At 38.5% G+C, this 121032-nt stretch overlaps 6 protein-coding genes, 3 long non-coding RNA genes and 2 pseudogenes across 13 annotated transcripts; 4 read left to right on the top strand and 7 right to left on the bottom strand.

Annotated features, from left to right (window-relative positions):
• Nucleotides 1–7354: 7354 nt before the first annotated feature.
• Nucleotides 7355–8770, top strand: LOC125200439 (protein FAR1-RELATED SEQUENCE 5-like). Its single transcript, XM_089059209.1, is given in 1 exon segment — nucleotides 7355–8770. A coding segment is annotated over 1 exon segment (1416 nt).
• A 12991-nt stretch (nucleotides 8771–21761) lies between these two features.
• LOC148926666 (uncharacterized) lies at nucleotides 21762–22363 on the bottom strand. Its single transcript, XR_016130337.1, has 3 exons — nucleotides 22264–22363; nucleotides 22035–22136; nucleotides 21762–21958 (listed from the first exon to the last, which is right to left on the bottom strand). It is a non-coding gene; the product is annotated as an uncharacterized LOC148926666 (long non-coding RNA).
• A 26028-nt stretch (nucleotides 22364–48391) lies between these two features.
• LOC125189504 (uncharacterized) lies at nucleotides 48392–50270 on the top strand. The gene is made up of 2 exons (XR_016130518.1): nucleotides 48392–49114; nucleotides 50002–50270. It is a non-coding gene; the product is annotated as an uncharacterized LOC125189504 (long non-coding RNA).
• Nucleotides 50271–58506: 8236 nt separating this feature from the next.
• On the top strand, nucleotides 58507–60417 carry LOC125187111 (uncharacterized). Its single transcript, XR_016130456.1, has 2 exons — nucleotides 58507–59260; nucleotides 60149–60417. It is a non-coding gene; the product is annotated as an uncharacterized LOC125187111 (long non-coding RNA).
• A 13222-nt stretch (nucleotides 60418–73639) lies between these two features.
• LOC125190198 (protein DETOXIFICATION 35-like) lies at nucleotides 73640–76424 on the bottom strand. The gene is made up of 7 exons (XM_048087421.2): nucleotides 76111–76424; nucleotides 74797–75422; nucleotides 74670–74726; nucleotides 74340–74578; nucleotides 74154–74272; nucleotides 73978–74064; nucleotides 73640–73889 (listed from the first exon to the last, which is right to left on the bottom strand). Exons 1-7 carry the CDS (start codon nucleotides 76393–76395, stop codon nucleotides 73806–73808), a joined length of 1497 nt encoding a protein of 498 aa, XP_047943378.2. The 5' UTR covers nucleotides 76396–76424; the 3' UTR covers nucleotides 73640–73805.
• Nucleotides 76425–82033: 5609 nt separating this feature from the next.
• LOC125201352 (uncharacterized) lies at nucleotides 82034–83916 on the bottom strand. Its single transcript, XM_089059208.1, has 2 exons — nucleotides 82145–83916; nucleotides 82034–82046 (listed from the first exon to the last, which is right to left on the bottom strand). Exons 1-2 carry the CDS (start codon nucleotides 83914–83916, stop codon nucleotides 82034–82036), a joined length of 1785 nt encoding a protein of 594 aa, XP_088915334.1.
• Nucleotides 83917–86630: 2714 nt separating this feature from the next.
• Nucleotides 86631–91508, bottom strand: LOC125190844 (protein DETOXIFICATION 35-like; annotated as a pseudogene). Its single transcript, XR_016130398.1, has 7 exons — nucleotides 91182–91508; nucleotides 87933–88555; nucleotides 87807–87863; nucleotides 87478–87716; nucleotides 87282–87400; nucleotides 87105–87191; nucleotides 86631–87016 (listed from the first exon to the last, which is right to left on the bottom strand). The product of XR_016130398.1 is annotated as a protein DETOXIFICATION 35-like (transcript).
• A 1899-nt stretch (nucleotides 91509–93407) lies between these two features.
• On the top strand, nucleotides 93408–103563 carry LOC148926665 (protein FAR1-RELATED SEQUENCE 4-like). The gene is made up of 4 exons (XM_089059207.1): nucleotides 93408–93573; nucleotides 97264–97390; nucleotides 102107–102952; nucleotides 103017–103563. Exons 1-4 carry the CDS (start codon nucleotides 93408–93410, stop codon nucleotides 103561–103563), a joined length of 1686 nt encoding a protein of 561 aa, XP_088915333.1.
• A 2896-nt stretch (nucleotides 103564–106459) lies between these two features.
• LOC148926664 (protein DETOXIFICATION 35-like) lies at nucleotides 106460–109502 on the bottom strand. 2 transcript variants are annotated; one of them, XM_089058139.1, is made up of 8 exons: nucleotides 109387–109502; nucleotides 108957–109270; nucleotides 107624–108249; nucleotides 107498–107554; nucleotides 107168–107406; nucleotides 106972–107090; nucleotides 106802–106888; nucleotides 106460–106713 (listed from the first exon to the last, which is right to left on the bottom strand). In XM_089058139.1, exons 2-8 carry the CDS (start codon nucleotides 109233–109235, stop codon nucleotides 106630–106632), a joined length of 1491 nt encoding a protein of 496 aa, XP_088914265.1. In that variant the 5' UTR covers nucleotides 109236–109270; nucleotides 109387–109502; the 3' UTR covers nucleotides 106460–106629. The 2 variants fall into 2 exon arrangements, with proteins under 2 accessions (XP_088914265.1, XP_088914264.1); XM_089058138.1 differs by lacking the exon at nucleotides 109387–109502 and having other exon boundaries at nucleotides 108957–109365.
• Nucleotides 109503–112751: 3249 nt separating this feature from the next.
• LOC125199676 (cyclic nucleotide-gated ion channel 1-like) lies at nucleotides 112752–114770 on the bottom strand (annotated as a pseudogene). Its single transcript, XR_016130777.1, has 5 exons — nucleotides 114703–114770; nucleotides 114141–114636; nucleotides 113768–113976; nucleotides 113411–113694; nucleotides 112752–113339 (listed from the first exon to the last, which is right to left on the bottom strand). The product of XR_016130777.1 is annotated as a cyclic nucleotide-gated ion channel 1-like (transcript).
• A 2038-nt stretch (nucleotides 114771–116808) lies between these two features.
• Nucleotides 116809–119298, bottom strand: LOC125186555 (protein DETOXIFICATION 35-like). 2 transcript variants are annotated; one of them, XM_048082934.2, is made up of 7 exons: nucleotides 118965–119297; nucleotides 118207–118832; nucleotides 118071–118127; nucleotides 117598–117836; nucleotides 117394–117512; nucleotides 117216–117302; nucleotides 116809–117113 (listed from the first exon to the last, which is right to left on the bottom strand). In XM_048082934.2, exons 1-7 carry the CDS (start codon nucleotides 119232–119234, stop codon nucleotides 117033–117035), a joined length of 1479 nt encoding a protein of 492 aa, XP_047938891.1. In that variant the 5' UTR covers nucleotides 119235–119297; the 3' UTR covers nucleotides 116809–117032. The 2 variants fall into 2 exon arrangements, with proteins under 2 accessions (XP_047938891.1, XP_047938892.1); XM_048082935.2 differs by lacking the exon at nucleotides 118071–118127 and having other exon boundaries at nucleotides 118965–119298.
• Between the last annotated feature and the right edge of the window lie 1734 nt (nucleotides 119299–121032).

Genomic DNA, 121032 nt, shown 5'->3' with positions numbered 1-121032 from the left:
CCAAACACCATACGATACCTATTGAACAAATACATCAACACAAAACATCAATAATGTCAATTATAGGTATATCTATGTCAACTATTAAATCAGAAATGATGCAAAGTACAAATGTATCATATGTCAACTACCATATCAACTACTATCTATGTCAATTACTAAGTATAATAAATAAACTACCTGTTTGTTGAATATGTCGTATCAAATGCTACAACATCTCCAAACATGTGGTAATGCTTCCGAGACTTAGCATCATACCAGAATAAGCTCACTAACTTATTATCTTCAGGTGATAATTGATATTTGTAAAAAAAGCCTTCACAAATTCTCTTCTTCTCTTGCATCTGATTTAGGATCATTTGCACATCCACTTCTTTTAATTTCTCTTTAATATCACGTGAACAATTCCTAACATCAGTCAACGTACACCCAACAACATCATAACCACCGAAAAACTCTTTTAATAAGTTAAAAGTAGAGGTAGGACCGATGTTAGCTTTGGTGCAATCTTCAACAAACTTGTGATGAACATCATTCAAACTCCGATTACCTTTCATAAATCTCTTATGATCTTTGTCAACCATAGTATGATTGTGTTCCTCAACAAACTGATGCACAAGGTAATATTTATCACCAAAATCAGAAAAAAACTTAAAACTAATTCTCGCTCCACATCCACACCTTTTGGTGCCACGTCTACGTCTCTTCTTTGAAGATACTTCATCATCATCAGACACATTACCATCCTCAGATACATTAACATCAACATCCAACGAATCTACTGTATGAAATCCTTGTCTATTGCAAACAATATACTGAAAAATAATAACACCACCACTAGACCTATTTCTAAATCTTTGACAATCAAAACAGCACTCCTGAGCATACTTTTCATAAAATGAAATTCCTTCCTCAAGAGAAGAAATTTTTTGACCTTCATAAGGCTTCAACTCAGGCTTGCAAATTGGAATAACAGACCTTACAACATAGAATATTTACCAAGGAACATAAATCATGTCAACAGATTTTCAAGTCATGTCAACAGAGAATAAATCAACAACATAACAGCTTTAGTTATCTCTAAAGAGGTGGCCGCACTCTTGTAAAATTCTTAGACAATTGTTATAAGTTATGTAAGCCAAAATATCAGAACAAGTTTCAAATTACCAGGATCAAAATATCCAGTTTAATTAGAATACACTGATTGAAACACACGATGTCAACAGAATAATTAACAAGTACACATAAATCATGTCAACAGAGCATAAATCACCAACATAACACAACAAAATAATGTTAATGAAACAGAAAGTGAACAAAGAGCATGGCAACAACACAGAATATTTACCAAGGAACATAAATCATGTCAACAGATTTTCAAGTCATGTCAACAGAGCATAAATCAACAACATAACACAATAAAATAATGTTAATGAAACAGAATGTCAACAAAGAGCTCATAACCCACACTTTTCCCTTGAAAGCTCACAACTATTTAAGAAAAAAGGGTTAAACAGTCTACACCTAAAGTATCCATAGATTCCAAACTCAACCATGTTTCTCAACCTTCTAAGTATTTATGGTCTTTTGCTTAGCCAATAACTAACTGATTTTTTTAAATCAAGTTAAGGACTTTGATTATGGTCATATCATATGGACTTTTACATTAAAGAAAATCCAACCAAACATTGATCCACTAAGACTAACATTTATTTCCTCAGTCAAGAATTATTGAGCTGATTTCTCAAGTAGCTTCACATAAATCAGAAAATTACCCCTATAGTTATATATAAAGACGTGACTGCACTCTTGTAAAATTCTTAGACAATTGATATAAGTTATGTAAACCAAAATATCAGAACATGCTTCAAATTACCAGGATCAAAATGTCCAATTTAATTAGAATACACCAATTCAAACACAATATGTCAACAGAATAATTAACAAGTACACACAAATCATGTCAACAGAGCATAAATCACCAACATAACACAACAAAATAATGTTAATGAAACAGAATGTCCACAAAGAGCATAACAACAACACAAAATATTTACCAACTAACATAAATCATGTCAACAGATGTTCAAATCATGTCAACAGAGCATAAATCACCAACATAACACAAAAAGTTCATGTTAATGAAAATCAAACCAAACTACCTCCACCATTCGTCGACGTAGACTCGGAATAAGATGAAGAATCCATCAAATAACACTTAGCTGTTGATTATGAACTAAAATCAAACCTGAAGATGAGAAAAAAAAAAAACTAATTAGGAACAAATTTAACTGTGCATCAACAAATAAAGGATAAAAACAGCTAAAAAGTGGATATAATCGACCGAAAAACGTCAAAATCAACAGAGAAATCCGTCGAACAGGTCTTCTATTTTTTGAAAATTGAATCGCAAATCTGGTATCGTTGAAATCGTTGAAACTGTCTGAGTCTAATTTTGCAAATCAATTGAATCATAAATCATTAAAATAGATTCAATGAGAGATATGATTCGATCCTTAAATCTCACCAGAATCGCCGACGAAAAATAAAATCTGGTGAAGAACCCTAAATTAAAACGGGAAAAGACAGTTTTACCCTTTCATATTAAATTAATCTAATAATATTTATTGTGTGGCAAAATCTGGACCACTCATTTAATAAAAATGAGTGGCTGATATTGCATCTCATTTCTCAATTAGCCTAAATAATCTCAATTGATCATGATCCTATATATATATATAGGGATGTACTTATATAACAACTAATTTTAAAGTTACAACGTACATCCAACCACGTGCTGCCATGTGGCACGAAAAAATGCAATATTGTATACAGAAAAATGCAATACACATTTGTAGAAGCTATAAATGAGTTTCGGCGGATTGCATTTTTGTTATATGCAGATTGCATTTTTTATCATTGAGTTTTGCATTTTTGATATTGACTGTTTAATTTGCATTTTATATATAGACGAATTCCATTTTTATATGTGAAAATGCAAAACTTAACAATAAAAAATGCAATTTATGTGAAAATGCAAAACTCAACACTATAAAATGCAATTTACATACAACTAAAATGCAATCTGTGAAAATGCATATACAACTAGATTGCATTTTTGTGTTTAAAATATTGCATGTTTTGTGCCACATGGCAGCACTAGATTGGATGTACGTTGTGACTCTAAATAAGGGGGCACCCTAGTGCTCCCTCTTTAAGATGTGTTAAGATGACAACCCTCTTTATTGTAACATCATACCACCATTTTAGGCCATTGGATCTGAAAATCGTGCACTTGTCATGCTGCCACGTGTAAAACCACGGAGGGGTAAAATAGGAAATTTCTAATTTTACGTTACCAGATTGCAGTGTTGTTCATTGAATATTGCAGTCTTACCACAACAATATTGCAGTTTACCACGACTGCAATATCTAATACAGTAGACTGCAATATCTAATACAGTAGACTGCAAACCCGTGTTTTTTCACGAAACTTAATCCTAGGCGTCTATAGATGAGATCTAACGGACAATATTGGTGGTATGGTGTTATCCTATCTATGGTGGCACCGTAGTACACCCCTATATATAACCCTAATACAGTAGACTGCAAACCCGTGTTTTTTCACGAAACTTAATCCTAAGCGTCTATAGATGAGATCTAACGGACTATATTGGTGGTATGGTGTTATCCTATCTATGGTGGCACCATAGTGCACCCCTAGTGCACTATGGTGCCACCATAGATAAGATAACACCATACCACCAATATAGTCCGTTAGATCTCATCTATAGACGCCTAGGATTAAGTTTCGTGAAAAAACACGGGTTTGCAGTCTACTGTATTAGATATTGCAGTCTACTATATATATATATATATAGGGGTGCACTAGGGTGCCACCATAGATAGGATAACACCATACCACCAATATAGTCCGTTAGATCTCGTTTATGGACGCCTAGGATTAAGTTACGTGAAAAAACACGGATTTGCAGTCTACTATATTAGATATTGCAGTCTACTATATTAGATATTGCAGTCGTGGTAAACTACAATATTGTTGTGGTAAGACTGCAATATTCAATGAACAGCACTGCAATCTGGTAACGCAAAATTAGAAATTTTCTATTTTACCCCTTCGTGATTTTACACATGGCAGCATGACAAGCACACGATTTTCAGATCCAATGGCCTAAAATGGTGGTATGATGTTACAATAAAGAGGGTTGTCATCTTAATACATCCATATATATATATATATATATATATATATATATATATATATATATATATATATATATATATATATATATATAGGGGTGCGTTAAAATGACAACACTCTTAAAATGACACTGTGACACCACGCTAGACTGCAATATTATAAACGCTAGACTGCAATACCCAATACACTAGACTGCAATTTATAGATTGCAGTCCAGCATATTGGATATTGCAGTCGGGAAAAATTGCAGTCTAATGTATTGGATATTGCAGTCCGCGAAAATTTACCTTTGAGCAATTTTTATGATTGCCACATGGCAGCTTATTATTCGTCCACGTGTACAAATGATTGGCTAGGAATGGTGGTATGGTGTTACTTTAAGAGATGTTGTCATTTTAACACAATCCTATATATATATATATATATATATATAGAGAGAGAGAGAGAGAGAGAGAAGTGATCAATGTTTAACTAATATTAAGTGTATAACTAGAGAATTAATTTCAGCCACACATTTAACATTCCAAATTAATCATATGGTTTAAATAAACTTTCAAAATTTTATGAGAAAATACTTGTCTAAGGGCATTTTGGGAATTCAATATTTCAACATGAATTAATGAAATTTATAATCATCCATCGTGAATTTATCGTCAACCAATCTTCCCAAATCATTCTCCAATCTGAACCAAATTTAGCTTAGGATTTCTTCCAAAAATATGAAATTCCCGATCTGAATCAAATTCAAGCGCGATTTCTCAGATCTGAACCAAATTCAGCTTCGTTCTGATTGAATTCAAGCGCGATTTTCTAAAATCTGATTGGATCGATCAACACGAATTAGTTTGGATCGATCAGGATTGACCAGCGCGAATCAAATCTATTTGATTCTGATTGAATTCATCACAACTGATCAAATTCGCTCAGGATTGACCAACGCAATTTGATTCATTCTTCCCGTTCATTCCTTCATCGCGACGTCTGGACTCCTTCAAATGGATTCAATTCCGATACATTCATCGGAAGATTATTTCGATTCTGATTCCTCTTCATCGGGAGAGGAAGGAGAAACTGAATATAAAGGTAATTATCAATTATTATCAATTAAGTGTTGTTGCTCAGCATGATTAGATTGTGTATGATGTGAAAAAACGTTAGAGTGAACTATATGTGACGAACAGTGAAGTAAATATGCTCAATATGAGTTGTAGTGTAGTAAATATGCTTTATATTGAAGTAAATATTGTTTGTATTGATGCATTTAGTGAATTATTTTCATTTTAGTGATGTATATTATGCATTACAGTGAAGTACATCATAATTAAAGCGAAGTATTCCAATGTTAGCGTAAAGTGTTTGTGATTCATGGTTAGATTGAAGTATTCCAGTGTTAGAGTGAAGTATCTGTCATCCATGCTTGTAGTGCTCTATTTTTCCCTTTCAGTGAAGTAAAACATGGTTATAGTGAAGTATTCCAGTGTTAGAGTGAAGTGTCTGTCATCTATGCTTAAAGTGCTCTGTTTTATCGTTTCAGTGAAGTAAAATATGGTTAGAGTGAAGTAGTCCATGGTTAGAGTGAAGTGTCTGTCATCTATGCTTGTAGTGCTCTGTTTTTCTATTTCAGTGAAGTAAAACATGGTTATAGTGAAGTATTCCAGTGTTAGAGTGAAATGTTTGTCATCTATGCTTAAAGTGCTCTATTTTTTCATTTTAGTGAAGTAAAACATGATTACAGTGAAATATTTTATGTTCACAGTGAAGTATATATTTCTTACAGTGGTTTACGTACCAAAATGTCCTGATGATTTGAAACCAAAAATTGGACAATGTTTCATGACCCTTGATCGTGCATTGGACTTCTACAACAATTATGCTCGATATGTTGGGTTTGACACCCGTAAGAAGGGATAAAAAAAGGAAAAAGATGTCATTACTTGGATTTATGTGGTGTGTAGTCGAGAAGGTACAAAGCAAAGAAAAAATGAACAACATGAGGTGAAACGCAAGCGTTCTTCTAGTAAGTGCTTTTGTAATGCTAAAGTGTCTTGGAAGTTTTTTATGGGTGTTGGTTATGTTATACAAAGTTTTGTTGAAGAACATAATCACGAGATGGTTGAGGAACGCCATAAGCGTTTTATAAAGTTGAACCGTAATTTGGATTTAGTCCATCAGAAATTCATACTTGATTGCGCTAATGCAAATATCGGTCCAACTTTAAGTTTTAGCTTACTCAAGGAAGTACTTGGTGGATTAGATTATGTAGGATGTACTGTTTTAGAAGTGCGCAACTACAAACGCGACCTTAGAGCATACGTGGAAGGAGCTGATGCACAAATGCTATTAAATGAGATGCGCAGGAAGAAGGAACTTTGTGGAGCATTTACCTATGAATTTGAGGTCAACTCAAAGGATAGACTGACACGTTTGTTTTGGTGTGATCCAACTGCCAAGAGAAATTATCATTTGTATGGTGATATTGTTTCTTTTGATACGACATACTCAACAAATAGGTACGTGCACACTAATTACATTCACATGCCTTATAGTTTATATTCAGTGAAGTATATTGAGCATATAGTGAAATATATTGTTCATATAGTGAACTAGTATATGATTACAACGATGTTTATTTCCGCATGCTTATAGTGTATTGTTTTTCATTTTAGTGAAGTATATTGAGCATTTAGTGAACTACAATAAGCTTACAGTGAAGTATATTGAGCATGGCTTATACTGTACTGTCTTTATTCATTTTAGTGAAGTATATTGAGCATTTAGTGAACTACAATATTTGCTTACAGTGAAGTGTATTGAGCATGCTTGTATTGCTTTGTTTTTCCATTTCAGTGAAGTAAAACTTGCTTAGAGTGAAGTATTCAAGTGTTAGAGTGAAGTCTCTGTCATCTATGCTTATGTGCACTATTTTATCATTTTAATGAATTAAAACATGCTTAGAATGAAGTATACTAGAGTTAGAGTGAAGTGTCGGTCATCCATGCTTATAGTACTTTATTTTTCCATTTCAGTGAAGTAAAACTTGCTTACAGTGAAGTATTCCAGTGTTAGAGTGAAGTGTCTGTGATTAAAGTATATTCTTCATGTCTTATAGTGATTTTAACATGTAGATACTGCATGATATTTGCTCCTTTTACGGGCAAGGATAATCATGGTCGCCCTGTGACATTTGCTGCTGGCCTTTTGTCCAAGGAAAATGCCGACTCCTTTTCATGGTTATTTAAACAATTTGTGAAATGTATGGGTGTGGCTCCGAAGCTAATCGTAACCGACCAAGACTTAGGAATGAAAGTTGCTATTGCAGAGGTTCTTCTTAGTACGAGACACAGGTGGTGCATGTGGCATATAATGAATAAAGTTGCTGACAAATTGACAAAGAACATGCTTGGTAGTGAAGAACTAAAGAAGGAATTGAATGCATGTGTATGGTCGGAGTTGATAGAACCTGATGCATTTGAAGAATCTTGGCATGCTATAATGGAAAGATATGGGCTGGCCAATAATGACTGGTTTTCATCAATGTTTGCATCTAGAAAGTTTTGGGTTCCAGCCTTTTTCCGTGATTTTCCGATGAGCTCGTTGATAAAGACAACATCTTTGTCCAAATCACATAATTGCTTCTTTAAAAGGTACTCAAAGTGCCGGGCTAACCTTATGCTATTTTATATGAACTATAACCATGCTTTGGAGGCTCAAAGAAGTAATAGCGCAAAGCTTGAATACTATGATTAAACAAAAGTGCCTATATTGCGAACATAATTGGAAATTGAGAAACATGCATCAACGATATATAGTGGTAGTGCTTTTAATGCAATTCAAGAGGAGATAGTTTATGCATGTTTCTCTTTGTCTTGTTCAACTCTAGGAATGTCTACCAATAGAGAGAATGAAGTATATAACATAAACGATAAGGATTCAAACTCATGGACAATGATTTACTCCATTGGCGATGACACCTATTTGTGTGGATGTAAAAAGTTTGAGAGACTTGGTCTATTGTGCAGCCATATATTTTGTGTGTTGAAATATAAGTTTGTTAAGTTGATACCCGAGAATTTGCGTGGATGGAGATGGTTGAAGTCACAGTTTGTGAAGCCAATACATGGAGGTTTTTGTGATGATGAAGAAATACTCTCTGTTGTGGACGAGAAGAAGATTGCATTTAAAAACTTGTATGGATTATTCTTTGAAATAACACAAAGTATTGAAGGGAACATTGGCCAAATCAATGCATTTACTGCAATTATTGAAGAAGGTAAGAAGCAGCTTTTCGGAAGTGTTGTTCTGTCTTCGACAGAGAAGAGAGAATTGATTGAGAATTTCTATGGCTCACAAGTTCCAAACATTATTGAAGTTCATCCTCCTAATGTTGTCAGTACAAAGGGAAGTGGAAGTAGGAGAAAATCGAAGAAGGAGTCGGCAATGAAGTTAGCAATGAAACCAGGCCGAAAGTGTGAAAATTGTCATGTGATTGGACACCATGATTCGAGGAACTGCAAAAAGGTGAATGAGAAGACAAAACAGAGGCAGTGAGGATTTGGAAAGAAACAGTTCACTTTGTAGCCTTTTTAGAGCACTAATGACTCATTTTTATTACACTTTTGAGTGATTTTTACCTCAATGCAAATTTAGTTTTTATGTTAAGCTCAATTGCGAATAAATTCACTTTTATATGTGTTCATTTTACTGCTTACAAGTCTTTAGTTCGCTTATTACATGTTTTGGTTCATTTATAGTGAAGTAATATTGATTATCGCGTACTGTTTTCCATATCAGTGAAGTATATTTAGAGTACAGTGATGGATAAACAGACACTTCACTCTAACACTGTAATACTTCACTCTAACCATGTTTTACTTCACTGAAAGGGAAAAACAAAGCACTACAAGCATAGATGGTAGACACTTCACTCTAACACTGGAATACTTCACTCTAACCATGTTTTACTTCAATGAAATGGAAAAACAAAGCACTACAAGCATAGATGATAGACACTTCACTCTAACACTGGAATACTTCACTCTAACCATGTTTTACTTCACTGAAATGGAAAAACAAAGCACTACAAGCATAGATGACAGACACTTCACTCTAACACGGTAATACTTCACTCTAACCATGTTTTACTTCACTGAAATGGAAAAACAAAGCACTACAAGCATAGATGACAGACACTTCACTCTAACACTGGAATACTTCACTCTAACCACATACTACTAAGTTCAAAAGTCAGAAACCACAATAGTAGTCCATGGTTTGTGTGGGAAGTGCAGGTTTTGGGAAGAAGCCTTCAGCAACCCAAAGTTTGATGAGTTTAGAGACACATATCTCACAATCTTCTGAGAATGCACCCAGGTAAAGGAAACGGCCTTGAAGTCTAGCGGGCAAGTAAATGTAGCTGAGAGCCAAGATCTCCATGTAGGAACCCTCCCCTATTGCAGCAGCATCAGCAGTATTTTCTTCAATCCTTTTCTAGAAATCAATCTTTTCTGTCTCCTAATGAGAAGACCACCAACCAAAACCAGTGACAGAGGAAGACCTTTCCATTTCTCGGCGATCGATCTTCCAACTTCCTTCAAATAAGGAGGGCAGAGCAATGTAACATCATCATTATCATTTTTCAGCATATCACCGAAGGTAAGATAACAGAGCAACTGCCAGTTGTGCTCCAGCCCGAGCGGCTACATCTCATGAAGTAAACTAGATTTTTCGAAAATTTTATCAGCGACCTCCCGAGGCCTAGTGGTGAGAAGAATCCGGCAAGGTGTGCGCGATCCGATCCCAAGCATTAGTGTCCCAAACATCATCCACGACGATTAGAAACTTGAGATTGTAAAGCTCTTAATGCAGGCACTGGAGCAACGTCTGCTCGTCGCCCTAGGTGGCATTGTGGCCTGATTGGTAGTTTTTGCTCTCCATGATTACTAGCAGTTCATGACCTCAACTATAATTTATTTACTACTGTTGAATATCAAATGAACTTTGTAAATTTGTTAAATTTAGTCATGCATCAAAAACATTATTCCGATATTTCATACTGAGAAACATGTTTTTATAGCGGGACGAAATTAATTGATATCAAAATCATAAAAATAAAAAAATAAAAACACTTTGAAGAACTTTCAGTAGCCAAATTCATTGAGAACTTTCATCAAACAGTTGGCAGAAAGATGCAACACTTACATATGTCAACAGTATACAATATCATGTCAATGACAAATATATGTTGTTTATAGAAAACACAAGTATATTGTTGTAACTATGTCAATAGCTATTGTATAAAATGTCAATAATCTTAAAAATTTAAACAAATCCTTAACTGGAAGGAGATGCTTGTTCTCTTCCTTTTTTACCAGCAGCAATGTTCAATTCCATCTCTTCCGATTTTACCAGTGCTAATCAACAAAAAAAAATCAGCAGAAATCGAATTCATAAGAAAACAAATCCAGATGTGTTTCAATACACTAAAATAGAAGCAATATACTTAAAATTTGAATCAATTTCTTAACTTGAAGAAGAAGCTTCAACCACCGCCGATTTGGAATGCCGATTCTCATCGATCGTTGCTTCAGCCGATTCAGCTACAATCGGCGCTTCAGCCGATTGTCTTCGATTTTACTTTTCTATCGTCATTGCACACAACTGTTCGATTTTTCTCTTCGATTTTGAAGGTCTACGAATTGAAATTTGAAGATCAGCAGATTTTTCAGCGAGATTTGCAAGTCTTCGATTTTGAAGGTCTTCGATTTTATGAAGATTTGTATGAAGATTTGCAGGTTTCCAGCGAGAGTTTTCGAGAAGATTTTAGAAGATGCATATACCTTAAATTCACACCGGGGAGCAATGAAAATGAAAATTGGACATGTGTAGGAGCAGAGGAAGAGCCATTTTGAGTATTTTTGAGTGTGTGTTGTGCATTTATTAGGTGAATTGCTGAAAGTATGAGTAGTTAAATCACAACAAGTATACCTCATGCATATGAAGGTAGTTATGTACATTCCTTCGAAGTTGTCCCCGCTACATTTGATCCTGTCTTTCTTGAATGCTTTGTGTTATGTTGAAAGCTTGCAATGTTTCTTTGATCTATGTTCTCCACCTGCCACAACTCAATTGATTTTCTGATATAGAGTATCGAGTTATCGCTGGTTTTAATCTTAACTAAGTTTTGGTCGGCCATAAAGGTGTTAGAGTTTGTATACTAGAAATCATGTTTCGAGTGATTAAATACTGTAAAACTCTTATTTTATTTTCCAAGGAATAAAACAGATTATTTTTGTCATAATGTTGTTATGTTTTACATTTAATGGATGTTAATTGCATGTTTAAATGTATAAGTTAACTTAACAAAGTCTAAGTCTTTGTTTTAGTAGACCGGTTGTGGGCGACGTCCACTTTAAGGTAACACGGTCAGTCTTAAACAAAGAAAAAGGAGAATTTCACGACCTAGATGGAATTAGACTATCCATCGTGAAGGGTTGCAATGTTAGTCCGCATATTTCTAAGCCTTACTGAAATAAGATGACATTGGTGTGGTAAAGCACTGAACGGATCTAACAGCAGGACAAGTCTTTGTGCTATCTACTGAAAGACGAGGTCTTGATAAATATCTGTTTCTTAATCAATGTAGGTTCGCATTGAGCATACGGTATTGATTATGCATTACTTTAACTTATCAAATGGTGCGGGTTTTTCGCAACCCAATAATCCTGATATATTGGATAGTGGTGATTAATATCTAGTGGTGCTAGGATTACTATTATATTGAATCGTGCGTGACGTGAGTCTCGTTTGATAATGTCCTGAAGAGGAGCGCGAAACAAGGTTTTATTATTCAGAACCTAGCTAGTTGGAGTTTGATTACTCTAAGAATAATAAATAAGCGTTTCATGCTAAGTCCACTCTTGGAATTAATAAGAAGTTAATTAATTAAGTCCATAGCAGACATTAATTAATAAATGGACATTTTTATCTTAAGCGCGGGAAATGAAAGTTAAAACGAAAACCCGGATTACTTATAATTTCGGATTTGGATGGGGAGAGTTCAATAATGCTTCTGTAGTGGATGCTCGTAATATTCCAATTATAGCTTGTATTAAATTGTGGGTTCAATTTAATTAGTAAAAAATAAATTGGGTGAGCCCATATCCAAAAGTTTCCATAGATCCCTATCTGGGCCCAAAAGGAACTTAATATAAATAGGAGAATAAAGGAGACATAAATCATAATTATTATTGCTCAAAATTTTCATCCCCCTCTGTCTAAAGGGTTCGAAAGTTTCTCCTATTTGGAGAAGGATTTCTTCTGTCTTCTTTATTTAAGTCCTAGTATTCCGGTGAGATCAGCCCACACTGATATTGGAGTACAGTTCGGGAACCAGAGAGAACCGTGGTCTAGTATTCAATGCGTCACGTGGAGAAGTAGCTAGCCATCGTCAATTCTTTGGAGAATTAATAAGGTATTATTTCTTCTCCGTAGAAAAGCATGTTTTATGTTTCAATTATACTTAAAGCATGATTAATTCAAGTTATGAGCATTATACATGTGAAGATTACGCGAATAGAATTTGTCTAAATAATCTGCTAAATAGATCTGATTATTATGTGATTTATTTGTTTGATTTAAATTCAAACGCTTCCGTTGTCAGTTCCTCAAAAGGTCATCTCATTCTCTCTTGAACACCCATGGTAGCAGTGTTGCACCTAAAATCATTAAATAGAATATTGAAATTGAAGTTAAAGTTGAGTTTGTGGGATTCTGTGTTGGTAATTTGAATCTGTAAGTAACTAAGCATAACCCCCCTACTTTTATTTTATTCAACTTGTACTATTATTGGCTACGAATTTGGAGAAAAAAAAGTATAAAAATCATCGTTATTTATATTTTCATATTACTTCATTCAACTAGACTATTACTTCATTCAGTTACATTATTACTTCATTTAACTAGATTATTACTACTTCATTATTTAACTATCTACATTACTTTAGTTGACTAGATCACTACTTCATTTTATTCTATTCTATTACTTCATTCAAATAGTTTTATCACTCCATTCGACTAGGTTATTACTTTAAGGGATTCTATGAGGAAGAGTGATCACTACTTTATTCATATGTGCATTTACTCATTCAACAAGTATACCACTTCATCACAATAGGATTTTACTTCATTGAACTTCAATTGGGTTATTATTTCAGTCCATTACCTTATTAAATGAGGTTATAATATAACTTCATCAACATTGGCATGCATCATAAAATAGAATAAATATTTCATTTTGAAAACACTTCACATAGTCTTTTCTCTTTAAATATTGTAAAAATGTTAAACAAATTCAAATTCAAAGTGGAATGAAGTAATAATATACTAGAATGAAGTAATTAACTATTGGAATGAAGTAATAAACTATAAATGTAATTTGACAAAAATATCCTCGGTTGAAGTAATTTGGCTACCTAATGAATGTGAAAATTTTCACCATCATCTCATCTTATCCATTAAAAACTAGATCTAAGGGCCCTAATTTGGTCTCTAGTTCGGTCTTTAAGACTAGATTTATGAATAATGAGACTCTATATATATAACCTTATATAGGGATGTGATCATATGATAACCCATATTTTTGGTGATAACCTAATAACCTATCATTCTATGGACAAAATATATCATTTTATAGAACGGAATATCATTTTATGGATTAAAAGTATCATTTTATGCATGCTGAAAAAATATCATTTTATAGTGTATAAATATCAGTTTTAGTAAAAATGATATTTTTGACCCATAAAATGATAGGTTATTAGGTTATCACCATAAATATGGTTATCATTCTAACGCACCCCACCATATATATGTAATATATATAGGGCTGCGGTAGCGTGCTAACTAATTTACAGTAATAACTAATAACTTTCAATTTAGTGTGTTAAAATTATCAATACAAAGACATAATTATATCAATATAACATGTAAATTTAAATATCAACACAAAGACATAAGTTTATCAGCACAAGAACATTGATAAACTTATGTCTTTGTTGATATGTTTAACATACAAAATTGATATTAGTTATTAGTTATTACTGTAACTTAGTTAGTATTTGATCACACACCATATATATATATATATATAGGGATGTACTAAGATGACAACACTCTTTATTGTAACACCATACCACCATTTTAGGCCATTGGATCTGAAAATCGTGTGCTTGTCATGCTGCCACGTGTAAAAATACGGAGGGGTAAAATAGTAAATTTCTAATTTTACGTTACCAGATTGCAGTGTTGTTCATTGAATATTGCAGTCTTACCACAACAATATTGCAGTTTACCACGACTGCAATATCTAATACAGTAGACTGCAAACCCGTGTTTTTTCACGAAACTTAATCCTAGGCGTCCATAGATGAGATCTAACGGACGATATTGGTGGTATGATGTTATTTTAACTATAGTGGCACCCTAGTGCACCCCTATATATATATATATATATATATATATATATATATAGTCCCATTATTCACAAATCAATTCTTAAAGACCGAACCACCGAACCCTACCAAATTAGGGCTTTTAGATCTAGTTTTTTATGGATAAGATACAGAAATTTATAAATTATTTTCACCTTCATCACGAGCCTATTTTAATTCATCTGAAGGTAAATAAGTCATACTAACATGTTACGAAGATTTAACTTCGTTCCAGAATATATTACTTCATTCTAGTAGGTGTTTACTTCATTTTAGTAGGTTTTTACTTCATTCCAGTAGGTTTTTACTTCATTCCAGTACGTAAATGTGGTTTCGCCGTCGCGTGCCGTTCTTTCTCTCTACAATATCTATCACCAACGCCATGGTGCTAATATGGTTTAATAAACACATGGAATAATGTAATAAATTATTGGAATGAAGTATGTGTGGAAGCATTTGAAGTCCTACGGGAATGAAGTAAAAATCTTATCCAATGAAGTAATAACGTTTATGAATGAAGTAATAAACTCACTTGAATAAATTGCATTTTTAAATGTTAATCAAGCAAAAACCCACGTCAATGAATTTGAATGAAGCATATGTTGAATCACTTCAAAACCTATTGGAAGCAAGTAAAAACATGTTGTAGTTTCAAGGTATTACGTACAGAATGAAGTAATAGACCTATATAATGAAGTAAAATGGGCTTGTAATGAAGCCGAAAAAATTTTCACAGCAGCACATCTCATCAAAAAAACTAGATCTAATGGCCCAGATTTGGTCTCTAGTTCGGTCTTTAAAATTTGTTCGACATTGATCACAACTCTATATATATATATATATATATATAGGATTGTGTTAAAATGACAACACCTCTTAAAGTAACACCATACCACCATTCCTAGCCAATCATTTGTACATGTGGACGAATAATAAGCTGCCATGTGGCAATCATAAAAATTGCTCAAGGGTAAATTTTCACGGACTGCAATATCCAATACACTCGACTGCAATTTTTCCCGACTGCAATATCCAATACGCTAGACTGCAATCTATAGATTGCAGTCTAGCGTTTATACTATTGCAGTCTAGCATATATAATATTGCAGTCTAGCGTGATGTCACAGTGTCATTTTAAGAGTGTTGTTATTTTAACGCACCCCTATACCCTATATATATATATATATATATATATATAGGGATGTACTAAGATGACAACCCTCTTTATTGTAACACCATACCACCATTTTAGGCCATTGGATCTGAAAATCGTGTGATTGTCATGCTGCCACGTGTAAAAACACGGAGGGGTAAAATAGGAAATTTCTAATTTTACGTTACCAGATTGCAGTGCTGTTCATTGAATATTGCAGTCTTACCACAACAATATTACAGTTTACCACGACTGCAATATCTAATACAGTAGACTGCAATATCTAATACAGTAGACTGCAAACCCGTGTTTTTTCACGAAACTTAATCCTAGGCGTCCATAAATGAGATCTAATGGACTATATTGGTGGTATGATGTTATTTTAACTATAGTGGCACCCTAGTGCACCCCTATATATATATATATATATATAGGTATGTACTAATATGCTAACTAATTTTAAAGTGCTAACGTACATCCAATCATGTGCTGTCACGTGGCACGAAAAATGCAATATTATATATAGAAAAATGCAATATGCATTTGTAGAAGCTATATATAAATTTCTGACATATTGCATTTTTGTTATATGCAAATTGCATTTTTTTATTGTTGAGTTTTGCATTTTAGATATTGACGGTTTAATTTGCATTTTATATCTAGACGGATTGCACTTAGATATGTGAAAATGCAAAACTTAACAATATAAAATGCAATTTATGTGAAAATGCAAAACTTAACAATATAAAGTGCAATTTGCCTATAACTAAAATGCAATCTGTGGAAATGCATGTACAACTTGATAAATGTGTATTGCATTTTTCTGTTTACAAAATTGCATTTTTCGTGCCACATGGCAGCATGTGATTGGATGTCCGTTAGCACTCTAATTAAGGATGCGCCCTACTGCTCCCCTATATATATATATATTATATATAGGTCCATGATCAATTGAGATTTTTTAGGGTAATTGTGAAATGAGATGCAATATCAGCCACTCATTTTTATTAAATGAGTGGTCCAGATTTTTCCACACAAAATATATTTTTAGATTAATTTATTTTGAAAGGGCAGAATGGTAATTTCAGGAATGATTGAGAAATTAATCTGCAAAACCACATAGCTAGGCTTCAGCCCTCACCACCACCACCTCGACGCGGCGGGGAAAGCCAACAATTATCTCTTTCGGCGCGCCCACGTGTTCAGCTAGTCGGAGCACCCCTCTCTTGTCACTGACGCCGTCGAGAATGGCTGGTTGCGATTCGCTTTCGCCGCGGTGGTGAAATCGTCTCCTTCGGTGAAGTCGGCGCGGTCGCTGCTCGGTGCGTGCGGCAACGGCGGCGATAATCGCAGCATCGAGGTCGGGTGTGAGGTCTGTGAGGGATCGGCTGATTTTGTGGAGAAAATTCGGCTGAATCCAATTTGAATTTGAATTTGGGATCCAATTTCAATTTTGAGCCCTAGCTTAATTTGGTACTGTTTGTTTTGCAGCTTACTAGAACCAATTGATTTGATGATCGAAGGAGCTCAGAATCTGGTGGTGCCGATATGGAGTAGCATTTCAGAGTTCGAGTTCAAGCAACTTCTCCCCTCCCATTCGTCGTCATCGTCAAATCCGCCGGAGCCATCAGCCCCTTGCCGGCGCCGCCCGGGCGCTGTTGATTACTGTCTCGATTACTTCCCATTCCTGTTTGTGATTTGATGGAGAAATACAATTTGATGCAATTTGATGCAATTCAGTTTATGATTCACGCAATTTGTTAGAGAAATACAAGCTTAATCATAATACACTCCAGGTGTTTGGTGATATTTCCCAATTGAGAATTAGTTAAGAGTCAGATTCAAGATTTAACTATCTTTCTTTTTTAATGTCAACTACGCACATATAATGTCAATTGCATATATAATCTATGTCAACTACATATACAATTCATGTCAACTACACACATATAATCTCAACTACATATACAATTCATGTCAACTACACACATATAATGTCAACAATGTACATTCCATGTCAACTATGTGTACAATCCATGTCAACTACACACCTATAATGTCAACTACATATATAATTTATGTCAACTATTGCTGTTGACATTAATTATTTGTAAAATGTTACTGTTGACATAAATAACGTTGTTGTTGACATTATAGTTAACATAAAGGCTTTGTAGTTGACATCGCGTGAAAATGACAATTTTGCCCCCTAGTTGACATAATGTCACAGTAGTTGACATTGGGCGAAAATTGTGAATGAGTGGCTGAGATTGCATCTCAATTCTCAATTAGGCCCAAAAATCTCAACCTAACAAGACCCTATATATATATATATATATATATATATATATATATATATATAGGGTCTTGTTATATATATATATATAGGGTCTTGTTAGGTTGAGATTATTTAGTTAAATTGAGAAATGAGATGCAATATGGGCCACTAATCCACAAGATTAACAAAATGTCAACAAATACCACATTATGTCAACAAGGGGGTATAATTGTCTTTTCATTAAATTGTGTTTGAAAACATTTTCTAAAATTCTCTCTAAAACTCTAGCTGCAAAGTCTTCAATCTTCAAATCTTCAAATCTTCAACATTCAAATCTTCAAATCTTCAACATTCAACATTCATATCTTCAAATCTTCAACATTCATATCTTCAAATCTTCAAATCTTCAACATTCTTATCTTCAAATCTTCAACATTCTACAAATCTCTTCAACATTCAAATCTTCAAATCTTCAACATTCATATCTTCAAATCATCAAATCTTCAACATTCAAATCTTCAAATCTTCAACATTCTTCAAATCTTCGAATCTTCAAATCTTCAAATCTTCATCATTCAATAAAATAACACTTATTAAAATGTCAACAACTAACAAATAACGCTTACAATTCATATATCAATACCGAGATTATCGAATGTCACGACCCGTATGCAAATGTCAACAACTAACAAATAACACTTACTATTCACATATCAATACCGAAAATATCGAATGTCAACAACTCGTATGAAAATGTCAACAACTAACAAATAACACTTACAATTCACATATCAATACCGAGAATATCGAATGTCAACAACTCGTATGAAAATGTCAACAACTAAAAAATAACACTTACAATTCACATATCAATACCGAGAATATCGAATGTCAACAACTCGTATTAAAATGTCAACAACTAAAAAATAACACTTACAATTCACACATCAATACCGAGAATATTGAATGTCAACAACGTGTAATAAAATGTCAACAACTAACAAATAACACTTACAATTCACATATCAATACCGAGAATATCGAATGTCAACAACTCGTATGAAAATGTCAACAACTAAAAAATAACACTTACAATTCACATATCAATACCGAGAATATCGAATGTCAACAACGTGTAATAAAATGTCAACAACTAACAAATAACACTTACAATTCACATATCAATACCGAGAATATCGAATGTCAACAACTCGTATGAAAATGTCAACAACTAAAAAATAACACTTACAATTCACATATCAATACCGAGAATATCGAATGTCAACAACTCGTAATAAAATGTCAACAACTAACAAATAACACTTACTATTCACATATCAATACCGAGAAAATCGAATGTCAACAACTCGTAATAAAATGTCAACAACTAACAAATAACACTTACAATTCACATATCAATACCGAGAATATCGAATGTCAACAACTCGTATTAAAATGTCAACAACTAAAAAATAACACTTACAATTCACATATCAATACCGAGAATATCGAATGTCAACAACTCGTATTAAAATGTCAACAACTAAAAAATAACACTTATAATTCACATATCAATAGCGAGATTAGGGAATGTCAACAACTCGTATTAAAATGTTAACAACTAAAAAATAACACTTATAATTCACATATTAATACCGTGAATATCGAATGTCAACAACTCGTATTAAAATGTCAACAACTAACAAAATAACACTTATAATTCACATATCAATAGCGAGAATATCGAATGTCAACAACTCGTATTAAAATGTCAACAACTAACAAAATAACACTTATAATTCACATGTCAATACAGAGAATATCGAATGTTAACAACTCGTATTAAAATGTCAACAGCTAAAAAATAACACTTATAATTCACATATCAACTACGATGTCAACAACAAATATTATTCATGTCAACTATGATGTCAACAACAAACATTATTCATGTAAACACGATGTCAACAACAAACGTTATTTATGTCAACTATTATGTCAACAACAACATTTTACGAATAATTAATGTCAATAACAAATATTTTCATGTCAACGACCTATATTATTTATGTCAACAACAACGTTTTACATATAATTCATGTCAACAACAATGTTTTACATATAATTTATGTCAACAACATTTTTCATAAAATTTATGCCAACGACCTATATAATTTATGTCAACAACAAACGTTATTATGTCCACGAGCTATATAATTCATGTCAAAAATAAACATCTTCATGTCAACAACTTATATAATTTATGTCAACAATAATAATTTAGGCAATATCACAAACACCTTATCTACACAACTCAAAAATTCCAGCAACACAATTAAATTAAAAGCTGCATCCATATATTTCACAAATTAATTGTAATTTGCTTTCGATTTTAGAAAAATTGAATCCGCAGAATTAACAAATGAATTCACAAATTTCGAATTAAAAAGTCAATCAGTAATTCGAACAGTAACCACTTCAAATCCTACCCTATCATACGCTTCTCTTACCTCACCTACGTAAATCAGTTACATTTATCAATAATATACTCTATTATCTAACTCCTTTGCCAAAGCGAGATTCAATAATTTCCTCATCAATTAACTAGTGATCAATTGTAGTTATTTTAACTCATTTTACTTCATATCACTTCAAAGCAATTCCAGTAACACACCAAACAACAGCACAGAATAGCAACAAAGATATCAAAGATAAACACGGTGTTACTAGCTACTTACGTGCCTTGTGAATCTGGACAGACTGAAGCCGAAGAAGGCCCAGTTGCAAAGGGAGGCAGCAAGGGAACTGGAACAGAGCATTTCAATGGTCAAAGCTCCAAGTGCTCTTCTACGCGATCCGTCACTCACCTTACCGAGAGCATTTTAATACCGAGATTATCGAATGTCAACAACTCGTATTAAAATGTCAACAACTAAACAATAACACTTATAATTAATGTCAACGACAAATGTCAATAACAAACATTATTTATGTCAACTGCGATGTCAACAACAAACTTTATTTATGTGAACTACGATGTCAACAACAAACTTTATTTATGTCAACTATTATGTCAACAATAACATTTCACAAATAATTAATGTCAACGACAAATATTTTCATGTCAACTACGTATATTATTTATGTAAAAAATAACGTTTTACATATAATTCATGTCAACAACAATGTTTTACATATAATTTATGTCAACAACAATTTTCATAAAATTTATGCCAACGACTTATATAATTCATGTCAATAACAAGAGTTATTATGTCAACGAGCTATATAATTCATGTCAAAAATAAACATTTTCATGTCAACAACTTATATAATTTATGTCAACAATAATATTTTAGGGAACTCTGTGGTAAAGATCGAAACAGAAATCATGAGAAAACAATTTTTTGAAAAACAATATTTGCGTTACCGGCGAACTTTAATTCTGTTCACTGTACTGTTCTTCCTCATACAATCCAGATTTTCCTTCTGCTTCCGGAAATTAGATAAATCAGCTAACAGAACCATCCAAATCAGCAATTGCGAGAGCAAACAATTTCATCAGTTAGGGAGAAAATTCAACGCTCGTCATCTTATAACGAAGAATCAAATTACCTAACGAAATCTGGATTTCGAAGCGAAGCATTCATATCATCGTCTCAGAAGCGGTGAACAGAGAATCATATTTGTTGAAATTATATGTCTAAACACAGTAATTCCGCCACGCACGTCCCGATTGACGATGAAAGAACAATAAATCACAACTTCCAATTCAGATCTTCTGAACCAGGATAATAATCATATATCTCCAGCACTACCTGTCGAACAAAAAATCCAGATTAATTTCCGAAAACGGAAGAAAAAACAACACAGAAGAGCACAATTAATCGAAACCTCTGGAGTCAAAAAATTCGTATCAGAAATTCAATCAGAGTACAAAAACAATTCCACGATTCTCTGAACAAAATCGAGCTCCCACGCCTTCTCCTTCAACAGCTACAAAAATGCACCAGCAATTCAACAATCACGATTCAAACTTGAACTCGGAAAAGTGAGAATTTTATAACTATGAAACGAGAGGTTAGATCATTTCGTATTATCCAATCCGCTACATTCCACTCACCAGATGCTCACCACGAAAATTAATTTACAGAGAGAGAAAGGCAGTTCCCTCACCACCGCAATCGACGATCCCGCCGGATTCAGTCGAATTTTCTGCACAAAATCAGCCGGTCTCTTGCAGACCTCTCACCCGACCTCGATGCCGCGATTATCGCCGCCGTTGCCGCACGCGCCGAGCAGCGACCGCGCAAACTTACCGATGGAGACGATTTCACCACCGCGGCGAAGGCGAATCGTGACCAGCTCCGACGAAATTGGATCTGGATTTAGAACTCCGCCGCCTTGCGTGAGAGATTGGCAAATAAGCATAAAATTACTATTATGTCCTTTATATTAAATTAATCTAAAAATATTTATTGTGTGGCAAAATCTGGACCACTCATTTAATAAAAATGAGTGGCTGATATTGCATCTCATTTCTCAATTAGCCTAAATAATCTCAATTGATCATGATCCTATATATATATATATATATATATAGGGATGTATTCAAATCCTTTTCATATCTTTTGTCTTTTTTCCTTCTTAATCCTAGCCCCACGATTTTGTCATCTGACGGTTAGATTAATGCCACGTGTCATTTAATAATGCACATTTTCATTCTAATAATGCACAACGGCTAATAATGCAACATTATAGACTAATAATGCACATTTTCATTCTAATAATGCACAACGGCTAATAATGCAACATTATAGACTAATAATGCATTGATCACAACCATCTAATTTAAGGATCCAAGGGCTGAGATTAAGAAGGAAATAGGACACTTAGGGTGCAAAGGAGCCTAACGCACCCCTATATATATATATATATATATATATATATATATATATATAGGGATGTAGGATTTTGATCCAAACAAGAATGCATCTTGATAAAGAAATACAGACCAATTATAGGCCCTTGGATTTGGCGACTTCATTATCTGATCACGTGATCTAATGGCTCCATTAATTTGATTATTTTTCTATTTTTAATTAAGTGTAAATCGCTTAAGGCTATAATTGATATTTTGTCACCTCTCTTGTAATGGTAATTCCTATAATCATGCATTAGTCTTATTTCCATTAAGATTTCATTCTCTCCTTCTATATCTGCGTGATTATTTTTACACCAGAGTTTGGTTCAACTTCATATCCTTCATCACTCCAGGCTCCAGCGGCAAGTAATTTTTCTATCTCATTGATCTTCAATCTAAACTCATTTAATTTCTGAAAACTTATTAGTGAACGCAATACTCCATAAAATATTTTTTATTTTCTACACCAAATTGCCATTCGATTTCTTCTCCTTCATCACTCGATTGGTAATTTTTCTATTCACCTCCAATCTTGATTATTGATTTTTCAGAAAATCTATTCATTTTTAAGAACTATCATCGTAGAACTAAGTACTCTTCATTTAATTGTTATGACACGTTTATACCCTTATTATGCTCTATTATGAATTAGTTATGCCGCTCTTATGCTCGGATATTCTATTAGTATGACACAAATTGGCACCAGTATGACATTGTGGAGTAATTCTCACAATGACTCTAAGTTGCATTTTCTATGACATAAGTTGATCCCGGGTGTCCTCATACTGACTTATTAAATATTCATTATTAGCACAACACACACAAACATTGCATGTTTGATTATTTTTACGTATCTCTTTTTTTTTTTTGCTAACATGACCATAATACGCATACAATATGAAATAACAAGAGCTTGTTAGGCACTAAAAAATGAGTCGTTTTCATATATAAATTGAAGAAAAAATAACATCTGATGTCATTTCTAAAACATCATCAAAACATGTAAAACTAATTTGTTTAAACATTCTTAATTTAAAACAGTGGTAAACAATAAAAACGAAACAGAGTTTCAGTCTTTTAAGTTATGACATAACCATCGCTTAAGATCTGTAGTTTGCTATCATCTTTTCAACGTCGATCTTCACTTTCTTGTAATTAAGTTGCATCAACATTCTCTACCACTGTACCTGTATAGATAAATGAGGTCATTCTTAGTCTATTTTTATGGCATAATAGTAAGCATGATCTAAAATGATCTAAAAATGACATCCGTATTTGAAATGAGGTCATTCTTAGTCTATTTTTATGGCATAATAGTAAGCATTCTCTTCCTCTTTGAAAGAGCTTCGTGTGGATATCTCGCACGTCTCAATCGGAGTTCTGTGAAGAAAGTTATGACTATTCTACATACGTTGCGCAGTGCAGTCAAAGCTGGCGGGAATTTAGGCGGAAATTCACGGAAGAAAATAAATTATTATATTGTGAAGCCAAATCTCTCCCATATCTTGAAGGTCACGAAAATTAACCTTTTTCCAGCCTATAAATACCTCTAAACCTAATTTTAATTTTGATCTCAGAGCCTCCAATCCTTCCCCCTCTATAGATTCTTCCATTCCATCTTCCACATTTAATTCATCCATCTTCCATTGGAGCGGAGCTCTGCAGATCCAGGCAAGAGAAGACTGAAGATTGAAGATTCAACCTTGGGTTTTATCAATTTCTTTCATGTCTCGTAATTTATTTGTAGTTTTTACTTGTCTATGAGTAGAACATCTTTTGTGGATTTTTTTGGTGAAGATATTCAATTGATTTTCCTTGTCAGCTCTTGCAGTTATTTGATTTATCCTTGTGCCTTCTATATTCAATTGATTAGCTACCTTTTGAATACATGCTAGAGTTGATTAGACTACTCGGGAGACGAAATAATTGACTTGGACGAGGGATAATTCACACTTTAATTCAATAGAACTCGGGAGAGTTGAGGTTTCACGTGAGATCATTGGTCTTAACGATCTTTTAGGAGTTAGGTACTTCAATTATTACACCTAATCTACGGATTTCTCACCTCGGGAGGGGGTTTAATCTAGTTAAGTGACCTACTTAATAACTCTAGAGACCGTAATTCAAGGAGGTCGATTGTGTTTTGGATCCTAAAATTCTACATCATTAGTCTGCTTTGTATCATATGTTTTTATGCTTCTTGTTATTTGTTTATTTATTTTATGTCTAGTTTAATAAATCCAAAACCAAAACCTCTGTGTCTCTAGATAGTATGTGATGCTTAGTATATGGTAGTCAGTTGCAATCTTATTCCCTGTGTTCGATATCCCGGTACTGACCTTTAGCTATACTAGATCTACCTTATATGCTTGCAGGTATTTTTAGTGCTAATAAATAGTGAATCAAGTTTTTGGCGCCGTTGCCGGGGAATATTATTGCTTTAAGCTGATATTGTAAAACGGTTGATAATACTAATTTAGAGTGTAATATTTTGTATAGTTTTATTTTAATTTTTTTCTTTGTTTTGCGAGGGCTACAATCAAAGGAGAGCACTGCGGAGAGCACGGAGCACAACAATGAATTATTCGAAGCTCCAAGCTCCGTCGAGCTCGGATGAGGTAAAAAAGTTCATGCGTTTTTTTTTATTGTGGAACTGAGCTAGTTACTTTTTTTTTTCCTTTCAGTACGTTTCTTTTTTATAATTCTTTTTTTATACCTTTTTTTTGTTGTTTTTGTTTTAGTTATTAGTTCGTCTACGTAAATGTTTATAAGTATATCTTTTTTCCTTTTTAATAAGAAAAAAAAATATACTAGAACCTCCTTCCCTCTATTTTTATTTTATTTTCTCTACATAATTCTCCCACACACACTTCAAATTCACATCATTTAATCAAATTCTTTGGACTCTACCGATTATTCATGTGCTTAGTTGTCAATCAATACAAGGTACATTCTCTTTTAATTTCTGAGCTTTGAACTTGAATTCTTTCATTGAATGACTTTGTTGTTGATATGTATTGGTAGTTTGAGTTGGAGTTTGATGAGCAATGATGAATTTGTATGTTTTGGATTGTTGGAATTAATTATTGTTGGTGTGATTGAGTATATTTGATCTTTGTGGGTGAAAATTGAATATCACTTTGGTTTGATTGTTGATATATATAGTTCATGTTCATAGCATTGCGAGGCTATTGTTCTTGCATGAATTGTGTTTTTAAGAGCTTAAATTGTTTTGCGTGATCTTGGTCTATTGTTGAAAATTTTTGCATTTAATTGGGGGATAAAGAATATTACGGAGGATGAAAAATGATCATGTTAAGGTAGATAATTTGATTTGCATATTTTATGCCTTGGTATGATTAAAGTTTGGGGGATTGCCACATGTTACGCATTGTACTACAATTTTCTTCATACTATACTCACATTACGAAATTGTAGGTACAAAAGGCATCCCAAAGGAAGTCCCGAGAATGGGGGCTAACTTTTGAGTTTCAAAGAACGTCAAGCTAAAGACGTTAACCAAGCGCTTGTTGGGAGGCAACCCAACATTGGTATCATTTTTTTCTTATTTTTTTTTATTTTTAGTTTACTCACGTCCCTACCGACTTTTCAAACTTATTCTTAACGTAGTTTTCAATAAGTTTGAGGGGATGAAATGGTGGACCGTGAGTTTAGTTGTTTTTGTTAGTTTTTTATTTTTATTTTAGTAAACCCGAGGTGAATCTTGTCATGAGCATAACATAGAAAACTTAGAAATATTCATGTTTAGGAACATCAGACCGAGTTGCCTATGATAAAAAGTTTCTTTTATGTGTTGGTTGAGTTGACTTGATGCATTGATTTGAAGGTTTAGTGAAAATGTGCACAATTAATGAATTGTTTGTTTGCCTTGAATCATGCTTATACCTTGTGAGACTTGAGCTGTAAATTTCTTTCTTGTGTGATTTATCTGCATTTATGTATTTGTTTCTAGAACTTGCTCCTGGTCTGCCTAAATCTACATAGTGTTTAAATGATAAAAGAGGACGTTAGGCCATCCTTCATAGCTACTTTCTATATCCTAATTATTGACCTTACTCATTACATTTTTTTTCCCAGCTAGCCACTTTGAGCCTTTAAAGCCTTTTTCTTTGGAAGCTAAATAAAGGGGAATATCCATGCACTCTTGGTGAATTTAGTTTATATTTTGTGAAAAGAGTTGGAGAGATAAGGTAGAGAGAAAAGTAGTGTGCTTACTTGTAAAAAGTGCATAGACATCTGTAGTTTGAATGAGATATTCGGTTGTGCATAAAAAAAAAAGGATGTAAAAAAATAAAGAGAAAAGAAAAAAAATTCAAAGGAATTTGGGAAGTGAGAAGAAATTTAGACAGTCTAGAATTTACTGAGATTCGAATTGTTGGTGGGATGCTAAGTTTGATGTAGTAGAATTTGATCACTTTTGCTATGTTTGGGTTTAGTCACTTTTTAGCCATATTTCCTCACCTTACCAAAGAGCCTACATTATAACCCAATATAAAGACCTTTCGGATTTTTGATTTTAATCACATTAAGTAGAGGAGGGATTAGACTTTGAGCAAGCATATGGTAAACTTTGCATATTGCATGATATGAGAGCATACACCTTTTCCAATATAGACCTTGAGAGTGAGTGATAAACACACTTCTAAACATGTGTGAGCGCATGTACTTCAAGGTGATCAACGAGCTAGTAATGAAAATGCACTAATAAGCTTTGCTTGATTTGATTTGTATTCTTGTCGAACTCTTTATTTCTTGTTACAATTTTTGAGGCAACTATGAAGTCTAGTTCTTAGCATCCGTGTTTCTTTATTAGTTTTTCTCTTGTTTTGTTTGAGGACAAACAAATAATTAAGTTTGGGGAAGTTGACAAACACGAATTTTGCATGTTTTTAAGGACTAGATTTGACTCGTTTTAAATGTCAATCATGAAAATTATGTTCTTAAATTGCATATGTTATACATTTGGTATTTTTAATGTGTTTGTTGATATATGATAGAAAAAGATAGAAAAAAAGGTGCAAAAAGGCCAAGGTGCAGCAGCCTCTATTCGAGACCATTCTGCCAGTGATTTTGAAGTCCAATCAGTGCTTAGTTCATACCATTCTCTTCCTCTTTGAAAGAGCTTCGCGTGGATATCTCGCACGTCTCAATCGGAGTTCTGTGAAGAAAGTTATGACTATTCTACAAACGTTGCGCAGTGCAGTCAAAGCTGGCGGGAATTTAGGCGGAAATTCACGGAAGAAAATAAATTATTATATTGTGAAGCCAAATCTCTCCCATATCTTGAAGGCCACGAAAATTAACCTTTTTCCGGCCTATAAATACCTCTAAACCTAATTTTAATTTTGATCTCAGAGCCTCCAATCCTTCCCCCTCTATAGATTCTTCCATTCCATCTTCCACATTTAATTCATCCATCTTCCATTGGAGCGGAGCTCTGCAGATCCAGGCAAGAGAAGACTGAAGATTGAAGATTCAACCTTGGGTTTTATCAATTTCTTTCATGTCTCGTAATTTATTTGTAGTTTTTACTTGTCTATGAGTAGAACATCTTTTGTGGATTTTTTTGGTGAAAATATTCAATTGATTTTCCTTGTTAGCTCTTGCAGTTATTTGATTTATCCTTGTGCCTTCTATATTCAATTGATTAGCTACCTTTTGAATACATGCTAGAGTTGATTAGAGTACTCGGGAGACGAAATAATTGACTTGGACGAGGGATAATTCACACTTTAATTCAATAGAACTCGGGAGAGTTGAGGTTTCACGTGAGATCATTGGTCTTAACGATCTCTTAGGAGTTAGGTCTAAGAATTAGAAGGGGACTTCAATTATTACACCTAATCTACGGATTTCTCACCTCGGGAGGGGGTTTAATCTAGTTAAGTGACCGACTTAATAACTCTAGAGACCGTAATTCAAGGAGGTCTATTGTGTTTTGGATCCTAAAATTCTACATCATTAGCCTGCTTTGTATAATATGTTTTTATGCTTCTTGTTATTTGTTTATTTATTTTATGTCTAGTTTAATAAATCCAAAACCAAAACCTCTGTGTGTCTAGATAGTATGTGATGCTTAGTATATGGTAGTCAGTTGCAATCTTATTCCCTGTGTTCGATATCCCGGTACTGACCTTTAGCTATACTAGATCTACCCTGTATGCTTGCAGGTAGTTTTAGTGCTAATAATTAGTGAATCAAGTTTTTGGCGCCGTTGCCGGGAAATATTATTGCTTTAAGCTGATATTGTAAAACGGTTGATAATACTAATTTAGAGTGTAATATTTTGTACATCCCGGGTCTTATGTGCTAACAAAATGTGATCTACTGAAAGTCCTAGAAAGAAAAGAGCAACTACATCAGAACGCCATCATACTAGGACGTTTCTAATGGTACAACCTCTCTACTGCTCATCGTCTGATCCCTCCGAGCTCACTCCCGAGCTCCCCTTGAAGTCGTCATCACTGTCCTCGACCGGAATGGGATCATCCGCCACTGCTCCTGGTAGATCCTCGTGTGCGGGCTGGGGCACCTCATCGACTGGGAACAGAGCCTCATCTAGGTCCATCTCAACTCGGAGGGCTTGCAGCCAAGCCTCCCACTCCTCTGACTGTCGCCGCAGACCGGCGTGAAAGTCCTCATCCCAGACGTGGACCCGTGGTGGCATGTGCACCTCTAGCATCTGCACCTCCCTCTCGGGGGCTCTCTCCTGTGCTACCACCGCACGGTCCATCCATGGCTCCCGTAGGTCCTCCTCCTCATCCATCGCAATCATCGGGGCCTTGCCCCGCCCCTCGGGGTCATACCCTGCGCCATCTAGCCGGCGCATCCCTGGCTCTCGGCTGGTACCTGAGGGTAGATCTGTAACAGTCTGCCGGGACGACCCTGCCTCGTGGTCGTTGATAAGGCTCGTTTCATGCATCAGTTTAGGGTTAAAATTCTGTGCATTTGGGGCGCTAATGTGCGTTATTGAATTCAGGTGCGTAGTAAATCTGTCGGACCCAGGAGTTGTTGTCACCTGACCTGGCAGATGCAAAAGAGATGAAATTGAAGCAAAAATCAGAAGTCGTCGTTCAGACCTGGGAGAATCAAAAGTTGGCGACAGGAGCAGAATGGAGCGAGAGCAAATTATTTTAAAGAGTCTTACTCAAGGGCGGGAGCGTAAAATCACCAGAGGGGATACCCTAGGGATCAGAGCCTCACATATATAAAGAGCTCAACCCTGAAGAACAAGACAATCCGTGAACAGCCACTTCTACGCTCTCCTAGCTCTAGTTCTAGTTCCATACTTCAAATTTTCATTTCGTCTACTGCACACTTGGACATGGAGGATTCTGGCCACCGTGGTTCTCATCGTCATCGTTGTTATTTTGCTGTGTAACACCGCCTTGTGGAGGCGAAGAAACAATCTTATCTGTTTTCGTTTAAAACTTGTTGGTTTTTAGTTTCGCAACTCTAGTTTCTTGCTTTGATCTGCTGGATTCAGACTTATTTCTAGTTATTATGGAAGTTTATGTTTGCTTTTGGTTGGATATCTCTGAGTTTATGTTAATATCTTGTCTTTAGCTTTCGTTCTTGTTTGTTGTTGGATGTTTGGAGCTGAGATCTGTTGGTTTGTTGTTGGAGGTTGGGGATTTGCATATGGAGATGTTGGATTTGTTAAATCTTGGTGTTTCGGAGTTGAAATTTCGTATGTTTGGTGCTTGATGTTTACGTTGTGCATGAGTATGGTTATTTACTTTCTGTTCTTTGCATCCTCTAGGTCCAGTAGCGTAGATCTGTTAGTTTAGGCTTTAATTTCTCATTTTAAGTCTAGATCTAGAATTTGCTTTGTTTTCATGGTGTTTAATACTCTGTTTTCTCTGCTATTCTCGTTTGATTCCTGAAGAAGATGAAGTTTTTGGTAGTTAGAACCAGATCTGCTTTATGTCAGTACTTTTCTGCATGTACTTTACTTTTTCTGCATATCTACTAGACCTGTCAGTACGATCTACTTTGTCTCTTTTACTTTTCTGCATGCTTTTCCAGACCCTGGTAGTTTGAGGAAACTTGTCTTGCTTTTCGCTTTATGCTTGTCTGTCCAAATTAGGAAAGTCTGTCTAGTTAAGTTTACTCCAGTTGTCTTAGAGCTTTAAAATATCTCATTTTCTCTGAGTCATGTATGTTCCGTACGCTTTCGTTTCTTAGGCCCAATAGGTAGAGTAAAGTTCTTCTGATCTATTAGACCCAATAGGTAGAGTAAATTTTCGCTTATCTCTCAGACCCAGTAGTTTTAAGTTCTCGACCCACAAAAAAATTGCGTGGCAGCAGCCAACCCCCTTTCCCAAAACATCCTCAAATGCAGTGTCGTAAACTTCCTCGTGGGATCGATCCTTTGCTTCCCTGTGCTAAGTTGTAGTATAGTGGGTTGAGGTTTTTGAAGGGACAGAGTGCACCCAACGACCCCTTTCTGATAGTTCCACGATCTTCTAGCCTTCGAAGTCTAGTCGAATCCTCTGGACCTGTTAGATCGAGTGACACATATCACAGTACAAACCTGCACTGCACTCTTAGGACCTGTTCAAATGGCGCCGTTGCCGGGGAATGCATGGTGTTATTAGTGTGTTTGCGAATGTTTTGGTGTAAATAATTTATTTAACATGTTTTCTTTTGTTTCTTTTTTCGGTTTATGAACAGGAGCTACCGGTTCGGACACTGGAACAACTCACCTGGTTGGAGAAGCGCCCAGACTAGTTGGCGGGTCAAGGAAACTATATTCCCAGTTACCACCAGATCGGGGCTTAAAACAGGGGATCCAGTTCACCTGAGTTCGGAGAGCGACGAGGAGTCAACTTCGTCAGTTAAGAAGGAACCAAAGTCAACCTCAGAAACAGAGGAGGAAAGCGTTGAGAGCATGGCCAACGCAGGCGACGACGACCCAGAGATCGGCTGGCTCACTGCCCATTTAGATGGCGAGCCTGCCCAGGCCATCGTCTCTACCCAGTGCCAGAGGGCGATCAACATCAAAACTAATGTGCTGGGCATTCTCCCCACTTTCTCGGGTCGGAGGAATGAGTGCCCCTATGAGTTCCTCAATGAATTCAGTAAGCTTTGCAGCATTCAGAAGAGACCCAACGATGCAACAGAGGAGGATTATCGATTACGCGCGATCCCGTTCGCGCTAAAGGGGGAGGCTAACACGTGGTTGTTAAGACTACCACCCGACTCAATCAATACGTGGAAATACTTCAAGTTGGAGTTCTTGGATTACTTCTTCCCTTCTAACAAAACGAATGCTCTCAAGAAGGAGATCCAAGAATGTAAGCAAGAATATGATGAATCGTTGAGTCAGTATCGGTCCAGGTTCAAGGGGTTGCTCGACGCTTGCCCAAACCACCGGATGATGGAAGCCGAAACCTACTATCTATTTTATGAAGGGGCGAAACCTGAGTCCAAAGATCTGATGAACACCGCTAGTGGAGGAAATTTCACCAAGAGGAAGGTGAGCGAGGCCCGAGAGATACTGGGAAGATTAATTGATGCAAAAAAGGCATACGATTCACCTCGTACCATTCTAAGGAGAGGGAATGCGGATGCAGTCACAGTGCACAATGAAGAAAGGGTGGATGCCCGAGTGGATGCAAGGATGGATGTCAGAATGGAGCAGCTCGAGAAAACTATCCTAACTGCCCTAGGGAAAGAAAAACAAGCTCTGGGTCCAGAGGATGGTTACAATTATTGCGGATCTCAAGGAGGGATGGATTATCTACCCCATATAAATGCAGTAGAAAATTGGAACCAAAATAATCAAGGCAACAATTGGAACCAGTGGAGAATCAAAGAAGCTCCATGGAGGGACAATCCATGCTTCAGGTGGTCCGAGGGGAATCAAAACCTTCAACTCCAGATTACTAATGCGGAAGGAAACCAAGGAAACCAAGGGAACCAACCCAACTGGTCCGGAAGGAGTCAAGAGGGGCAAGGCAACTGGAATCAAGGAGTACAAGGTAATTGGAGCCAAGGAGGTCAAGGAAATCAATCCAGCTGGAACAATAGGAACCAAAATAACCAGGGAAGCTCATATGTACCCCCACACCAGAGGAACAACAACTATTAGGGGCCAGGGAATCAGTACAACAATAACCAAGGAGGTCAAGGAAACTTTTGCCCGCATCAAGGGGGTGGACCAAATCATGGTCAAGGGCCAAGTGGCAGTCAACAGAACACTCGGACCCAGAGGAATCTGGATGATATGGTCCATGACCTAGTGAATTCTCAACAACACATGCAAAACAACTTGGTGGCAAACAATGACGTGGTTCACAAACTCCAGGATGCTCAGCAGGAACACAAGGCCGCGATGGATCTGATGTCGAAGCAATTATCTCAGATCGCAACGTCCCTGAGCGACATGCGAGGGAATGGGGGAAGAATTCCAGCCTCAGTAAAGCCACCAGAAAGGGCAAACATCAGCCAGGTTACCCTGAGATCTGGGAAAGCATATGAAGGACCCAAGCTGAAGGAAAATTATGAAATGTCAGTGCCAAGGAGCGAAGAGGGTATCCACCCGGTCCAGCAAAAAGAAGAAGTTAGAGCAGAGGATGATCTTCAAGCGGGTGACTTGGGAGGATCGTTACCTCGAATGGCAGACCCATTTTTCTTAGACCCAGAGCCTGAGGAAAAAATTGAAAAAAAAGAAGGAGAGGCGGAAGAACCCTCTAAGGAATATCCTACCAACACGACAAAGAGGGTGAAACCTTTTCTCTACCGAGGAGATGCCAAGAAGAAAAAGGACAACCCCGTGGATTTCATGGAGATCTTTGGAAAGCTGGAGATCAACCTCCCATTCCTGGAGGCTTTGAAGCTTCCCCCGTTTAGCAAATTCATTAAGGAATTCGTTGCAGGCAAGGCAAAATCTGATGGGAAGATCGTGATCGGGGAGAATGTATCTGCAGTAATTCAGAAAAGGATAATGCCTTCAAAGCAAACTGACCCAGGTATGTTTACCTTACCTATCACTATAGGAGGTGTCAGAATTGAGCATGCAATGTGTGATTTAGGTGCATCTATTAATGTGTTACCGCTTTCCATATACAAAAAACTGGTAGGAGCGAGAATGACTGATACGAAAGTGGTAATCCAACTAGCTGATAGATCATGCATTAGCCCTGAAGGAGTATTAGAAAATGTGATAGTAAAAGTTCATAATTTTTTATGCCCTACTGATTTTCATGTGATAAAGATGAGTGACAACGAAACAGCAGAGTCTAGTGGCGTTCTTTTAGGGAGACCATTTATGAGGACCGCTAAGACTATAATCGATGTTTTCGATGGCACCATCTGTTTGGATTACAATGGGGAGAAATTCACTTTCAGCATTGATGAAGCTATGAGGAAACCACTAGACGTGGAAAACCTCCATTTTGTTGATGTCATTAACCCCCTGGTCCAGGAGTTTCTTGAGACCGAACTATTGCAGGAACAGGTGGACACCTCGGAAATGACTGAATCCATGAGTAAAGAAGTTGCAGGATGGTGTGAAGCAATTATGGGACAAGGGCTATCTGACGGAGAAATCACAAAGGCAATAATGGATTTCTGTGGTGAGGCAAGATCCCCTGGGTCCAAGGAATCAGTTCAACTGGCCAGTATGGAAAAGTTGCCAGAGTTGGACGAGCTGGTCAAGAAAGGTATGGAGAAAAATCCATTACCCCCTGAAGTACCCCCTCCAAAGAAGGAATTGAAGAATCTTCCTCCGGGTCTGAAGTATGCTTACCTAGGAGAAGGCGAATCTCTGCCTGTCATAATCAACAGCCTTCTGACCCAGGAGCAGGAAGTTAAACTATTAGAAGTGCTGGGGAGGAACCAGAAAGCAATAGGATGGACTCTGTCTGACCTAGTGGGGATCAGCCCCGACCTATGTATGCATCACATCCGTTTGGAAGAAGGAGCCAAAGCATACCGAGATCCACAAAGAAAACTCAACCCCAATATGAGGGAGGAAGTCTTAAAGGAAATATTGAAGCTGCTAGCCCTGGGGATCATTTACTCTATTCCCGATAGTGAATGGGTGAGTCCTGTCCACATGGTGCCGAAGAAATCAGGAATACAAGTAGTCAAGAATGACCGCAACGAGCTTGTGCCCACAAGGTTAGTCACGGGATGGAGAATGTGCATAGACTACAGGAAACTCAATGCAGCCACACGCAAAGATCATTTCCCACTACCCTTCATCGACCAAATGCTGGAGAGGTTGGCGGGAAAACAATACTTCTGCTTTCTAGATGGTTACAGTGGGTATTTTCAAATCTATGTCAACCCAGAGGATCAGGAGAAGACCACATTTACCTGCCCCTTTGGAACGTATGCCTACCGGAGAATGCCTTTTGGTCTATGCAACGCACCTGGGACATTTCAGAGATGCATGATGAGCATTTTCTCAGATTTGCTGGAAGATTGCATAGAAATTTTTATGGATGATTTCACCGTCTATGGAGATTCTTTCGAGGCTTGCCTGGGGCACCTAGATGTTGTTTTGGAAAGATGCAGGAAGAAGAACCTGGTGCTAAACTACGAGAAGTGCCACTTCATGGTCAAGGAGGGGATAGTGCTGGGACATGTTGTATCAGAGAGGGGCATCGAGGTAGATCAAGCAAAGGTGGAAGTAATCTCTAAGCTTCCATACCCAACGAATCAGAAGGAAATTCGTGGATTCTTGGGACATGCAGGGTTCTACCGAAGGTTCATAAAAGACTTCGCAAAAATTGCCCAGCCCCTAACACGACTTTTGCAGAATGATGTGGAGTTTAAATTTGATGATAAATGTGAAGAAGCCTTCCAGCTACTCAAGGATCGTTTGGTCACAGCCCCGATAATCCGCTCGCCCAACTGGGATTACCCCTTCGAGGTAATGTGCGATACGAGTGATTTTGCCATAGGAGCAGTTTTAGGCCAGAGAATCGAAGGAAAAAGTTATGTCATATTTTACGCCTCGAAGACTCTCAACCAGGCCCAGAAGAACTATGACACCACCGAGAAGGAGATGCTGGTTGTGGTGTACTAATTTGAAAAATTCCGACCATATCTACTGGGGTCAAGGGCCATAGTGTTCACTGACCATGCAGCCATTAAGTATCTTCTAGCCAAGAAGGAATCAAAGCCAAGGCTAATCCGATGGGTGCTGCTATTGCAAGAGTTCGACTGGGAAGTCAGAGATAAGAGAGGGACCGAGAATAGAGTTGCTGACCATTTAAGCAGAATTACCCAGGGAGAAGATGAGGAAGCCATCCCTGATGCTTTTCCAGAGGAGCACTTGTACTACTTAGGGGAATCCACTAGACCGATCAGATGGGTAGCAGTATTAGCATTAACTGGGCCCGAGGAGTCAGAGAAACAGAAAGGCAAGCTGAATGACGAGCCTTGGTTCGCTGACCTGGCGAATTATTTGGTCACTGGAGAATTACCTACCGCACAAGAAATCACTAGGGCCCAGAAGATGAAGATTAAAAGCGATTCCAAGTACTACTTTTGGGATGACCCATACCTCTGGAAGATGGGTCCAGATCAAGTAATAAGAAGGTGTATTCCAGAGTGGGAACAAAGAGACGTGCTAAACCATTGCCATGCACTAGCGTGTGGTGGACATTTCGGCCCAAGAAAAACGACGAGAAAAGTTCTGGATAGCGGTTTCTACTGGCCTTCGTTGAATAGAGTTGCTTATGAGTTCTGCCAGAACTGCAGTAGGTGCCAACTGACCGGAGGGATTTCTATGAGAGATGAGATGCCACAGACTCCAATAATAGTTTGCGAGATCTTTGATGTTTGGGGCATGGACTTCATGGGACCATTCCCATCTTCGTATGGAAATACGTAGATATTGGTTGCTGTAGATTATGTGTCCAAGTGGATCGAGGCCAAAGCTACAAGCTCAAGCGACGCGAAGGAAGTCTCAAGATTCCTAAAGGCCAATATATTCAACCGGTATGGCGTGCCCCGAGCGATCATCTCAGACAAAGGGACTCACTTCTGTAATAGGACGATTGAAGCGCTGATGAAAAAGTATGGAGTCCACCATCAGTTATCTACTCCGTATCATCCCCAGTCCAATGGGCAGGCTGAAATCTCGAATCGAGAAATAAAGGGCATCCTAGAGAAGACAGTGAATACCTCGAGAAAGGACTGGAGCAAACGTCTAGACGATGCTCTCTGGGCCTATAGAACTGCTTACAAAACACCAATAGGAATGTCGCCCTACAGATTGGTATTTGGAAAAATGTGCCACCTGCCCGTGGAGATAGAGCACAAAGCATATTGGGCAGTCAAGGAAATGAACATGAAGGCTCATGCCTGTGAGGAAGAGAGGAAGATGCAACTGCAGGAACTGGAGGAATTGAGGATGGAGTCATATGACTCAGCCATGTGGTATAAGGAGAGGACCAAACTCTGGCACGACAAAAACCTCCGGGTCAAGGAGCTGCAGGTTGGGCAAAAAGTACTCCTTTTTCAATCAAAGCTCAAGCTCATGCCTGGGAAGCTGAAGTCAAAATAGATAGGGCCTTACACAATCGTTGGCATTCGACCGCATGGAGCAGTGGAAATTCAAGGAGTCAATGCTAACTCTGTTCCGTTCGTTGTTAATGGTCATAGAGTGAAAGTGTTTAGGGATAGTTCGGAGTTTTGTGAAGTGGAAGAAATTCCACTCCACACACCTTCCACTATTGCCTAGTAAACCATGTTTAAATATTCTTCGGGAATTACTGGGTCAGGTAGATAGGGTAAAATTTTCGATCAGCTGACTAGACCAGTTAATTCCCAAGAATATTTAAACATTTAGGTGTAAATGACATGAATAAGTTTTTTATATATATAAAAATACAAAAAAATATATATCTACTCCTAAAACCCAAAAAGATTTTTGAAAATTCTGATCGTCTGTGGAAATGCACAAGTGTGAAAGGCTCATCTCTTTGACCCAGACGTTCAGCAAATTTCGTTATTTTTACTTAGTGTTTCGGATTACCAGGTCAGAGGGAAGTGAGAAAAATCAGGGGGAAGTTTGAATTTTGAATTTCAAAAAGCTGGCGAGGCGTACGGTTGCTTGCGTCAGAGACGCGACCGTTCGCCTGCAGCCAATCATGATATTCCTTTTCTTATTTTTATTTTATTTTCTTTTCCTTTTCCTTTTATTTATTTTATTTTCCTTTTATTTTCTTTTTCCTAAAATAACTTCCCTAAACTAGTTAACTTCCCTCCCATAAAATTATTTTCTCATAACTCACCATTCCCAAACTTTTCCTTCTCTCTACAGATCCGAGAAGTGCCACCACCACCACAAAGACACCGTCGTAAACCACCACAGTAGATAAAGATGCAGGGAAATCCATCGGTGCGCACAACCCGCGGGAAAAACCCACCGAAGAAAAAGACCACAAAGAAGGTGACGGAGGCGACGAGTTCGGCTCCCATGGCGGAGAAAACAGGAGGCGACGAGTTCGGCTCCCATGGCGGAGAAAACACCCACGCCGCCACCAGAAGAAAACCCCACTCCGCCGGAGGTTCCACCGCAGCCTATGCCAACAGAAGTGCAACCCCAGCCAGACATCGGACAAGACAACCCCGCCGAGGCGAAATCCGACGAAGCAGAACCGGATCCCGAGGAAATCATACAAGAATTCATGAGGAAGTTCGGGAAGGGGCCGAAGGCGAGCAAATTCTTTGCCCAGATGTCGGAGGCATGCCGGAAACAAGAAGAGGTAATTCCTGCCCTAACCCCACTTACAATTCCACCAAGACCCCATACATTAATCGAAACACCCACTGCACAAGCCTTACCCACACACACAGAAAACCCCCAAATTTTACCCGAAACCCTAACTCAAGAGACGAACCCCCCACACACTATTCCTCAAACAGAAACTGAGCCCCACGCCGAACCCTCTGCAAATGTAGAAGAAACTGATGCTGAGGAGGGCGATAGGATGGGTTTGGAGGAATTAGAGAGAGGATGGAGGGGGTAGTCTAGGAGAGCAAAAAGAAATACCGGATGTAGAGGCCGCTGGGTCAGGGGATGAGAGGAAAAAAGAGGAGGGTGAAGATGGTGGGGAGAGTGATAGAACAGAGGAAGTGGGTCAAGAAGAAACAGGGGAGGTGGAAGCGAGTGAAGAACATGGTATAGAGGAGACTGAGGATGATGGGAAGGGTAGTGAAGGTAGCGTAGGTGAAAAAGGTGAGGCGGGTGCTGACAAGGAGGCTGAGAAAGAAGGTGAGAGTGTTGATGAGGAAGTTGCTGTTAAAGAGACTGAGAAGGAAGTTGAGGAGACTGAGAAGGAAGTTGAAAAGAATGAGGAGGAAGGAAGAGACGGCGATGAGCAAGATGCCAAGAATGTTTGTGAAGAAATCGAGACTGACATCGTCGTGGTGGACGATACGACTACCGATGAACAAGTGACTTCGACGGATGAGAGGATGACGAGGAGGCAATTCCGTCTGAACAGAAAGCAAGTGGATGAGGCAGAGGCAGGCAGATCCAAGCGCCTGAGGCTGGAAGACATAGAGGAGACTGAGGATGGTATCCCCCCGGTCCAGGAGACTGTGGCAGCTGAGAAGGAGATCTCTCCAGAGGCTATGGAGACGAGATACGAAGCTGAGAGGAAAAGGAAGGGGAAGCATACTGCTAAGCCCCAGCAGAAGAAATCTCGCCCCGCAAACACCACGGTGGTGATTAGCGAGCCAGAGGCGATCCGTGTGCCGTTTGCCCATCCAACAGACAAAGAGGAGGGTGAGATACCAGCCGTGGAAGAGAGCCCGTTTGAGACGATGGAGGTCCTTGTGACCAAGAGATTGTTGGAAGCCATGGTCCAGTTTGAGGACCCAAAGCTGCAGAAGGCATGTGATGGCCGAGCCACGAATGGAAAATCGGCGAAATCCGGAAAGAAGCTATGCCTATCGGACCTGGAGGAACTAGGAGTGGAGAAGAAGTTCACCTCCTACTTCAAGAGCATTGGGTTTGAGTGGCTTCTCAACCACAGCAATGCGGAGGTGCCGGTGGCTCTGGCCAAGGAGTTCTTCACATCATTCAAGTTCAAACAATCTACGGATCTCGATGCGGACACAATCTCCTTCAGGATATTCAACGAGGAGATGGAGATGAGTATAAGGGAGTGGTCGTTGAGACTGGGACTACTGACACCTGAGGAGGAGAAAGAAGGAGCGTGGAATGAGAGAGAGATCGGCGCGCCCAAGAATACAGCTGGCTTCGATGCTGAGGAGGCCTGGAGGATGGTTGCCCACAAGAAGGTGGCCAAGTTCAAGACAAGCACATCGAAGGGGATACACATCACTGACCCTGTACTCCGATTGGCACAAGTATATATCGGGTACAATCTCTTGGGTCAAGTGGGTGCAACCCTCACTACTCCAGAGCTGTATTTCATGTGGTGCATGCTGAACAACGTGAAAGTCCACCTCGGGTACTGGACTGCTTATGCATGCTAGAGAGTCAGAACTCACTCCGACCGCCATCTCTACACGTGCAACTTGCTGGGAGCATACCTCCAGAGAAATGTGTCAATGAAAATAGCCAACTCGGTCATCAACCTGCCAATGTGTAGCGATCCAGGATATTTCGATCTCCCGTTCTTCTTCAACAAGGGATTGACGATAATGAAGGACGGCGTGTTGAGATTTTACGAAGTAGGGAAAGCTGATGGAGTGAAGATAAAGACAGAGAAGGTGGATGAAGAAGGTGATGAGAAAACGACAAATGAAGGGTGGCAAACAAGGATGGAAGAAACAATGTTGAAACTGGGAGGGAGCAAATACGGTGCAGCAACAGGAGATCTTGCTGAAGCTGCACCAAGAGGTGGTGGCTCAGAGGGAGATGATGGCCGCGCAAGCTGACAAGATTGCCCAGGCCGTGGAGACAATGATGAAGATGGTCACTGTGGTTGACCAAAAGATCCTCCGGGTCCAGCAGCAGCGCATACCTCCCAAGTTGCCCACAGAATCTAGGCAGCTGACCTCAGGAGCTACCCCAGAAAAGCCAGCCCCCAGCACCCAAGGAATGCCACCAGAGAAGAAGAGAAAGGACAGCGAGACCACCACCAGCATACCAGTGAAGAAGGATACCCCCAGGCCAGGGGAACATAAGGCCAAGAAGGATGAACAACCCAAGCCCAGCCAGAAGAAAGCAAAGACGATGCCCAAGAAGTCTGGTCCCACGGGGGACCAGAGCCAGAATTGACCCCCCTCCCCAACCAAGTAATTTTAAATTTCAGTTTTTTTTTATGTCTTTTTATGTTCTAGTTCGTTTTTCTTACAAAGCATGCCGTTTTTTTTATGTGTCTGTGTATATTTGTGTTATCTTTATGTATGTATGTGTTAGCTAACTTCTCCCACTTAGCCCGATGCTCGGTCTAAGTGTGAGAAGTTTGTTTTTTATAGCATGCTTTGGTATCTGTTAATTTGTGTACCTTCTCCCACTTAGCCCGATGCTCGGTCTAAGTGTGAGAAGTTTGTTTTTATATAATGTGTGTTTTGTGAGTCTGTTAGGTGTCGCACTAACTTAGCCCTGTTTTCCACTTCACAAAAAAATGCTTGGGGACAAGCATGGTGAAGTGGGAGGGGGGAGGGAGTTAGTGCAAGATAGTGTCAATTATATGTGTCTGTTTACTAGATCTAGGAGTTAGTAGTAGTCAGTTAGTAGGAAATTATGTGTTTATGCATAACTGGTGAATAGAAAGCAAAGCCCCTTAGTGAGAGTGATTGAAGAGAGAATGCATGTCAACTTTGATGCCCTTTTCCTTAATAAATCAAAATCGGTTTGGATGAAGTAAGGACGAAAGAATATACCTCGACTGATCTAGTTGTGAAGCCTCCATAAAAGTGAGTTATAAGCCTTAAACGCTTCATACTAACACAAAATGAGAGGGCTGCCACTTGATGCTTAGGGAAAGAACTTAGAAGGAGAAATTTTTGGTGATAGAAGTAGCCTCTCGGAACAAAGTCCAGATATAAAAAAAAAATAAAAAATAAAAAATAAAAATTGGAGTTATAAGCTGGACAAAGTCCAGGGAGGTATAAGCTGGACGAAGTCCAGAAGGGAAGGAGAAAATTGTAATAAGAGCTAAGGCAGGGGAACTATCTGACCCGAGGCATCAGTGGTATGGCATATAAAGAGCGAACGATCCTAACATCCCTGGTGAGGAATGAGTGATCGAGCGAATCCAACAGTTAGTGAAGTTAGGGGCTATCTTGACAAACTGACAAGCCGATTAGATAGAAGAAGGGAAGGGGAAGATTCGGAGACTGTAGGTTCTTGAATTGACCTTAATCTTGTGGGGATGGCTGCTAGAAAATAAACCAGTTTATGCATTTATGTGTTTATGTGTTAATATGTGTTTTTATCTTCTTTCTTCGTCTAAGTCCTTAGCGTCTAGGTCTAGTAGTTTGAGTCTTTTTTCTTCGTTGGTTTTAGTAAAGTCGGTTAAAGGGAAACCATGCATTGAAACGTGCCTTATTCCTTTTTCTTGTCTTCATACTTGAGGGCAAGTATGGTTTAAGTGTGAGCAGTTTGATAAGGCTCGTTTCATGCATCGGTTTAGGGTTAAAATTCTGTGCATTTGGGGCGCTAATGTGCGTTATTGAGTTCAGGTGCGTAGTAAATCTGTCGGACCCAGGAGTTGTTGTCACCTGACCTGGCAGATGCAAAAGAGATGAAATTGAAGCAACAATCAGAAGTCGTTGTTCAGACCTGGGAGAATCAAAAGTTGGCGACAGGAGCAGAATGGAGCGAGAGCAAATTATTTTAAAAAGTCTTATTCAAGGGCAGGAGCGTAAAATCACCAGAGGGGATACCCTAGGGATCAGAGCCTCACATATATAAAGAGCTCAACCCTGAAGAACAAGACAATCCGTGAACAGCCACTTCTACGCTCTCCTAGCTCTAGTTCAAGTTCCATACTTCAAATTTTCATTTCGTCTACTGCGCACTTGGACATGGAGGATTCTCATCGTCATCGTTGTTATTTTGCTGTGTAACACCGCCTTGTGGAGGCGAAGAAACAATCTTATCTGTTTTCGTTTAAAACTTGTTGGTTTTTAGTTTCGCAACTCTAGTTTCTTGCTTTGATCTGCTGGATTCAGACTTATTTCTAGTTATTATGGAAGTTTATGTTTGTTTTTGGTTGGATATCTCTGAGTTTATGTTAATATCTTGTCTTTAGCTTTCGTTCTTGTTTGTTGTTGGATGTTTGGAGTTGAGATCTGTTGGTTTGTTGTTGGAGGTTGGGGATTTGCATATGGAGATGTTGGATTTGTTAAATCTTGGTGTTTCGGAGTTGAAATTTCGTATGTTTGGTGCTTGATGTTTACGTTGTGCATGAGTATGGTTATTTACTTTCTGTTCTTTGCATCCTCTAGGTCCAGTAGCGTAGATCTGTTAGTTTAGGCTTTAATTTCTCATTTTAAGTCTAGATCTAGAATTTGCTTTGTTTTCATGGTGTTTAATACTCTGTTTTCTCTGCTATTCTCGTTTGATTCCTGAAGAAGATGAAGTTTTTGGTAGTTAGAACCAGATCTGCTTTATGTCAGTACTTTTCTGCATGTACTTTACTTTTTCTGCATATCTGCTAGACCTGTCAGTACGATCTACTTTGTCTCTTTTACTTTTCTGCATGCTTTTCCAGACCCTGGTAGTTTGAGGAAACTTGTCTTGCTTTTTGCTTTATGCTTGTCTGTCCAAATTAGGAAAGTCTGTCTAGTTAAGTTTACTCCAGTTGTCTTAGAGCTTTAAAATATCTCATTTTCTCTGAGTCATGTATGTTCCGTATGCTTTCGTTTCTTAGGCCCAATAGGTAGAGTAAAGTTCTTCTGATCTATTAGACCCAATAGGTAGAGTAAAGTTTCGCTTATCTCTTAGACCCAGTAGTTTTAAGTTCTCGACCCACAAAAAAATTGCGTGGCAGCAGCCAACCCCTTTCCCAAAACATCCTCAAATGCAGTGTCGTAACACCTACTTCCTCGTGGGATCGATCCTTTGCTTCTGTGTGCTAAGTTGTAGTATAGTGGGTTGAGGTTTTTGAAGGGACAGAGTGCACCCAACGACCCCTTTCTGATAGTTCCACGATCTTCTAGCCTTCGAAGTCTAGTCGAATCCTCTGGACCTGTTAGATCGAGTGACACATATCACAGTACAAACCTGCACTGCACTCTTAGGACCTGTTCAGTCGTGAACTCCCCGTGTGCCGTCCTCGGGACGGATCGACGAGCGCCACTGAAGTGGGGGTGGCAGTAAGTCACCTTCCGCAATAGGCGGAACCTCTGGGTAGTGTACGGAATATAGGAAAACAAAAGACACGAAGCCACGAAAATTCTCCACCTCCTCCTGGGTGTCGATCCTCCTATAGATATAGCTGCTGGACAGCTGATACGCCCGGATTTTGCACTGTTTTAAGGCCATTATTTGGTCCGTTTTTGTTATCCAAATCACTCTACATGTCCATTATTTGCATATTCTATACATTTTGGTATTTTGACGTGTTTTGTGAGAAATGTGCATATTTGAGCCGAAAAGGGGAGTAAAAACGCATAGTCTGGAAATCTGGAGTCAGACGGCGACCAGCGACCTCCGCGAAGTTGTACGGCGACCGCCGGCGCCCGGCGGTCAGAGCTATGTGGCGGCCCGCCTCGGAAATATACGCTAGGAGAAGAGTCTCGCCCGGCGACCGCCGGAGGACATGTGGCGGTCCGCCACCGAAGGGTCAGAGTCTCTGGACTCCAACGCGGCGACCGCCGGCCAAGGTGCGGCGGCCCGCCGGAGAAAGGCGGCGAATCCGACCAGCCCTAGATTTGCTCCAAGATTTACCAAATTTTGAAGATCTTTTCCTTCTATGATGAGGAATAATCTTCCCCTATAAATAGGACCTCAAGCTTCATCAAAAAGAGTTTTTTCACACAACAAGAACACATTCATAGAGATCAAAAGCTAGAGTACTTCAATTGTGCAAGGAGTTGGAGAAGGATTTCAAGAACATCAAGAACGACAAGGATTCAACCTACGGGTTTTATTTGCTTTAGTTTTATGTTCAAATTGCTTTCCCTTCAATCTATGTTTTTAGTTTATTCAGTCATGTGTAACTAAACTCATAGGATTCTAGGGATGTGTTAGTAGCAACTTTGGTTATACAATTCCGTTTTCTATTTAATATCCGTTTTGTTTTTACTTTGTTTCTTCCCTAAGTTAATCATGATGCTTCATAATTGAGTGACAAAATTATGTATGATTCAATACAACTTGCTTCATAACTGTGACAGAGTTCTAGCGAGTTAGATCCACTTAGTAGACACTACAGTTAATTGAGAGTGAGGACTTTTCAAGGGTCTTAAGAGCTTTTTGGAGTTACGTGTTAGGATTGACAACCCTAATGTTAGTAATAAACGTTTATATCGCATGAGCATAAGCTAGGTGACTCGTCCTTTCAAAGTATTAACTGTGCTAGGGTATTGTAGTTTGGAATTTGTATAACCATAAAAGTGAAAGCACATCCCTGGAATTCCCCTTATCTCTATACTTTTCTCTCCGTGATTTGCTTGCATTTAGTTGTTTACTGTTTTTAATATTTACTGTTTTCAAAAGTTTCCAAAATTCTTGTTTCTCCAGATAGTAATTGAGTTCTAGTAGAAGATAGACACTTTGTGTACATCTTCCCCGTGTTCAATACCCGGTACTAACCTTTTGCTATACTATACCTACTCTGTATACTTGCAGGTATTTATAGTGCAAATAAAAAGTGCATCAACAGCCACTCGGCCCATGCCCCCCACTCCTCGGGGAGTACGGAGATCAGCTGGTGGATGCCATCGAGCTCCGTAGCGCCGCCGTACTGGTGGGTCCTCTCCCACAGCTGGTAAAACCTGCTCACGATCGGTACTATGCTCTCTCCTATGTACGGTCGATAAGCTCTGAACTCGCGGAGTGCATACTCTGCGCAACTCTCATAAATACTCAACGGGAGTCTAGTGGGATCACGTCCATCCATCTACACAAAGGGTACGTCACAGGTCAGAAGGAGGTACTCAAACAAAAACGTAGCGTAAGATCGATAAATGAGGGTCTAAGTCAAAGGAGTCCTCAACTAGAGCCACTATACTGTGTGATCTAACGTCAACAAACTAAGTTCACACCTCAAATCTAACGTTTCTAAAGGTTCTCGCGAAATGTGATGGAATCGATACTCTCTTTCGGATCTAATCGAGTGGCATAGCCACAGTGAGAATCTATCTTGTGCTATTCCCTTATAGCATCGTTCCTCATTTCCCTTTTCAACATTTGCCCCTCTTGTGCTCTCGTGCACTGGGCGTTGGCTCTTCTGGCGCAAAAAGTCGTGTCACCGCAGATCACGCCTTCGTGCCTAACTTGGACTAGCATCGTCTCAAAATTGTTGCTTAGGAAAGCAATTATAGGATTTATAGTTCATCCTTTGTAGTCTCATTTTGAGCTACATTCTTCTAGGAAACTCTTTTTCACACTATGTTCCTTCATTCTCGACTGGGATTATCTCTGGTCACTCTTGCATCGGTTATCTCAAAATTTCACTTCTTTACTTCCAACTTGGTTGAACGTCATGGAGATGATCGAGTCGATTACTTGGAATGATCTAGTGAACAAGTCTAGATCTTGACTGAAGGAAGTTTGGATCTCAGAGCATGAAAGAAACCGAGTGGCTCTGATACCACTCTGTCACGACCGCACTTTGCTAAGGATAGCGAAAGCGGGTAAATCGCGACTAATGGGGGGGATTAAAGAAATGGGGAAAGAAAAGGGGAAAGAACTTATGAATATGCCCGAAGGCCAAGTCGATCATATCATAGAATAGAAGTCAAATGTACCATTACATGGTCTTAGAACTAGAATAAACATTTCATCAATAAATCAGAGTTCGAAGGTGAGATTCTAAGATGTCTCACTTCACAAAAGAGCAGCGGAATAAGTCCATACTAGACGACTTCGTGTATGAAGACACGAATCGTGAAATGATCCACTGGATTATTTAGTAGCATCGACTCCGATCATTTCTCCATCCTCTTGACGTTCAACCTGCACATTTATAAATACATGCAGGGCTGAGTACAGGAGTACTCAATGGACACATGCCGAAAACAAAACATACAATATATAGTTGTCATCCATGTACAGTATCGCACGAGGGTTTTTCTTAAAAGGCCCGAGCATACTAAATTATCTTGTGATCTTAAAAGTCCGACTGCAGTCTAAGTTCTTTTGGATCCTCGCCTTATCTGAGAATCGTGTACCGTGAAGGTGGCCACCTTCAGCGGACACATCGCCGGCCAACCGCTGATGGCTCACGGCTCTCGTGCACGTTATTCCGAACAGGATTTGCGGTCCTATTGGGAACCGAATTCGTTAAACTCGGGCCGGCATCGCCAAAACCCGCGGGCTATTACCCCAACAGATAGGCCTCAAAACAAACATTTTATGGCATGACAACAACTTTAAAACAATCACTGCTTTATTTTGAGAAAAGATGATTATTCATAATTTCACAAATATTTGCTTTATATCCACACTATAGTGCTGGATATTAAAAGAAAGCCCACCTGATATGCTTATGTCTCAACTCAATTACTCGCTTTGGCCTCACTCGCCCTCGAGCAATTTATCCCTTGAAAATAAATAGCGTAGCACGCTAATTAATACTTGAATAATTTCTCTTTAGAAAGAATGCATGCATCCTATTGGATAGCACCTATATCTCAGTCTCGGCTTATAGGATTGTTCTTAATCCTACCTCAGCTTCACTACTCTGCAGAGTTTACTTATTATCTTTATTAACTTTGGAGAAATTCTATTTTCTCTAAGCAAATACTCGGCCCTTAATTACAAGAATAGGAAATTCTTGGAAAGTCTCTTCTAAAATTCTTTTCCTCGGATTTTTCTTAAGGCCGCCCATGGCGTCGCGGGGCGACGCCGGTCGGCTTTCGCGTCCCCATTTTACTTCTTTATTTTCCCGGAGTCTAAATAAATTATTTGGAGATTTATTCCTCGGCTTTTGAGCTCCAACTCAAATATCCTTAATTTAATTCCAACTTCTCATAATTAAATCCTTGGCCCAATTTACTAATTAAATGCTAGAGCCCAACACTCCCTACTAGCTTAGGATGGCCCAATTGCTTGATTTAATTATTAGGGCCCAATCCTCTTATTATTTAAAGGTCCAACAAGTAAAAAAATTAGAGTGGCCCACTTCAAAATTTAGAAATGGGGCAGCCCATATTATACTCCCTCACCCATCGACACATCTCCCTCTCTCTCAAAAAATATCCCAATTTCACTTCATTCTCAAAACCCCTTCTTCACAGAGTATCAAGGCAGCGGCGCTTACGCCCTCCTTCCTCGCCACCTCTCCGGCGAATCGCCATCTCCGGCGTCGCCGGAGCTCTCTCTTCCTTCCCCTGCAACCAATTCTCTTTTCCTCTCTTAGTTCCAAAACAAATCCCTAAATTGAAGAGTAGAGACGCAGCGTCTTCTTCTTCTTCCTCACGACTATCCGCCGCTAAATTGGCTCGCCGGCGGTTGCCGCTTCCGGCGAATCCGCCGCCGCCGTTCCCTCCTTCAAGTTTCCTCTCTCCGTCGAGCTTTCTCCCGACAAACTTTCCTCGCCCGACGAAATCACCGATTGGGGAAAGGGCGTCGCCTTTCTCCCTTCGTCTTCTCCTGTGTGTCTATGACCGAAGCGTCTTACTTCGTCTCCGGCTGCTCGACGAGCAGACCCGCCACCATTCTTCGCCGTACGTTGCTGCCTCTTTCGCGTGGCAGCCGCGATACTTACCGGAGGCTGACGCCCCCGCTTCCTCCGGTAGGCGCTCTTCCTCTTCTCGGCGAGCCAGCAGTGGAGAGGAGACATCGCCTCCTTCGCGCCAGCCTCCATCGCCGCCGATTTCTTCGCCGTCAGCCTCGTCGAGCAAGGCTGCTGTCTACGCTGCCTCGGTCGCATCGACGCTTGCTCGACGCCGAACAGCCCCTTACTCTCAAGCTAAGTCTCCTCCCCCCCTTACTCCTTTCAAAGCTTGGTCTTTTAAAGCTTTATGTTCTTGGGCAGATTGTTATTACTGCTTTATCACTTGATGTGGGAAGTCTTAGTTGCATTGAGAGGGATTTGTGATATGAGAAGGAATGTAGCTACTGGAATTGGTCTTTAGCTATTGTATTAGAGTTCTAATTTTTCAATCGGGGCACTTAGCTTACTGTATTGAGAACTTGAGGGTTCTGCTATTGTTCCATACTTGGTTGTGAGAATCCTATGGAAATTCTAAGTTCTTGTGCTATCTACTGAGCTAGCTCTACATGATGCAAAGGGTGTTGAGGGAATTACCTCACTTGGTGAATCCTTGATTCTTGGCTGCCACCTCCTTCTCTCTGCCACCGCCTCTCCTTCGATACTTCTTAAAAATATTCAAACTTTGGGGTGCTTGAGCGTATGGGAGAGAAGTGGCGTTGGGTGGTTTATATAGCCATTTGCTTGGCTGTTTGTGATTGGAATCTTGGAGGCAAAGGCTCCTATTTTGGGGTTGCTAGTTCTTTCTCTTTCGAGCTTGATGATTGTGAGATTCTTGCCATTTTGGTGATTGTGGCTGATCTTCTTGGCTGATTTCTCGGCCTTGATCGACGGGGAGATGAGAGTTTGACTCATCTTCTACTTTGGGCTTGTGTAGGAGCTCTTTCTCCTGTGCCTTCTTTGTCTTGAATCTCTTTTGATGTTAGAAGAGATGGTGACCAAGATTGGCTTACCTCATGCTCTATCTTGTAGCTCTTCTAGCTGCACTATTCACCTACTTGCTCCATCTCTTATTTAGCTTGTGCTTCCCTCCCTCTTTACTTGTGTGTAAATTTATAACCCCAATTTGGTGTAAACTTTGTAGGTACATGGAGGCATTCTTGGAGCTTGTGGAGGGGAGCAAAATCAAGAATAAGAATGGGAGGGAAAGAAAGAAGATGCTCCTCTTGAGCCCATTTGGTTCTATCCCCAATTTAGTTTGCTTCCAAACTTGAGAATTAAGAAGTAGGATAGATAGAGTAGAATAGGTGCATGTTGATTTTATCACACTTGAAGGCATGTACTATTTCCATCATCCATGTATTTTATTCCTCAAGGTGTATCCACATTTCTCTAATGAAAGTATTTTATCCACTTTTATTCTTGAAACTTAAATTTTCCTTGCATTTTATTTCCTCCAACGAAGATACTTAAATTACTCCAAAGTCGAATACGACGAGGAATGTACGATTACACATCTTCTAAAAGAAATTAATTAAGCTAATAAATCCGATTTATCTCGAAAGAAAGGAACGAAATTCCGGGGCGTCACATTCCACCCTCCTTATAAGAAATTTCGTCCCGAAATTTTTGTAGCTCTACTCGAAAAGTTCGGGGTAACGTTCCTTCATCTTATCCTCCAACTCCTACGTGGCTTCTTCTTGCCCGTGGTGTTCCCACAGTACTTTCACCGAAGTGATCGCCTTATTCCTCAATTGTTGCACTTTTCTATCCAAAATTTTCTTTGGCTTTTCCTCATAGCTCAGATCCGGATTAATTATCATCTCTTCTTGGTGGATCACGTGCTTCGGATCGAACACATATTTTCTAAGCTGAGATACATGGAACACGTTGTGAACGTTTCCAAAGCTTGGCGGTAGCGCCAATCGATAAGCTACTAGTCCGACCACTTCCAAAATCTCATACGGTTCTATGTAGCGGGGTCGGAGTTTTCCCTTGACTCCAAATCTGGTGATCCCCTTCGAGGGTGATACATTCAAGAAAACCTTATCTCCTACAATAAACTGCAAATCCGTCCGTCGAAGATCTGCATAGGACTTCTGTCTGTCCTGAGCCTCTTTGATCCTCTCTCGGATGTTTCTGACAACTTCTATCATCTCTTCATCCGCATCTGGGCCCAAAATCTTCCTTTCACCAACCTCGTCCCAATAGAGGGGTGATCTACACTTTCTTCCGTACAGAGCTTCGTACGGAGCCATATCAATCGTTGCCTGGTAGCTATTGTTATAGGCAAACTCTATTAGCGGCAATACTTGTTCCCAATTGCTCCCTCTATCAAGCACTACTGCCCTTAGCATGTCCTCTAGTGTTTGAATCGTTCTCTCCGACTGTCCGTCGGTCTGTGGATGAAAAGTTGTGCTAAAATTCAGCTGCGTCCCTAGCTCTTTCTGTAGGCTCTTCCAAAATCTGGACGTGAATTTAGCATCTTTGTCTAACGGTATGCCGTGCAGGCGAATGATCTCCTTCACACACAACTGGGCTAGCTTCTCCAACCCGTATGTGATAGGTATTGGTACAAAATGGGCGCTCCTAGTGAGACGATCCACTATCACCCAGATTGCAGTATTTCCTTTTTGAGTTTTCGGCAATCCCGTAACGAAATCCATAGCTATATGTTCCCATTTCCACTCGGGAATTTCCAACGCCTGCAACTTTCCATAAGGTCGCTGGTGTAGTGCCTTCACTTGTTGACAGGCAAGACACCTCTCAACGAAAGATGCTATATCTCTCTTCATACCGTCCCACCAGAACTTCTTCTTCAAGTCCTGATACATCTTTGTACTCCCTGGGTGGGCGGTGTATGGAGTATCGTGCGCCTCGCTCATTATCTCGTTTCTGAGCTCTTCCTAGTTCGGCACACACAATCTCCCTTCGAATGTGAGGGCGTTATCTGCCTCCTCCTGGTAGTTCTTTTGTTCGCCCGTTCTCACTTTTAGGCGCAACTTCTCTAGAGTTTCATCCCGTCTCTGGGCCTCGATGATTCTGCCTCTTAAATCGAGAATAACTACTAGAGTAAAAACTATGCCTTCTACAGTTTCGAGTGCTCGCACCATTTCTAAACTCATTCTGTCGAATTCTCGCAGCAATTCCTCTTCCTGAGTGAATAGGACTGCCACTTGGTGCTGAGTCTTCCGGCTCAACGCGTCTGCCACAACGTTGGCCTTGCCTGGGAGGTAATTTATGCCGCAGTCATCTCCTCTTGTGGTCCGTGAAAATTTCACACCTAACTCCATATAGGTGGTGTCTCCAAATCTTCAAGGCGTGGACCACTGCCGCCAGTTCTAGGTCGTGTGTTGGATAGTTAAGTTCATGTGGCCTGAGTTGCCGTGACGCATAAGCGATCACCTTCCCATTCTGCATCAACACACATCCAAGTCCGCTCTTGGAGGCATCCGTATACACAACGTAGTCCGTCCCTGGCTCTGGGACTGCTAGTACGGGTGCGCTGGTCAATTTCTCCTTTAACAGCTGAAAACTTGCCTCGCACTCAGGAGACCATGAGACCTTGGTTCCCTTCTTGAGTTGCTGAGTCATCGGCCGTGCAATCTTCGAGAATCCTTCAATGAATCTTCTATAGTAGCCAGCCAGTCCTAAGAAACTTCGGATCTCGTTGGGCGTAGTTGGTACTTTCCAATTTCGTACCGCCTCTACTTTTGCAGGGTCCACTCGGATCCCTTCCGCTGTCACAATATGTCCAAGAAAATTCACCTCATTGAGCCAAAATTCGCACTTGCTGAATTTGGCGTACAACTCCTCCGCCCGAAGCGTCTCTAGAGCAGTCCTTAAATGCTCCTCATGTTCCTTCCTATTCTTAGAGTATATCAGCACATTGTCGATAAAGACTAGGACAAACTTGTCGAGGTAAGGATGGAAAACGCGGTTCATCAGGTCCATGAACACTGCCGGTGCATTCGTTAGTCCAAACGGCACCACCGTAAACTCATAGTGACCATATCTGGTTCGGAAGGCCGTCTTGGGCACATCCGCTGGTTTAATCTTCAGCTGGTGGTATCCCGATTTCAGATCCATCTTGGAGAACACGCTAGCTCCTTTGAGCTGGTCAAACAAATCGTCGATCCTGGGTAAGGGATACTTGTTCTTGAGAGTCAGCTTGTTAAGCTCTCGGTAGTCCACACACATCCTCATGGTCCCGTCTTTCTTCTTGACGAACAGTACAGGTGCTCCCCATGGCGAGAAGCTGGGTCTGATGAATCCCAGGACCAGGAGTTCTTGCAGCTGTACCTTCAGTTCATCTAGTTCCTTTGGGGCCATTCGGTATGGTGCCTTTGATACTGGAGCAGATCCTGGTTCTAGATCTATAGTGAACTCCACTTGCCTGTCTGGCGGCAAACCCGGTAGTGTGTCAGGAAACACATCCGGAAATTCGCGAGCGATGTCGACTTCTTCCAATTTCCTTTCGTCTTTCTCCTCTTTGTTCAAGTAGACAAGGTATGCGGGGCATCCTTTCCCCATCAGCTTGTTGGCTTGCAACATCGAGATTACAGATTTTCGCGTTCCTAAAGAAATTCCGTGAAAGCGGGTAGCTTCACCTTCGGGGTTTCCAAAAGAAATTTGCCTCTCTTTGCAAAGGATCGTGGCATGGTTTTCAGCCAGCCAGTCCATTCCTAGTATTATGTCCACATCCCACATGATCATAACACTCAAGTTGTTCGTTACAATCTTAAGTTCACCCAGAGTGATTTCTAAGTTCGAGCAAGTACGAGAAATCTCTATACGACCTCCTACTGGGGAAACTACTTCCATTCTATGTTCTGACTCCTTAGTAGTGAGTTTCAAAGTAGTCACGCAATTTGCAGAAATAAACGAATGCGAAGCACCAGTATCAAACAGAAGCATAACAGGGGTATCGAAGAGCTTACCCATGCCTGCCAAGTTTCCCTGGTTCACCTCTGGCTGCTTCTGCCTCATTGCATAAGCTCGAGCCTGTGATGGGAGTTTTGGCCTCTGCTGCTGATTCCTCGGTGCCTGTCGTGGATTTGCTCTAGGTTGAACATTCATTGCGCGCAGTTGTGGGAGCTGAGCTGACGGGTGAGATTTTGCTCCCGTCCCTGAAGTCTTGCTTGGGCAGTATTTGGCAAAGTGCCCAGTCTTCCCGCAGTTGAAGCAACCATCCGTCCCTGACTTGCAAATGCCGCTGTGCAGTATGTTGCATTTGGGGCATTCGCGGGACTTTGGGGTATTCCCCTTGAATGACCCAGGGGTAGTTTTATATCCGCCACCTTGTGGCTTGCTCGGTCCATATCCTCCCTGCTTAGGCTCAGATTGGGCCTGCGGTCCTTCCCATTTCCTCTTGTCCCTGGATGCTTGGGACTGAGTTGGGGGTGGAGCATGATTCACAGCTGACCCGGTTTTCTCTCCCGGCATAGTTGCCTCAATGTCCAGTGCTCGTCCTAGAGCTTCATTGTAGGACAGTCCTTCATGACTGGCCAGAGTCATCCTTATCTCGTACCTCAGACCGGTACAGAATTTCTCGGCCATCTTTTGGTCGGTGTCCACCTGATCTGGTGCGTACCGAGCCATCTCACAGAACATACGATCATAATCAGTCACTGACATCCGTCCTTGTTTCAGATGGTAGAATTCTACCTCCTTCTTCTTCCGGTAGCTCTTAGGGATGTACTTGCCATAGACCTCAGCTTTAAATTCCTCCCAAGTCATCTCCCTGAGTTGCTCCGGAGTCATGGTCTTCTTCCTTGCTTCCCACCAGAAGTCAGCAGGTCCAGTCAGTTGAAAGGTCACGCAAGATAGACGCTCTTGGTTTGTCCAGTGCAGAAAGTTGAATATGCGCTCCAGTGCGCGTATCCAAGTTTCAGCAACAGTTGGGTCTCCTAACCCATTGAACACTGGTGGATTCTGTCTCAGAAACATCTCTTTGACCTAACGGTCCTGTGGCTGGGGTGGTGGTGGAGGTGGTGAAGGCGGTGGAACAGGTGATGGGGGTGGTGTCAATTCATACCAATCTCCTTGAACTTCTTCCTCCAAGATAGGGAGTTCTCTTCGGCCTCGACCTCGGCCTCTCCCACGTCCTCGGCCTCATGGCCCATCAGCTCTTCTTGGAGGCATCCTAATAGTTCGTGCAATTACTCGTTAAGTACTATCCAAATTTTGAGGGCAGAACATAACAACTGAATCATAGAAGCGAACACAACTTTTCCAAGATAATGAATTTTCCATAAAAACCATCAGATCAGTACATCATCAAGGGATAAAAGAGTCTGCCTCGGAAGGACTTTTTACAAAAGATGAATCCTAAAACGTACACCCAAGTACATATTGTGAAGCCCCGATACTGCGGAACATCACTAAAGTACTTAGCCACTGCCCTCCTAACATCCCGGGTCTTATGTGCTAACAAAATGTGATCTACTGAAAGTCCTAGAAAGAAAAGAGCAACTACATCAGAACGACATCATACTAGGACGTTTCTAATGGTACAACCTCTCTACTGCTCATCGTCTGATCCCTCCGAGCTCACTCCCGAGCTCCCCTCGAAGTCGTCATCACTGTCCTCGATCGGAATGGGATCAGAGCCTCATCTAGGTCCATCTCAACACGGAGGGCTTGCAGCCAAGCCTCCCACTCCTCTGACTGTCGCCGCAGACCGGCGTGAAAGTCCTCATCCCAGACGTGGGCCCGTGGTGGAATGTGCACCTCTAGCATCTGCCCCTCCCTCTCGGGGGCTCTCTCCCGTGCTACCACCGCACGGTCCATCCATGGCTCCCCTAGGTCCTCCTCCTCATCCATCGCAATCATCGCAATCATCGGGGCCTTGCCCCGCCCCTCGGGGTCATACCCTGCGCCATCTAGCCGGCGCATCCCTGGCTCTCGGCTGGTACCTGGGGGTAGATCTGTAACAGTCTACCGGGACAACCCTGCCTCGTGGTCGTGAACTCCCCGTGTGCCGTCCTCGGGACGGGTCGACGAGCGCCACTGAAGTGAGGGTGGCGGTAAGTCACCTTCCGCAATAGGCGGAACCTCTGGGTAGTGTACGGAATGTAGGAAAACAAAAGACACGAAGCCACGAAAATCCTCCACCTCCTCCTGGTTGTCGATCCTCCTATAGATATAGCTGCTGGACAGCCACTCGGCCCATGCCCCCCACTCCTCGGGGAGTACGGAGATCAGCTGGTGGATGCCATCGAGCTCCGTAGCGCCGCCGTACTGGTGGGTCCTCTCCCACAGCTGGTAAAACCTGCTCACGATCGGTACTATGCTCTCTCCTATGTACGGTCGATAAGCTCTGAACTCGCGGAGTGCATACTCTGCGCAACTCTCATAAATACTCAACGGGAGTCTAGTGGGATCACGTCCCTCCATCTACACAAAGGGTACGTCACAGGTCAGAAGGAGGTGCTCAAAGAAAAACGTAGCGTAAGAGCGATGCATGAGGGTCTAAGTCAAAGGAGTCCTCAACTAGAGCCACTATACTGTGTGATCTAACGTCAACAAACTAAGTTCACACCTCAAATCTAACGTTTCTAAAGGTTCTCGCGAAACGTGATGGAATCGATACTCTCTTTCGGATCTAATCAAGTGGCATAGCCACAGTGAGGATCTATCTTCTGCTATTCCCTTATAGCATCGTTCCTCATTTCCCTTTTCAACATTTGCCCCTCTTGTGCTCTCGTGCACTGGGCGTTGGCTCTTCTGGCGCAAAAACTCGTGTCACCGCAGATCACGCCTTCGTGCCTAACTTGGTCTAGCATCGTCTCAAAATTGTTGCTTAGGAAAGCAATTATAGGATTTATAGTTCATCCATTGTAGTCTCATTTTGAGCTACATTCTTCTAGGAAACTCACTTTCACACTATGTTCCTTCATTCTCGACTGGGATTATCTCTGGTCACTCTTGCATCGGTTATCTCAAAATTTCACTTCTTTACTTCCAACTTGGTTGAACGTCATGGAGATGATCGAGTCGATTACTTGGAATGATCTAGTGAACAAGTCTTGATCTTGACTGAAGGAAGTTTGGATCTCAGAGCATGAAAGAAACAGAGTGGCTCTGATACCACTCTGTCATGACCGCACTTTGCTAAGGATAGCGAAAGCGGGTAAATCGCGACTAATGGGGGGGATTAAAGAAATGGGGAAAGAAAAGGGGAAAGAACTTGTGAATATGCCCGAAGGCCAAGTCGATCATATCATAGAATAGAAGTCAAATGTTCCATTACATGGTCTTAGAACTAGAATAAACATTTCATCAATAAATCAGAGTTCGAAGGTGAGATTCTAAGATGTCTCACTTCACAAAAGAGCAGCGGAATAAGTCCATACTAGACGACTTCGTGTATGAAGACACGAATCGTGAAAAGATCCACTGGATTATTTAGTAGCATCGACTCCGATCATTTCTCCATCCTCTTGACGTTCAACCTGCACATTTATAAATACATGCAGGGCTGAGTACAGGAGTACTCAATGGACACATGCCGAAAACAAAACATACAATATATAGTTGTCATCCATGTACAGTATCGCATGGGGGTTTTTCTTAAAAGGCCCGAGCATACTAAATTCTCTTGTGATCTTAAAAGTCCGACTGCAGTCTAAGTTCTTTTGGATCCTCGCCTTATCTGAGAATCGTGTACCGTGAAGGTGGCCACCTTCAGCGGACACATCGCCGGCCAACCGCTGATGGCTCACGGCTCTCGTGCACGTTATTCCGCACTGGATTTGCGGTCCTATTGGGAACCGAATTCGTTAAACTCGGGCTGGCATCGCCAAAACCCGCGGGCTATTACCCCAACAGATAGGCCTCAAAACAAACATTTTATGGCATGACAACAACTTTAAAACAATCACTGCTTCATTTTGAGAAAAGATGATTTTTCATAATTTCACAAATATTTGCTTTATATCCACACTATAGTGCTGGATATTAAAAGAAAGCCCACCTGATATGCTTATGTCTCAACTCAATTACACGCTTTGGCCTCACTCGCCCTCGAGCAATTTATCCCTTGAATTATTTCTCTTTAGAAAGAATGCATGCATCCTATTGGATAGCACCTATATCTCAGTCTCGGCTTATAGGATTGTTCTTAATCCTACCTCACCTTCACTACTCTGCAGAGTTTACTTATTCTCTTTATTAACTTTGGAGAAATTCTATTTTCTCTAAACAAATACTCGGCCCTTAATTACAAGAATAGGAAATTCTTGGAAAGTCTCTTCTAAAATTCTTTTCCTCGGATTTTTCTTAAGGCCGCCCATGGCGTCGCGGGGCAACGCCGGTCAGCTTTCGCGTCTCCCACTTTACTTCTTTATTTTCCCGGAGTCTAAATAAATTATTTGGAGATTTATTCCTCGGCTTTTGAGCTCCAACTCAAATATCCTTAATTTAATTCCAACTTCTCATAATTAAATCCTTGGCCCAATTTACTAATTAAATGCTAGAGCCCAACACTCCCTACTAGCTTAGGATGGCCCAATTGCTTGATTTAATTATTAGGGCCCAATCCTCTTATTATTCAAAGGTCCAACAAGTAAAAAAGTAGAGTGGCCACTTCAAAATTTAGAAATGGGGCAGCCCATATTATACTCCCTCACCCATCGACACATCTCCCTCTCTCTCAAAAAATATCCCAATTTCACTTCATTCTCAAAACCCCTTCTTCACAGAGTATCAAGGCAGCGGCCCTTACGCCCTTCTTCCTCGCCACCTCTCCGGCGAATCGCCATCTCCGGCGTCGCCGGAGCTCTCTCTTCCTTCCCCTGCAACCAATTCTCTTTTCCTCTCTTAGTTCCAAAACAAAATCCCTAAATTGAAGAGTAGAGACGCAGCGTCTTCTTCTTCTTCCTCACGACTATCCGCCGCTAAATTGGCTCGCCGGCGGTTGCCGGAGCTCTCTCCTCAACTCGTCGCCGCTTCCGGCGAATCCGCCTCCGCCGTTCCCTCCTTCAAGTTTCCTCTCTCCGTCGAGCTTTCTCCCGACAAACTTTCCTCGCCCGACGAAATCACCGATTGGGGAAAGGGCGTCGCCTTTCTCCCTTCGTCTTCTCCGGTGTGTCTATGACCGAAGCGTCTTACTTCGTCTCCGGCTGCTCGACGAGCAGACCCGCCACCATTCTTCGCCGTACGTTGCTGCCTCCTTCGCGAGGCAGCCGCGATACTTACCGGAGGCTGACGCCCCCGCTTCCTCCGGTAGGCGTTCTTCCTCTTCTCGGCGAGCCAGCAGTGGAGAGGAGACATTGCCTCCTTCGCGCCAGCCTCCATCGCCGCCGATTTCTTCGCCGTCAGCCTCGTCGAGCAAGGCTGCTGTCTACGCTGCCTCGGTCGCATCGACGCTTGCTCGACGCCGAACAGCCCCTTACTCTCAAGCTAAGTCTCCTCCCCCCTTACTCCTTTCAAAGCTTGGTCTTTTAAAGCTTTATGTTCTTGGGCAGATTGTTATTACTGCTTTATCACTTGATGTGGGAAGTCTTAGTTGCATTGAGTGGGGTTTGCGATATGAGAAGGAATGTAGCTACTGGAATTGGTCTTTAGCTATTGTATTAGAGTTCTGATTTCTCAATTGGGGCACTTAGCTTACTGTATTGAGAACTTGAGGGTTCTGCTATTGTTCCATACTTGGTTGTGAGAATCCTATAGAAATTCTAAGTTCTTGTGCTATCTACTGAGCTAGCTCTACATGATGCAAAGGGTGTTGAGGGAATTACCTCACTTGGTGAATCCTTGATTCTTGGCTGCCACCTCCTTCTCTCTGCCACCGCCTCTCCTTCGATACTTCTTAAAAATATTCAAACTTTGGGGTGCTTGAGCGGTATGGGAGAGAAGTGGCGTTGGGTGGTTTATATAGCCACTTTGCTTGGCTGTCTGTGATTGGAATCTTGGAGGCAAAGGCTCCTATTTTGGGGTTGCTAGTTCTTTCTCTTTCGAGCTTGATGATTGTGAGATTCTTGCCGTTTTGGTGATTGTGGCTGATCTTCTTGGCTGATTTCTCGGCCTTGATCGACGGGGAGATGAGAGTTTGACTCATCTTCTACTTTGGGCTTGTGTAGGAGCTCTTTCTCCTGTGCCTTCTTTGTCTTGAATCTCTTTTGATGTTAGAAGAGATGGTGACCAAGATTGGCTTACCTCATGCTCTATCTTGTAGCTCTTCTAGCTGCACTATTCACCTACTTGCTCCATCTCTTATTTAGCTTGTGCTTCCCTCCCTCTTTACTTGTGTGCAAATTTATAACCCCAATTTGGTGTAAACTTTGTAGGTACATGGAGGCATTCTTGGAGCTTGTGGAGGGGAGCAAAATCGAGAATAAGAATGGGAGGGAAAGAAAGAAGATGCTCCTCTTGAGCCCATTTGGTTCTATCCTCAATTTAGTTTGCTTCCAAACTTGAGAATTAAAGAAGTGGATAGATAGTGTAGAATAGGTGCATGTTGATTTTATCACACTTGAAGGCATGTACTATTTCCATTATCCATGTATTTTATTCCTCAAGGTGTATCCGCATTTCTCTAATGAAAGTATTTTCTCCACTTTTATTCTTGAAACTTAAATTTTCCTTGCATTTTATTTCCTCCAACGAAGATACTTAAATTACTCCAAAGTCGAATACGGCGAGGAATGTACGATTACACATCTTCTAAAAGAAATTAATTAAGCTAATAAATCCGATTTATCTCGAAAGAAAGGAACGAAATTCCGGGGCGTCACAGGTACGTTCTCTTTTAATCTCTGAGCTTTGAACTTGAATTCTTTCATTGAATGACTTTGTTGTTGATATGTATTGGTAGTTTGAGTTAGAGTTTGATGAGCAATGATGAATTTGTATGTTTTGGATTGTTGGAATTAATTATTGTTGGTGTGATTGAGTATATTTGATCTTTGTGGGTGAAAATTGAATATCACTTTGGTTTGATTGTTGATATATATAGTTCATGTTCTTAGCATTGCGAGGCTATTGTTCTTGCATGAATTGTGTTTTTAAGAGCTTAAATTGTTTTGCGTGATCTTTGTCTATTGTTGAAAATTTTTGCATTTAATTGGGGGTTAGAGAATATTACGGAGGATGAAAAATGATCATGTTAAGGTAGATAATTTGATTTGCATATTTTATGCCTTGGTATGATTAAAGTTTGGGGGATTGCCACATGTTACGCATTGTACTACAATTTTCTTCATACTATACTCACATTACGAAATTGTAGGTACAAAAGGCATCCCAAAGGAAGTCCCGAGAATGGGGGCTAACTTTTGAGTTTCAAAGAACGTCAAGCTAAAGACGTTAACCAAGCGCTTGTTGGGAGGCAACCCAACATTGGTATCATTTTTTTTCTTATTTTTTTTTATTTTTAGTTTACTCACGTCCCTACCGACTTTTCAAACTTATTCTTAATGTAGTTTTCAATAAGTTTGGGGGAATGAAATGGTGGACCGTGAGTTTAGTTGTTTTTGTTAGTTTTTTATTTTTATTTTAGTAAACCCGAGGTGAATCTTGTCATGAGCATAACATAGAAAACTTAGAAATATTCATGTTTAGAAACATCAGACCGAGTTGCCTATGATAAAAAGTTTCTTTTATGTGTTGGTTGAGTTGACTTGATGCATTGATTTGAAGGTTTAGTGAAAATGTGCACAATTAATGAATTGCTTGTTTGCCTTGTATCATGCTTATACCTTGTGAGACTTGAGCTGTAAATTTCTTTCTTGTGTGATTTATCTGCATTCATGTATTTGTTTCTAGAACTTGCTCCTGGTCTGCCGAAATCTACATAGTGTTTAAATGATAAAAGAGGACGTCAGGCCATCCTTCATAGCTACTTTCTATATCCTAATTATTGACCTTACTCATTACATTTTTTTTTCCTAGCTAGCCACTTTGAGCCTTTAAAGCCTTTTTCTTTGGAAGCTAAATAAAGGGGAATATCCATGCACTCTTGGTGAATTTAGTTTATATTTTGTGAAAAGAGTTGGAGAGATAAGGTAGAGAGAAAAGTAGTGTGCTTACTTGTAAAAAGTGCATAGACATCTGTAGTTTGAATGAGATATTCGGTTGTGCATAAAAAAAAAGGATGTAAAAAAAAATAAAGAGAAAAGAAAAAAAATTCAAAGGAATTTGGGAAGTGAGAAGAAATTTAGACAAAGTCTAGAATTTACTGAGATTCGAATTGGTGGTGGGGTGCTAAGTTTGATGTAGTAGAACTTGATCACTTTTGCTATGTTTGGGTTTAGTCACTTTTTAGCCATATTTCCTCACCTTACCAAAGAGCCTACATTATAACCCAATATAAAGACCTTTCGGATTTTTGATTTTAATCACATCAAGTAGAGGAGGGATTAGACTTTGAGCAAGCATATGGTAAACTTTGCATGTTGCATGATATGAGAGCATACACCTTTTCCAATATACACCTTGAGAGTGAGTGATAAACACACTTCTAAACACGTGTGAGCGCATGTACTTCAAGGTGATCAACGAGCTAGTAATGAAAATGCACTAATAAGCTTTGCTTGATTTGATTTGTATTCTTGTCAAACTCTTTATTTCTTGTTACAATTTTTGAGGCAACTATGAAGTCTAGTTCTTAGCATCCGTGTTTTTATATTAGTTTTTCTCTTGTTTTGTTTGAGGACAAACAAATAATTAAGTTTGGGGGAGTTGACAAACATGAATTTTGCATGTTTTTAAGGACTAGATTTGACTCGTTTTAAATGTCAATCATGCAAATTATGTTCTTAAATTGCATATGTTATACATTTGGTATTTTTAATGTGTTTGTTGATATATGATAGAAAAAGATATAAAAAAGTGCAAAAAGGCCAAGGTGCAACAGCCTCTATTCGAGCCCATTCTGCCAGTGATTTTGAAGTCCAATCAGTGCTTAGTTCATACCATTCTCTTCCTCTTTGAAAGAGCTTCGCGTGGATATCTCGCACGTCTCAATCGAAGTTCTGTGAAGAAAGTTATGACTATTCTACAAACGTTGCGCAGTGCAGAAAATAAATTATTATATTGTGAAGCCAAATCTCTCCCATATCTTGAAGGCCACGAAAATTAACCTTTTTCCGGCCTATAAATACCTCTAAACCTAATTTTAATTTTGATCTCAGAACCTCCAATCCTTCCCCCTCTATAGATTCTTCCATTCCATCTTCCACATTTAATTCATCCATCTTCCATTGGAGCGGAGCTCTGCAGATCCAGGCAAGAGAAGACTGAAGATTGAAGATTCAACCTTGGGTTTTATCAATTTCTTTCATGTCTCGTAATTTATTTGTAGTTTTTACTTGTCTATGAGTAGAACAACTTTTGTGGATTTTTTTGGTGAAGATATTCAATTGATTTTCCTTGTTAGCTCTTGCAGTTATTTGATTTATCCTTGTGCCTTCTATATTCAATTGATTAGCTACCTTTTGAATGCATGCTAGAGTTGATTAGAGTACTCGGGAGACGAAATAATTGACTTGGACGAGGGATAATTCACACTTTAATTCAATAGAACTCGGGAGAGTTGAGGTTTCACGTGAGGTCATTGGTCTTAACGATCTTTTAGGAGTTAGGTCTAAGAATTAGAAGGGGACTTCAATTATTACACCTAATCTACGGATTTCTCACCTCGGGAGGGGGTTTAATCTAGTTAAGTGACCGACTTAATAACTCTAGAGACCGTAATTCAAGGAGGTCGATTGTGTTTTGGATCCTAAAATTCTACATCATTAGCCTTCTTTGTATCATATGTTTTTATGCTTCTTGTTATTTGTTTATTTATTTTATGTCTAGTTTAATAAATCCAAAACCAAAAACTCTGTGTCTCTAGATAGTATGTGATGCTTAGTACTCCCTCTGTCCCATTAGAAATGAAACGTTTTCCTTTTTTGTCTGTCCCATTAAAAATGAAATATTTCTAAAAATGGAAACAATACTCTCTCTACTTTTTCTTCTCTCTTACTTTACTCTCTCTTCATTAACTCACAAAACAACACTACATAAAATCCTGTGCCGAAAAACAAAAGTTGCATATTTAATGGGACGAAGGGAGTATATGGTAGTCAGTTGCAATCTTATTCCCTGTGTTCGATATCCCGGTACTGACCTTTAGCTATACTAGATCTACCCTGTATGCTTGCAGGTATTTTTAGTGCTAATAAATAGTGAATCAAGTTTTTGGCGCCGTTGCCGGGGAATATTATTGCTTTAAGCTGATATTGTAAAACGGTTGATAATACTAATTTAGAGTGTAATATTTTGTACATTATTGCACGCAACGACTTAACTTGGTGTAGATTTCATTTCTGGATCAGGTCATCAATAAGCACATTCTGTTCATTATTCGATTTATTTCTTCCATTATTCCATAACATGCCTAGCAAGAGTTCATCAAATCCAGTTAACTTATTACCCTCTTTCACATTATTAATCAGTACATTGGCATTACTGGGATCATTACATACATTATATATGTTGTGTTTACGACATCACACACTACTACCACAATATGCTTCAGATAGCAAGAGCTATGTATTGTTCAAAACAGGCAAAGAAATAAGTCGTCTTTTCTCAATTCCAAAATGCGTCATCCAAAAAAAAACATAGTTAAAAGTAATGTAAATAGCGTTTCAATGATTACTCATGCGATCAATCCAGCCCGTAATCTGGCACTGAGCCAGATAAAACGACTTTAGGACCCAGTACAATAGGTATCCTGGGATCTCCTTGATGTTGATATCAAGGACAGGGCCGAACCCAAGTTCATTCACGGCTTCCTTCTACCGTGGAGTCAGGGTTTGTATACAAGTAATGAACTCGGTAGGGGTCTGTCGACAGTACAGATGGTCGACTTTCTTTCCCATCGGCTTCTTCTTCTGACCTTCTTCCCGCGCTGTACTAGTCTCAGGTTTGTCCTCAGCTAATCTTTTCCGAAGCTTTTGGGCTAATGCGCTTGGAATCACATCATCAACCGCTTCGTCAAAATCAGTCCGACGCTGCTTAGATGTTGTCCAGAATAGGAAACAGAGATGTATCAGTTGTGTATTGTGTAATGCAGAAACCAAAGGTCAGTAACAATATAATGCACAAAACTTCGTACAACAATGTTTACATTCCATCAAATAATGCACGACATTGTATACCATTCACTACACCAAAAAACAGTAATGCATACCAATCCATAGAATGTACAGAATAAATGATGCACAAACGATGTTAATATAATGCAATAAATTAGACCAATAATGTAACATACAGTCAGTCATGTATCATTCTCATTATGTAATGCAATAAATCAGACCAATAATTCATTAACGTCTGATGTGTAATTCATAATATAAGCCTATTAATGCATAATATGAACTTAATAATGGTGTCACTCTATACAGTAAACTAATCATAATGCACAGAAGCATAAAAAATGCATCAATTCTAATGAAACAATCGCTTCAGATTTCAAGAACAAGGCTAATACATCAAAACACAGTCAATAGTCGACAACGTAACAAAACCAACAAATAATGCTTCATCTATGTGTGTTCCAATCGTTTCATATTCAAACAACATCATGACATACACAACATTGACAATAATGCATAATTTAACTATGAATACACAGTACAACTGCAAGAGAATGCTTAATAATGCAGTACAACGAACGAATAATGCATCAAAACTGGGGGACCAATTATGTAACCTACAGTCTCTGTTGGTTGGCTTTTCTATAGTCTGCCCGCCCCTCTTCGTCATTTGTGCTCTGTAAGACACAAAAACTACATCAGTTACGTTCTCTAATCCAAATCGACCACAAACCAAGAAATAACTCAATAATCAACCAAAACTTCAATAATGGACAGAATCGACAACAAACTAAACACAAAATGGTCAATTTCCAGTACCATCTACAAAATCGTTTTGGTTCCACGCGCAAAAATCGAACATATACCAAATAAAGTAAAAAACTTCAATAATGGACAGAACCCTAGTTGAATTGATTACAATTTCATTTTTTTTTCTGAAAAATAGACCCAAAAAATTGTGAATTTTTGCTGAAAAATTGACCCCAACGGTGAATCAAACGGTGTGTCGCCGTTGATACTCGCCGCTTAACAATGGTTTCGTAGGTGATAATCAGCTATTAATAAAAAATTGAAGCATAAAAACCCTACCTTGATGTCTACTTGAACTGGAAGTCGTGCGCCAAGGGAGTGAGTTTTCGACAGTGAAACGGCGTCGGAGGGTTGAATAAACGGCGAAAATCGACTTTTGGATTGATTTCGGTGGCTGGTAGTGGCGGCTAGGGTTTGGAAATGGGTGGGAATTGGGGGAGACGAGGTTGAATCGTGGGTTTGAGGAGTGAGGCGGTTGGAATGAGAGAGAGAGTGAGTAGATGGAAGGTCTCTGCAAAATCCCGCTTAAATCTCGCTCCTTCCGTTTTAATTCACGGCTGTTTTACAATTTTACCCATATAATGCACAGAATGAACCTAATAATGCAACACGGGATGATTTTGTGAGGCTTCATCTAATCCGTCCATCATACTAATCTAATGGTTGATATTAAGAAGGAAATAGACACTAAGGGGGCAATAGGACCCTAATGCTCCCCTATATGTGAGATGATCAAAACAAGTATGTGTTTAAATCCAAAAATGCAGCCCAAATCTTGGCCCTAGGATTAGATGATCTAATGGTCAATAATTAACTCAAAACACGGAAGGTCATAATTAAGTAGTTTTAGGTCATATTATAAGATTTGGGTTTATGTCATGTTAAGATCATTTTAGATCATGCTTTGTTAGCATGACCTAAAAATAAACTAACTATGACTTAAAAATGCCCTACGTATGACCGCGTTCTGCGTTTCTGTATTTAAATCTGGTCTTCATAGATCAAAACCCTATATATATATATATATATATATATAGAGAGAGAGAGAGAGAGAGAGAGAGTTGTGATCAATGTCGAACCAATTTTAAAGACCGAACTATTGGTCTAGTTTTTTTGATGAGATGTTGATAAGTCGTATTCTAAGCCTTGGTTACTGGTCAGTATATCGTGAAATGCATGTATTATCTGCAAAACAGTTGCTCAAGTGTGCAGGATTAAAGGATCCAAGTCAGTAGGAGACGATTCAGGTGAAGCAAGTGAAAAGGGCGCTAGAAGGGTGCAATACTGACCAGGATGCATTCCAGAGAAAAGGCTCGAGATGGAGAAGAAGGATAGCTGGGATGATCATTAACAAGGGCATAAAAGTCAAAACTTGAAGGAAGTCTACCCTAAAAGCAAGGGCAAGCCTCCCTATAAAAGAAGCCACTTGGAGAGAGAGAAGGAGTTCGCCTTTAGAGTTGGTCCCTTAGAGTTCGAGAAAATCCAACCACCACACTCAGTTAGAATTCTCTCTAGAAGATCAGTTCCTTCAGCATTGTCCAACCTCTCGTTCCTCGCCACAGCTATGGTCACTTGACGTCCAAGAATCTGCCGGAGAAGTCATCGATCCACCGTTCCAGCCAGTTGCCGCAGTAGTATAGCAGTATCATCGCCCGAAGTGGCTAAACAATCGTTATTTTGCTTTCTAGTTTAATCTTTACTTGTTTTCGTCGTTGGTTTTATTGCAAACACTCATCGTTGTTGCCTTTTGAAGCACTTTGTGAAGTTCCAACGCTTAAATTATGAAGTTTCTATTTCGTATGTCGCTTTGGTTCGAGTTTGCTTCATTCTGCCTAGGAAAATTAGATCTAGTTGTTGCTTTTAATTTCTAAGTGTTTTCTTACCTGGAGTTGTCGATCTGAAGTTGTAGTTATGTTTTAGTCAAATTTTCGTGCATGAGTTTCTGTTCCGCGCTGTGATCACCGCCTTGCATGTTAGCCAGTAGAAGTAAAATTGCAGTTTCACCGTTTATTTTAAGTTTGAGCATTTTAATCAATGGATCTTGAGTTTGAGGTTATGAATCTGAAGTTTAGTTATGGTGTTTGTGTTCATCTGATTTTTGTTAATGCTTGGTGAAGAAGAAAATGTCAAAATCAACTTTAGTTTGGACCACTTTACTTTTAAGTTACTTTTGCTTTTGTTCCCTACTTTTCAGTTGTACTGTCCAGACCTGTCAGAGAGCCACCCAGCCACCAGATATGTCTTGTAGTCTAAAATTTCCTCTTTTAGTAACTGTCTACTTTTCATATGCCTCTGAGACACCTTGTCCCCTATTTCCACGAACACCACCACATGCCTGTTATTTTCACACCCACTAGTCAGTAGAGTACCTCCTTTATTTCTTGCCTAGGTAAAATCTCAACCCAAGCGTGGTAGCTAACCAAAAACACCCAGGAAAGTCACCGTAGTTATCCAAACGTGTCCATCCTTGTGGGATTCGACCCTTACCTCCACTATACTAATCAGTAGAAGTGGGTTGAGGAAAATTGTTTGAAGCCAGGTCCCGGTTGTCGTACCAACAACTCAGCTGGGTCGGGAATCTCTTCCTGATCAGTTGGATACACTCCAAATTACATACGAAAACCGACTCATAGACCACAAGAGACCCTTCAGATATGCTGCCGTGAAATTTTTTTCGGCTTCATTACAAGCCCATTTTACTTCATTATATAGGTTTATTACTTTATTCTGTACGTAATACGTTGAAACTACAACATGTTTTTACTTGCTTCCAATAGGTTTTGAAATGATTCAACATATGCTTCATTCGAATTCATTGACGTGGATTTTTGCTTGATTAACATTTAAAAATGCAATTTATTCAAGTGAGTTTATTACTTCATTCAGAAACATTATTACTTCATTGGATAAGATTTTTACTTCATTCCCGTAGGACTTCAAATGCTTCTACACATACTTCATTCCAATAATTTATTACATTATTCCATGTGTTTATTAAACCATATTAGCGCCATGGCGTTGGTGATAGATATTGTAGAGAGAAAGAACGGCACACGACGGCGAAACCACATTTACGTACTGCAATGAAGTAAAAACCTACTGGAATGAAGTAAAAACCTACTAGAATGAATTAATATATTCTGGAACGAAGTTAAATCTTCGTAACATGTTAGTATGACTTATTTACCTTCAGATGATTTAAAATAGGCTCGTGATGAAGGCGAAAATAATTTATAAATTTTTGTATCTTATCCATAAAAAACTAGATCTAAAAGCCCTAATTTGGTAGGGTCCGGTGGTTCGGTCTTTAAGAGTGGATTTGTGGATAATGGGACTATATATATATATATATATAGATATAGGGATGTATTCAAATACTTTTCATATCTTTTGTCATTTTTCCTTCTTAATCCTAGCCCCACGATTTTGTCATCTGACGGTTAGATTAATGCCACGTGTCATTTAATAATGCACATTTTCATTCTAATAATGCACAGCGGCTAATAATGCAACATTATAGACTAATAATGCACATTTTCATTCTAATAATGTACAGGAGCTAATAATGCAACATTATAGACTAATAATGCATTGATCACAACCATCCAATTCAAGGATCCAAGGGTTGAGCTTAAGAAGGAAATAGGACACTTAGGGTGCAAAGGAGCCTAACGCACCCCGATAGATATATATATATATATATATATATATATATATATATATATATATATATATGGAGATGATCAAAATAAGTATGTGTTTAAATCCAGAAATGCAGCCCAAATCTTAGCCCTAGGATTAGATGATCTAATGGTCAATAATTAACCAAAAACACGGAAGGTCATAATTAACCAGTTTTAGGTCATATTATAAGATTTGAGTTTAATGTCATGCTAAGATCATTTTAGGTCATGCTTGGTTAGTATGACCTAAAAATACACTAACCATGACCTAAAAATGCCCTACGCATGATATTGTTCTGCGTTTCTGTATTTAAATCTAGTTTTGCATAGATCAAAACCATATATATATATATTTGAATTTCTTTTTATAAATACCTCATTCTACTCTTCTTTTTTATCTCACACACATTTTACCCCATTCTCTTCAATTTATATACAACTTTTGGAAAATGCAAGGAGGAGACGATAATTCCCCCGGCTGACGCCATCAAGTAGACGACGGTGGCGGTGTTTTTCCAATTTTTTTAGTGTTTTTAAACAATTTTTGTTATATAATTTTACCCCTTTCTATAATACAACGAAGATTTGGTTTAATTTTTTTTTAAAATTATGCATTTTATTTTTAATTATTATAGTCCTTTTTTTATTGTAGTTAAATTAATAAATACAGAAAATGAAAAAAATAATTAATTTGGTAGATTGAGCTTGTCACTATAGTGACAAGTTTTTTGGTGGCCCGGCTATGTTTTGTGGCTTGGCCCGGCCAACTATAGTGGATACTCCCACTATAGGAGAACCGCGGCTCGTGGCTCGATCATGGCCCAGCCGCGGCTTCCTATAGTGAGCGCCATGGGTTTTGGTGGGGAGGCGGGGGTGCCCACAAGAGCGCCACACCGGCGGCCCGGCCGCGGCTCTTTCTAATTTAATATTTTTTTATATATTTTCGAAAATTAGTGTTTTTTTTAGTGTTTTTAAACAATTTTCATTGTATAATTTTACCTCTTTCTATAATACAACGAAGATTTGGTTTTAATTTTTATTTTTATTAAATTATGCATTTTTTTAATTATTATAGTCCAATATTTTTTATTGTAGTTAAATTAAAATATACACAAAATGAAAAAAAATAATTTATTTGGTGGCTTGAGCTTGCACACCATAGTGTAAAACAAGTTTTTTGGTTGCCCGACCAAGTTTTGTGGCTTGGCCCGGCCAACTATAGTGGATACTCAGGACATTAGCAATGGTTGGGCCCTCCCATAGAGCCCTTCTTTTTTAATATTTCCACATCATCATTTTTTGAAAGGGCCTATGTTCCCACAATGGAAGGCCCTCCCATATGGCCCTCTCATTTCTATTTCATTTCTACATCGTCATTATTTTGTTTTAATTTTGTAGCACTTTTATATTTAATTTGTTATCAAATTAAATAAATTTAAATGCAAAAAATATTAATACGCAAATTCTCGTTGTATTGCAAGATTGGAAAATAGAATACAACGTGATTAAAAAAAAACCTACATTTAAAGTGGAGGGATGATTGAAAATGATGGGAAGTGGACGTATATATAGAGAAAATAATAAAAATTTTGAAAAAAATAAAAATAAAAAATAAGAAGGCCGATGACCGGCCCTTCCTCCACAATGGAGGGCCGATCGAAGGGACCTTCTCATTGGCATACATCGGCATAGGCCGATACAACGGCCTTTTGGGGGAGAGAGGAGGGGCCGATCGACGGCCCTTCTGCTACAATGGTGGGGTGATGGAGGCCGATGAGAAAGGCCTTCCCATAGGCCCTGCATTGTGAATGGCCGCCGGCTCCTAGCATCCGGGCTGATGTACAGTTGTCGTTCGAACGATCCTTTACAACTTCCCACAAATATGGTGACGTATGACATTGATAGCATATAATGTATTAACCCTGAACCCTTGGATATTTTAATTTAAAATAAATAAATAAAGAGAGAAATTTCATTGATAGGTAAAGAACAAAGCAAAGCAAGTTGGCCATAGACTTGGCAAATCGTACGGTATGAAATTGTTCAAAATCTGGGCTCCATATATGAAGTGGACAACGAAAGCTTGCCATGTACACTTTAAAATATAGCATGATGAGTTATTAAATGTTTTACTCATTTTTTCTATTTTAGACATTTTTTAAATCTTATTTGAACTAACATATTTTTAAATAGGGTAAATAGCCAATAAAATTTATAAAATTTGGTCAAATTCTGATTTACTTGTACTAACTTTAAAAAAGGGTCAATTATATCATAACTTTAATATTTTTCTCAATTATATTAAAGAGAAAATTTTCATCATGCTATGTTTCCGAATTTTTCAACGTAATTCGTACATATGTAAAAATTAAGGATATAATTGGCTAAATGTATTAAATGACGTTTAAATAGCCGAATGTTTTATTCGCATGATATTTTTTCGTTTGCCAAAAGCGCATATAATTTCTCTAAATCATGGATTATGAGACAAATGAAAAAAATATCAAAGTTAAAATAATATAGAAGAAGAAAAAAAGTTGTAAAAGTAGTAGTAGTGAATTATAAGATTTATTCTTAAAATCAAAAGTTTCTATTTTAAAAAATAGTAAAAAAAAAAATATTTTTATTCTCTTCTAAAAGTAAAAGATGCCCCAGGAGTTTACATTCATGTCATCATACTCTCACACACTTGTACAACGTGAATCATGATAAAAAGGGGTAGGTATAAATAAATTGATTGTGTGGTAGGTATAAAATAAATAATTTCAGATACACCATTTACACAATTTGTAGCATATAATTATATGGCAGCCACAACTCCTAACTGTAGTTGGTTAGAATTGTGGGGTGCGATCGTCCAATGCATGTTTGAAGACGGGAGATGATGACCGCAAATTGGGTTGCCAAATCACATCTATAATTTCTTAAATTTGAAATATTTAATATTTTATATCATTTATATAATATTTACATTTTAATTACTCCCTCCGTCCCGGCTAAGATGACACATCCCTAGCCGGCAAGAGATTTTAGGAGTTATTGGTTAAAGTGTTTGATTGAAGAGAGAAAAAATGGGTATAATTATTAAAATAGAGAGAGAAAGAAAGATGAATATTTTAATAGGAATGAGAAAAAATGGTTGAGTGTATTAATCGGAGTGAGAAAAAGTGGTTTGGTATATTAATTGGAGAGAGAAAGTTTCTAAAAAAAAGAAATGTGTCATCTTAGTTGGGACAAACTAAAAAGAAAAACGTGTCATCTTAAACGGGACGAAGGGAGTATATAATTTTTAAAATTCATTTATTTTAATTTAATAAACATCACATTAAAAAAGTGAAACTAGTGATTACTATATAATAAATTAAAAGATTATGTTGTGGGACCATGATTTTTAATTTTGAATATATGAGATCTGGGTCATATTCTAATGCTTATAGCAACATAATCTAAAATCAAGACCAAATCTCCACCCTTAGATTTTATAATAAGTGGATGGGATTAAATCTTACGAATCTCAATAAATAGTAGACAAAATATCAACAAAAGGGTAATATCGTCATTATGTTATCATATGATAATTTTCGCGAATGTTTTTTTATATCAACATAGTGTATTACAAATATCAACAATATGACATAAGAATATCAACACTAGTACAAGAAAATATCAACACATATTTATTGAGATTTTTACATGGTTTTATTGAGATTTTTTGATGTATTTGTTGATGATCTCGTTGGAATCCTTATAAAATTATCTTTAATTTGATGTATTTTTTACAAAAAAATAATTTAAATCGAGACAGTTACGTAAATTTAAAGTTTTAAGACGATTTTAATGAGGGGGAATTGACATTAATACCCTCTAATTTATTTTATTAATTTACTTAATTAAAAATATAATCCATGTGACATTATTTTAACCACTAGATTTTCTAATCTAATAGCTAAGATTTAGTTTTAATTTGGGATTACTAATTAGTTAGCGATTGATACTCCCCTATGAAATCTATCCTAAAAGGTTCATATGATTCTCATAATTAGTATAGATTGTACAGAGATGAACCATGTTTGTGGTATGCCTTGTGACTTGTGAATTCCTAAAATTCTTAGCAACAATATATTTCACACTACGAAAACAATTTCCAATTTAGCAAATTTTGTGTAAACCATGTAACGTTTAAATTTATACTAGAGTATTGACAATAATAATTTTGTGAAACCATCAGCTAACCATCTCTGTTTACGATACAAAACATGTTACTACTAGTTTACAACATAAACCATATCAATTCTCTTTAACATTAAGTTAAAAAATTGAATATATTTTAGCATGGTGTGTGATTCAGATTAAGCATGCATTCTCTAAAGATGATTAGCCGATGGTTTCATGGTGACGTCGATGTCTTGGCCTCCCCACTTTCTCATCCTCTCCGACGCCTGCTCCACCTGCAATTGCATCGTTTCAAGTATCGATCGTCAATATCTACACGATGGAGAGAGATAGGTAGATAGAAAGATAGACGGAAAGAAATACCTCTTTGTCCCAATTGGTTCTATAAATTAGAATTATGAGCACAAGTGTCTGCAATCCAATTCCAACAATTATGCCTCCCCAAAGCCCCTGAATTAATTTGACAATGAAAAATAACTTAACATAACATAATACTCCGTGAAATCAATTAGGCCAAAACAAAAGAAATGATATACTACCATGACTCCCAAATCAGCCACATAACCAAGAAGGTATCCCAATGGCAGACCAATAACATAATAGCAAGCCAGGGTGATGTATGCTACCACTCCTTGCCACCCTCCTCCTATGGCCACGCCTGCACCATACATCCAATTCCACCAATTATATAAATATCATCCTAACACTAACACTACTACGACTACCTGATATCACTGGCTGGATGCTATTCAGAAGCACCGTGATACTCAAAAGCCCTGAAAGTCGAGCCACCGCCTGTTGCATTACCGAACTATCCGTATATATAACCGCGAAATGATTCCTCGTGGTGAGGATGGCAATCATGCACACAATCCCAATCACTAGTGACTGGAACAGAGTCACATAAACGGAGTATTTGGCTGCCCTCGCACGCCCTAGCCCAAGCTCGTTCGAAACCCGAACACTGATCACACACAGTCACAAACAAAACCAATAACTAATACTAGTACTAGTATAACAAACACCCCACCAACACCAATTAATATGATCGTCACCTTATGGCAGCATTCACTCCGATAAACACCATTAATTCCAATCCATCGACGTTCATGCTGCAAACCAGCATTCACTAATTAATCTTATAATCCATCTATAGATACTAACAAAAAATGGCTCACTCACCAAATAGAGAGGGCGCCGACTGAAGTGACTGCGTCATCAAGGCCACCAACTAGAACTATGATGCACATCATATACCAAACCTCAAGGCATAACATGACAGCAGAGGCGAGCGATAGCCTGACAAACGCCCAAATCTCCCTAAACGCATCGTAGGAGAAGCCCTTCCAGCCATCCTTGCAGAAACCTACAACATAAAAAAACTGGGAGATCGCAATCAGCCAGCTAGAAACATCGCATGCAAGAGCTGCACCGGGTGTTCCCCACCCCAGTACAACGATAAAGAGCCAGCACCACAACACATGCCCCACAAGAGCAAGGGCTGAAATCCAAGCGATGACATTGACTTTGCTCTGTGCTTGGAGAAACTTCTGCGTCGGAAATACGACTACCAATGCAAACATTTGAGGAATGGTTAGCATAGTGAAAAAGCCAGCAGGTTTGGCGATTTGCTCAGGCTGTCCCAACAGCATAAGAATAGGAGTAGCAAATATGTAGAGGGGCGCGAGGAGAATGCAAGTTGCGAAGAGGATAATTGCGGATCGCTGCATGTAAACACCAAGCATGTGAACTTGCCCGGCCCCAAATGCCTGCCCACACAGTGTCTCAAGTGCACTTCCCATTCCCAGCTGCATATAATCATCATTTGCATTACATTTACATTACCTCACACAAAAATCATCAAATACGCTTCACAATATCCTAGATACTACCTTCGTCCACAAAAAACAGTCATAAGTCATGTTTTTTTTTCGTCTACCCAAATTTTTTTCTATCCATTTATGGTAAGTTTTTTTCTCTTAGATGAAGTGATTCCATTTTCCACTTACAACACTTCACTGCACCAATTTATATCTTTATTTTTATTTTAACTAGTATTAACACCTATCATAAAATTTTCAAATAATGAATACAAATTCTAATAAAATTATAGAAAATAAGAATTCAAAATAATAATTAAATTCACAAAAACAAAAATGTAGTAGGAGTACTTATCTTGTTTCACTCAAAATGAATAATTTACTCATTCCTAATAAATGAAACATTTCAAATTCTTTATATACAATTTTAATTTGTGATGTTAGTAGAGTAAAATAAATGACAGAAAAGGTATATGTGACGGATGATAAAGTTAGTTAATATTATTAAATTCCAACTGCTCCTACGCAGAAAATATAAATATCCAATTAATTATTTAAAATAATATTATAGATCAACAACTACGTAAAAAATCTAAATGATTTGAATGAGAAAGAGGTAGAAATGCAATTTAAGAAAATATTGGGGAGGAAATTAAGGAATAGTTAAGTAACTAACCAGAAAGCCGAAAGCAAAGTTACCGACGACGGAGATAGCAATGGAGAAAGCGGAGAGCTCGACATCTCCGAGGTGGCCGACGAAGATGGTGGAGACGAAGTTGGTCCCGTACTGACACAAAATCTGAAAGGCTATGGGGCCGCCTATCGCCCACAGTTTCACTGTCTCCAAACAGAAAATTCTCCACCATGTTTTCACCCCTCTGGCTTCACGGTAGTCGCCACTCTCTCCGATCAGATCTAAATCGTCAGACCTCCGCTCCAGCAGCGCCGCCTCCGCCTCCATTCGTTTTTTTTGCCAAACAAAGACGGAGAAGAGAGTAGCTGAACAATACATCAATATGGAGTTTATTTATATGGAGTTCTATATTAATTAGAAAAAGGAAATCAATAATTTTCGTAAAATTATTATTATCAGGCAACTACTCGTATAAATATAATCGTATATACTCGTTATGTTATTTAGCTAATAGTATTGCATGTTACTCCCTTTGTCTTGTCTTATAATAGATGACATACTTTGGTAATGGCATAATAGAAGGACGTTGTTTTATATGTTAAGTGCAGAGAGAAAGTATTACCCTTTCCGTTAAAAAAGGTTAAAAGAAATGTTTAGCAGTACTACTTACCCTTTCTGTTTATCAACAAATATTTTATTGTTCGAGTTTTAATAAATTATTTAACTTTATAAAAAGTTAATAAAAAAGGCTAGTACTGGATAGCTCATATGATTTATTGATGGATGAATGAAAAATGAAAAATGAAAAATGAAAAATGAACATATAATAACTAATAGAGGCAGTATTATTTAGCCGATATTGACTATTAACAAAAATGTCATTATATATTTTATAACAAAATTATAAAAATGAAAAGATTTTTTTTTTTTTTTTTTTGAATTAGCAAAATATTTGATCATAAATTATTTATTTATTCTGATGAGTGGAGTCATGCGTATTATAAATATTAATACTATATGAGCTTCACGCGTATCATTGATGCTAGTCCACACAATTTATTTTAACCGTAATGCCTCAAAAACTACGATCATCAATTCATCATAACTTTATAAAATACATAAAATTTAAATTTTATTATAAGACTATTTTTTTCATTTATTTGAAGTAAAAAGGAAAGATGATAAATCAAAATCTGATTTTTAAAAATGGGTTACTGATTTAATAGTATATCTTAACCTTTACTAATTTTATAATCCCATCATGGAATTCAAAATTTATCAATATTATCTCCAATCTCTGTAATGGTATCAATTTTTATCTCATTTTTTAAACTTATCACTACAATCTTCTCAATTTATTCAAATCAATTGGCAATTCTAAAAAATACTCTCTTGTACTCCATTTGTCCGCCATTAAATATCTTCTTTTTTTTACTTTTATTATTTGTCCGCAAATAAATGTCTCATTTCATTTTTAATCCTTTTAAGTAAGTGGACCTCACATCACTAACTTATTTCACTCCCATTTTATCATAAAATTAATATTTAAAAGTAGAATCCAAATTCCACTAACTTTTTTTTTCCTATTTTCTTTCAAAAAGAAACGATTTCTTAAAATCTGCGCGGATCAAAATTAGGACATTTATTATCAGACAAAGGAAGTATGACTTATTATTTTGATAAATATAACTAGCCCACCTATGATATGATGTACTAACGCTTCCACACTTGGACTTGGAGTGAAGTTTCAATAATAAAAGTTGTTACTAGTTGACTTAACTAATAAGTTGGATATACAGTGGGATATAAAATTGATACAATTATTTAAAGGTCAAAAATAAATTTCAAAGCTTGTTTTCCGGCAAGGCACACCCAAGCTTGATCCGACTTCGCATGCTATATTCCATGGTTGATGGGAATTTTTTATTTGATTTGTTGACCTCCCCATTTTTGTATGCGTTCTGTCGTTTGCTCTACCTGCAAATTCACATAATTTTATCATATGGTAATGCAAGGTTAATTAATTTAGATTTCAATTCCATAGGAAAATGGATGAATTCAAGACAGCCTACAAACTAACCTCCTTATTCCAGTTAGTTCGGTAAAGAAGCAGCAATAATAGTAATGTTTGTAAACCAACTCCAGCTATCATGCCTCCCCACAGTCTCCGTCACTCACACAAATTGAGATACAAAATGTTGAATCAATTTATTTAAACTAGCTAGATTCAAGAGGCCTAGTTAATACTCCCCGCGTTCCACTTTAAGTAACATATTTTTCTTTTTGGGATGTCTCACTCTAAATTAAACTGTTCTAAATATTGAAACACCAATCTTTCTACTTTTCCCCCCTTTCTTACTTTTATTCTCTCTACTGAGCATAGCATTATAATGCAAGTGAAATGATGTGATATTACCATATTGAAAGCGAGCCAATGGCAGTGACTGCATCATCAAGACGACCAGTGAGGATGATGATGCTCATCATATACCAAATCTCCAGGCACAACATGACAGCAGACGCCAACGACAGCTTCAAGAAGCCCCAAATCTCGTGAAACGCAGCCCACGAGAACCCTCTCCACCCATCCTTGCACCACCCCACCGCATAAACAAACTGCGCGATCGCAGTGCCCTAGCTGGTGTGATCAAAAGCCACAGCCGCAGCAGCGGTTCCCCATCCAAGAATGTAAACGAATAGCCAACATAGAAGGATGTGGAAAGCTAGAGCGAATGCAAAAATCTATGCAAGCATAGAGACTTTGCTCTGTAGACTCCCACAGGGGCCGCGATCTCTTCCTTCTGTCCAAGTAATCTCAGAATGGGAGTGGCGAAGATGTAGAGAGGCGAGAGGAGGGCGCAAGTGCCTAAGAGAATAACGATGGACCGTTGCATATAAACCCTGAGAATCTCAACTTCCCCACTCCCAAATGCCTGCCCGCATAGGGTCTCAAGAGCACTCCCCATGCCAAGCGTTGACAGTAAACGAAACTGTTAAGAGGATCGGTAAAGAGGTTTTGTATATATTTTTCTGATAATTACATTGTACATGGAGTACTATTATATAGAACTAGGGATTGCTCTACAAGGTAAACCTAATTAACATAATTACAAAGTTTGCATATCTCCTATAATTGGTAAAGAAATAATCTACCCATATCTTCCTCTTGATACGGTATAATCTTCTCCAACACTCCCCCTCAAGTTAAGCGACGGGATTCCCGATGCTTAACCTGCACAATACTTCTCGGAACAGCTTTGAGTTCACCGCCTTGGTCAAAATATCTGCTAGCTGATCCTCGGACTTCACAAATGGCATCTCAACTATCCTTGCCTCGATATTCTCCTTTATGAAGTGCCTGTCTACTTCCACATGTTTGGTTCGATCATGTTGGACTGGATTTTCAGAAATGCTAATGGCCGCCTTGTTATCACAAAAAAGCTTGCACGTCTGAGATGAGTAAAGATCTAACTCTCTCATAAGTCTCCTTAGCCATAGTAACTCTGTCAGCCCACTCTTTATCCCGCGAAATTCTGCTTCCGCGCTCGATAGTGCTACCACTTTCTGATTCTTGCTTCTCCATGTCACAAGATTACCTCCAACGAAAGTAAAGTACCCCGCGGTTGATCTCCTATCATTTGGATTTCCAGCTCAATCTGCATCAGTGAATCCATTTATCTCCAAATGTCCATGTTTCTCGAACAAAAGCCCATGTTCAACTGTTCATTTCAAATACCGAACAACCCGTATAACTGCTTCTCAATGCTCTTCTTGAGGTGCATGCATAAACTGACTTACTACTCCCACCGCGTAGGCAATATCTGGCCTAGTGTGAGATAAATAAATCAACTTCCCGACTAACCTTTGATATCTCCCCCTGTCAGCGAGCTTCGCATCTTCCTTCATTTGCAATCCATGGTTTTGAACCATTGGAGTATCTGCAGGCTTGCAGTCAAGCATCCCGATTTCGGCTAAAAGGTCAAGTATGTACTTCCTTTGATTTATGAATATCCCTTTCCTTGACCTCAACACTTCTATTCCCAAAAAATATTTTAGAGGCCCCAAATCCTTCATCTCGAATTCACTAAACAAGTTTTTCCTGAGCTCGGCCATCTCTTCAATATCATCTCCGGTGATAATCATATCATCCACATAAATAATCAGACACGTGATCTTGCCCTCTCTCTTCTTGATGAACAGTGTGTGATCGGAATTGCTTTGTCGGTACCCATACTTCTTCATCACCTCCGTGAATCGTCCAAACCATGCTCTCGGAGATTGTTTCAGCCCGTACAATGTCTTCTTTAGTTGGCATACCTCTCCCACTTGGAACTCATCAGTAAATCCAGGTGGAGGTTCCATGAAAACCGGCTTTGGTAGCTCCCCATGTAAAAAGGCATTAGTCACATCGAATTGGTGAAGTGGCCAATCCTTGTTGGCAGCAATTGAGAACAGTACTCTTACGGTGTTGATCTTTGCCACAGGCGAAAAAGTCTCATCACAATCGATCCCATGGGTCTGGGTGTATCCCTTTGCCACAAGCCTGGCTTTGTATCTCTCCACCGTGCCGTCTGGCCTTCTCTTTATCGTGAACACCCATCTACACCCAACAGTCTTCACTCCTTTAGGCAATTTGCCTTTTACCCATGTATTGTTCTTCATTAGCGCCTTCATCTCCGTGATCATAGCATCCCTCCAGTGTTTATGTTTCATTGCTTCCTCCGCAAATTGTGGAATTTCTTCTTCTTCATACAATGCGGCCTCAAATGCTCTGGCCATCTTGGCCAAATTCCCCTGCACGAAGTTCGCTACTCCGTATCTACTCTTTTTTCCAATCTTTTCAGGAGAATATCTCTTTGGAGGCACTCCTCTTGTGATCCGATTAGGAAGAATGTATCTCCCAGTGTCACTATCAACCTTGTTATCCTCTTTTGGGGAATCTGTACTCACATGGTCAGGGGAAACTGTATTTTCATCGGGATCAAGAATTACCTCGGATATCATTTGAGAAGGATCTGGGGGCGGATGAGATAACTCTGGTGGCGAGACCTGCTCGGCGGCAATGACAACTGGTTCTGTTGGACCCTCAATCGAAGAATTTGGAAATGGCACCACCCAACTTAGGTAGTCTGATGAACTGCCTGGATCACTCTCCCCCTTACTACTAAGGTGGGTGTGGTAAAAGAATTCAGTTTCCAAGAAGTTACAATTCATGGTGGTAACGATTTTCCTGGTGTAAGGATCAAAGCAACGGTATCCCTTCTGGTTCACCCCATACCCGACGAAGACACATTTGGTCGCACACGGTGATAATTTGGTTCTCTCGTTTTTAGGGATATGAACATAGACGGTGCAACCAAAGACTTTGGGTGGAAGGTTTAGGTGCTGGGGAATTTTGGTCATTTTGGAGAGGATATCAAAGACTTTGGGTGATAATTTTGGAGTTTTCTTGTTGAGGATTTTTGTAGGTAGACGGTTCATGAGGTAAACGGATGTGGCTATGGCTTCGGGCCAGAAATGTTTGGGTACTTTGGATTCGATCATGAGAGCTCGGGTAATTTCTAGGATTGTCCTATTTTTCCTTTCTGCTACCCCATTTTGTTCAGGTGTATAGGCACATGATGTTTGGTGGATCATTCATTTTTCTTTACAAAACTGGGCCATAGAATTATTAACAAACTCCCTCCCATTGTCTGACCTAAGGGTTTTTATGGTGGTATGAAACTGTGTTTGAATCATTTGGAAGAACAAAATAAATTTTTCCACAACTTCAGACTTATGTTTCAAAAAATATATCCAAGTCATTCTAGTGCAGTCATCAACAAATATCACAAAGTAATGAAAATTACCCCCAACAATTGGAGCAGGGCCCCACACATCAGCATGTATCAAAGAAAATATGGTATTCATACGAGTGTTTGTAAGTTTAAATGACAGTCTGTGGCTTTTGGCCAAGACACAGGTTTCACAAGAAAAGTCTGTAGGAATCAAAAAGTTTGGAAAAAGAAGTTTAAAATAACCAGGAGAAGGGTGTCCTAGTCTTCGGTGCCATAGCCAAATTTCTTGTTTCGTGGACCCGTGAGCCAGCATCGCACTGCCATGTTGAGCTATCTCGTCCACATAGTAAAGTCCTTGCTTCTCAGTGCCACGCCCAAGAATCCTCCTCGTCTGAATATCCTGTAATATGCAAAAGGTAGGATGCATCAGAAGTGTACAGTTCAAGTCTCTAGTCACATGACTTATGGACATTAATCTCTGAGAAAGTGTAGGAACATGTAGACAGTTTGATAAGCGGAGAGTGGGAGAAATATCAATGGTTCCCGACCCAACAACAGTGATTAATTCCCCGTTTGCAGTCTTAATATATGTATCAGTGACAACATCATAGCTACTAAAATCATTCCGGTCTGCGGACATTGTATCTGTGGCCCCACAATCAAAAATCCAACCCCGATTACTAGCTCTATCACCATTATAAACATGAAATGCAGCGGAAACATTTTCTAAAGGTGCAAAGGGGTTTTTTGATAAGAAACAACAAGTATTTGGGGCTCTTTGAGTTTTTGTTAAAGCCTGGGGTCGGTTTTGATAAGTCACACAATCTGGGGGTGGAAATTTAATATCATGGGGTTCAAACTGTAATAAAGCTTTCTGATGGGGATTAAAATATGAAACAGAGTAATTACTAGGGTTTGGTTTAAAACCAAACCCTCTACCTCCAATGGCGCCGCCGCTCCGTTCCTCCTTCTCGGCGAGATTGCCCGCCCCCCGTACGCCGCCGCCGCCGCCGGTTGAGGCATGTGTTCCCGGCGGTTTCTCCTGCCCCATTGTCATCTCTCTGTTTCCAGGCCCGGTTTGCCTCTGCTGTCCTCGTTCATCGACGCCGATGGCGAGTCTCGCCTGAGCTCTTGCCTTCTGTTTCTCCTCCCACCATTCTGGATATCCGATTAGGAGGAAGCACTCCTCCTTGGTGTGTCTCGGTTTTCCGCAGTGAGAGCATATCAGCCGGGATTTATCCGGCCTGTTTCCCGGCCGGTGAGTGGCTGCGGTGGGGTGTGGCGGTGCGCCTTGGTTAGGTCGTCGACTTTGGGCGGCTAAACCGTGCCCAATTCCCCCTCCCCCCCCCCCCCCAAATGACGAATCGGCGCTCCTGCCGTCGGCTCCTCCGGTGAGTGAAGGGGATGAACTGATGCTTCTTCGAGTAGCCTCCTTCTTCACGTACCCGTAGGCAGCCTCAACTGATGGGTGCGGTTCTTCCTTGAGGATTTCCCGCTTAATCGAGTCATATTCCTGGTTCAATCCTGTGAGAAACTTAATTAGTCTCTTGCTGCTGGAGAATTCTCTGAATTGGTCTACACCCTTGTCGCAGCAAGTAATCGGTTGTTTCTGGGAGCGATCGATGTTGATCCACAGCCCATTGATTCTTCGATAATATGTTTCCAGGTCGAGATCTCCTTGCCTAATGTTGATTGCCTTCTCTTCCAGGTCGTAGATGAGATATGGATCTGCCTTACTGTTGTATGTTATCGCAAGGCTATCCCACAACGCCTTTGATGTTTGGTGGTGTGCGAAATCGGCGATGATATCGTCTTCGATGTTATCGATGATCCATGAGAAAACGACTAGATCGTCTTCCTCCCAGTCGTCATACTCCTTGCTTCCGGGTTCGGGAGGTTCCTTCCTGATGTACAAGTAGGCCCCTCGGCCTCCTATTTTGACCTTCATCAATCTTGACCAGATTGGGTAGTTTTTTCCGTTCAACTTGAACGCAACGGTGACATTCTTGCTGTTCCTTAATCTCGTTGGAGTTTTCAGATGGTTCTTGGTATCTTCTTCACTGTCTGACATTGTTTTTGATGTAGGATTTGGTTTATGTGGTTGATTTGGCTATATGGGTCGAGAATTGGTATATTGTGGCTATGATGATTTTGTTCTGAGCCAAGATCGTTCCTGCTCTGAGGCCATGTTAAGAGGATCGGTAAGAGGTTTTGTATATATTTTTCTGATAATTACATTGTACATGGAGTACTATTATATAGAACTAGGGATTGCTCTACAAGGTAAACCTAATTAACATAATTACAAAGATTGCATATCTCCTATAATTGGTAAATAAGTAATCTACCCATATCTTCCTCTTGATACGGTATAATCTTCTCCAACAAACATAATTCACATGGGTATTCGACCTTCTGATACTTTGGTTTAGTGGTAGTTGATGTTCATCTATGTAATAATACTCCCTCCGTTTCATAGTAATGGAGACGTTTCTTTTCGGCACGGAAATTAAGAAAAATTGTGTTAGGTGAGTTAAGTAAAAGGAGAGTAAAGTGGAAAATGAAAAAGATTGAGAGATGAAGAGAGAATAAAGTAAGAGAGAGTAAAGTAGGTGTGGAAAAATGTGTTGACTTTTACAAAAAAGGGAAATGACTCTATTACTATGGAACGTACCAAAATGACAAAATGACTCTATTACTATGGAACGGAGGGAGTATTGAATTTCAATTATATTAAGTGTACACTTTAGTTATTTTTTGTTTTAGTTACTTTGAATTATGCTTTGGTATTTTCTGACCTCACTACAGTTTCAGAGGACCAATTGAAAATAGACATGCAAAAGATCTCATATATAGCAGCGGTGCACACTCATAATTTGATTTGTGTTGCTAAATGTGTTGATATATGTGATCATTGATGAGTTTAGTCATGTATACGTGTTGTGACTTAAACTTCTTTGGTTCTATATTAACATGTTCACTAGAACAGATCGGTAAAGATGATTAATATAAACAGTAAGCACGCAACTTCAGTAATGTACAATCATTTGGTGACTTTTATGTTGGCCGAAGTGGGAGATTGTTGGAACATTTTAATATGGTCCAACATAATAGTCTAAAGATTGTATAATATTAATGACTATTTATTGATTGACCCGATTACGTGATCTACTAAGGTTATATAACTTATAGGGTCAAACGATTATCTATAAAAGTATGAGGGCTATTGTGCATATACTATTTTGGATAACTTTAATTTTGTTATGGATGAAACTAAAGTTATAATAAAGTTAGGGGCTTATTCTCTAAATACATGGTTATGGTCCCCAAGTGTAACCAATAAATAGATCAATAGATTCTCATTCCTATTGATCAGACATATAATAGTACTTCACATATTACGGAGAATCTGTGAATGCGTTGGCACTTGGAAGGCTAATTTTCATACTTCAGAATCATCAAAAACATCAAACACAATGAATCTGAATCCATGTAAGCTTCCGCTTTATGTTTATCAATCGTATTCGACATGTGTGATTTATGTCATGACTGCGTGAATCTTTAATTTGATTCAAACATGGGATTCATTCTTAAAATATAAATTTTTTATTTTTATAAAACAGATAAAAAAGAAAAAAAAAGGTTATTTTTAAGGATAGGAGGGAGCGGAAAGAAAAAAAAAGGTTATTTTTAAGGATAGGAGGGAGCGGTGTTATAATTCTATTCTGAAAGTAAATGATGTCCCAGGAGTTTACAATCATATCATGATCACACAGTTGTACAACGTGAATCATGCAAGGATAAGTTTAAGAAAATTGTAGACAGATACTATGTAATAAAAAGGGCAGGTATAAATTGATTGGGTGGTAGGTATTAAATAAATAATTTCAGATACACCATTTACACAATTTATATCAAATTATATGGGCAGCTACAACTCCTACGTCCTAACTGTAGTCGGTCAGAAATTACTTCTTTCGTCCATAAAATGTCGCATATTTGACTCGGCACAGATTTTAAGAAATATGAAGATAGTGAGTGAAAAAAATTAATAGAATATGGGTTCCACATTTATATATACTAGTTGTATAATAGATTGTGAGGGTAATGAGTTAGTGGAAAATGAGTTTCATTCACCTTAAATGATAAAAAAAAGGAAAGTGAACAATATTTTATGGACGAACTGAAATGGCAAAAGTGAATAATATATCGTAGACGGACCAAAATGACAAAAGTGAACAACATTTCACGGATGAGGAAAGTAGAATTGTGGCGTGCGATCGTCCAATGCCTATTAAAGAGGCGAGATGATTGATGACCGCAAATTAGGTCGTCAAATCACATCTATAATTTCTTAAATTTGAAATATATAATATTTTATGTCATTTATACTATAATAATTACATTTTAATTAAATAAATTCTAAATTTCATTTCTTTCAAATTTATAAACATCACATTTTAAAAAAAATGAAACTATTGATACTATTATGAATAATAAATTAAAAAAAATCTGTTGTGGGACCATGATTTTTGATTGTGAATATTTGAGATCTATACTAAAATGACTTGTTATTAGTATAGCTTGTATATATTTGTGGTATGCTTTTGTGACTTGTGAGTACCTTAAAATTATCGCAACAATATATTTCACGCTACTAAAACAATTTCAAATTTTACAAAACTTATGTCGACAAACCATGTAACGTTGAAATTTATACTAGAGTATTAAAAATGACAATTTTGCAATAGAGAGATATTTTTATAAATAATACTCCCTCCTTCTCCAAAGAATATGCACTTTGAGTTCGGCAAGTTTTAATGTAAAATTGGTAAAGGAAGAGAGATGTAGAGAGAAAAAGTAATTATAGTATTATTAGTGGGGGATGAGTCCACTTTATTGTAAAGAAAAGAGTTTCTGAAATCGAAAAGTGCATATTCTTGTAGAACGGACTAAGAGTGCGTATTCTTATGGGACGGAGGGAGTACTAGTTTACAACATAAAGCATATCAATTCTCTTTAATATCTATATCAATTAAAAAATTGAACATGTTTTAGCGTGGTGTGTGATTCAGATTAAGCATTCTCTAAAGATGGTTAGCCGATGATTTCATGGTGACATCGATGTCTTGGCCTCCCCACTTCCTCATCCTCTCCGACGTTTGCTCCACCTGCAATTGCATCGTTTCAAATATCGATTGTCAATATCTACACAACAGAAAGAGATAGTTAGATAGAAAGATAGACGGAGAGAAATACCTCCTTGTCTCAATTGGTTCTATAAATTAGAAGTATGAGCACCAGTGTTTGCGATCCAATTCCAACAATTATGCCTCCCCAAAGCCCCTAAATTAATTTGACAACAAAAAAATAACATAACATAACATAATACTCCATGAAAGCAATTAGGCCTAAACTAAAGAAATTATATACTACCATGACTCCCAAATCAGCCACATAACCAAGAAGGTATCCTAAAGGCACACCAATAACGTAGTAGCAAGCGATGTTGATGTATGCTACCACTCCTTGCCAACCTCCTCCTATGGCTACGCCTGCACCATACATCCAATTCCACCGATTATATCAATATCATGTTCATTCATCCCAACACTAACACTACTTCGACTACCTGATATCACTGGTTGGATGCTGTTCAGAAGCATTGTGATACTCAGAAGCCCTGGAAGCCGAGCCACCGCCTGTTGCATTACCGGACTATCCGTTTATATAACCGTGAAATGATTCCTCGTGGCAAGGATGGAAATCATGCACACAATCCCGATTACGAGTGACTGGAATAGAGTCACATAAACAGAGTATTTAGCTGCCCTCGCCCGTCCCAGCCCAAGCTCGGTCGATACCCGAACACTAATCACACATAGTCACAAACAAAACCAATAATCAATACTAGTACTAGTATAACAAGCACCCACCAACACCAATAAATATGATCATCACCTTATGGCGGCATTCATTCCGATAAACACCATTAATTCCAATCCATTGATGTTCATGCTGCAAATCAACATTCACTCATTAACCTTATAATCCATCTATAGATACTATCAAAAAGGGCTCACTAACCAAATAGAGAGGGCGCCGACTGAAGTGACTGCGTCATCAAGGCCACCGGCTAGAACTATGATGCTCATCATATACCAAACCTCAAGGCATAACATGACAGCAGACGCGAGAGACAGCCTGACAAACGCCCCAATCTCCCTAAATGCATCGCAGGAGAAGTTCCAGCCATCCTTGCAGAAACCTACAACATAAACAAACTGGGAGATTGCAATCAACCAGCTAGAAACATTGCATGCCAGAGCTGCACCGGGCGTTCCCCACCCCAGTACAACGATAAAGAGCCAGCACCACAACACATGCCCCACAAGAGTAAGGGCTGCAATCCAAGCGATGCCGTTGACTTTGCTCTGGGCTTGGAGAAACTTCTGCGTCGGAAATATGACTGCCAGTGCAAACATTTGAGGGATGGTTAGCATAGTGAAAATGCCAGCAGGTTTGGAAATTTGCTCAGGCTGTCCCAACAGCATAAGAATAGGGGTAGCAAATATGTAGAGGGGCGTGAGGAGAATGCAAGTTGTGAAAAGGATGATTGCGGTCCACTGCATGTAAACGCCGAGCATGTGAACTTGCCCGGCCCCAAATGCCTGCCCACACAGTGTCTCAAGTGCACTTCCCATTCCCAGCTGCATATTATCATCATTTGCATTACATTACCTCGCTCATAAATCACAATCCAACACATTTGAACATCAAATGTGCTTCAAAATTCCTATTTACTACCTTCGGCCACAATAAATAGTCATGTTTTTTTTTTCACCAAAATTAGTCTCTATCCATTTGGTAAATGGGCTTCTTGGTATGATGAAATAGAATGAGGAGGGAATGGAATGGAGATGAGAATGTAGGAGGTGGGAATGGAATGGAGATTTCATTCCATTCCATTATTGTGCTTGGTAAGCACAAGGAATTCAAAAGGAATGGAATTGTTATTCCTTTATTGATTCCATTCCTATGTTTGACAACTACAAATTAATATGTTGATTCTACCAAAAAATAATATTTAAGGTTATGTTCGGTACCATGGAATTGAGTCCTTGGAATTGGAATATGAATAATTATATCCACAACACACACTTTACACACTACACACATTTCACACACTACACACATTACAAACACTACACACAGTTCACACACTACACACTCACACACTACACACATTACAAACACTACACAAGTTCACATAATTCACACACTACACATATTTCACACACAACACACATTTCAAGCATCCTATTTTTGAACTTTTTTTTTAGCTTTTAAAAAAAATTTCGATCCAAACCGAACCGAATCGAAAAACTGAAAATTTTCTAAAGTTTAAACTGATTCAAACTGAAAAACTGAACTAAATTTGAAATTTTAGTTTGTGTGAAGTGCGTGTATTTCGTGTAAAATTTGTAAGCGTGTGTAATGTGTGTACAATGTGTATATTTTGTGTATAGTGTATGTAGTGTGTTTATTTTGTGTGCAATGTGTGTATTTTGTGTGTAGTGTGTGTAGTGTGTGTAGTGTGTGAAATGTGTGTAGTGTATGAAGTGCGTGTAGTATGTGAAATGTGTGTAGTGTGCGAAATGGATGTAGTGTGTGTAGTTCGTGTAGTGTGTGAAATGTGTGTAGTGTGTGTACTGTGTGAAATGTGTGTAGCGTGTGAAGTGCGTGTAGTGTATGAAATGTGTGTAGCGTGTGTAGTGTGTGAAATGTGTGTAGTGTATGAAATGTGTGTAGTGTGTGTAGTGTGTGAAATGTGTTTAGTGTGTGAAGTTTGTGTATGTGTATGTGTAGTGTGTGAAATGTGTGAAGTGTGTGTAGTGTATGTAGTGTGTGAAGTGTGTGAAATATGTGAAATGTGTGTAGTGTGTGAAGTGTGTAAGTGTGTGTGTGTGTGGATTTTTCAATTATTAAAAAAATTTAAAATTTTAATTTTATTATAAAATTGTGATGATATTAAATTTAAATATAATTTAAAATAATATTTATATAATTTTGTTAAAATTTAAAATAAGAAAAAAAGGGATATGAAATAGAATGGAATGACCATTCCAGGTCATTTCAATTGGAATGGTGATTCCTAAGATTATAAATCATTTTCCTTCACAAAGTTAAATAATTTTCTTAAAATTCGTGTTGAATCAAAATGAGACTATAAATAATGGATGGGGGAGTAATATAATTAAAATGCTCAGTATAGTCAGTAGTAATGCCTCTTTTCGGGGGTGGATCCTCTGAAGTTTTAAAAATCACAGCACCACATGTTGTGTTTAAAACGCAACACAGATTAAATAAAACGCAGCTGAAAAAGTGGGCAATCATTTTCTTATTTTTTACATTTCTTTTACTGATGTACTGTAAAAGATATGAACTGTAGTGATTGCTTTATTTTTCCTTCTTTACACTATGTTAATGACTATGGATTTCATCTTTGTGGACTAGTGGAGGTTCTATTAAACCGTATAATCTTAATTGTTAATGAGTTTTTTCGTAAACTAACATTTTTCAAAAGAGTTGGCAATAAAAAATTCAAGATGTCTGCAAATTTGCTAATGTTTTTCCTTTTCATTCTTAATTTTTAGACCATGTATATTTTTTTATGACATACAGTAGTATTTATTTTAATTATGAAACACTTTTCCAATTTGGAACTCAAAAAATATTTTAACATTCAATGTAATTTATAAGCTAAAATATTTATAAATTCCAGTCATAATACTATCAGATATTTTAGTATACGTTTTTTTTTTTTATATGATTACCAACTTTTTCATCTACTCCCTCCGTCCCCCATTAGGAGTCACACTTTTCCATTTCGGTCCGTCCCCAATTAAGAGTCACACTTCATTTTTACCATAAATGGTAAGTAGGTCTCACATTCCACTAACTCAATTCACTCACATTTTATTATAAAACCAATATAAAAAAATGGGTCTCACATTCCACTAACTTTTTCAACCAACTTTTCTTTACATTTCTTAAAACCCTTGCCCGATCAAAGAGTGACTCCTAATAGGGGACGGAGGGAGTATTTTTTATTCAACGTGTGTTGCATTTTAAACACAGCATGTGATGCTCTGATTTTTAAAACTGCAGAAGATCCACACCCGCCTCTTTTTTACGCTATGCAGAAAAAATAATTGTATAAAATAATAGTAATATTATAGGTCAACACAATCACAAATAAGTCTGAGAAAGAGGTAGAAATGCAATTTAAGGAAATATTGGAGAGGAAATTAAGGAATAGTTTAAGTAACTAACCAGAAAGCCGTAAGCAAAGTTGCCGATAACTGAGGTAGCAATGGAGAAAGTGGAGAGCTGGACATCTCCGAGGTGGCCGACGAAGATGGTGGAGACGAAGGTGATCCCGTACTGACACAAATCTAAAAGGCTATGGGGCCGCCTATCGCCCACAGTTTCACTGGCTCCAAACAGAAAATTCTCCACCATGTTTTGACCCCTCTGGCTTCACGGTAGTCGCCACTCTCTCCGATCAGATCTAAATTGTCGGACCTGCGCTCCAGCAGCGCCGCCTCCATACGCTTTTTTGCCAAACAAAGACGGAGAAGAGAGCAGACAGCAGAGGACACAACACATCAATAATAGCGCGCCTCGCTTTTCGTAGTAGAAAAAGGAAATCAATAATTTTCGTAAAATTACAGTACTAGTATTTTTCATTGTTCATGTTTTAATAAATTATTAACTGTATGAAAAGTTAATAAGAAAAAGCTAGTAGTGGGTTGCTCATACTTTTATATCCTCCGTCCGCCAGAATTAATTATGAAACACTTAGATTTTCGGCATGAAATTTTATGTAATATTATTATTTTGTGAATTTATGAAGAAAAAGTAAAGTAAAAGTATTTTAAAAAAAATAAAAATGATGTTGTTTCAGTTTTAAAAAATGTTTCATTCTTAATAGGACAATATTAAAAAGAAAACATTTCATTAAAAATGAAATAAGACATTTGTTGGCGGATGAATGAAAAAGAAAAAATGAACATTTAATAACGAACGGAAGGAGTATTTAGTTGATATTGACTATTAACAAAATGTCATTATATATTTTATAACAAAATTATAAAAATGAAATGATTTTATTTATTTTTGTAATGATGAGGAGAAGTGGAAGTGTAACGCCTGAGGCAAGAGTAGGGAGTAGCGTTGGTGCAAAGGCACATATAAGGAGCGTCTCCTACATCTAAAGAGAAATGGGATATGAATGAACTAAAACACATTAGAATGAGAGGGATTTTAAGGATATACAAGTATGAGACTGTATATTAAAGGGAGCTTAATAGATTCGATAAGTGTTATTCATACCAATAGGTACTACTCATACCAATAGGTGCATCATCTTATTTTCAGGCATCCATATAGTAAGTACTTCAAAGTGATCATTTGGGAAGCTGCCTCCCATGGAGCATGTAAGACACTAATTGAGAATAAATCATGTTCGAAAGACTAGCGTTAGTATATGAGAATAATTTTGGTAGTCGGGTCCTTACAAAAAGTGAAAAGATTTTATACATATATAAAAAGAAATTTTTATTTATTTCAACCGGAATTATGGCAAGCTACTGTGGAGAAACATCCATGATCACCGTTTATAATTTTTGAAGAAAAATCACTTATGACTTATGAGCTGAATATTTACAAATCATCATGACTATATAAGAAAACAATATCTTGAAAAAATGTGAATTAGCAAAATATTTGATCATAAATTATTTATTTATTCTGATGGGTGAAGTCATGCATATTATAATATTAATACTATATGAGGATCACGTTATTCACGTATCATTGATGCTTAGTCTACGTAAGCGTTATTCTTTTTCATTTGTACAATTTATTTTAATCATAATACCTCAAAAACTATCATCATAACTTTATAAAATACATAAAATTTAATTTTTATTTTATAATACTATTTTTTCATTTATTTGAAGTAAATGGGAAAGATGATGAATCAAACTCTGATTTTAAAAAATGGGTTAGTGATTTAATACAATATTTTACTTTCAATAATTTTATAATCCCATCATGGAATTTGAAATTTATCAATTTTATCTCCAATCTTTGTAAATGGTAGTATCAATTTTTATCTCATTTTTTAATGAGTAGAGGCCAAAATTGGTCCTGAACATATGCCCATTTTATTATTTTGGTCCTAAATTTTATCTTTTGAATTTATTGATCCTGAACATATGCTCATTTTATCATTTTGGTCATAAATTTTATCTTTTGAATTTTTTGGTCTTGTACATTTCAAATCGGATCACAATTGGTCATCCGTTAACAATTCTGTTAATACTTAATAGTCAACAATTTTGACCAACTTAAGCAATTTTTACAACACTAATGGAAAAAAAACGAAAGTTCACATCTTCCTCCTTCGACGGGCGCCATTGTTGTATGAGGGGCGAGCGGCGGGCGGCGGGACGAAAGCTAAGCTTGTTTATCGGCAGAAGGAAGAAACTCTAGATGGAGAAGGAGAACGATAAGTCGACAGAGAACGAGAACGAGAAGGTGATAGAGAAGGGGAAGGGGAAGAGCACCTGCCTCTCAAAATCGAATCCGACTAAGAATCGACCTCAAACACATTCTCCTACTGAGAATCGACTGCAACCACCGTTGAAAAGAGAGATTGGTATGTGTTTGGTAAACACGCTGTGCGCACAGAAAGAATATAACAGGTTTCCTTGGTCCAGCAAATCCTCTAGATCACGCGGTCTAGGAACTCGTTGGTCGTCGGAAAATCCTGGTCGTCGGACACACAGAGCACTCTTTCAAAAACCCTCAACCACTTTACTAAACCTAGCATAGGGAAGTAGGGATCGATCCCACAGAGATGGATGCGTAATAATCATGTTCAAGGATTTGGACTTGTTTTGGGGGTTGGCTGCTGCCACGCATTTTTCTTGGGTTGAGGAAAATAAACTTAACTTGGGAATTTAAAACTGCTACGCTAACAGCTAGGCCTAGGCGAAACAACAAAAGCATGCACGAAAATTACCCGAACAATCACTAGATCTAAGAAACTACTCTAATTACCTAGACCTGAGAAACAAACTGACTGTGGGGACCATGACTGAAAAAGCAGAGTACGGACGAAAAGCTGGCAAAACAACTAACTCTGGTACTAACTAACAGCGACATCATCTTCTTCAACCAAATTGCGTAAAAACTCAGAAGAAAAACAACATGAACCAAATCGGAACAGAGCAAACTGAATCTAAACCGTTTTAATGAGTAACAATGAAGAACTAAACAGATCTACAGATGCTAGACGAAGTAAAATAGAAAGCAAGCGGAAAACTCAAAATCCATGCACAACTCAACCTCCTCACTTCGGATCCAACCTCAGACGCTAAATCCACTCCGGATCCAAGCGTCCGACACAAACTCCAACCAAAAGAAACATTTCATAACTTCAGATTTAAAACAACAACCTCCAATCAATCAACAAACCACGGATCTATTACCAAATTCCCAGATCGAGTACCACCGCAGCAAAAAACAGAGATCGACATATAACTTGTCAAAATAAACTCTCAACAGCAGGATCTATGTAAATCAACTTGAAAAATCACAAATAAACGCAAACAAACAGAAGTGAATAGATAATCAGTAGCATCAACAACCGAATCGACTCCCAAAAGGGAAGTTCGACCGTAAAGGTGCAAAACAAACTGAAATTTAAAGAGATTGTATCTTCGCCCTCACGCGGACGGTGTTACGACTGAAATTTTGAAGAACTAAAACCCCCTCAGAACCGAAACTACCCCAGATCTCCCATTCCCAAGTGTGTGTTATGTGTGTGAGCTAAGAGTGAGCGAAAAAAGAGTGATGATTTGTGTGTTGCATGCTCCTCTATTTATAGGCGTTGGAGTGGGGCCCAGCGAGGTATAGATAGACTTTGTTGCCCTCAGCTACTGACTCCCTCCTTCACGCCTTCCTTTTTCTTAGATTTTGCTCATTTTTACTTCCTTCCTTCGCTAGATTGTTTCCTTCAGCACCTCCTTGATCTAGCGATTCTGTCACACACCTGGCTTATAAACCGTGTTAGACCCAGCAAAATGTAACGCTTTTCACCATATAACCGATGCATGAAATTAGCCTTATCAAACTGCTCACAATTAAACCATACTTGTCCTCAAGTATAAAGACAAGAAAAAAAGAATAAGGCGAATTTCAAACAAGGTTATCCCCAGACCGACTCTTTAGACTCTAGACAGACTCCTAGACCTAGAAACAATTTAAAACTTAAAAAGTTTAAGAAAAAAAAACATACAAACACATAAACACATAAACACATATGCATGAGCTAGCTTCAACTTTTAGGCAACCGTCCCCACAAGATTATGGTCAATCCAATAGGTTGCACATCTCCAAATAGGTCATTTCCCTTCCTCTACCTAGCCAATCTGTCAGCTCGTCAAGATAGCCCTTTTTCTTACCCAATTGTTGGATTCACTCGATCACTCATTCCTCACCAGGGATGTTATGATCGATTCTCGCTTAAGTTATTGTCATACCACTGAAGCGTCGGGTTATGAGAATTCCTCCTTTTCCTGGGTCAGGCTATTATTGTTCCTACCCTTTAGACAACTTCCCCCTGGACTTCGTCCAGTTTATTCCTCCTTATATATTTTTTTATTTTCTCCTTTTTTCCTCTCTTTTTTTTTTTCTCTGGACTTTGTCCAACTTATTCCTCCATTTCCTCCTCTTTTCTGGACTTCGTCCAGCTTATAACACCTTACCCTGGACTTCGTCCAGCTTATAACTTCATAACCCAATTTCCTATTTTTTCTCCTTCACAACTCTTCTCCCTAAGCATTCAGTGGCGGCCCTTAAACATGTGTTAGCTCGAAGTTATTTAAGGCTTATAACTCGCTATTATAGTAGGGCTTCACAACTAAGTAAGCAAAGGCATCCTCCATCGTTCTCACTTCACTCAGATTGACTTGGCTTATTAAAGGAAAAAGCTTCTAAGTTGAAATGCCTCCTACTTTCAATTACTTTCACTAAGGGAATCATGCCGTATTATATTCACTGGCTCATGCGACACAACAAAACTTAGACCTAAAGACTCTTAACATGCAGACAAATTCATGCATTGACTCCTCTCCCCCTCCCACTTCACTCAAGCTTGTCCCCAAGCCATCGTCGTGAAGGGGGGAAACAGAGAAGTCAATGCAATAATATCAACAGTTTATAAAAACAAAAACTTCTCACACTTAGACCAAGCATTGGGCTAAGTGGGAGAAAAACACATCAAACAGAAAATACAAACTTCTCACACTTAGACCACGCAGTGGGCTAAGTGGGAGAAGACACAGACAAGTACAGAACACAAAAAGGTAACAGCAATAAACACAGATAACTGAAAGTAAGAAAAATAAAAGTTACTTGGTCATGGGGTGGTGATTCACTTCTGGGGCTGGCTCCCTCGAGAGCCAGACTGGGGTGGGATTCCAGGTCGGGTCATCTTTACTCTCTTCTTCGCTGGCTGCTCCAGCTCTTCCTCTTCCTGTGCTGGCTGTTCGGGTACTGGCTTCCTCACTATAGACTTTGATTTAGATGGGGCTGGAACTTGTTTGGGAACGGGCGGGAGATCAACTGCTTGAGCGATTGCTGCGGTTGCTTGACGGCGGAGAAACTACTCTGGATGGGCTGCTTGACCTCACTGCTGGACCCAGGAGTTACCTTCGACTGGGTCAAGGGGAGTGTCTGCTGCAACCACTTCAACATCTTCATTGAAAGCTCCACCGCTTCCGTCATTCGATCATTTTGCTTGGCGCACTTCACCTCCAAATCTGCAATGTTGCCCCTCAGGGTCTTCACTTCCTCCCGATTCCCGTTCAATTCCTTCCTGATCCCACCAAGTTCCTTTATCATTTCCTTCCTCATCAACTGCATCTCCTTCCTCACATCCTGGACTTCCTTACGTAGCTCTTCAACCTCTTCACTTGGCATGGCCTCCTCGGCTTCCTCAGGCTCTGCTTTGACCTTGTCTCCTAACGAGTAGAAGAGGGTCTTGGCGCCATGAGTCTGCAGCAACCCCTTGTTGAAAAAATAATCAACACTGAACACCTCTGGGGGGTCGCACATGACTACCAACGGAGCGGCCTTGGCAATTTTCATTTTTATGTTTCGTTGGAGGTAGGCGCCGAGGAGGTGGCAGGTATACATATAACGCGCAGGGTTGCTCGTCATTTGGTGGCATGCCTGAGCCGGCCAATAGCCTAGGTGCACCTTCACGCCTTTCGCCATGCACCATGTGAAGTAGAGGTCGGTAGTTGTAAGAGCTGAATTAGCAGTTCCCGTCAAATTGTAGCTGATAAACGTCTGAGCAAAGCGAAGGATCCGGTCTTCGATGTGAGAGGCTTTGGAGTAGCTGGACTTAAACGTTCCCGCCTTGGGATGAGTGATCAGTTCTCATGCTGTTTGCACCTTGAAACCCGGTGTGTTCTTCGGCACTCCAATCATCCTTTCATTCCATGCCCCCTCTTCATCCTCGCCTTGGGTAAACAATCCCATTCGCAGAGACCATTCCCGGATGCTCATCTCATATTCATCATTAAAAAGCCTGAACGTTATTAAATCCGCGTCAAGATCAGTGGTGTTCTTTAATCGATCCTATCTTCCACCTTCTTGTCATCTTGTTCCATTACTGCATTGGCTGACCCTCTCCTCAATATGCTTCGCGGGTTATCATAGGCCTTCTTCGCCTCGATCAGCCTTCCCAAAGTTTCCCTAGCTTCACTTGCTTTATTCTTAGTAAAATTTCTCCCACTCGAGGAATTCATCAAGACCTTTGATTCAGGATTTGCACCTTCGTAGAACAGATAGTAGGTCTCCGCTTCTATCATCCTGTGGTTCGGACAGGCATCCAGCAGCCCCTTGAACCGGGACCAATAAGAACTCAGAGACTCATCCAGCAGGCATCCAGCAGCCCCTTGATCAAGTCCGGTGAGAGCCTTAGCAGCCAAGTGTTCGCCTCCCCTTTGAGAGCAAACGGGATTGCTCGAAAACGGTAGTCCTCCTCTATTGCCTCGTTGGGTCGCTTTTGAATGCTGCATAATTTACTGAACTCGTTCAAAAATTCATAAGGGCATTCGTTCCTTCGCCCAAAGAACGTGGGTAGAACTCCGAGTACATTCGTTTTGATATCGATCGACCTCCGTCGTGGGTTCGAGACTATAGCATGAGCGGGTTCACCGCCGAGATCGGGATCCTATTTCCGGATCGGGATCTACTAGATGAGCCATATTCGGGTCTTCCTCCTCCTCGGTCTTGGAATGCTCTGTTTCCGTTGACGACTTCGGGTCCTCTTCTCCCGATGAATTCCACTCCTTCTCACTTTCTGATTCGGACGGAAATGGGTCTCTCGTCCTTAAACCTGGCCTGGTGGTGATGGTAGACGTAGATTCCTTGACTCGCCACTTGTATTGGCCACACCCTGACCCAGATGAACTCACCCAATTTCCAGAATGGAAGTCTGCGTTCATAAACTGCCAAGGAGAACAGAAAATAACAGAAATTAAAATATTTACACCAAATCGTTAAACGAAATAACAATAAACGACGTCCTTCCCCGGCAACGGCGCCATTTGAAAAGAGAGATTGGTATGTGTTTGGTAAACACATTGTGCGCACAGAAAGAATATAACAGGTTTCCTTGGTCCAGCAAATCCTCTAGATCACGCGGTCTAGGAACTCGTTGGTCGTCGGAAAATCCTGGTCGTCGGACACACAGAGCACTCTTTCAAAAACCCTCAACCACTTTACTAAACCTAGCATAGGGAAGTAGGGATCGATCCCACAGAGATGGATGCGTAATAATCATGTTCAAGGATTTGGACTTGTTTTGGGGGTTGGCTGCTGCCACGCATTTTTCTTGGGTTGAGGAAAATAAACTTAACTTGGGAATTTAAAACTGCTACGCTAACAGCTAGGCCTAGGCGAAACAACAAAAGCATGCACGAAAATTACCCGAACAATCACTAGATCTAAGAAACTACTCTAATTACCTAGACCTGAGAAACAAACTGACTGTGGGGACCATGACTGAAAAAGCAGAGTACGGACGAAAAGCTGGCAAAACAACTAACTCTGGTACTAACTAACAGCGACATCATCTTCTTCAACCAAATTGCGTAAAAACTCAGAAGAAAAACAACATGAACCAAATCGGAACAGAGCAAACTGAATCTAAACCGTTTTAATGAGTAACAATGAAGAACTAAACAGATCTACAGATGCTAGACGAAGTAAAACAGAAAGCAAGCGGAAAACTCAAAATCCATGCACAACTCAACCTCCTCACTTCGGATCCAACCTCAGACGCTAAATCCACTCTGGATCCAAGCGTCCGACACAAACTCCAACCAAAAGAAACATTTCATAACTTCAGATTTAAACAACAACCTCCAATCAATCAACAAACCACGGATCTATCACCAAATTCCCAGATCGAGTACCACCGCAGCAAAAAACGGAGATCGACATATAACTTGTCAAAATAAACTCTCAACAGCAGGATCTATGTAAATCAACTTGAAAAATCACAAATAAACGCAAACAAACAGAAGTGAATAGATAATCAGTAGCATCAACAACCGAATCGACTCCCAAAAGGGAAGTTCGACCGTAAAGGTGCAAAACAAACTGAAATTTAAAGAGATTGTATCTTCGCCCTCACGCGGACGGTGTTACGACTGAAATTTTGAAGAACTAAAACCCCTTCAGAGCCGAAACTACCCCAGATCTCCCATTCCCAAGTGTGTGTTATGTGTGTGAGCTAAGAGTGAGCGAAAAAAGAGTGATGATTTGTGTGTTGCATGCTCCTCTATTTATAGGCGTTGGAGTGGGGCCCAGCGAGGTATAGATAGACTTTGTTGCCCTCAGCTACTGACTCCCTCCTTCACGCCTTCTTTTTCCTTAGATTCTGCTCATTTTTACTTCCTTCCTTCGCTAGATTGTTTCCTTCAGCACCTCCTTGATCTAGCGATTCTGTCACACACCTGGCTTATAAACCGTGTTAGACCCAGCAAAATGTAACGCTTTTCACCATATAACCGATGCATGAAATTAGCCTTATCAACCGTCTCCGACTCAAATTCCACCACCTGCCTCTCAAAATCTCCCGCGAACACCACCTCCGACTGAAATTCCACCGCTTCCAGGACGTAATATATGGGCCCCAACTGCTTATCGAGAATCTCCTCCCTTCCTTCACCTACGGTAAGCTATCTCAACCCTCGATCCTCTCCTCCTCACGCCAATTCCTCTCTCCAGCGCAATTCGATTTCACCAGAAATTCCCTTACTTCTCACCGATTTTTTGAGAAATTCCTCCAATTTCACCGGATCTTCTTCCTCCTCTCTCTGCGCCACTGCCACCTCCGCCACCGTAGTCTCCGAGACCGCCGCGCCGCTCAGCTTAGAAAATATCGAGAACAAAAACGGTCGCTCGATTGGTCCCGCCGCCCGCCGCTCGCAGAACAATGGCACCGTCGAAAGAGGAAGATGTGAACTTTCGTTTTTTTTTTTCAAAAGACGTCTGAGTGTTGCAAATTATTTCTTCCTCCTTATTTTCTTTTTTAATACTCTTATTTTGGTATTTTAAATGATATATCCTTAAAATAATTAAGATTATGATTAGGAGTTGATAATCCCATTAAAAATTGCTTAAGTTGGTCAAAATTATGATTAAAATTGTCGACTGTTAAGTATTAAAGGAATTGTTAACGGAGGACCAATTGTGATCCGATTTAAAATGTACAGGACCAAAAAATTCAAAAAATAAAGTTTATGACCAAAATGATAAAATATGCATATGTTCAGCACCAAATAAAGTAGAATTAAGGTAATTTAATAAAAAAAATTAATTGCAATTACATTCCTAGCATAAAATGATTATTCAAAAGCTCCCAAAATTCGCCTTTCATATATGTATGGATAGGGATGTATTCAAATCCTTTTTGCATGTTTTCTTCAATTGTTCAACTCAATCTGGACGGTTCAATATCAAGATCTTATGGCCCAAAATAATGTGATTTTGAATTAATTATAATGTTTAAAAAAAACGTCTAGGGCCTTTTAGGAATACACAATCTTGTTAGTTATGGTAACTAGCATGGTTCTCTCTATCAACACATCACAGCGGTTTCTCTGAATTAGACGAAATCTTTCTTCTCTCTCCAAACTCTAATCTTTTCTTCTCCGTTGAATATTTTGATAACTCTCTCCAAGATTCTAGTGTTGAATGCATCGTTAAGTTGGACAAATTCGTGAATTACAAGAACCGTAAGAAGTTGGACCATTTGTGATTTTTTTTCTTGTTCTCCAACTATGGAAGAAGGTAATTTAATTTCTTCCATTCCAGAAGTATTGAACGTTGTTGTAATCTTAAAAAAAACGATTTCTGAAGTATTATTTCATCTGACTCGTTTGCAATAGTTGGCGCTTGTTTATTTTATTTCCGTAGGGATTAGAAATCGTTGGCGCTAGGGTGTAGTATCAGTGGCCCAAGGTGTCGAGTTTCAATAATCTCCTCCAGTTTTAGTGATTTCTGCTAGGGTTTAGATATCATATTAGCTATAGTTCAGTTTTTACTGCCAAACATAATGCACAAATATCTACGTGTAATGTAATTTATCGAATTAATAATGGTCGATGTATGTAATGTAATGTATAGATTTCAGTGCAGTTATTTGGTAATTTTATACGTTATTATTGGCAGTGTTTCTTTTTTTTTCAATTTAAATCCTTACCCCTAGGGTTTATTCATTGTTGGGGCTAGGGTCTAGTATGTAAGTAAAACGTATGCCGTCAAAGTTGACGAGTTTTAGCCATTGCTATAGGGTGTAGTTCTTATCTCGACTATGGTTTAGTATTATGATTAATATAATGCACAAAAAGGTTTGTATAATGTATTCCATGTGGCCCTGTTTTGGTGTGATGGTTTGATGAAGAGGAATTACCATATGTTTTGTGATATTGTGGCGTTTTGACTCTACCTATAACACAAACAGGTATGCATTATTTACTGATTATACTGCATTACATAAGGTTACATTATAGCAGTTGGATTTTTACATGACTCTCTGCATTACTACGCATATGTTATGCATTATTTGTTTGGAATGATTCATCTTATGTGCTTGTCATGCATAGGTATTGTATGATCTTCACACCATTTACGGGAAAGTACAATCATGGGAGACCCGTCACTTTCGCTGCAGGGTTGGTGTGTAGCGAGAAAATAGGTGCTTTTGCTTGGCTATTCAAACATTTCGTTGAATGCATAGGTGTTGCTCCAAAGATAATCGTAACGGATCAAGATTTGGGTATGAGGTCAGCGATTGAAGAGATTCTTGTCGGGACTCGCCACAGATGGTGTATGTGGCATATTATGCATAAGTTGTCTGTCAAGGTTCCGGGCAGGTTACTGAGGGACGATGATTTCAAGAAAGAATTCAATGCTTGTGTATGGTCGGACCTGCTTGAACCCGAAGAATTCGAGGAACAATGGAATGGAGTTGTGGAACGTTATGGACTGGAAGACATTAGTTGGTTCAACACGTTGTACGACTATCGGCAAATCTGGATACCTGCGTATTTCAGAGATTTTCCACTTGGCTCCATGATCAGGACTACCTCGATATCTGAATCGGAGAACAGCTTCTATAAAAACTTTTTGAAGCCACGCGCCAACATTGCCGAATTCTACTTGAATTTCAACAATGCTCTGGAATTTCAGCGCAATAGTAGAACAAAGCTTGACTACCATGATTCAACTGCCCTGCCTATCTTGGCCACTGCCTTGCCATTTGAGAAACATGCTTCGACGATGTTCACAGACAGTATGTTCAAGAAAATACAAGAAGAAATTGTTGAGGGTAGTGATAGATGCCGAGTGTTGGGCTTTTCTTCTACTGATATGGTGGACACCTACAAACTTGGAGACAGCCAGCATAATTCTTACTCTGTGAGACACGACAAGACTGACGAGTCCTACTCGTGCGATTGCAAACTCTTTGGTAGGCAGGGATATCTGTGCAGCCATATATTTTTTTTTGTTCAGGAACAATGAAGTGAAAACAATTTCGGATAAATACTGCTCAAGTAGATGGATGAAGACCCCGTTGGCCAAGGCTGTCCATGGTCATGTTGATGACTGTTTACCCACCATGTCCATCGTTGATGAAAGGCAAAGCGTCGCAAAGCAAGGGATTTCGCTGTTCTATGGTTTTCTTCGTCGCTTTGAGCCGGACATTGATGTGCTTCGTGCATTTGTATGTGGACTGGAAGAACTTGGTAATTCACTCCAAGATGGAACTCCTACAACGTCAGCCTCTGAAAAGAGGCGAATGATTGAACAGTTTTATGGAATGGAACGGCCTGAAGTCGTACATGTCCATCCTCCGGATGTTGTGAAAACTAAGGGACACGCTAGCAGCTCAGCCAGCCGTCTGATTTCGAAGAGAGAAAAGGCTGTAAAGGAGGCTAGTAGACCTCTTAGACGTTGTAAGGCTTGCGACGAGCTGGGACATCATGACTCTCGAAACTGTCCCATGCTTAAAGAGATGGAGAACGAGAAAGAGTTGCGGAAGGGAAAGAGGAAAAGTTGAACGTGCATCCGTTATCTTGGATGTTTATTTTTTATTTTCCCATTGTCTTTATTTCTCACTACATTTGACAATTCTGGGTTTCATATTAGTTTAAAACATGGCAGTTACGAAAGGTTTTAACAACGAGTGCATTATTACTCAGTTATAGTACATTGTTTACCACTAAAACAACATTATTAACTATTTGCCACTACGCTTCTGTTATTATAAAGTGCAGTGACTTTAATAAACACTAATGTTGTTGAAACTACATTATTCTCTCTATTTTGCCCATTATTATTCCCCATACTACAATTCGAATATTTTGGTTCAGTACATGGTACACCTTGTGCATTATTTAACCATTACATTACATTATCAAAACCAATTACTTTCAACTACATTATTATATGGGACATGTGCATTATTAGTGGCATATCTTTCATTATTAAAACTTGGTTAAATTATTATATAAAGACTGTACATTATTCTTTCCTTATGTTGTATTCTGATGGTCTTGTTACATTATTTAAGTCGCATTATACCTCGAACGATCGAATGTATCTACTAAAATTAAAGGTATAGTACTAAAGATAATACTTTTAGAGTTGATGCTCTCATAGATTAATAACAAAACGTGAATAAAAATCACAAGCTTTTACCCAAGTTAATCCAAAATAGATTTAAAATGTCTAATCTTGGGCTTGCAATTCATGTTCGAGAACTGACAACAAGTATCCACACCAATTCATGTTCGGAATCTCATCCACATCGTCAATAAAATTCAAAATCTTGGGCTTGCAAATTCCGTCTGCTAGTGTCTCAATGACAGCATTCTCCATCATAAACATAAACATTTTCTTAAAATCAAATCCACCATCAACATCTTCCATCATCAACTGAGCAATATCTGCAGTGGTCATCTTAAACCGTGTTTTGTTACATCTTTGTGCAACATAGTCGTTGAACCCAAGTTCATACACCGCTTCTTTCTGCCTTGGTGTTAGCCTTTTTATGCAGTCCAGAAAGTTTGTTGGTAGTGGACAGTATAGATGGTCCACCTTCTTCCCTTGTTTTTTCCGCTCCTCCGCCTCTTCGTTCACTGAACTTGTCTGTTCGTTTTGTTCCGCCAATCTCTGCCGAAATTTTTGTGCAATCGCTATTGGGATTACATCATCAACAGCTTCTTCCAGGTCAACCCTTGGTTGCTTCGCTGCTACAGAACAACAAATGAGTTTTATGCGTTGAAGCAATAGTATATCACATGATTGTAATGTTTTGCATAATACATAGTAAATAAGGCACACAAGCACCGAAATAATGCACACATGGACCAAATTAATGACATCGAAATAATGTACAGATCCATTTCTAAAAATAAATCCATAAGAATAACAGTACTTAAAGAAAAATAATGCACAGATAATGCACAGATACTCTAATGTAATGACTAATACTGACTAAAAAGGTCTAACAGCTCAATTTAAGGTTATGAATCTGGGCAGTGCATAATACACACAAACACAGAAATAATTACATCGAAATAATGTACAGATCCATTACAATGATGGTGTCTGTAAGCATATCAGTCTTGAAATTGAAATAATGCACAGACACTCTAATCAAATGGATAACACTGCCTAAATAATGGCCAAGAAGAACAAAACCTACCCTTGTTGAAGTGGATGAATGAAGAAAAAACATCAAAGTTGTACCAATCGCTGTTACAGTTTTCATTGTCATAAGCAATGTACCAATACGTCCATACAATGCAGCACATACAGTTCAATAATATAAGAAACATTGTGTATAAAGAATTTGTACAACCAATTTTGTCAATAATGCACAGCTCCAAAAAAAAATCATAACGCACGTTTTGTCATTGTTGATCTGTAAGACGAAGAAAATATCAGCTTGGTTACGATTTCTATTAAACAATTGAACAACTGTGTTGTTCTTGCACAAAATCCACAAAAAAACAAGAATACGATTCGTCAACAAACTCAAACAGAGCATATGTCTAAACCGTACGGAAACAATTAAATCCCATGTTTAATTGAAACTTCGACCAAGCTTTAGAGAAAAAAAACGTGCTTTTGTTTGGGGAAACACCGGGAATCGTCGCTTCGTCAACAAACTCACACAAAGCATATGTTTAAACAGTACGGAATCAAGTACAACCCATGTTCAATTGAAACTTCGACCAATTTTTTGAGAAAAAAAAGTGCTTTTGTTTGGGGAAACACCGAGAATCGTCGATTAGAGGGGAATCTTACAAAAAATCGACGCTTAAAGCACGCTACTCTGTTGTCGCTCGCGGACGTAGGAAGACTTCAACTGAGAATCGTCGACGGGTGGTTGTTTAGACGGTGGTCATCCAGTTTCGGACGAAAACGATGGGTGGAAGTAGAGGAGACCGGCGGCTAGGGTTTTGAAAATGGGTGGAATGGAATGAGCGATTTTGATCATGGAGTGAGAGATTTGGAGGGAGAGAGAGTGAGTAGACGGAAGGTGAATCGATATCCCGCTTAATTATCGCGCCTGCCGTTTTGAATCGTGTGTCATTCATTGTGTGTTTACATAATTACCCTTATAATGCACCAAATGAATATAATAATTTAACACGGACTCATATATCAAATGCAAATTTGGACCGTCCATAATCTAAATCTAATGGATGAGATTGTGTTGGAACTTAACTCTAAGGGCTGAAAAGGAGCTTAATGCTCCCCTATATGGATATATGTATAGATAGATACTATATGAGGATCACATTATTCACGTTATTACTATATGAGCAGTCCACGTAAGCGTTATTCTTTTTCATTTATAGTACAATTTATTTTAATAGTAATGCCTCAAAAACTATCATTGTAATGATAGAGTAGTATTACCAATGATAATTTTGTGTACTTCGTGTAAGTTTTAGAATATCACAATGAAACAATGGGCTAACCATCTCCACTTACAATACAAAACACGTTACTACTGGTTTACAACATAAAGCATATCAATTTTTTTTAATATCAATATCATTTAAAAAATTGAACATGTTTTAGTACGATGTGTGAATGGATTCAGCGTTCTCTAAAAATGGTTAGTCGATGGTTTCATGGTGACGTCGATGTCTTGGCCTCCCCACTTCCTCATCCTCTCTGACGCCTGCTCCACCTGCAATTGCATCATTTCAAATATCGATTGTCAATATCTACATAACGGAGAGAGATAGGTAGATAGAAAGACAGACAGAGAGCAAGACCTCCTTGTCCCAATTGGTTCTATAAATTAGAAGCATGAGCACCAGTGTCTGCAATCCAATTCCAACAATTATGCCTCCCCAAAGCCCCTGAATTAATTTGACAACAAAAAATAACATAAACATTACTCCATGAAAGCAATTAGGCCAAAACAAAATAAATGATATACTACCATGACTCCCAAATCAGCCACATAACCAAGAAGGTATCCCAAAGGCAGGCCAATAACGTAGTAGCAAGCCAGGTTGACGTATGCTACCACTCCTTGCCACCCTCCTCCTATGGCTACGCCTACACCATATATCGAATTCCACCGATTATATCAATATCATGTTTATTCATCCCAACACTAACACTACTACGACTACCTGATATCACTGGCTGGATGCTGTTCAGAAGCACCGTGATACTCAGAAGCCCTGAAAGCCGAGCCACCGCCCGTTGCATTACCAGACTATCCGTATATATAACTGCAAAATGATTCCTCGTGGCGAGGATGGCAATCATGCACACAATCCCAATCACAAGTGACTGGAACAGAGTCACGTAAACAGAGTACTTGGCTGCCCTCGCCCGTCCTAGCCCAAGCTCGTTCGAAACCCGAACACTGATCACACATAATCACAAACAAAACCAATAATCATTACTAGTACTAGTATAACAAACACCCCACCAACACCAATTAATATGATCATCACCTTATGGCAGCATTCACTCCGATAAACACCATTAATTCCAAGCCATTGACGTTCATGCTGCAAACCAACATTCACTAATTAATCTTATAATCCATCTATAGATACTAACAAAAAGGGCTCACTCACCAAATAGAGAGGGCACCGACTGAAGTGACTGCGTCGTCAAGGCCACCGGCTAGAACTATGATGCACATTATATACCAAACCTCAAGGCATAGCATGACAGCAGAGGCGAGCGACAGCCTGACAAACGCCCAAATCTCCCTAACTGCATCGCAGGAGAAGCCCTTCCAGCCATCCTTGCAGAAACCTACCACATAAATAAACTGGGAGATGGCAATCAACCAGCTAGAAACATCATACGCAAGAGCTGCACCGGGTGTTCCCCACCCGAGTACAACGATGAAGAGCCAGCACCACACCACATGCCCCACAAGAGTAATGGCTGAAATCCAAGCGATGACGTTGACTTTGCTTTGGGCTTGGAGAAACTTCTGCGTCGGAAATATGACTGCCAGTGCAAACATTTGAGGGATGGTTAGCATAGTGAAAAAGCCAGCAGGTTTGGCGATTTGCTCAGGCTGTCCCAACAGCATAAGAATAGGAGTAGCAAATATGTAGAGGGGCGCGAGGAGAATGCAAGTTGCGAAGAGGATAATTGCGGATCGCTGCATGTAAACACCAAGCATGTGAACTTGCCCGGCCCCAAATGCCTGCCCACACAGTGTCTCAAGTGCACTTCCCATTCCCAGCTGCATATAATCATCATTTGCATTACATTTACATTACCTCACACAAAAATCATCAAATACGCTTCACAATATCCAAGATACTACCTTCGTCCACAAAAAACAGTCATAAGTCATGTTTTTTTTTCGTCTACCCAAATTTTTTTCTATCCATTTACGGTAAGTTTTTTTCTCTTAGATGAAGTGGTTCCATTTTCCACTTACAACACTTCACTGCACCAATTTATATCTTTATTTTTATTTTAACTAGTATTAACACCTATCATAAAATTTTCAAATAATGAATACAAATTCTAATAAAATTATAGAAAATAAGAATTCAAAATAATAATTAAATTCACAAAAACAAAAATGTAGTAGGAGTACTTATCTTGTTTCACTCAAAATGAATAATTTACTCATTCCTAATAAATGAAACATTTCAAATTCTTTATATACAATTTTAATTTGTGATGTTAGTAGAGTAAAATAAATGACAGAAAAGGTATATGTGACGGATGATAAAAGTAGTTAATATTATTAAATTCCAACTGCTCCTACGCAGAAAATATAAATATCCAATTAATTAATTAAAATATCAACGGTCCGCATCGAATCCTTCCACCGTCGAGCAGAGACTCTAAAATCTAAATAATTTGAATAAGAAAGAGGTAGAAATGCAATTTAAGAAAATACTGGGGAGGAAATGAAGGAATAGTTAAGTAACTAACCAGAAAGCCGAAAGCGAAGTTACCGACGACGGAGATAGCAATGGAGAAAGCGGAGAGCTGGAGATCTCCAAGGTGGCCGACGAAGATGGTGGAGACGAAGTTGGTCCCGTACTGACACAGAATCTGAAAGGCTATGGGGCCGCCTATCGCCCACAGTTTCACTGTCTCCAAACAGAAAATTCTCCACCATGTTTTCACCCCTCTGGCTTCACGGTAGTCGCCACTCTCTCCGATCAATTCTAAATTGTCGGACCTCCGCTCCAGCAGCGCCGCCTCCATACGTTTTTTTTGCCAAACAAAGAGGAGCTGAAAAACTAGGAGGAGCAGAGGACACGACACATCAATGTGGAGTTTATTTATAGCCCGCCTCACTTTTCATAGTAATATTTTTGAAAATGGAAATCAATAATTTTGTAAAGTTATTACTCACTCAGTCCACGGGAGAGAGTAGCTGAAAAACTAGGATGAGCAATGGACACATCACATCAATATGAAAAATGGAATACGATGAATTGTTAGTTTTAATAAAAAAGTAGAGTGAATCAGTGAAGTATCGGTTCTCCTTGCCATAAATAGTAAACGTGGAATAAGATATTTATTCGCACAAAAATAAAAAAGAAAAAATTGAATATTTAATTAATAACGAACGATGAAGTACTATTTAGCCGATATTGACTATTAACAAAAATGTCATTATATATTTTATAATAAAATTATAAAAATAAAAAGATTTTAATTTTACTTTGGTAATAATGAGGAGAAGTGGAAGTGTAACGCGTACGACAAAAATAGGGAGTGACGCTAGTGCAAAGGAATATTCAACAAGCAGCTCCTACATCTAAAGCGGAGGGGCACGTGAACTAAAACATACCCAGATAAGAGGAATTTCGAGGATACGCAGATAAATGCATCATCTTATTTTCTGATATCCATATAAAAAAAGAGCTTCCGCCTCCCAAGGAGCATGTATATGAGGATAGCTAAAGCTGTCAATTTGGGTGTGGGTTATAAATAAAAAATATTGATTGAAATCAAAACATTAAATTAATGAAATTAAAGACATGGAGATGATCAAAATAATGAGATGTTCATATAATGCAACCAGAATTATGTCAAGCTACTGTAAAGAAACATCGACGATCACCATTTATAATTTTTTTAAAAAAAATTACTTTATGATTTATGAACTGAATATAAGAAATACGAATAAGAAAACAATATCTTGAATGCATATTATAAATATAATATCACGTATATCATTGATGCTTAGTCCACGTAAGCGTGATTCTTTTTCATTTATACAATTTATTTTAATCGTAATGCCTCAAAAACTATCATCATAACTTTATAAAATACATAAAATTTAATATTTATTATAATGGAGTACTATTTTTTTCATTTATTTGAAGGAAATGGGAAAGATGAGGAATCAAACTCTTATTTTATAAAATGGGTTAATGATTTAATAGTAGTATATCTTAACCTTTAATAATTATAATCCCATCATGTAATTTGAAATTTAACAATTTTATCTCCAATCTTTGTAATGGTATCAAATTTTATCTCATTTTTTAAACTTATCACTACAATCTTTTCAATTTATTCAAATCAATTGTTTCTTGGTAATTATTTCTAAAAGATAATACTACTCTTTTATACTTCCTTCGTCCTTCATTAAATGTCTCGTTTTTTTTTTCTTTTTCGTCTGTTCACCAATAAATGTCTTATTTCATTTTTTCTCTTTTTAGAGTAGATCTCACATTTCACTAACTCATTACACACACATTTTATTATAAAATTAATATTTAAAAGTAGGATCCACCTCCAACTAACTTTTTTCTCTATCTTATTTTATAAAGTTAAACAATTTCTTAAAATTTATACCGATCAAAATTGGAATATTTATCTGTGAACTGATGGAGTATTTTTTAATTTTTTTTTTTAAATATAACTAACCCACCTATGATATGATGTACTAACGATTCCACCGTTGGACTTGGAGTGAAGTTTAATAAAAGTTGATAGAAATGGACTTAATTGAAAAGTTAGATATAGTGGGATGTATAAAATTGGGGTAGGGATCCCCTGCTGTGTTAAAAAACACAGCATGCCCTGCTGTGCTTGAAACGCATCCAACAGCAAATAAAACGCAGGTGAGGAAAAGATGTGCGCTGCCTTTTATTACTTCTTGTTAGTTTATTCAGTAAATACCATTAAATTAACTTTTATAGAAACTCAATATATATATATAGGGTCTTGTTAGGTTGAGATTATTTAGCTAAATTGAGAAATGAGATGCAATATGGGCCACTAATCCACAAGATTAACAAAATGTCAACAAATACCACATTATGTCAACAAGGGGGTATAATTGTCTTTTTATTAAATTGTGTTTGAAATCATTTTCTAAAATTCTCTCTAAAACTCTAGCTGCAAAGTCTTCAAATCTTCAAATCTTCAACATTCTTCAAATCTTCAAATCTTCAACATTCAAATCTTCAACATTCTTCAAATCTTCAAATCTTCAACATTCAAATCTTCAGATCTTCAACATTCAAATGTTCAAATATTCAAATCTTCTACATTCAAATATTCAACATTCAATAAAATAACACTTATAATTTACATATCATCAATACCGAGAATATCGAATGTCAACAACTCGTATTAAAATGTCAACAACTAAAAAATAACACATATCAATATCGAGAATATCGAATGTCAACAACTCCTATTAAAATGTCAACAACGAACAAATAACACTTATAATTTACATATCATCAATACCGAGAATATCGAATGTCAACAACTCGTATTAAAATGTCAACAACTAAAAAATAATACATATAATTCACATATCAATATCGAGAATATCGAACGTCAACAACTCGTATTAAAATGTCAACTACGAACAAATAACACTTATAATTTACATATCAATACCGAGAACATCGAATGTCAACAACTCGTATTAAAATGTCAACAACTAAAAAATAACACTTATAATTCACATATCAATATCAAGAATATCGAATGTCAACAACTCGTATTAAAATGTCAACAACGAACAAATAACACTTATAATTTACATATCAATACCGAGAATATCGAATGTCAACAACTCGTATTAAAATGTCAACAACTAGAAAATAACACTTACAATTCACATATCAATACCGAGATTATCGAATGTCAACAACTCATATTAAAATGTCAACAACTAAAAAATAACACTTATAATTAATGTCAACGACAAATGTCAATAACAAACGTTATATATGTCAACTACGATGTCAACAACAAACTTTATTTATGTCAACTACGATGTCAACAACAAACTTTATTTATGTCAACTATTATGTCAACAATAACATTTAACAAATAATTAATGTCAACGACGAATATTTTCATGTCAACGACGTATATTATTTATGTCAACTACGATGTCAACAACAACATTTTACAAATAATTTATGTCAACAACAAATATATTCATGTCAACGACCTATATTATTTATGTCAACTACGATGTCAACTACGATGTCAACAACAATATTTTACAAATAATTTATGTCAACAACAAATATTTTCATGTCAACGATCGGGCATAATCAAGCTTAATTATTCAATTAATCAAGATTTTGGGCATGAAATATATTTTCAAAATTAAAATGATCCTTCAGACTAATGAATAGACTTAATGTTGGAAATGTGAAAAGTATTTACAACCTAGAAAAGGGAGAAGCTAATGCATCACACAAGCATTATCAGATGCACACACAAAACATAATCAGGAAACCAATGAATCAAAAAAATTGACTAACAGCAACTGCATAATTGACTAACAGAAACTGCATAGGTGCATAATCCATTAGCATATCAGACCATACTAGCACACGCCTCCACCATTTTAACACGAAAATTAAATCTTCAAGTAAATTAATCAACCTCGTTGAATAGATCCATTATTGTTTGTGGCTCCACCACCTCTGCCGCCTCTTTGCGCTGTTGGTGGCTCCGGAACGACATCGTCGCTCTCTTCACCTCCTGCAGCATGGAGAAGAGCTCCGGCGGCGGCTGCTGCTTCAAGATCCACCACGATGACATCTCCTCCCAGCAGCGAAGCCATCGTCCACCACGACGACATCTCCTCCCTCGAAGCCTTCCTCCTCTCCAACGGCTTCATCACCCCCCCTCAGCTCAATCCCCTCGAATTCGCCATGGAAATCCTCACCGACCTCCAACAACCAGAACAGCTGGAGCAGGATCCGGAAAAATCAATTGAATCCGGATATAGATAACACTAAGCCGGATATAGATATAAAAACTGCAAAGGCAATTTCCCAGACATAAGTGCTCGTGTGAAGGTTCTGACCAAGGGAACTGCAAAAAACCATACACTGGATTAAAAACTATGCAATGAAAACACTGAACAAATTCAGGAATGTGCTGACCTTAAATTCTGTAGACCCCACCAGAAACAATAAAATAACTTCTGAGGGAAGTCTTTTGATTCGACAACACCGGATTGAAGAGCATCAAGGAATATCCCAAAGTCAAAAAATGTTGTATTAGGAGGCTGTATAGGGCACAACTTGGTCACATTTTCTGCGAATCTTGCAGGCTCGGCATCACAATAAAACGAAGCATTTCTACACGCAGATTGATCTCCGCAAGCTCTTATCCAGCATGTAGTGTCACGTTCTATTGAAAACAAATACCAAAAGGCTCCAAGCACCTAAAAATGGACCAAAAGAGACAATTAGAAGATATAATAAATCCCAACTCAGAAGCTTATTAGATAGACTTACATGACTGGCAAGCATGTAAAGGAAAAGGTTGAAGGCAGCTCCAGCCCATGCTATTTCAGTAAGTATGCCAGAAGTTCTTGTGACTTCTTTATACAGAGGATAGACCCGGAGAAACCTTGGTTTTGAAATAAAACCACAAATTTCAACAAATTCTTGGTGTTCAAAGATCTTGCTCCCCTCATCTTTGGAATGATGATGAGAATTGCAATCTGGAAAGTTATAGATAACCGGATAAGAACGACAGATTCTAAAGACAAAATCTATGCAGCGATAAAAAAAATGGCATTATACAAGTTCATTGAATAGTTAAAGAGAAGCTCTTTAACTAAGCTAAGCATTTCTTCAATTGTATGGAGTAATTGTTATGTCATACCTGCGGAAGTGGAAGAACTGTGAGAATATCAATTATAAAGTATGATGTGAGATATCTTTTTGCTATTTTCCAGGAATCTTCAACTAGGACTCCTCTTCCAAATACACGTGAATAAGGATCAATGAAGCAGGCACGAAATTGGAAAATAATATGTGTGAGATAAAAGATATCCGTAAAAGATCGTAGAATGCTAGCAGCAATCTCCAATTTCTCGTCCAAATCAAGGCATTTCTTTTCTCCATCGATAATAGGAATGTAGAAAAACAAGGGATCCAAGGAGATAGCAATCAGACAAGACAAGACAAAAATCTTGTTCCATTTCTGAAGAAATGGTCCTTGAGGATCAAGAGTTTTCCTCCTAGGTCCCTCATCATCTGTCAAAAACCTCTTCAAAGAGAAAGATCTTATTGATCCCTTGAACCTCCTGATTCTATCAGATCCAGCTTCTACACCCCTACGAAATTTGTCTGAAATTGAGTATGCTACTGAATTCAATCTGCATACAGATTAATAAGATCCGGAAAAATCAATTGAATCCATCTCTCCTCCTCTAATTGAACACAAAATACGATCTGGAAGCTCGAGAATCCACGAAATCACACTCCTATCCTTCTGATTCTGGAAAATCATTTACAGAACAAAGCAATTGCTCGTCACCAACATATTGCAAGCCCTAGGAGTCGGAATCGTGCTCGGCACGATCTACATCAACATCGGATTAGACAAATCGGGGACCGAGAAGCGATTAGGTCTCTTTGCGTTCACACTCACCTTCCTCCTCTCCTCCACCACAGACAATCCTCCTCCGAGAAGCCTCCAGCGGCATCTACCGTCTCCCCTCCTACTGAATCGCCAACACGCTCGTCTTCATCCCCTACCTTCTTGCTATCGCAATTGTCTACTCCGCTTCTGTTTACTTCTTATGTTCATGTTTCAATTGCTCAAATTCTTCAGCTTCAATTTGGGGGAAAAAATGGTATTGCACAAAATTCCCCCAATTCAATCCAAAATGTGCAAAATTTTTGCTCAATAAATCTAGAAATTACACAACGAAAGAGACGAATTACTCACAGAGAGCAAGAGAAGAAGAGGAAGAAGAGTGTGGTGTAGTTGCGAGCTAACCGCTTGACGTTCTCTTGACACGGAGGCGCGCCTGAGAGCGAGAGGACGGGAACGAGTACGATTCGGAGGAGCTGAAGAAAGCCACAGTCCATGGCGGTGTCTCGCCAGAGAAATCGCGGTGGCGAGCTTGGAGAAAGGGTTAAAGGTGACCAGCGTCAGCAGAGTGGGAGAAGAATCGCGAGACGAGGAATGCTCCGCTGCTGAAAAAACATGAAATTACATTTCTGTCCTTTTATATTAAATTAATCTAAAAATATTTATTGTGTAACAAAATCTGGACCATTCATTTAAAAAAAATGAGTGACTGAATCTTATTTCTCAATTAGCCTAAATAATCTCAACTGATCACAATCCTATATATATATATATATATATATATGCGCGTTGAAATTGTGAATCTTTTCAAAAGAGAAATCATTGCTGCTGTAATCATTTCAGATATTTTACCGATATTATCTAAATGAGCATTTGTTGAAAAATATGTAAGTCACGTTTTCAATATACTTTTTATTTTCTTTATACTATTAGAATTTGTTTTTTCAATGAAATGTTTATTTAAAATTTTCACTTTTTTGTTTAATATTTTATCCTATTTTCTTTAACTTTTTTATCCTTAAATACTCAAAGCTAGTCATTTATTATAATATTAATCTCTAATACACAATTAGAATATATAAGTATCTCGGTTTATTGATTTTATTGGAAATTAATTGAGTGTTTTTTAACAAAAATAAAAATGACATAGTAAAAAATACTAAGAGAAAAGTTTATAGCAAATTTGCAGACAAATTATACTTATACTATCTTTTTTTAATACTCACTCTTTTGAAATACTATGTTATACTACTACTCTTATCTTTCAATTACAGCAGTAGTGATTACATCTATGTATCTAATAAAATGGTGTGAAAAAAAAAAGATCATAATAATTTTTTCTCTTTTTTTTAACACTGTTTTTATTCTGATTAGAACTTATCATCTTCAATTAAATAAATAAGTTAACATACTTGGCGATTCTATATAATATTTGAGAATATTCTTAGACCAAAAAAAGAAAATAAAAAAGAGATGCAAAAAAATTAACTTACATAGATTATTTGAAAATATAGGTGAAGACATTTTTTAAATGCTGTAAGATTCACAATTAGTCTTGTGGTCCTATAATGATATAAATATGTGAAGGAAATAACCTAATTCTCGTATAGTATAGATGAATAAAATAATAAGAGTATATTATTGAATAAACTAATACTCCCTCCGTCCCACATTTGGAGTCATTTATTGCTAATAAATGAAGTGAGATGGTAGAGTGTGTAATAAATGAAGTGAGATGGTGGAGTTGGTTGAAGGTGGGTCCCTTTTGATTTTTTATTTTTGTTTTGATTTATTTTAATGTAGATAATGACATTTTTATGTAATTTTGATGAAGAATGGGATAAAATTGTATGACCAAATATGGAAAATTCTAAAAGTGACTATTAAACTGGGACGGACTTTTATGGCAAAAAGTGACTCTTAATCTGGGACGGAGGGAGTACTTAAGAAGTAGTAATAAAAGGCAGCGCACATCTTTTCCTCTCCTGCGTTTTATTTGCTGTTGGATGCGTTTCAAGCTGCTGTGTTTGCTGTGTTTTTTTAACACAGCAGGGGATCCCTACCCATAAAATTGATACAATTATTAAAGGTCAAAAATAAATTTCAAAGCTCGTTTTCCGGCAAGGCCCCCCCAAGCTTGATCCGACTTCGCCGTTGGTTAAAGAAAATGGCATGCTATATTCCATGGTTGATGGGAATTTTTGATTTGATTTGTTGACCTCCCCATTTTCGTAAACGTTCTGTCGTTTGCTCTACCTGCAAATTCACACAATTTGATCATATGGTAATGCAAGGTTAATTAATTTAATTTAAATTCCATAGGAAAATGGATGAATTCAAGATAGGCTATAAACTAACCTCTTTATTCCAGTTAGTTCGGTAAAGAAGCAGCAATAATAGTAATGTTTGTAAACCAACTCCAGCTATCATGCCTCCCCACAGTCCCTGTCACTCACACAATTGAGATACTACATGATGTTGAATCAATTTATTTAAACTAGCTAGCTTCATGAGGCCTAGTTCATAATTGTGTTACCACGACTCCGAGATTCGCCACATAACCGAGAACATAACCAAGGGGTAGACCAAAGACATAATAACATGCCAAGTTTATGTAAGCTACTTGGGCTTGCCATCCTCCTCCTATGGCCACACCTGCATCATTTATCACTACAAAAATTATACTCCATGTTTGCATTGTATTTGTAGGTGATACATACTTAAATAAGTGTAATTGGACCTGATACGACCGGTTGAATACTGTTGAGAAGCATGGTGATCCCAAGTAGGCCAGAGAGGCGAGCGACTGCGCTCTGCATATCTTGACTATCCGTAAATATGAGAGCGATGTGGTTTCTAGTTGCAAGCACAAGTATCATGCAGACAATCCCTATCGCTAGTGACTGCAAGAGCGTCACGTACACTGCGTATCTTGCTGCTCGAGGGTGCCCCATGCCCAGCTCATTTGACACCCGAACGCTTCAAATATACAAATACATGACGACTAGAGTTGTGATCAAATGAAAATCACATTAAAATGAGAAGTGAGAACAATATCAGTTGCTGACTTTCAATATCACAAAACTCTATTGATATTCATGAATCTATGAACTGATATGTTTTGTGATGCCAATGAATCAACGAATTGATATGGTTCTCGGTTCACATTTTAATTGCGGGTTTAGTAGAATATGAATCTATAAGTCATATCACCTTATAGCAGCATTGACTCCTATGAACACCATGGATTCCCAACCATTAACATTCATGCTAAATCAGAACAAGAAATCAACCAGCCATAACCAATTAAACATAGCATAATAATGCAAGTGAAATGATGTGATATTACCATATCGAAAGCGAGCCAACAGCAGTGACTGCATCATCAAGATGGCCAGTGAGGATAATGATGCTCATCATATACCAAATCTCCAGGCACAACATAACGGCAGACGCCAACGACAGCTTCAAGAAGCCCCAAACCTCGTGAAACGCAGCCCACGAGAACCCTCTCCACCCATCCTTACACCACCCCACCACATAAACAAACTGCGCGATCGCAGTGCCCCAGCTGGTGAGATCGAAAGCCACAGCCGCAGCAGTGGTTCCCCACCCAAGAACACAGACAAATAGCCAACACAGAAGGATGTGGAAAGCCAGAGAGAATGCAGCAATCCATGCAAGTACAGAGACTTTACTCTGTGCTTGCAGGAATTTCTGAGTGGGAAAAGTGATAGCAAGGGAGCAGAGCTGAGGGAGAATCATAAGGGTGTAGACCCCGGCAGGGGCCGCGATCTCCTCCTTCTGTCCGAGTAATCTCAGAATGGGAGTGGCGAAGATGTAGAGAGGCGAGAGGAGGGCGCAAGTGCCTAAGAGAATAACGATGGATCGTTGCATATAAACCCCGAGCATCTCAACTTCCCCGCTGCCAAATGCCTGCCCGCATAGGGTCTCAAGAGCACTCCCCATGCCAAGCTAAAATATTTGATAGTATTACAGACGAAACAGTAGAATTCATCCCAACAGTTAGTCTAACAGTCTATGGGACAGGACATTGAGTCTGTAACAGAGATGATATAATAGTAATAAATATTAATACAAACTGACCAAGAAGCCGAAGGCGAAGGTGCTGACGACAGAGAGGGCGATGGAGAAAGCGGAGAGCTGAATGTCGCCGAGATGGCCAACAAAGACGGTGGTGGCGGAGGTCATTCCGAACTGACAGACTATCTGAAAAGCAATAGGGCCGCCGATTTTCCACAACTTGGCCGACTCTATGCACCAAAGCCTCCACCATGACTTCAACCCCTTCACCGCCACGTAGTCTCCGTCGTATCCGATCAGATCAACCCCGCCTTCAAGCAGAGGCGCCTCCATCCACAGTCGTTTCAATCAACTAAATTATCTGATTTAAAATTTAAATATATAGTAAGGTATGGATACACCATAGAAGTCTGTATCAAACAACACACTAAATAACAAGAGACTAAAACAAAGTTATGATTTCTCAAAATCTGTGGTAATAAACTTTATCTGGCCCACCTACACTAGCTTCTTAATTTCCAGGTAAGCCTTCCAATTATACTTTAAATTCTACAGTCATAATCATAGCATATTTTTTCATTTATCATTAAACATCCAAAAATTCTTAATATTTTTTAGTATAATTTATTTTGGGATCGAGGATTTTTCTATGAAGGAAATATAGTAATTAATTAGTTATATCTTCTTTAATTAACGCGGGTTGATTAAGTAAAATGAAAATTCGCTTAAAATAGATGATTTTCATTCTCTTAGAAAATTATGAAAATGATAACAATTGTGGAAATTTATCACTACTCAAATAGAATTACAAAAATTTGAGAAATAGACCTGAGATTAATTTAATTTGGTATCAAAATCTACAAAATTCTTATTCCTATTTGACTTATTTCGTTTTATCAAGGCAATTGTATTTCTAACTAACTAAGGAATATCGTGAAACGTATCAAGATAATTTCATAGTGGAGTATGATATAAATTTCATATAATGTCGACTTTACGTAGTGCCGAAACTTCTCCTAAATTCTCATAATGGAGTATGATATAAATTTCATATAAATATATAATGCTTCTCCTAAATTTTCAAGGCTTTTTGTACGTAACCATAGCGTCTACTACAAATTTTGGCTTCTTAGATTTCCGATCGAAATGTGCACAAAGAATACTATATGTGCATTCCGAGTGCCTCTAGGGCATACCTCGTTGTAACTCTTAACGATTTTCTATTTTAAACCCTTGTTTTCTATTGGTTGACATAGATTGAAAATTCTCAAAATCTACGTAGACTTGAAGATTCACATGATTTTCTTAGTGATATACAAACCTCGTTCAATATGTGTGAGAATCTATTCTTCGTTGAAAAGTTGGATATTGTCGACCGCATCGCAGGGAGACGACGAGTCTTGGAAGGGATATGAGGATTGAAGCCATGAATTAAAAGTCATTGTTAATTGTTTGATAGACATCCATTCTTAGAAAAAAAAATTGGAATAATGACGAATTTTGATGAAAAATAAGAAAATAATTAAAGAAGATGGATGATTCGAGGGTGTGAAGGAAGAAGTATGGTGACTATAGGAGGGGATAAGAGGGGGGAAAAAGGAAGAAAAATTGGGGGAAAAAGTCATTATATCAAAGATAAAAGACAAACATTTCGTGCATCCCGGAAATGTATAAAATAATTATTTTACTTATTTTGTACTTATGTTGATTCACCAAAGAAATATCCAACATAAATTAACAAAAAGATCATTTTGGTTTTTCTTGTAATACCAATAGACAAATTGCATTAACAAACCTTGGACATGAGTTAAATTAAAACAAGTTCATTTCTTGCTCGTTGAAATTTTAATTAATTAGTACTATTAATTATATATCTTATGTATCATTTTGGATTTTCTTGTAATACCAATAGACAAATTGCATAGAACAAAACTTGGACATGAGTTTATTCATATACTACAATAATCACAGCAGAGCATAACACCAACAAACATACTACTATGAAATTAGAGTTGTAATATACTAAGCTTGTATTTTCAAACCCGATTTAAGCAAAATCAAATTGAAAGATGAAACTAAGTACTATAGTAGCAGTTTACTATACTTAAAGTTGACAATGTTTTATGTAAAA

Source organism: Salvia hispanica, chromosome 5 (assembly GCF_029641045.1).
Source record: "Salvia hispanica isolate PSC_SH4W2 chromosome 5, Shi_PSC_v1, whole genome shotgun sequence".
Taxonomy (NCBI): Eukaryota; Viridiplantae; Streptophyta; class Magnoliopsida; order Lamiales; family Lamiaceae; genus Salvia; species Salvia hispanica.
This window is presented reverse-complemented; position numbering and strand designations above follow the sequence as displayed.

Bases quoted from the DNA above. Each gene is read 5' to 3' on its own strand.
- LOC125190198 (XM_048087421.2), bottom strand. From the start codon at position 76,395: ATGGAGGCGGAGGCGGCGCTGCTGGAGCGGAGGTCTGACGATTTAGAT. The intron at 74,273-74,339 runs GTAGTCGTAGTA...TGTATGGTGCAG, and splicing joins CATCCAGCCAGTGATATCAG to GCGTGGCCATAGGAGGAGGG. The intron at 74,065-74,153 runs GTAGTATATCAT...AAATTAATTCAG, and splicing joins TGGCTGATTTGGGAGTCATG to GGGCTTTGGGGAGGCATAAT.
- LOC125201352 (XM_089059208.1), bottom strand. From the start codon at position 83,916: ATGTCAGACAGTGAAGAAGATACCAAGAACCATCTGAAAACTCCAACG.
- LOC148926665 (XM_089059207.1), top strand. From the start codon at position 93,408: ATGGAGAAGGAGAACGATAAGTCGACAGAGAACGAGAACGAGAAGGTG. The intron at 93,574-97,263 runs GTATGTGTTTGG...GTCAAATTGTAG, and splicing joins ACCGTTGAAAAGAGAGATTG to CTGATAAACGTCTGAGCAAA. The intron at 102,953-103,016 runs GTGCGATTGCAA...TTTTTTGTTCAG, and splicing joins AAGACTGACGAGTCCTACTC to GAACAATGAAGTGAAAACAA.
- LOC148926664 (XM_089058139.1), bottom strand. From the start codon at position 109,235: ATGGAGGCGGCGCTGCTGGAGCGGAGGTCCGACAATTTAGAATTGATC. The intron at 108,250-108,956 runs GTTAGTTACTTA...GATTATATGCAG, and splicing joins ACTTCGCTTTCGGCTTTCTG to CTGGGAATGGGAAGTGCACT. The intron at 107,407-107,497 runs GTGATGATCATA...ATGTGTGATCAG, and splicing joins GGAGTGAATGCTGCCATAAG to TGTTCGGGTTTCGAACGAGC.
- LOC125186555 (XM_048082934.2), bottom strand. From the start codon at position 119,234: ATGGAGGCGCCTCTGCTTGAAGGCGGGGTTGATCTGATCGGATACGAC. The intron at 117,513-117,597 runs GTCCAATTACAC...TAAATGATGCAG, and splicing joins TATTCAACCGGTCGTATCAG to GTGTGGCCATAGGAGGAGGA. The intron at 117,303-117,393 runs GTAACACAATTA...TGTGAGTGACAG, and splicing joins TGGCGAATCTCGGAGTCGTG to GGACTGTGGGGAGGCATGAT.